This window comes from Ambystoma mexicanum, chromosome 2q (assembly GCF_040938575.1).
Source record: "Ambystoma mexicanum isolate Mex_15411 chromosome 2q, UKY_AmexF1_1, whole genome shotgun sequence".
In the NCBI taxonomy this organism is placed as follows: domain Eukaryota; kingdom Metazoa; phylum Chordata; class Amphibia; order Caudata; family Ambystomatidae; genus Ambystoma; species Ambystoma mexicanum.
Genome location: NC_090924.1, coordinates 249,071,495 through 249,215,673, shown reverse-complemented (window position 1 = coordinate 249,215,673; position 144,179 = coordinate 249,071,495).

Genomic DNA, 144,179 nt, shown 5'->3' with positions numbered 1-144,179 from the left:
TATACCCAAAATAGAATTCCGCAAACTAGATGAGATACTCAGGAAACTGCTGTGGGGAGGAGGACACACCCGAATTGCGCTGAAAACGCTACAGCGCTCCGTATGGGAGGGAGGCATTGGACATCCCCACCTGCAAACATATTATTGGGCAGCCCAGATGCCAATAGTAAATGACATCCTACACAATAACCCTGAATTACCACACATCAGAGCGGATAACCAGGTGGGACAAGGGCTCACTCCATTAAAGAGACTCTACCAAAACATAACACGCCTGAACCCCAACACAACAACAGCCCATAAAACACAGATATGGAAAGACGTACACAAGCATCTAGGCTGGGAGGGGAAGGTTACACTGACTCAGCCCCTATGGCGGAATAGGCATCTACCGGAGCTCAGCAAACTTCCGAAACGGGCGAACTGCGCAGCAGCTGGGATAACCAGGCTAGAAGATATGTTCCAAGACGGCGAAATAGTATAATTTCAGACCCTGAGAGACAAATTCAAGATACCCTCCACAGAACACTTCCATTACAGACAGATCCGACAGGCACTCACCACATGTGCGATAGACTTTCCCAACGTACCAGAGTGCACACCAATCGAGAGGAACATAGTGATAGAGCGTATTGACAATAAAATAACTTCCATAATGTACAATGCGATCACCTCATTTGCTACAACAGAATTTACGGACCTTAAGGCAAAGTGGGAAAGAGATGTGGGACCAATACAACCGGAAGACTGGACCACAGCACTCATGTATCCAAGAGAAACAGCCATATCGGCCAGAATCGGACTGATTCAACTCCAAATTCTACACATGATATATTATCCAAGAGAGGCCTTACACCAATGGGGGAGAGCAACGGACCCCAACTGTCTAAGATGCCATCAGGCGAGGGGGACATTTTCCACATTCTATGGGAATGCCCACAAATCCAGATATTTTGGCAGAAATGCTGTGACAGTCTCATCGGTCATCGGCTGAGTGATACCAATGGACCCCAAACTATTATTACTAGGGATAGATGAAGACATAGAGATATCCCGTTTTGAAAAGCTTATGCTAGCAACAACCACAGGCCTCGCAAAAAGCAATCTGGCCCAGTTGTGGGGCTCTGCCTCACCCCCACAATATGAACAATGGCTAACATACGTTGATATATGTGTGTGTCAATGGAAACAAGAGTATATACCACCAGAGGATGTCCAGGGAAAGCATGCAAGATCTGGCAGAAGTGGGAGGACACCTAGAGACGCCGAGAACCTGCATATCAGACTTGAGGGATTGCTGAGATCCACCTGAACTATGTGTATAGTGGAAGCCCACAAACCTAATATATAAAGGACTATTTAACATGTGTGTGAAAGAGCCGTGCACCGAGAATGTTTGTATGCCTGTATGTCGTGACTGTATTGATTAAGTATAGTTTGTATGTTTATTGAAAATCAATAAAATATGTTATCAAAAAAAAAATCCTGTCTGATCCCATCTCGGCAAGCTCTTTACTTGGGGGCCTGCCTCGACACATTCTCTTGCAAAGAAACCCCTTCAGAGGTGAGGTAATAGTTGGAGGTGCAGGCATTGTCAATCTTCATACAGCAAATCAAAATAAGATCTTGTTTGTGCAAAGCTGTCGTCAAAGGATGTCCAATACTCTTAATTAAATTGGTTATAGGTCAAAGGATCACTCAAAAGGATCGAAATGCAATAGGGTTGAGTCGATGGGACCGAAAACAAAAGGGTTGAATGTTTTTTTCGGTGGAAACCCCCCGTTTTTGGTGGGAATAAACACTTTTTTTTCCTATACGGAAACCAAAAAAAAAATATTTTTTTAAAAAAGGCATTCGACCATTTTGTGTTCGGTCCTATTGACTCGACCCTATTGTATTCAATTCTTTTGTTTTAGAGGACACCAATTAAATTAGTTGCTCATATGGGTCATTCAAATCGCGCTCTCTCTCATGCTTAAATAATCACTATGCCATAAGGGTGATTTAAGCTTTTTAATTTGTTGAAAGTTTACTTTGTTTTTATATCATTCTATTGTGGATACAATCCAATTAGTGTATCTTTGGTTTACATTAAATGAGTCCAGTGTGATAGCTGTTTGGTTATTTTCAATAAACTCCAGTCTGACACCTTATGTGTATCTAGAATTCATGAGCTGATATTATTTTTGTAGATAATTAGCTTGTATTGATCTGCAGTTCAATATAGATTTTAACCTCCACAAGTGTTTTACCATTGTGGCTCCAGTGGGTCATCGGGAGGTTTTTATTCTATTCACTACTTCAAAGTTTCCTTATTGTATTTGGTGCAGTAAATCTTGTATCTGAAATTACTGCCTCTTTTCAATAACTCCTGCTATTTTGCAAGTTATCTTGTTTGGATGTTTCCCCAGGATTCAGTTATCCTCGAGATATGAAATGCTGATCCGCGGAAAGGGAGACGAGGGTTCAAGCCCTCCTCACCAAGGGGCAGAGGCTCTCCAGACTACTGATCGCCTCTGTCCGCCTCTACAAGTCCTTGCTGGGCATGATGTCCTCTTGCATCCCCCTGCTGCAACACTGCAGGCTCTGCATCCAACCCCTTCAGGAGTTCCTCAATGCATGTTGGAAGCAGGTCTCGGGTTCTTGGGAAGACAAGTTCACCTTGATGCAACAATTCAGAAAGGCACTGCACTGGTGGTCAGTTCGGGATCATCTTGTTCACACCGCTCCTTTTCGACTACATCCGTAATTGGCTGATGCTTCCCTGGACGGCTGGGGTGCGCACTCAAGGGATCTACATGCCAGGTGTCTTTGAATAGAGGAAGAGAAAGCTCGAAATATCTATCTTCTGGAGCTATGTGCTGTCTTTTGGGCACTCAAGTCATTCCTCCTGCAGGTCAGTGTGCAAGTGGTGCAGATCTTTACAGACCACATCACAATGTTTTATGTATGCCAGCAGGGAGGCACCCTGTCTCTGTTGGTGGAAGCACAGACACTGTGGCACTGGATGCTGAAAAACGACATGTTCCTCATTACTTTTCACCGTCCAGGAGTTCAAAATACCATGGCCACTTTCCTCAGCTGGCAACTCTGCTCCTGTCATGAGTTGGAGCTCCAGAAATCTCAGCTTCACCAGATTTTCCGTTGTTGGGGGAACTCCATAGATCAACCACCTACGAGAACAGGAAGTGCATCGCCTTCACCAGCGGATTTCCACATCCAGATTGCTTGAGGGGGGGGGGGGTGCTTTTATGTTCCCATGGGAGGGGAAGTTCCTATACACTCTTCCCCCTCACCCCCCCAGACCCCCACAAGAAAACCCTGGTGGCGCAGGTGTTAAGTGTCTTCTGACAACATCAGTGCAGACTGATCTTAGTGGCCCCATGCCTGGCCGAGACACTTCTGGTACTCCGACCTCCTCACCCTCTACTCTACTCCGCTACCCAGATTAGACCTCCTCCTTGGCATGATCTGCTTTACAGGAGAGAGGGTGCAGTCCTCCATGACCCAGCCTCTCTGAACCTCACGGTCTGGCTCCTATGCTCCTAGAGTTCGGTTCCCACTGCCTCAAGCATGCAGGGACATATTGGTGCGGGCCCCCGCCCCATCCATGCTTGCCTGCTACAAGAGCAAATGGAAGCATTTTACTACTTGGTGTGCACCACGGGACCGTGATTTCGCCATTCTGCCAAAGGAATTCCTACAACCGCTCTGAATCTGTATCTTCCCCTTTGGCCTAATCGTTTCGTCAAGGAGTTGCTCAAGGGCCTATTTAATTCTTTCCCACCTACCGCCTTGCACCAGCCTGGGAGCTCAATATGATTTTATCCAGACTCCCAAGACCCCCTTTGAGCCAATGCACAAGACCTCACTTAAAGTTCTCTCTTACAAGACTGCCTTCTTAGTGGCCTTCACATCAGCGCAAAGGGTAGTCTAGATCCAAGCTTTTTCCTGTAAGGCACCCTACACAACTTTCCATAAATCCAATGAGATTCAACGCACTAGCCCGTCCTTTGTTCCCAAATCTCCTTGAACATTCAATGAACCAGTGGTGTTGCCAGTCTTCTTTGGGGCCCCAGTTTCTCCGGCAGAATATTTACACTCCTTGGAGGTCGTACGTGATTCAAAGTACTACGTCACTCGCACAAAATCGATACGAAAGACCTCTCAACTCTTTGTGGGGTTTGGTCACTCTAGTACTGGCAAGGCTCTCTCCAAGTCTTTGACAGGTGAATTTCCTCCTGCATTTCTTTGTCATCAGCAGACTGGGAGACATCTCCGTGGCACACCCAGGGCTCATTTGACCAGAGTGGTGGCCGCCACTATGGCATTCCTCTCTGGGGGTCCCCTGCTAGCCATCTGCAGGGCATTGACGGGGATTCTGCTGCAGTGTCCAGAATCTGCCATGCAGTTCTACATGACCTGTTTGCATACGGTCGGTATCTACTGTGGTAGGTTTTCTACAAGGAGTTTACCTCCTCCCTTTTATGATGATGTGGTACTGCTTTGTAATCTGCTCACAATATGTGAATCTATGAAAGATCCAATGCTGGCGAAGGCTCTTGTTCTCCAGCATTGGATCTTTCATAGATTCACATGCGAGCCTCTGACCCCCCCTCCACCCCCCATAACTCACCTCCCCTTCCCCTCCTCCCCGTTGGCTCTCATACTGCCACTTTTTGTTCAGTGCCAACATCTGAAGATGACCTGCAGGGGTGGAGCTAAGGGAGCCCTGGTTATTGCCTGTGAGCAAAATAAAACAAAATGCCTGTACTAGAGCACTATAAACTACTGTTACCGAGGATTCCCAGCCTGACGGGGAATGTTCACAGCATGTGAATCTATGAAAGATATCCGTGCTGGAGAACAGGAGTTATTGGTAACTAACTTATTCCTTTAATCGCTATTAATCTAATATACTCCCCGACCTTGCGTGTCTTTCCCCTCTTCTCGTCTCCACATGCACTTCTACCTGCAACTCGGGCTCTGTTTCTCCCGGCCTTGCACGTCCTTTCCCTCTCTGCCAGTCTCCGTGTGTGCATTCCGCACATCTCTTGGGTCCTTCTCCCCTCTCTTCCTTCCCCTTCAAGTCCCCCCTAGATATGACTATTTAATGTTTCCTGTTGTATTGTGTGTATTCTCTTCTTCTCCTCTAGGTCCACCACGGTTATTAGTGTCTTGCTTTCATTATACTGTATTTGCATTCCCCTCTCATTCTCTGTTGTTGTGTGACTATTCTATTTTATAGTACTGTATATTTGTGGTGTTGTTGCATTTCTCTTCTTACTCCTCTAGGTCCCCCAGGATTACTAATGTTCTGTTTTTTATTGCATTTCCTCTCTCATTCCTGTTCTCTTCCCCTGCCCCGTGGTCTCCATTGTATTTCGCACATATTGCACGGTCTCCTTTTTAGGTCCTCCCTGCCTAACTACGAGCCTTGCCGTTTCGGTTCTCTGTGCTCACTGTACCCGTCCTCCTTGTGTGCCTTCCCCTGTGTTTGACTTCCCCCTACCTGCTTGGGCTGCCTTCTCTTGCTCGCCACCGCGCACCCCTACGTGGTGCTCTCAATCTCCCCTATCTTCTTGAAACTATCTCTTATCCTATCCCTCTCACAAAGTCTGGTAGGAAGAAGCTTAAAAGCGACATAGTGGTCTCCAACCCAGGTTTCCTTATCTCCAGTGCTTCCACCAGACAAACCCTCATCAATATCCTCTTTATCGTTCCCTCTCCAGGCCTATGGACCCCACATATGGTCTCTGTTCGCTCTCCTTTTTATTCCTCTCTTATTAATGGTGGCACTCAGTGGGAGGTCCTCCTGGCCCTCTTCCACTCCTCCAAGACCATCATTAATGTCTATCTGAATGGCACCGTCTTGGTCCAGGGCCCTCAGCCCAATATCCTCCTTTTCGATGGACGCTTCCTGCATCTTATCAACTTCCTTCAGTCTCATGCTTTTCCTACCTACACCTCTCTGGCTCCTCTGCCACCTTCCTCTTCTGCCACCTCTCTGGCACCCTCCCCTGCTTCTCTGCCTCCTCCTTCCTCTGCCACCCTCTTCCTCTCTGATTGTCATCTACCTCCTCCTCCTCTGCCCAATCTCGGGCACCACTAACACCTCTGCAGGGCGTACCTCATGCCTGTACCGCTCTTTCAAATGTGGCCATCTGCTCCACGTCCCTACCCTTAACTCTAGCTCTGCTGTCAAATACTTCTGAAATATGCCGACTGCTCAAAGAACTTGATCTGGATGTCCTCGGTCCCACCGAGACATGGTTCACGGGCAGATCTGTCACAAGTTTCGACATGCTCCTCCCTGATGGCTACAAGATCCTCTCTGAACCCAGAACCAACCGTCCAGGAGGTGGAGTATCCCTGATTGTCTCAGAGTGAAGCCCTGCTTCTGTCACGCCTACGCAGGCCTACTCCCCCTTTCAATGCCTTGTCTGCAGGCACTCTAGCACTCCTGGACCCTTACAGTGGCCACCATTTACATGCCACCTGGCCAGGTCGCCCTCTTCCTCTCCGAGTGAGCCGACCTCTCCTCCTCCTTCCTAGCCTCTCCCTCTCAACTTCTCCTCCTTGGAGACCTCAACATCCACTTGGATGCCTCTAGCCTCTCCTCTGGGCTCTTTTGCAATCTCTGCATCTCTCTAGCTCTCTATTCTTCCCTGACTCACTCCACTAGGCACACTCTGGAGGTTCTTATCTCGTCGGACATCACCCGCTCCAACCACTCCTTGCTCCTGACCTGACCTCTTTCTTCTCTCCTCTCACCTGTCGCTCTCTGGCCCCCAGAAAAAGCCGACCTCAGCACTGCCACCCACCTTCTCAGTCATCCGGCCCGTGAAGCGTGTGTCAGTGGAGACTTTCGCTGCTACTTTCTCTCCTCCTTCACCTGCAGCTGACTCACTCTGACACAGCCCTCTCCAACCTGTGTCTCACAAACTATTACACTCTTGATGTCCTTGCCCCGGTCATGAGGATCCGTCTGAAGCCCACATCCAAGTGCAATTATTAGTATGATTCCGACCTCGCCACCCTTAAACGCAAGTGTCGGGTGGCTGAGAGGAAGTGGAGGTCATCGGGCTCATCCTCCGACAAACTGGCCTTTCGCCTGCTCCAAACGCAATACAGACTCTGTCCTGTCCAAGAAGAGAGCCTACATCCAAGCTCACGTCTTTGCTGCCTCTAACAACTTGGCCCGACTTTTCAAAATCTGCAAGGGGCTGGCCAATCCTGTTGCATTCTCCACCTCTCCTGTTCCTTCCCAGGCCCTTTGCACGGCACTGGCTTCTCACTTCACCACTAAAACTCGGGACATCCTGTTCACTCTCTCCTCTTCCTCTCCTGGCCCCTCTCCGGCCGTCTCTCCTCCTCCTTCCCCGTGCTCACTCCCGACTGTTTCTGAACAAGTCTGATCTATGAAAGTCTCATCAAAGCAGGTGCTCCCCTGCTCCTCCAGAACCATCAAGGACCACATTCACACCTTCGCTCCAGCATTCGCCGATTTCTGCAATCACTCTTTTGCCACTGGAACCTTTTCTCCCCCCAACCTCCCTCCTCAAGAAGCCCTCTGCCGATCCTTCCTCTCTGGCAAACTAACGCCCGATCTCTATCAGTTCTTTCCTGGGCAAACCTCTGGAAAAGCGGGCCATCTTCCAGCTTACTCTCCATACTGAATCTTTTGGTCGTCTCCATGACCACCAGTCTGGCTTTAGAGCAGCCAGAAGCACGGAAACCGCTCTCCTGAACACCTGTGAAGACGGGCTCTCTAATCTTGACTGTAACCTTCCTTCTGTCCTCATTCTCCTTGATCTACCCTCTGTTTTTGATACGGTCAACCACGCCATACTGATCAATTGTCTCCTTGACAATCTGGGCATCTCCGATCAACCCCCCCAGGTCCAACTTGGGTACTTTCTCTCTCCCACATTTCTCTCTACATGTGGTGTTTGATGAAATTGTAAATAGTCTTACCTGTACATAGTTCAAGTTACCAGTGCTTCTCTGATCTCATACCTGGTAACAATTATAATGTAGAGACATTAGAATGGTATTGTAGGAACTGAATGAGTTGAAGTGCTGGCCAAAGGGAGAGAGGTGCAGCCTTACCAGAGTTCCTGAAAAAAGCTTCATCAACCCATCCAGTTGTGTGGACTTTTACTTGGAATATAACCGTGGTGACGAGGATTGACAATTGCCTGGACTGCGGCTGATGAAGGCATGGTCTGATGAACCCCTGGCAACCCGAGGTACGTGCCAGCCACATGCAAATGAGACCCAAGAGTGGCCAGTGACCCCAACACATACGTGAATACTCCGTGTGTCAGTCTCAATGCCCTGCATGAAGGTGAGCGCCTCAAATTCACTGAGTTTACAGAAACCGGGTGTGAATGCAAGTGATTAAGGCCTCGACGATGCACGCGGCGTTCATACAGCGCAAGTGATCAGAAATACATGGTTATACAATGGAGTCCATTTAAACAAATGGGAGACATTTAGTTATTGATGCACCATTGTTTGTTTTGCTGAATAACCACAATTATACCACAAGCCTCATCTCTGAGGAAAGCAAGGACACAAGGAGACTGAACAAAGTAGTATCCCATCAAAAGAACTGCAAATACAGTAAAGCATTGACATCATGGCAAATTTACCAGGCCCGGCGATTAGAGACATTAGAATGTTAATTTATGGGAACTGAATGAGTTGAAGTGCTGGCCAAAGGGAGAGAGCTGCAGCCTTGCCGGAGTTCCTGAATAATGCTTCATCAACCCATCCAGTTGTGTGGACATTTACTTGGAATATAAGTGTCGCCCCACGGGTCTAACCTCTGACTCTGGCTCTTCAAACATTAATTGGCTCCTCTGACCCACCTCATCTGTGCCTTCTGTTCTAACTTTGTGTTATGCGGATGACACTCCGCTCTCCTTCAGCCTACTCTGATCTCATTCCTGAGTTTCTATCCGCGATTCAGGAATGGTGTGCCTCCAACTATCTCTGCCTTAATGCCAGTAAAATTGAGATCCTTCTCATTGGAACCCCTGCTCCTGCTTTCCCTCTTGCACGCTGGCCACCCTCCCTGGGCCCTCCACCCGCACCTTCCTGTGTGACAAAAAAACTTGGTGTCATCTTCAACTCCACCCTCCCCTTCTCTCCTGACATCTCAGACATCTCTAAGAGGTCACAGTACCAGCTACACCTCGTCAGAGGTATTTTTCCTATTCTCACTTTCCCCCAGAAGCTCACTATCTCAAGTGCTGCTTCTCTCTAGGCTGGACTACTGCAACAACCTCTTTCTAAATCTGCCTGCCTCTACTCTTCGCCCTTTGCAACTAATCCAGAACAGACTGCGAGACTTGTCCTTGGCCTCAAGCCCAGCGATCGTACCTCTCCATCCCTGGAATCTCTCCACTGGCTCCCGGTGGCTGCATGGATCAAGTTCATATTGTCCACAAGGCCTTCTGGGGCCAGGGACCACACTTCATCCAACTCTCTCTTCCTAATCATCTTCCTTCTCGAGCCCTCCCCTCATCCACCTCCAGCTCTCTGAGGGTCAGACGCTTCTCCAGGCAGAGAGTGCGTGGGTAGATCTGTCCTCTGCTGGGGCCTCCCTCTGGAACAGCCTCCCTCCCTCCCTCAAACTTGAGCAGGACCACCTAAGGTACCAGAAGCAACTCAAGACCTTACTTTTCGCTTCTACTTTCTCCCCTGCTGATGCTTCTGTCTGCTGCACTAACTGGTTACCTGACCACTCTACTGAACCTCTCGTGTACCAGGCTCCTGCATGACCAGTAGCTCTTGCACTGCCTCCGGGCCTCCCACCCGCTTAGGGACTGTATCTGCAACCCTACAGTCCCCTGCCTCTCTGCACTTACTTGAGCTACCACCGTGGCAGCACTTACTGCTTCTACCAGCACTGATCATGTTTTGCCAATCAACTGCCCCCCCTACCCTCCCCTTTGGCACTTGTCCTCTTCCCTCACTCTCGCACTTGCACGATCTGAATGACACAAGGCCTAGTAAGATAGTTTTTTTTTTTGTTTTGTTTGGTTGATCAACCTTTCAAATTATAACAATGTTCCACTTTCATATTAATGAGATACATATATATCACAAACACAAGAAAAGATTAAAATAAACTACAAATAATGTCTTATATAAAATCACGCTCATAAATACATGTACAGTGGATAGAAATGAATATCGCTCAGTAGTATTTCACAAATTTCTTTTCAATGTATTCTTCACAATGCATTCGTCAACGTCCTTTTGCATGGTTACTCAAGATCGTTTGGAAAGATTGCATCTAAAAACTGAACTATGGCCACTCTTAACAGCCAATTTTGTGTTAGAGAATATACATTGCCATATTTCATTTGGTTCCATTGTACAATGTTGTTCATTAGATTCTTAAAAAACAACTTTCGTTGACACTTTAACTGAGGACAAAATACTGAGTTTCTCTTTGTAATTCATTTTGACAAAAAATGCAAAAATGTTGTTCTTTTGGAATCAACCTTCTTGCCATCACATCCAACGTAGGCCACAAATTTAATCTAAAACGTAGATATTTATTACATATACAGGGAGATTGACACTTAATTAATCTACCATTATGACCAAATCGTTTTGCATCAAAATCCTTATAAAGTAGACATTTGCATCGGTTAACACACCAATCATGCTGAAAGATTTTAACTTTAGAGCAAGCTTGGTTTTGTAAAAGAAGTTCCAAGTCAACTGAGGCATCAGCCATTTCATTTAAGGTATAATGACACCAAGTTTTAGAAAAGATCTGATTCTGAGCAAGTAAATGATGGGCCAATGCTCCCAATATATCAGGTGAATTTAGGCCCAATAGACACTTTCTTAACATGGCACAAAGTTTCCACACAACTTGAGAATGCAAGGAAAGTAATCCAAGTTCAAAATCGAATTATTGGTAATGGCGTAGAACTTGGAAGACAAAGTACTTGTTTCCAAAATCGGGATTCCAAAGTATCCCACCATTAGCAGTCTTTAGGCTTTTAGGCTTCTATGGCATAGGTTATGATCGGGGTCACCTTTTGCTGATAGAATAACATAACATGTTGCACTGAGAAATTTCCATATCTACCCATAAGTATTTTTGCTTGCGATACTTGGGTACTTAATTTACCTTTTTAGCTCTTGTTCATATACCGAAGTTGACATAGTGGCAGTTATTGTGACTCCTAAATACTTATATTCTGATACTCTCAGGAGTTCTACATTCTGTAACTTCCATTTGTACAACCGTATTTTTCTACCAACATTTGGTTTGCAAACCATCATTTTTTTAGTCTTGTCTGTATTGATCACAAGATGATTTACAGCCACATATTCATCTAGATCATTCAGCAACTTTTGCAACCCAATATGTGTCTTAGACATGAGTACAAGGTCATCTGCATATAGCAGATTTTCTGATCACCCAAACCAGGAGAGTCACTTAGGACCTTTCTAAGCGAAATGCCCAAGTCAAGCAAAAACATATTGAAAATTGTGGATGCAAGAATACACCCCTGTTTGAGGCCACAGTGGTTATAAAAAATAGTGGATAGATGACCTAAAGTTAACCTGACTTGCATGGTCGTATTTGTGTGCAGCAACATGATCAACGCAAAAGAGATTGTGGACAATCATAATCAAACAGTTTATTATATAGGAGCAGGTGGTCAATGGAGTCGAATGCGACTCGGAAATCAACAAATGCTAAATATTGTAGTTCATTCCGAGTAGCATAATCTGTGCAAATCATATTCAGCGTGGCAATGTTCGGGATTGTGCCGAGGCCAGCCACAAAGCCTGACTGAAAAGGGTCTCTAAGTTTGACTTGGAGAGTCCAGTCATTTAATTCTTTCAATAATATTTGTGAAAATATTTTCCCCGGCGCATCCAGCAGTGCTATCGTTCTGTAGCTATTGGGCAATTGTCACCCTTTTCGTAAATAGGAATTACAATAGTGTTTTTCCATGTTGGAGGTATGGATTGGGTTTTGTTAATAGTTGTAAAGATGCTAAACAATGTTTGCCCATAGTGCTGGGTGCCATTTCAAAGTTTGGTTAGATAGTCCATCCGTACCACACGCTCTTGATTGACTAGCTTTTTTGATACATAAGCAAATATCCTCTAAATCAAATTTAAGAAAGAAACTCTTAGATGCTATAAGAAAATCTGGACTTTGGGCCCATTCAGAGACGAAGTCAAGTTCAGAGAAGTGATCCAGTTTTGTTACGTAACTCCATTGGCTTGTACGATGACTTGCGAGCCATGAGTTACCTGATTCAGTATGGACCAACTCTTCGCTATGTTCTTAGTTTGCAATCCGCTAAGCATTAGGGCATCATCATTTTGATATAATTTAGCCTTTGTCTTTAGCCAATTCTTATATTTTGTCCTTATATTAACTAAAAGACTATGCCTGATGTCTAGAGGTTGTATCATTGCTTTACGCTTTTGCATTCTATATAGAGCCTTCCTTACTTTCTCATCATGGTTGTACACATGGGTCTTGGGGTATTGATTTTTTGGATCTGAGGATCTTGCCCTCGAGCCGCTCTGAAATGCTTGCATCGTGTCAGAGTAAACTCCATTGTGAGCAGGGCCCTCTGTTCCAACTTTTTTAGATTGTGCGACAAAATATTTATAAAATTGCCCAAAGACTCCTCAGACCATCATAGCCTGTTACAGCCAGTATTTACAGTTACAAAGCCTTGTTGATGCATCATTCTATCATTTGAGTTGCTATTTGTAATTGACCATTTTGCTATCAATTGGTGGTGATCACTAGCCTTTGTCTCCAAAATACCAAATTCTGCAATAGCATGAAAGAGCACCTCGTTAGTGTGTATATATAATCTATTACTGAGGTGCTCTCGCCTCTGCACCATGTTGGATGGGGGGGGGATATCCGATTTAAAGGCCCCATTGAGCCTATGCAAAATGTAGTACTTTGCCTCCTGCAAGATGTGCCTGAGCCAGTGATGAAAGGGAGCAGGAACCAGGCTGACTCAGGTAAGTACTAAAAGGAAGATGCTTTATTTAACTCCTTAGTTACATAGTTCAGAAGATGAGAGAGAAGGCTACATGCATCTGTCCTGGTCCCTTGCCCAGCTCCCAGTCCCTAACCGTCAACCTTGGAATCCCCAAGCCCCAAACACTCGACACTCCAAGCATTCCACAGGGCCTAGCTACTCACACAGACACATAATAGCATACAAGATATAACACAAATTATGAAATTTTACAAAGTGGTGCCACTTTGCCAGTCTAAATTTATTGCTTGTTGTTTTATCATTAATACAATCAAGATTCAAATCTCCTGCAATAAGGACTTGTGAAAAAGTTGAACAGATCAAATTCAATAACTTACTCCGATCTTTCAAAAAGCAACTGTCGGATATTCCCACCGGATTCCAATGCACATTTATCAGAGCATAAGTGATTGAATGAATTTGCATTTTGACCAATTGCATGTATTTATTAGGTGATGCCCATAGTTTTGCACTAGTGCCTATGTTCGCTTTGATAGCTATTAAAAAGCCTGAGGTGGGTCTCCCACGATTTCCCTTTTGAGCAGGATTAAAAAATATATCAAAATTGTCCCATATTGGAGTAGTCATCAGCAAAGTTTCCTGCAACATGATAATGTTATATTTGCGTAGTGAACTTTCATTGTTATTTAACTAATGAATAAAGCCCCTTGTGTTCCAACAAAGCAAACAAATATCTCTGCCACTAACCACTGAATCTAGTTAATTCTGGGCAACTATACACTTACATTGACTACCCATATGGGTATGTGAAACTGGATGTGGTTGTGACTAAATGGTAGCAGCATTTTTTTGACTTGGCTGAACTTGTTTGTTACCAATGGGTGATTCCATCAGTGAGGACTCTACTAAGATGTCAAGACCCATTTCATGTAGTTGATTTTTTTTGTCAACCATATTGTGTTTTGGATTACCCTGGAGTTCATCCATATTCTGACTGAATTCACATTTTGATCATTCAGAAACTCCACTAAAACAATGTCAGTAGAAATGTTATCCTCCAATTGTGGAATGTCCAAGACGAGGGCCAAAATTGACCGACGGTTTAAGTCATACTGTATAAACGGCCTCGGTCTACAGCCCAAGTTCAGGGAGTAGGTAGCCGGTCGCTTCTCAACTCACTTTCCCATGATTTGCAGCTAAGGGCCTTTTTTTACTGTTTATATGGGTAGTTACATTTCTAGTGTCTTTGTGCAGCACTGTTTGCATCAGTTGGAATAGCTCTGGAGCAACTTCCGCAAGCACAGTGCGATTATTCTCTAATGTGGTCAGAGGACTTTTGTTAACTATCGGGGCCACATGTGATTGCTGCTCATCTCTATCTTTACACTGAGGCATGCTGACCATTTGACCTCGAGGTTTCAACGCTGTTTTTATTGCAATAGGCATAGTGCTGACATGACTTAGTAAAGAGCTTGGATGAGAAGACATCATTACCGAGCGTTCCATTATTGGTTGATTCGCAAGCAAATTCACCTGCCCGTTGGATTGACGCTCACCATTACTGGGGTACTTCCCCAATTTTGTAAGTAAGGGTGGGCCTGCCATTTATGCATCACCCGCCCGTCTAATTTCCCTTCTATGAAGCTCAATTACAGTCAGTTCCATTGTATCCCCATTGTTATTAGATAAGGGGCTGATCTGTTTGCCTATTGGAGTGGCGCTTGCATGGTTTTGGTCTGATTCTTGCGCGGTTACCACACTTACCAAAGCATCCAACGGGGCATAGGGCAAAATATTCTTGTTTGTTTTAGGTGAGTTGAGAAAGGCACAGACTTGCACCTGGTGAAGGTATTTTTTAGTAACCGCATTCGAAGCAATTATCGTGCTTTTGCCAGGGACATTTATACTTTTAAAGAATTGTTTTGTTTTTGTGAAATTCTTTTTCTTTGGATCTTTTAGATTTTTTCGCAATTTAACATGCTAATTTACACGCGATTTCTTTTTTTCGCCATTAGTAAAGATGGTATATGCTGCAGATCAGCCGGACCATCTTTATCAGATGTAGTGACAGTATTTGCATTGGGGTTGTGAATAATTCCCTCAACCAAAGGCACAATGTTGACTTGTTTAATTACTTGTGACTTTGTTGGATAAGTTAAGGGTGACTCTTGCAAAGTAACACAATAGGAGGTTTGGGTACACACATCAACAGGAGTATCAGGTAGTTTCAAGGCAGCAACCTGTTCTCCCGTTCTTCGGTTCAATAACAAACTTGTTTCACTTTACCACAATAACAGTTTGTCATATTTTCTTGCTTGATCTGTTAGTTTACCATCAAGCGTTTCAAACAGTTTAAACAGAGACTGTAGCGCCAAATTCATCGCGTTTAGCGTAATTTCTACCAAATTCGACTCCATTTCTACTTGTTTAGGAATAATGGTCGCCACTAATGGGCTTTTGGGGTGCCGCAGAGTCGGTAATAAAAATGAAATTTCAACTTCTGAACAAACATTTTTAATATCAGAAAACATGATGGGAGATCTTGATAAGTTATTCGAGAGGTGATTTGATAGCAGCTATGCTGAAAAATGAGTTACTTGGATTTAGATCAATTACGGCAACATCACCAGATATAGAGCTAACATGGCTGATATCCTTCTATTTGCTGTGGCAGGGACATTATTCAATAGAACACTATCAGACAAGGAAACATGATTTTCAGTATCAGCACATTTCGCATCGACTGCTCCTTTAACCACATCTTTAGCAGGCAACGTGTTCATCTGTTCACCCGGACGAACATTGGCAGATTCGCCCCTTGCCTGCGAAGCAGTTATACATTTCACCACAACCCTTGAGCATAGTTCATTTGGCATTATGTTAGGATCTAAGAGCCCATCTTGTTTTGAATTCATTGGATTAGCCAAACAGAACTTGCGTATATCAGATGTGGAGGTGTCTTTGAACACAAACCTAGATGTTTTTCCAACTCTCAGTTCAATGGGCGTAGAGCAGGTTAAGTTCAAGGGCCGCTTCTGTGATTTCAGAGTTTGTGATCTTTTGATCTCCGACCGTTTCATGGGTAGGGTGCAGAGCGGCATGCCTGTTTTGAGAGTGGGGATTGGTAGGTGCGACATGGTGGTGCCAATTAACTAAACAGACCGAAGTGATCCTTGGGAGTGCCGACTCGCCACTGCGCCGAGGCGAGGAGGCAAAGAGGCACTTCCAAGGTACTTTGCTAGGTGCACGCGCACTGGTGCGCGTGCATGCTCAGTTTTATCTCACACTGTTGGGGGCATGGCTTAGGGCGCACAAGTTGTTAACGCCCCAAATAAGAACGCAATTAAGTCCAGTATTGTCCACAATTATGAGTCCACAGCCAGAGCGAGTACCAGGCAAAGAGGCACTTCCAAGGTACTTCGCTAAGTGCGCGTAAGTTTGTTTTGTGCTCCATCTATCTACCCTTCCTTGTCTTGTCACGCCTAGAAACACTTGTGTACAAGCGTGTTATAAATGACTTATCATATCGTAATATCATTATTACATTTTATGGACTAGATATTTAATATTTGTCCCATATTGACAATGGCTTTTATTCTACTGCGATGATGTGAGGAGACAATAATTTGTTTCTGTTTAAATGCGTTTAATTGTCAGTTGTTAATTTGTAGTCACATGTTTGGTTTTATGTAGGTTTTGGGTGTTCTTAAAATAAATGTTTGAGTGTTCACATAGGGAACCCTTCGCCTCATATGCCCACCAGGGCAGAGTACAGACACCCGTTGGCAAACAGCAGCCATGCAGTGCAGCTAAGTGAAGAGGCCGGAGTACTCCCACACGGGAGTGTCTCCACCTCAACAATGCCTTCCATCAACCCAGGTGCCAAACCATATGAAGGCAATTTCCACCTCCAATCCCCTGTAAGGGAAGAATCTCCCTGTTCAGAATGGAATGGTGTTCCTCCACTTCTGATGCTTAGGCCTTACAGGATGTGCATCATGGCTATTGTCTCCCCTTTTGCTCAACACCCTCAAGACCAGCCCCTTGACCCCTCGACCCCCTCCTGTTGGAGGAGATCTGTCTGCTTCTGGTGGAAGGCACTATAGTTCAGGTGCAACGCTCTGAACGAGGCAGGGGCTGGTATTCAATATATTTTCTGGATCTTGCATCCAATAATGGATAAGTGACACTTGTATCTGTGCAAGGACTATCTCCAGGACTGGCTGATATCACTAGATCTTCATGATTCCTACTTCCAGATGCAGTCATCTCAAGGGCAGGAAATTACATGAGCTTCATTGTGGGCCATTGCCACTACCTGTTGAATATCCTACCTTTTAGTCTATCTTTGGCACTGGGGGTTGTCTTTAAGCTGCTGGCAGTGGTCACTGCTCCCCTCAGGAGGAAGGGCATTCATGTCTTTCCCTACCCGAACGACTGGCTTTTCTGAGCTCACTCCCCAGACCATGTTTCGACATATCTGTTTTGTCTGTACTGCCTGTGCACGGCTTGGGCTTCCCCCTGAACTTCAAAAAGTCTTGGGTGTTGCAGTCCTAGTCCCTCCAATTTATTGGTGCGGTCTTAGACACTCGTCTAGTTTGGGAGTTAAGACCCCAGAATTGAATGGCGAACATCCTCAAGGTGGTTCATGTACTCCAATCCCAGGAGAGAGTTATAGCCTTTCTGCGCTTACTGGGTCTCATTGCCTCCTACATTCTCTTCGTGCTGGAAGCCTTGACTGCAGTCATTTTCAGGGGCCCACATGTAATTGTGATTTATACTGCACTGTTGCCATTTTCATGGTTTCCCGGTGCTCTGGCAGATCCGAAAAGGAAGGAGGGCTTAGAGGGTTTGATTAGTAGGATTGAGAAGGAAAAGTGCAAGCGAACTTTGATATGCTGTTGGTAGCTTCAGTTCTGAAAAAATTGTCCCTGTGTTAGCTGATAGATGTTGTGGAGTTTGGTGTATTTGGGTGTATGCTGTAATTTGTGTCTAGTTTAATTTTCTTTTGGGTGTTGCGTAGTGTGTGCAGTTTTTAGTAGTGGGGGGGGAGTCTGTGTTCTTTTGGGCCATGGTTATGTTGATAATTTAGTATATATTCTGTGGTGATTTGTGGCTGAGTACTTTTATTTAGTTGGGTAGCTATGTTTTGGTTCATCAGGTTTCGGTTGTTTTGGTATTTCTATAGTGATGTGTCGACATTGGCCTTTGTCTATTTTTCTTGTTTAGCTCGGGGAGTTAGAGAGCCTTGTTTTCAGCAGTTTTCTGAACTTAAGTGATCTTCTGTTCAAATTTCCTTTGGGAACGAGTTCCAAAGTTTTGCTGCGATGCAGAATAATGCCCTCCTCCACCAAAACCACCCTGCCCTCAAATTTCTGCTTTGAGTATTGTTTGGGTTAGAGGCAAACGTTCCTGGACCTTAGTATTCAGTTTGGTTTGCAGATTGAGGTTTTTCCCTGTAACAATTCTGCTCCTTTGCTATGGTTTGCTGGGTGTCTTATGATATGATAGTTTATTTATATAGCACCTATACACAATGTGTTTCAAAGCGCTTCCAGGCAAGGGAGGGAACAAGGGAAAATACAATGACATTCTTACAGGCCATGAACAGTAAGGATGTGAAATTAACTATCGTACTCTGCCTGACATTTCAAATAGTGCAAGATCGAAGACCTAGATGAGGAAGGGAGGGGGGTGTGGGAAGGAAATGGAAACAGACTAGCAACTACTGTACTAGGCCTGATGACATTTCCAGAGAAAAACAAAAGGTGAGGGAGAGGGGTGCAGAAAGGGAGGGGAGGAACAAAACAAGCGACTATCGTACTAGGCCTGACAACATTTCAGATAGTGCTGGAGGGTGGGGGTGGGACGAGTAAGGGGAGGCGGGAGGAGACCGACGAGGTTGCTATTATACTAGGTCCAGGGAAAATTCTGGTAGAGGAAGTGCATAGAAGAATGTAAGTGGAGGAGATGGGAAAAGGGAGAGGAGGAGAGAACAGAGTAAGCAATCAAAAAAAAAGTGGAGAAGCAAAAGGGGAGAGCAAATACAATTGCAGAAGTCAGTAGTAACACATAATGTTGCAAGCCAGGATACAAGATGAAGATGTTTTGAAGAGGATTTGCTTTTTGACTGGTAGCCTATGTAGGGGTTCTCTGTGCTGGTGTAATGTGTTCTCTCTTGTAGAGACTGAGCAGGAGTCTTGCTGCTGTGTTCTGTATTTGTTGTAGTTTTTTGATAAGGTAGTCTGGCATTCCGAGATAGATGCTGTTGGTGTAGTCTATTCTTGACATGAAGAGAGATGGAGAGTGTTCTATGTGGGACAGTAAAAAAGTGAAGTATCCTCTTGTGTGTAGTTGGTAGAAGCATTTCTTTACTGCTACGTTAACTTGCGAGTCCAGTCATTTTTCATTCATATTCTGAGATTTTTTCACTACTTTGAATAGTTCCAGTCGGTTTCCCATTTCAGCAGTCCACGGAATGTGGTGTTGGTTTGATGGGTCATTGGGCGCGACTCCGATTTCAGTTTTGTCCTGATTAAGTTCAAAGCTGTTCGTACTAATCCAATGGTTTATTTTTGTGAGGCAGTTGGTAAGAGTTAGGTTTTGTTCTTCACTAGCGTTGATTTTGTAGATGATTTGTGTAGCGCCTGCATAGCTGTAGCAGGTGAGGCTGTCTATTTTGGTGAGAAGAGTCATGTAGATGTTGAATAGCCGTGGTGAGAAAGGGTGAGTCTTGTAGGCCTCCGCAAGTTGTTGTGCGGGGTGTTGAGTTGAAGGGTGTTAGCCAATTTGTTGGCGTTCTTTCTGCCATGAAGGATTTCAGCCAACGTAACTGATGTATCTTGCTTTCTGCAAGATGTACCCTGGGCCAGTGATGTACAAGTAGCAGGACCCAGGTAAGTGGAAAAGGAAACGTGCTTAATTGTCTTAGTTGCATAGTTTAGATCAGAAAGTAGGAGAGGAGATCTGTAAGCCTCCACCCTGGTTCCCTGCCCAGCTCCAAGTCCAAACCGTCAGTTCCTGGAACACTCAGGTTCCCCAACACTCCAAGCTTGACTTGAGCATTCCACTAGGCTCTGCACACACACACACACACACACGCAATCAATCACAACATCCAGGATACTACAGTAACGCTGTGTTGAATATTCCATTATTTTTGAGTCCTTTGAGTATTTTGTGGTGGACTGTGTTGAAGGCTGCTGATAGATCAAATAGTATTGGTGCCGATTTGTCATTGGAGTCTGCTTTTGTTTTAAGATCACCCTGTATCAATAGTGCTGTATGTTCCTTTCATGGGTCTGAAGCTGACTTGTGACTGGTCCAGCATCCGATTGTTTTCTACATGTTCCAGGACTTGTTCGTAAAGATAGCTTTCTAGGGGTTTCGCGGGGTATAGGTTTTTAAAAAATTGGTTGGTAGTTGGTTCGATCTTCAGTGTTTCCTGATGGGTCTTAAAACAGTAGCTTGATTTATGCCGATGTCAAGGCTTGTGGCACAGTTCCTGTTGCTAGTGAGTGGTTGAAGAGGTTTGAGGACACATTCTGCAGGTGTTTTCTGGGTGAGGATAGTCTTGTATAGGTCTGGTTGGCTGGGGTCTGCTGGAGGGCCAGCTCTGTTGCTTTTGCTCACTAGGCTGTTGAATTTTTCTGTGGAAATAGGTGGGTAGTTGTTAGTCTTGTAGATGGTTCCGGCATTGTTTGGTTAGGGTGGGGTTATTGGTGTTTTTAGCCATTCTTTTAATGACTTGCTGGATGTTTGTGATTTAGCTTTTGAAGTGGTCTGCGAGGTAATCGCACAATTTTTGTGATGGAATGGATGTTGTGCATGCTGTTGGGTGCCTTAGCTCGTTGATGTTGAACATTTCTTTCTGGGTGTTGCTTGAGTTTTCGATCCGTTCGTTGTATGTCTTTTTCTGCTTTGACTATTTCGGCTTTCTGTAGTCCGTCTTCAGTATCTGATTTTCTTTTTCTGATGATCATAGTTTTTCCTCCAGTTTCCTGTTCATTTTCTTCAGTGCTCTGAACCATCTCACTATTTTCTTTAGTGAGGGGGTGAATGGTTTTTCCGGTGCAATGTCATCTACTGTTCTTGTGATCCATTTTTGGATTCTCTGTTCTTTCATCTATGCTGGATGAGTCCAAGACAGTTATTGATGGTTTTGTGGTTTCCTGTCTGGCGTTTAGGGCAGCAGTGTTTATGGATTTCCAGTTTCTTTTTTGAATTGGAGGATTTTTTGTAAGGTTAGTTAGTAATCACGTTAAGACGGTCATATTTCCAGATATACTCCAAAAGCAGATACTCCATAGTACAGGAAAAAAAGATGATTTATTAAGAACCCAAACAGCTGGGAGGTACAGATTGGGAAACAGCCCTGCCCTTGGACTGATGGAAAAAGTTCTCAACTCAGCCTTCACTTAAGCTTTATAGATACTAACCACAAAGTTGGAATAAGCACATCTCAGCTACACCAGGGGCAGGTAACACGGGCTGATTGGTTGCGCCCTCGTATATAAAATACATTGCCGTTTTCTGACTGGGCAAACACACTGCAAGAAGCACCCACACCACCCATTTGTGACATCGCCATGTGCTGATCAGCAGAATTAGCTAAAAAAAAATGCAGGTTTTAACTAGATTTAATTTGACTGGAAACAGAGCGAGACGGTGCCAGGCATTGAAGGTCAACTTACACTAAGCCATTGTCCTACTTAATTCTAATTGGCTATCTGTCCTTCCCAAATCTTCCCTGCTTCATGGAAAGTTTAGTTTATAAAAAAAAAATCTTTGCAAGACACTGCTAAGATCTGTTTTCTCCTGCTATTTAATTCTATTTTATATTTTCACTGCACCTGTTGTGTTCTGGACAAGTCTCCCCCAAACCTGCCTCATGGCAACATTCCCCTCCCATATTTCAAACTTGGGTTTGGCTCTGAGTTACTGTTTGAGCTCTGCACAGATCTGTATTTAATTAATTCAGCATTTTATATTCTCCTGGAACTGGAAGTTCTTGTGTATTAATATAGCTTACTACGGCATCCATTTGAACAAAGATGGCTATCAGCTACTCTTAGTGACCTGATTTTGCCTTGGGTAGCACAACTATGAGCAGATGCATTTAGCGAGTTGAAGAGTGACAACTAAGACATCACTGAGAACACCTACTTGATGTTTACAGGGGCTTCCCCTGAGGTCCACACTGGATAAATGGAACTAGTTGTTACGCTCCCCTGGCTCCCACAGAGGCGTCGATCTGAACTGGACAGCTGCGGTCTCCACCAATGTGACGCATGGGGCCGAGATGACGGACTGGACTCGCCAACCTAGCTTCGTTTGCTTGGCCCGTAGGAATATTCTTCTGCAAATGGAGAAAGGGAATTAACCACCCGTGGAGTTGAGCGTAAATCCCCCCACACCCGCTGTTCTCCCCACAGATCACCTTTGATGTCCCCTCTTATAGTCTCACCTGATGGTTTGAAAAGATGAGCTCTCCATCCTGCGTTGAGCGCAGGGGCGCGTTGATAACCAGTTGTTCACTGGCACGAAGGAATTGGTGAGTTCCAGAACAATATTGACCCCGTAAAGTTTGTAGTTCGTAAGAGTTCACATGTCTGACTTTCACTCTTGTCCGATTCCTTGCAGTTTGCAGCTTGACCCCAGCGAAGAGTTCCTCGTGGTAGCTGACAAAGTTCAGGTAAGGATTTGGCTTATCCTACACAGTTCAATAAAATAAGGCCAGAATGTAACCTTTTGCTTACTCCCTTATTCAGGTGTGGAGAGAAAATATGACGTTCGGGGAATAATGCCTCCGGCGGTAAAATTAGGTAAGTCTATTGTGGTGAGAAGAGTTCCCCTTGTTTGTCCCTTTGTCTCACCTTGTTGTCCTTTTGTTCCCCTTAGGGGCCGGGGTACGGCGAGGATGCAATGGAGACTGCGCCGACCGGTGAAGAGGAATAGTACCCCCGGCGGAAATCAGGTAAGTCTATGGGGTAGTTACTATTGCCTCTGTTTATTCCCTTGGCTCACCTTTGCTGTTCTTGTGTTCCCCTTAGGTGCCAGAGTGCGGCGGGAACATGCAGAAGGATGCGGTGGATCGTGAGGATGCTGCGAAGGCTGGTGAGTTCAGCGCGGCGCTGCAGCAGGCGAGGCGGCGCGCGTAAAATGCTTCTTGCTTCCAGCTCGAAGGCGCGGTGGATCCGGAATTTAGGTTTTGCTCTTATTCTAACCTTCTCCTTCTGTTTCTCCCTTTTTCTAGGAGCTGCAGACTCGAGGCAGGCGTGGCAGAAGACTGGATGCAGGCTTGCAGACACGGTGAGCGTTATGCTGCTGGATGCAGAATAATGCGAAGCGTGTGCTGCTCTTCGGGCGTGGTTTAAATAGCCTCCAAAGTAGTCCCAGATAAGTATTCCTCCCCAGCCCCACCCAAGTAAAAAATAGTCCCTAGGTAAAATAGTCCCTTCCAAGCCTCATTTGGCTTGGAGCTCTGCAGCATGGTCTGCATCAGGTAAGCTTGCAGCATGGTCTGCATCAGGTAAGTTCTACTCTGAGCCTGGCGCCTATGGCGCCAGGACTGACTCTCCATATGAGCCTGGCGCCATAGGCGCCAGGACCGCACCCAAACAGCCCCTAGCAGGGGTTTTTGGGCTTGCTCAAAATAACTTGATGCCTGCTTCCAGGGTTGCTGGACCTGGTCTGGTTCCCCGGGGGTAGGCATCATGACACTAGTCAGCTTAACTCTGAAGAGAACACTAGTACATCAGCTCTAGAGCTCCCGGGCCCTTGTCAGTCAAGACACCTCTACAAGGAGGGATAGGGGGTTTTAGAAGCTAGATAAACAAGCAAAAGCACTGAAATATGGATTACTTACCACTGGATCTGTTAAAACACTGGACGGAAGTCGCTGACTTCCTGATCGAGCGTGATATTGACATCTGTGCAATAACAGAATTGTGGCTCCACGATGCAGTGGGACCCGCCTTGACACTGGCTCTTCCACAGGACTATATGATTTTAAGAGCAGACAGGTCCTCTGGGAAGGGGGGATGAGTGTGGCGCTGATCGTTTGCAAGAACCTGGACTTCGAAGGGATTGTGTCCGCCGATGTATTCCTTATCTTTGATATACGTTTCCAGCTTGCTGGCCTCGGAAATTTTTTCTCTGTAGAGGGGGCTGCGCGTCGACGTCCGCCGAGTCGATGTTCCTCGACAGCCACCGTATCGGCGCCGACGTCACCATGCCCATAAATAGACACGCGCTGCGTCCGTTGCTGAGTTCCTTTTTTCTGCGCTTCGTGGGGCCTCGGAACGTCGTTGCTCAGTTCAGTCAGGTTTATCTAAATCTATTTCGACAAATATTCCTATCGTTCTCGATGGCTTCTTCATCAAAACCGACGACGCTGCGATCCGGCTTCAAGAAGTGTCGAGACTGCGCTAAAAAAATGTCAATAACGGATCCACACATGGTCTGTTTTTATGATGCTTGGGGTCCGAGCACCATTGTTCGGAGTGTGAGGACTGCATGTCCATGAGGGTGAAAGCCCTGAAGGAGCGAAACGGGAAGCTCGAGAGAGGTAAGTCAGCCAAATCCTCCTCGAAGGTTTCGTCGGCCCAGTCGAGGCATTCGTCTCCTCTCGATCTCGAAGCAGCTCCCACCATTCGTCGAGATCTAGACACTCAAAAAAGAGACGTTGAAGGTCCCATTCCTCGTCTTCGGTGTCCCCAGAAAGAGTTTCCTGTCCCACCAAACACAGTTCTCAAGCTGAGTGGGAGGAATTCAGAAAGAAAATAAGCGTCTTCGAGAACGCGGCCACGACCCCCACGAAGACAGCTGAGGGTGATACCCCGGGTGAAAAACCCAAAAAATCAAAACGCCGCGAGTCGCAGCACCCGGCGAAACATTCCACCCGAGAGCGCCATGAGCCATCGGGTAAGAAAGCACCGTCTTCGACGCCGTCGTCGAGGGTTCCTTCGCCGTCGTCGAAGATTCTTTCGACGCACGGGTCGGCGCCATCGACGCCGTTGTCGAAGGGTTCCTCGACGCATCGGTCGATCGACTCGACGCCATCGTTGACGCCAATGAAAGAGGACCAAGGCTCCACAGCCAACGGTGTTTTCAAGGGCCTCCGGCATGACGCAGAGACCGTTGTCGATGCCCTCGAGTAGGATCCCGATCCTCTCGAATTCTTCGAGGCCCCTTCCAGTTTTTTCGGCGCCATTTTCGGCGCCTTCGAGGCCAGTTACATCGGCGTTGACGACTTCGACATTTTCTCGTCCAATAACGACGAGTTTGGCTCCTTCAGCCCTAGAAATGGGCTTTACTCCATTTCAGAGATCAGAATACCCTGGTCTTTCTTCAATTTATGAAGAAAGAGAAGACTCTGACCAAGAAACTTTTGGTTTACAGAGATCCTCACTGCCTGCTGCAGAGGATTTCACCTCTGAAGAAAGGAGGCTGAAGGAACTATAAGACTCTCTTCATGAGGCCAGTGGACTTGACACTTCCCCAGAAGTGGAATTTGTGAAGCCAGACCCAGGGGAACATGCCGAAACACCATATAGAACCCTGATGGCAAGAATAATTGAGTTTATGGGCTGGTCTGCGCCTTCACCTGTTTTCCAACAGGATGATCTAACAGATATATTGGACAAAGGTTCACAGGAGGACCCAGTGGTCCCCTTCCATGCAGCCCTGCAAAGAAAAATTGCATCCAATTGGGAGACTCCCGAAGTCATCCCAGCAGTCAATAAAAGACTGTCGACAAAGTATAGGGTAGCGGCTGCTGACCCGGAATACCTGTCAAAACACCCGACCCCAGAGAGCCTGGTGGTTCAAGCGGCAACTTCATCCAGCAGTAGGACTGCTTACCCTACTGTCCCACAGGACAGGGATGACAAGAGATACGACTCTATGGCAAAGAAAGTCTTCTCTGCCTGTAGTATGGCGTTGAAGTCCATCAACGCCACCTGTACGCTCGCCAGGTTCAGTCACACATTATGGGAGTGCGCTTCATCAGCGGCTGACTGCATACCCGATGGAGAGGAGAAGGAAGCCTTCCTTAACATCATTCAAGATGGCAAAGATGCCATGTGCGACTCTCTTCAAACTGGCATCGATTCTGCTGACAGTATCACCAGGGCCATGGCGGCTAGTACAACAATCCGCAGGCATGCATGGTTGCGAAAGTCTGGCTTTGCTCCAGATGTACAGGCCAGACTTTTGAATATGCCCTTTGACGGCTCTTCGTTATTCGGAAAAAAGGCTGATGACAGTCTGGAAAAGCTACAGACTTCCAAGGCAGCAGCAAAATCTTTAGGAGCTGCTATCCGCCAGACTCCTTTTTGCCCCTCAGGAACCTCTGGCAGAGGAAAGTCCTTTTGCTATTATTCCGCATTCGGAAAAGGCAGAGGACAGCCGGCTCAAAGAGGCCAAAGAAGATCCACCCGAGGTGGACGGGTCAAAGGTACTAAGACCGCAGCAGGTGCCTCTTTACCCTCGGCATCTGCATCAGCCGCCCCCAAACCACTCTGAGGCCTTCGCACACAAGACACCTGTGGGGGGCAGGTTAACTCACCATCTGTCGGAATGGCAGGCTATAACGTCAGATGCTTTGGCATTGAAGACAGTTGCCCAAGGTTACTGCCTACCTTTTCTACACATCCCTCAGAGTCATCCACCGGGGAACAGCTCCCGAAAAGTTCCAGATCCGCTCCTCTTGCAGGAAATTATGGACTTGCTAGAGAAAGGTGCCATAGAACCAGTACCTGTAGCGGACAAGAACAAGGGCTGGTACTCCCCCTACTTTCTCATACCAAAGAAGGACGGAGGACTGAGACCCATCCTGGACTTAAGAGAATTGAACAAGTTCCTCAGGAAGAACAAGTTCAAGATGGTAACTCTCTCTCAGATCCTTCAGGCCCTCCAGCTCCAGGACTGGCTGGTATCTCTGGACCTTCAGGATGCTTATTTCCATGTGCCAATCCATCTCAAGCACAGGAAATACCTGAGGTTCGCAATTGGCAACTCTCATTATCAATTTCGAGTTCTGCCATTTGGGCTGACCTCCGCCCCGAGGGTCTTCACCAAGCTGATGTTGGTAGTGGCGGCGAGTCTAAGGAGGTAAGGGATCCACGTCTATCCCTACCTGGACGATTGGCTGATCAGGAGCAGGAACAGGCCCGGACCCAGCTAGATTATGTCAGCCTCTTCCTTCACAGACTGGGCTTCTCCCTCAATTTAAAGAAGTCACAGATGATACCATTTCAGAGACTCCAGTTCATTGGAGCGGTCCTGGACACTTCCCTGGGGGGGAAAGCCTCGCCACCAGAGGTGAGGGCTCAAGATATTCTACAGATGGTCACCAAGTTTCAAAATGCCCAACGTCTCCCAGCCTTTGACTTTTTGAGGTTGCTAGGCCTCATGGCATCCTGCATCTTCCTTGTGCCAGAGGCTCGCCTGATAATGAGATCTCTTCAGTGGGCACTGAGGTCAGTGGTCACAATTCTCAGGGAGAATGTCGGACGTCCTCCGGATTCCGGACAAGGTAGCCCACGACCTTCAGTGGTGGGCCTATTCAGAGAACATCTTGAAAGGAGAACTGTTTTGGCAACCATGGCCGGAGATAACAGTAGTCAGACGCCTCGCTCACAGGGTGGGGAGCCCATGCCAACGACTTGACCATCAGCGGTCGTTGGTCTCCATCGGAGTCCAGACTACATATCAACCTATTAGAGCTGAGAGCAATCAGACTAGCGCTGAAAGCTTTCCTGCCATCAGTACAGGGGAGAAATGTCCTGATAATGACGGACAACACGGTGGCCATGCACTACCTCAACAAAAGAGGAGGCGTAGGTTCACTACCACTGTGCAGAGAGGCAATGCAGCTCTGGTTTTGGGCAATTCGGGAAGGAATCTCTCTATCGGCAGTCCATCTAGCCGGAGAGAAGAATTTGACAGCGGACGCTCTGAGCAGGCAGAGCACAGTCTCCCACGAATGGAAGCTAGCTCAGGAAGTCCTTCAAGAGATCTTCGCCCTTTGGGGAACCCCTCAGGTGGATCTGTTCGCCACAAGCACCAACAGGAAGTGCGATCTGTTCTGTTCAAGGGAATTTCCCCTGAGAGGAGCTCTGGGAGACGCGTTTGCAGTGGACTGGGAGTTTCCACTCCTCTATGCGTTTCCACCAGTCCCTGTTATTCCTCAAATGATCAGGAGGTTGAGAAGATTCCGGAAAACCATGATTCTAATTGCCCCGGACTGGGCCAGGAGAACGTGGTACCCGGACCTTCTAGATATGTCCATCTGTCCTCCAATCCGTCTTCCACCCAAAGAGAATCTTCTCTCGCAGAAGGGAGGTCAGGTTCTCCATCCAGACATCAGAACCCTCAACCTTCACACTTGGCTTTTAAAAGGTTGAGGTACAAGGATTGGGATCTCCCTGATGACGTCATGGGGGTGTTGCTTTTGGCCAGAAGACTGGCAACAAAGTCTTTATACCGCTGCCGCTGGAACAAGTTTTGCAGCTGGTGTAGGGAAGAGAATATCAACCCTTTTTCATGCGGTACACCAACGGTGCTATCGTTTCTACTCTACTTGGCAAACTCAGGCCTTCAAGTTGGCACTGTAAAAGGCTATCTCGCAGCGCTTTCTATCTTCAAGCGCACTGCGGAGGAACTATCGTATTTCAAAATTCCTCTAGTGGTAACATTTCTCAATGGTCTGACTAATGTTTACCCTCCAAAACCATTCCAGGTTCCATTATGGGACTCAAATTTAGTCTTAAACTTCTTAATGGGCACTCCATTCGAGCCACTTCACTCTTGCGCATTAAGATTTCTCACACTTAAAACTGTCCTACTTGTAGCACTAACATTGGCTAGGAGGGTGAGTGAGCTACAAGCTCTCTCCTGTAAACCCCCTCATACAATCTTCCACAAGGACAAGTTTGTCCTCCAGGTGAAGCCTAATTTTCTCCCAAAGGTGCTTTCTGAATTCCATATTACTCAGAAAATTACCTTGCCTTCATTCTACCCTCCTCCCCATCCGGGGAAAGAGGAGGAAAGGCTACACAGGCTGGACCCTAGGCAAGCTCTCAGCTTTTACATCAGCAGAATGGCTAGAATCAGGCAAGCAGACCAGCTGTTTGTAGGATACTCGGGTCATAAGTTGGGACTACCCATAACAAAACAAACCATCTCCAGGTGGATTATTTTAGCCATCCTGGAATGTTATAGACTAGCAGGGAAACAGCCACCACAAAACCTCAGGGCTCATTCAACCAGGGGTATCGCAGCTTCTTCGGCTCTCCAGAGAGGGGTACCGGTCCGGGACATATGTGCGGCTGCCACATGGTCGTCCGCTCATACATTCACAAAATTTTACAATCTGGATTCCTCCACTGCTCAAAAGACCAGATTTGGCAAAGCCGTATTACACTCGTCCATCCCTAAGGGATACATAACACTATCACTCCCTCCTCCAATTACGTACCACTGCTATGGGAGTCTATCAAAGATGAGGAATACGTCGGAGGACACAATCCCTTCGAAGAACAAGTTACTTTTTTACCTGGTAACGTTCTTTCGACGGGATGTTCCTCCGACGTATTCCTTATCGCCCCTCCCATCCATCCCCGCAGTGATAACTTCCCTTGTGGTTGCAGCTTTCGCTCCTTCAAGGTTACTAAGGCATGTCTTTCTTATGCTACAAAACAGAACTGAGCAACGGACGCAGCGCATGTCTATTTATGGGCATGGTGACGTCGGCGCCGATACGGTGGCCGTCGAGGGACATCGACTCGGCGGACGTCGACGCGCAGCCCTCTACAGAGCAAGCTGGAAACGTATATCAAAGATAAGGAATACGTCGGAGGAACATCCCGTCGAAAGAACATTACCAGGTAAGAAAGTAACTTGTTCATTTGGCCTATTAACACCTTGGATATTGTCGATTGCAAAGCTTTGCACAGAAAGATTTAGATTGATCCTAATACTACAGTTAATATCTTCTTGATACATCACCACCCTCATAGCATGCCTGATTTTTTTTTTTTTAATGCAATTCAGTGATTGGATCTCAGCATCACTGAAACCTCAATCAAAGATACTTGTACTCAGAGATCTGGATATAGGGTTTAATGTCCCTGATGACTTCATCTTGGAGGGGCTGAATTTCCAGCAACACATCTTGAAGCCATCTCATAATGGGGGTAGAATGTAAGACTGGGTGGCATCACATGGCCTACTGGTGGACAATATTACAGTGAACTCCCATCCATTTTCAGACCACTCTTTCATTTTTTTTAAATTTAGATATCCAAGATAATATTCCCCCCCCGAAAAAGTGCACCAGTGAAGAGACTGTGCTGTAATCTGCGCAAATTGTCCCGATCGTCGTTTACCTCTTTCTTCATGTCAGTTGTAGACAATCTCACAGGCTCAGACACAGCATCTAAACTGGCAGCAAACTATGAAAACATGACGACTCTGGCAGTTAACAGCCAAGCGCCACTAAAACAAAGGCTGGAGAAGATGCAGTCACCTAAACCTTGTTATTCAGCTGACATCCATAAATTAAAATCTGTAAAAGATGAAAAAATGTAAAAGATGGCAAAAATCTTTTACCCCAGAAGATAAGGATAAGTATATGGCAGCAGTTAAAATGCATAAACTGGCTATTTGTGAGGCAAAGAAAGTATTCTATGAAAAAAGGATTAATGGGGTGTCCTCAAACTCTCAGGAACTCTTCAAGATCCTGAGAGAACTAAATGATCCATGCCCACCTTCCTCGTGTTCAAGAAAGACTCGCAGTGGTGCCTGAGCATACAAAACTATATGCGTTTTAAGGTTGAGAACATCAAAAGGGATATTTTTGCCAATCTGACCTCCCTACCGCATATTACTCCGGAATGTAGCCCAGGATTAACAAACTATGCATCCTCATCAATTTGTCTTTTATGAAGTGACTGAGACACAGTAGTCCTTGAAACATTGGAAAAATACCACCCACGACCATTTACATAGATATATGCTATTAAATGGACTAATCAAATCATGTTTGTGGCACAACACACCGGCTTTACAAACTAGGTCCTTTATATCAATCATTCAAAGTGGGTGAATGCTTACTCAAATCGTTCTAAAGTCAAGACCATAGGTGTCATCTTAGATCAAGAGCTGAGCATGAAAGCTCACGGTGTCCAGTCAACTGGTCGACAACAAACTGGTCGACTGCAATTTGGTCGACACCATTTGGTCGAATGCCAAATGGTCGAATTTTTTTTTTTTTTTTTATGTGTTTTGTGGGTTTTCGTGTGGGGAAAAAAAATAAAAAAGAAAAAAAGGGGGCTGGGGGGGGACCCCCCCCAAAAAAACCAAAAAATGGGTAAAAAAAAAAAAAAAAAAAATTCGACCATTTGGCATTCGACCAAATGGTGTCGACCAAATTGTCTGTCGACCAAATGTTTTCGACCATTTGACTGGTAACCAAAGCTCACGTCAGCCATTTAGTCTAAAGCGCTTCATACTATCTTAAGCTCTTAGCTTTTCCTCATCCTTTTCTTAACCCAAGCAATTGCCACAGTGGCGTGGGAAGAAGGGCATTACAATAGTCCAATTTTAAATTAGTAAGTATGCCCACTACCGTTGGGCGGTGCTTTTCAGCAATAAAGGGTAAAACAGGCTTTATAAGCCTGAGTTGATAATATATGGATTTAACTATCTGGCTGACCTGAGGATTGCAGTCCATACTTGTCTGCCAGATACTGCCCACATTTTTTATTGTATCTGAGAATTCTGTGGGAACACCAAACGGATATGCACACACACACAAAGCTTGTGACAGTATTCGTTGTCTTTCTTGGATGGATTGTGCTGAAGTTTGTTTTCCAGCATCCAATTTTAAATTTTATTAGCACAGGAGAGGTCTATTTCCTCCAATGGTTTAAGTCGTACGTTTAAGTCGTACATACATTTCGGTGCTGTCTGCGTATGAATGATAGGACAATCCAATTTCAGATAAAATATTCAGCAATGTACGGATAAAAATGTTAAACAATAGCGGGGACAGCCAAGATCCCTGGGGCACCCCGCATTTCACCGGTAGAGCTTCAGACAGTTAGGCCCCCATTTTCACCTGCAGGAATGATTAGTTAAGAAGGACACAAACCATTTCAGAGTTTCATTTGATACCTGAGTCACTGACGACCGCCTGGAAATAAGAGTCTCGAAGGCAACTGTGCCAAAGGGCGCCCTAACAAATCCTCCAAAACTGTCACAAGGGCCTTCTCAGTGCTGTGGTCTGGTCTGAATCCTGGCTGAAAATGGTCAAGAATCTTATGTTCTTCCACGTAACTCTATAATTGATTAGTCACAATCTTCTCTAAAATGTTGGCAGACCACAAGAGACCGGCTATTGGACGATCGAAAGAATTTTATGATCCAGTGTGGCTTTCTTTAACAAAGGTGTAAGGTAAGATTTCTTTAAGTCCCGGGAGGAGTGGAGGGGGGTGAGACAGAGCCCTGTAGCAGTAACGCATTTCTAATTGGGGAAAACGTACATTTGGGACATATTTCCATATTGCGATGAGCATTTTTTTCTGGGATAGATCCAGCATCAGTAGATTGAGCATCAATACCATCTCTAATGGTTTTAATTTTATCCTGAAAAAGAAAATTAAACAATTGTGAGTGGAGTTGGCAAACTTGCATTAATACATTCAGGGTTGGAAGAAAAAAATTATGGCAAGGAACAGTGCTTTGGGTCTATTTTCAGGCAGATTCATTTGTTTTCGCAGCGATCAAGATTTTGCGAGTATGATCTCTCTTTTAAAGGCATCCAAGGCTGTATGCGACTGCAGCCTGAACTGCTGGACAGGATTCAAGCAAATTTGCGCAAGGAGCATCAGAAAGGACCTGAAAGCATGCTTTTGTAAATCTGTCCTGTGTTTTATTTCTTCTAAAGTGTCAAAATGTAAGTACAAAACAAAGTGATATAACTTTTCTGCCTGGACAGGTGGTCTGGCCCTCCGCAAGGAGGACCAGTGTCTACTCTGGTTTGCCTATGGATTGTGGAGACTGGCCATGGCTGCAAGCAATGAGCACTGGCCGTTAGTCACCATATGAGGGTATCGTGAACACTGAACTAGTATGCAGGTTAGGTGGAGTGGATAACAGTGTGGTGGGGTTCGGGCCAGGGTCGAGCCTTATGCCCTAGACAATTCAACCATGACTTGCATTCCCATCATGCGCTGCTGATAACGACACACATCAGTATGATTTGCAAAAAATATGTTTCTTAAAGAAGGTTTACAGTTCTTTGATGTATTTTGAGAGGAATTATTAATAACTCATATAAAGGCATGTAACATCATGAAACCTATGAAATTCAGAGAAAACTTTGTTAATGAGACATTCTGGTTAAGATGCACTGATAAAAAAAAAACACATGGCATTCAGTGAAAAAACTTTTAAGGGAACGCTATGGTTACAAGTAAAACCGAAAACCCCCATAAATTCACCAATTATGAGCAACCACAACTTGTGCCACCACCGTGCACTGCTAAAACAAACACCGAGGACATCAAAGATGACATCACATATCTGGGTTTTACTTGTAGCCATAACATCCCTTTTAACAACGTTTTTTCACTGAATTACATGTGTTTTTATTAGTGCAATTTAACAACCTCGGCCATATACAGGTGGGCTTGCGCTCACGCCTTGGCGCAGAGAATTTGGGAGTCGGAGGACTTCAGTGTGCCAGCACAGCCATTTTGTCTGCGTGGCGCCGCTGCTCCTTTCCGCAGCGCCGAACTCATTCAGCGGAGCGTGTTTTGGGCCAAGGTTTCATCCACTGTCACTCAGGATAATTCTCTTCTGAAGGATATGCGTATCTTTTGCTTTTGCCACTCGAGTCAGGCTGTTTTTTGCAGGAGCTCCCGGGACTCACGTCCTCATCGCTCTGCTGCTGGCCACGCCCCTTCTACATCAGATTATTTAACACCAAAGGTAAAATGTAACATTGCGAAGTGCATTTGGGCATTCCGAGTTCTCGCATCTTATCATTTTAGTTACATTTATTCTAGGCATTTGTTAAAATTCAATGTGGCAAACAATACATTTCACAGTGCCTGGCTCGTGCTTGTTAACAATAGTGCATTTGAGATAGTCAGTCCTCTGTAGCCATTTCTTAAAGCCACAATGGCAACATTACATTCGAGAGTCTACCATTCACGCTAAGTGCCGCTGAAATGTTGCCAATGTCACATGCAGTTATAAGGCTGTTGGACAATCATAAATAATCCCAGATTATGCTGCATGTCAGATGTAAATCTAATACAGCCAACACGAATAGTGACATGTAATCATGCCGATGGCCTGTTCTCAAGTGCTCAGTGCATATGGCATATCAGGACCATCCCAAACTAGCCAGCATGTTGCATCACTATGTGGACATCCTTACTGAAGGACTCCATGCTCTCATAGCTGACATGGTGCTGCCACTAATAACAGCATCAATTACAAACACGTTCTACGTGAACTTTGCAGCCACCATATTGAACATTTTGTACTGAGAAAAATTCCCAAATGCCTCCAAAAGTAACAGCATTACGTATGACATATTGCATGTTATTATACATTGATGTCCCGAAGGGGGTACCTAAAGTGCAAAGTACATACCTGATAATACCCTCACCCTGAGGGGGGACAGGGCTAAAAAGTGCATTGTGCATATATAATGGTAACCCAACCCTGAACACATATGGCCAAGATTCACAACCCGCAGAACAGTGCTGTCCGGTCATAAAAAAGCCATAGTAAAACAATGCCATAATTGTGGCTGCAAAGGTATTACAATTGGGGCAAAGTTCCGCGGAGTGTACTCCCCCTACCCAATGACCCTAATGGAAATGCACCAAAATCCAATGACTGAGGTATAAATTGCCATACCATGCAATGATACAGGTGGAAACCTCCTGTTCTAAAGTGCTAAATGCTCACTTAGACAATCACTTTGAGGTCAACACCCTCATGCACGAAATTGCACAGTATTTAATGTTCTGACATACTGAACACATGTTCATCATAGGCAGACATAGGACTAACAATTAAAAACAAGTACTAATATACATTTAAAATTTGAAAATGAGAGAACATGATTCATAAAAGAAAAAAAGGAAAGAAAAATGCAGTGAATTCACAATAATCATTAGACTGGTCACATTGAGGGCTACCAATCACTGCCCCCTTATTAAACGCATGCAAAGTTTTTATACGCCTAAAAAAGTATATAACTCTTCGTCTACATTGTGCCCTATTGGATTCTTAGTTTCAAAGTCCATAATGCATCTTGTCTCCTGCTGATGTAACATGCGTTCCCTATCACCTCCTCTGGGTCCCAGAATCACTGTGTGTATCCCAAAGAAGGAAAAAGCATCTAGTTTTCCCTCATGCATGTCCCAAAATGTTTCACCATAGGATATGTGGCGTCATGATTTTTTATCGCACGAACATATCGCAAAATATGGACCTTCAGCTTACATTTGGTGCTCATGTGCATTTGAGTATATAACCCAAAATTGGATTCACACGTTATCTTATTATTGATCTTAATGGTGGTATTCAAAATAGGATGTTGATAAGCGGTGCAATTGTTGGCATATTTGCAAATTTTACTTCCAGTACATTTATGGAACCCCAAAGTAGAGCCATGTGCGCCCTGCATTCAAATGTTCATCCTCCATAAAACTACTGACTAAAATGTCCTTAAAGGATTTGTTCTTGTGATAGCACACCTTGGGATAAGTCCCTAGACCATGTTTCAGATCAGGATCCACCATTAGTATTTTCCAATGCCATCTAAGAATTGCCTTAATCAGAGTCACTGAAGTTCCAAAGGTGATTATAAGACATGTAACATCTTTATCTTCTACCGTGTCATTATTTGGTCGATGGAAGTAGTGTTCTATCGCACTTCCGGGCTTTGATATAAGCTCTTTCAATTACCCTTTTGGGGTATGATTGTAAAAATCCCCATGCTGTGATTTTACTTTCTCTGTCAAAAGCTTCTTAGAAAAATGTCTCCGTAGTCTTATGAACTCCCCATACGGAATACTCCAGATCAAATTTTTGGAATGACAGCTGGTAGCGTGCGATGTAGCTCACTTATTAGATGATCGCCTTCAATAACAGTCACATCCAAAAAGGACGATCGACTTGGAGCTATGTGTTTCTGTGAATTTCAAATTAAATTCATTTCTATTGAGTAACTTAACAAAATCCAACCATACCTCCTGACTACCTTGCCAAATAATGAAGAGGTCGATGTAGCGTAGCCACATGATGATCTTATGCGTATGGTTTTCATTCTCTTCACTCCATACCTTGAATTTCTCCCAGTACCCTATTAAGTTACCGTATGATGGGGCAAATGTGGAGCCCCTAGCTTGACCTTGGACTTGTCGGTATCGGGTAATAATGTCCCCATACATAATGTCTACAGGAAAAGCCATTGGTGACATTATATATGGTGACATTATGTATGGGGACGGGTTGCAGGGATGTCCCCTGGTCCCCTTGTAAACAAATGTAAACAATCAGGGGTTGCAAAGGTGTCCCCCCGCATGTTCAATGTAGTAATGTCTCCGCAAAAAACAGTGACTTTTTTGTCAGGAGACATTTATGCAGGGACAATATTACATGGAACCAACTTGTCTAAAGTACTGATTATTAAACAAGAATACATTATTAGTAAGGCACAACATGATCATTTTGAGCACTCTATCTGTGTCTCTGAGGTCATTCAAGGATCTCGTACTCAACAATATTCCTTCACTCTGCACTTATGCTGTATGGATGTACACAAAGATTCTACATCCATAGTAGCCAAGATGTATTCTGGTTTCCAGGGCAGGTCATCTATTTTGGCGAGGAAGTCCTTAGTGTCTCTAAAGTAAGATGGCAAGGAAGACACAAATGGAATTAATGTTTCATCAATATACTTTGACATGTTTTGGAGCAGTGAGCCGACCAAAGTTACAATTGGTCTACCCGGTGGTCTATGAATGTTCTTATGGACTTTCGGAAGAAAGTATATGGTCGGGACTGTACACTGGTGTTTAAACAGAAACCTACAGTCTTCCTCTTCCAGGATGCCTTTGGTTTGCCAGTCTTTGAGAAATGTATGCACTTTCGTTTCTAGTTCTTTGATGGGGTTAAGATGGAGTTTCTCATAACTGGTCTCATCATTCAGCTGTCTGTTAATAGGAGGGATTACATTTGTGTAGCAGACAATGACAATATCAGGCCCTTTATCAGACGGCTTAATGATACACTGTGTGAGCCGGCCTAGTTCCTGAAGGGCATTCCTATTTTTGTGTGAAAGATTGGCTCTCCAACTTGGATTGGCCTTCATTCTGATTGCCTTGAGATCTTTCGAGGACCAGACTCTGAAAAGCTTCAGTAGTGCTACCCGGTACAGAAGGGGGATTGAATTTAGATTTGTTTTTCAACCTACTTTTGTTGTACCACTCAACATTGATGTCCTCTTGGCCAAGGTCAAGAACTCACCGCCCTGTAGTTAATGTGAGTCGGAATCCCATACGAAGCACTCAAAATTGTATCCTTCACCTTTGATTCGAGTAACGATTTCACTGCAATTTCAAAAGCGATTATGGACTCGCACCCACCGTCCCACCCCTGACTGCAAAGTTTCATTAAGATCGGTTAAATAAAAATTAGGAAGACCAACATGTTATTTTCCAAAGTTGCGGCCTACTTCCCATCATTTTCCCATACACAAACAAGGTCAATTTTTGGCAATAAGCACAGCCCACACCGCTGAATGGATTTGCACCAGGTCCGAAACAACTTGGGCAGGAAGCGTTGAATCGCGATCCATGCTTGTTTGGGGTTATTCTGTGCAGTAGTTATAGCTACTTATTTTTGAGAAGGGTGGCACCCCTTCTCCAAAACATGGGTTTCATGAAATGACCGCCATCTTGTTTTTTTTCTCTTGATGCGAGAAATAAACGCAGTTATAGCCGAAGATAACTGGAAAAGAAAACCAGTTAAGAGGCTGTTTTCAGGATAAAATAATTCCTAATGACATTAGTCTAGAGGTGAGGAGGTTGCTGGAGTACACTAAGTAAAATTTGGACGTTATAGGCGGTCCAGGGACTAAGTTTGCAACACAAAGCTTTCTTTAGCCGCTGCTATAGCCTTGAATAGCTGACATCTCAAAGCAAACTGTCACAGAAACAGCGTGTGTTGGGGTGGGAAACTGAGATGGCACGGGAGGGGAGAGGCCATATAGGGTGTGCGGGGAGCTGGCACAGATGAAGGGGGCACGTGTGAGGGCCTGTGGGGGCAGGAAAGCATTTTTCTCCCTTGCGTTTTTTCTGATAATCCCAGACATATACGAGGCTATACAGGACTACAGATAGCCACGGGTATGAGTAAGCTACGGATTTTGGGGTGCATGTTTTTTTGATAGCTATAGTGAAGTCAGGGTGAAAATCACAGGCCAAAGGTCATGGTCAGTGACACGGTAGGTATTTGGGAGTCTTTTTTATTTTGGCTGTGTTTCCAGACTCTTACATGTGAGACTGGAGAAAATTGGAAGAAAACTGTAAAAAAAAAAAAAACTTAATACAAAAAGGAGTGTGGTTCATAAAATCTTAAAATGAACATTCGTAGAAGAAAAATATAATGAAGTAGAAAGAGTGATGTTTATGTAAATATTATTATAGGTTGAAAAATTGATATTGAAAGATATTGAAATGAGTTAAATTCAAGGAAAGAATGTGCCCCTTACTATTGATGAGTGGACATAGCTATGAAGTCCAAAGCGGTGTGATTTCTAAAAAATAACAAATCCTAAGGTCTGATAATACAGAAAGCAAATGTTTTCGGTCAGTCTATAATTAGACCTAAAAAGTAACATGCGGTATGGACATGCAGTTTTTTGTGCAATATTGATATGTTTTCTTGTTAAGTCTTGGAGATTTTTGCACGTTTTGCACAAAAATGATGTTTAAAGGCAGATCAAGATGCTACAGAGAATAGATGACTGTGAAGTTCATGAGAAAACAGAACTTCTGGGTCACTCTGTAACTTGTCTTGATAAAAGTACATGTAAGAGTCAGTTTCATCATATACGGATGTTGGCTGCACATTATACTAAAATGAGATGCCTTTTAGTTCAAATGTGAGTGCAAAACACCAAGCATGTCTCATGCACTTTTAAATCAAACACTTCTGACTGGAACTGTAAAATGTTTAGTTTCTACAGTGCAACTGATAAATATCATGCATTTAAAAGATTGTGTAAATAGATGAAACACTTACACGAAGTGGAAATGATCCTATGCTTTCATCAGATCAACAGTATAAAAAAGTATTTCAATGTTTGAGTTGTCTTTTACTGAAAGACCTGACATTGTTTGCGTATCTTGTCAATGCACTTTTTAGAAGCCTCAAGTGCAACTAGTGTACATTAAGGAGCAAATTAAACACTGTCTAGAAGATGTTTGGAAATAACTTTATCTGTATTTATTTGTACAAGAACAATTTGACACCAGTGAGGCGGTTTTATAATCAAACAAGTATTCCTCCAAAAAGTGTCTAAAACAGCATGGTAGGGCCTGATATCCCTGTTCTGCTTCAAAAAATGTACATGTTTAAAGTGATTGCATTGCAAACTGTTCATCCCTACTAAGTTATTGTTAGATTGCAAACTAAGATGTCAAACCTTCCTAAACAATCATTAGTGCAAGGTGTGAGAGGCAAAGTAGTGTAACTCTCAATTTGTAAGAAAAAGTCTACACTCTAGGAGTGAAGCGTGACATTGTACATCCTTTGTTTTAGTAAATGATGATGCCACTGAAGAACATTTGGCAACAGCTTATAGATGTTGGAAAGGTGAAAAACGCATTTGTGTTTCTATTTGAGCCCAATGATTTATACAAAGACAGCCTGACTGTACCAGACTTGTCTATGCTTTATGTTGAGTGAACAAACAAAAGTAGTGAAGGTCAGTTCCAAAGTCTATCTGTTGCAGAAGGAAATTGTTTGTATAAACATTACACTATTCAACCTTTACACTCACGTTAAGTCATGGGCGGCAGTTTAGAATTGTATCAAATTAAAGCAACGAAAGTTGCACCAATCAGTGTCTGGGAAAAGATGTTAGAAGCTTGTTTCCCTATGCTTTTTCCTACTAGAACTGGAGGCAGATTGGATGATTGGAAGGTTCCAATTTCTTCTTCAGAATATCATTGTACAAGTATGTATTCTTAAGATGCCAGATTCTGCACCAATGTTGAATATATTTGTCACTTATTGTATGAAAGTGAATTTTCAACATTGATATGCTGTTGCTCGGACACTTCAAACTGGGACTAGATTTCAAAATCTTTCTGCATGTCAGATGGTGCAACAGGTGAAAGAAGAAAATTATGTTTTAGAAGGTAAACTTACTAATATTCTTGCCATAATGAGGAACTAAGGAATATTGGAATGAGAGACGCTCAGAGGTTCGATGCATGATCCGAAACTTGGGCCCTCCAACTTGGTTTGTGATTTTTAGTTGCACCAAGTATGTTTGGGATGATATTGCAGAGTGGATTCATAAGTAATCCACAGAAAGAAGACCTAGAACACATGGTACCAGGATAATTGTGTTCCATGGGCCCTGTAAGTGTATCATGGTTCTTTCATCACAGATTTTTAGACATGTTATTCTTTATATGTAATAAAGAATATGGTCCGCTAGGAACATTTCATTTGGAGGAAAAAGAGTACCAGGCACATGGGGCTCTACATATACACATGCTGTTGCGGATTAAAGATGTTCCTCGGTTTGGTAAAGAAAGTGATGGCTGTGTGATAGTTTATAGAAAAATGTTACTTGTTCCATTACTGCTCAACATATGTATGCTGATCTATGAAACAAGGTGGGAAGATTTCAAAGGCACTCAGGTGGAAAGTACTGTCTGAGAAAATACAAAAATAAGGACCAGTGCAGATTTGGTTTTCCAAGGCCTGCAGCACCAGTTGGTCGAGTGAATAATTTGATGTCATCTGCTCGAGACCATGTTACTGGTAAATCACAAAGAAATACCTATAATTTTAAGAGATAAGGAATGCCAATTTATTATTGATTACAATCCTCTCATTGCTCAGCTTTGGAATGCAAATACTGATGGACCGTACATTGCTGATGACACAACAGCTGTTGCTCTTTATATTACAGCATAAATGACAAATGCTGAAAAGAGCAATGCAGCTGAAGTATTGGAAGACTTGGCAGATAAGTCTAAGTTGGAAACATCTACACTTTAGTCTGAAAATGCTCTCACAAAGAGTGTGGTAGCTATGAAGCTGCAGATCGGCTAACAAGTTTGCCTCTGTATGGACTTAGTATTAATGTACTTTGGTTAAGTGTTGACCCAGCTAGTACTAGAAATTGGCTACTGAAGCCTTTGAGTGAAATTCAGCAGTTAGCTGAAACAGTACCTGACAGTACAGAGAGGAGATTCTGAAAACCAACTTGATTGACACACATTATCCAAATCGATATGCAAAGTTGGAGGATCTTTGTTTATTTGAAGTAGCAGAATGCTACTCGTATCATAAATATTGAAGCAAACTGTGACAGCAGACGGTTTAAAGTACATGGATGTACTGGTTGTCTAGTGGGATATGAGAAGGCAAGCCTCATCAACCATATGAAACTACCTTGCCAAACTGCAGATAAAAAAGAGTTGTTTCATTTTTGTCTTTTGCAGTTGTTCTTCCCCTGGCGTGCAGAGAGTGATTTGCTTGGAAGTTTTGAAACTTTTGAAGAATCGTTTTTGAAAAAGAAAAGCCTAATTGCATATCTAAAATTTGAGCAGTACTTGGGGTTACTGGAGAAAGAACTACGTCAAGAAGAACACTTGGCAGCTGAATTGGCAAAATAGACTCCTGAGGGCAGTCAAGATTCTGTAGCAGGAAGTCAAAATGTGCTTGGTGAGCCAGTTATTAAAGGTGATGTTGAGCTTGCCGTGGAAGAAGTAGAAAGTGCCATGCAACAAACTAAAGTTGCAGATGTAAGTTACGATGAAAGAGTTAACTTAATAGAGAGCAAAAGGAAGTTTATTATAAAATCAAAGATAGATTCCTACATGGTTTACTGCATGAATTAATGTTATTGTGTCCAATACAAACCTCTATTGATGTATGTTAGTCGACAAGCAGGAACCGGTAACTTTTTAAAATTCATGCAATAAGAGCTATGATCCCAAACATAACTGATTGTTATTTGTAATGTATTGTTCTTTGTCATATTTTGTAACTGCGCCAACAGGTTTAGCAGCATTTAGTGTAGGAGTTGTTACTTTACATCCACTGTTGATGCTACCAGTGGATCATGATACGAGTATCGAAAACGTGTATCAAGTGCAGCACAAGAAGTAGGAAAAGTTCTACAAAAATGCAATACCGTGATTGTAGATGAAGAAAGCATGGTGTCTAACTTGAAGAGGTTTTGAAGAGTGACTGCCTTTTTTCTTTGGAGGTAAACATGTATTTGTTTTTTGAGACTTGTTACGATTAACTCCTGTAAAAGGTCAACCATTTTTCAAGATTCAGCAATCTAAGGATAGTCAAACAAATTATAGGTAGTATTGGTAATTTTAACCTTTGGAATTGTTTTGAATTCCAGGAACTTAACATTAATATGAGGCAATCTGCTGACTTGGAGTATGCAGAAATGCTTAATAAGATTCGTATAGGTGTTCTTGTGGAGAATGTGAAAGCTGTCTTTAAGGCAAGACTGATTCCAAACAATTTCATGCAGATTGCACTGTGTCTGTCGTATTAACTATTCAGGAAAGAAAGATTTCCTGTGTTTATTTTAGTTTTATTTATTTATTGAGCATTTGTGAGGAGCTTTATACAACTGAATAGTGTTTCAAATTGCCACAAGGTAAAATTGGGAAAGGGTGCAAGGGAAAAACAATACAGTCCTGGTCCTACTAGGCCTTGTGGCATTCGGCCGTGCAAATGCAGTGAGGAGATGTGCAGGCGATTGGGGCAAGGGGGATGACCAGAGGAATCGGCAAGTGCTGGTGGAGCGCCTGAGAGGGAAGTGCTAAGGGGAGCCAGGGAGGAGGACCCCAGGTTAAGTGCAAGTACAGGCGGCTCCAACGGGGGGGGATGCAAAGCCACCAAGCAGGGCTGTGGAGTGGGGGAGTGCTGGTATAGACTGGGAAGAAGGGCCTGTAATCCTGAGATTCGTGATGATCAGGCCACCAGTCACAACGGCAGTGGGGTGGTTAGCAGGGGAGCGAAAGTGGTAGAGGAGAGCAGAGTTTTAAGCAGTTTCTGGAACTTGAGGAGGTCCGGCTCAAGTCTGAGAGTGGCAGGGAGGCCATTCCAGAGGGGTGCGCCAGCCCAGGAGAGACCTCTGCCCCCACTCTCTGCTTAGAGAAACGTGTGACAGTCAATGAGTTGGATTGAGAAGTGAGAGGAGCAAAGGGCTCTAGCAGGGGAATATTTAGGTAGGGAAAGTTGGAAATAGTGTGGTCTCAGAGGATCTTGGGGATGATGCAGAGGGTCTTGCATTTGATCCTTGCAGCCATTGATAAGTCTTGCTGCCCTATTCTGGATTAGCTGGAGGGGGCATAGGGAGGAAAGAGGGCTATTGAGAAAGAGGCTGTTGCAGTATTCCAGTCTGGAGAGAACTAGAGCGCTCTGGAGACATTGAGCTTCTGGGGGAAGATGAGGAAAGGAAGAATGCCTCTGTGCAGGTGGAGTTGGAGGTGAGACATCTTAGTAAGGTCCATGATGTGCGGGATGAAAGGGAGAGGAATCGAATATGACCCCAAGGTTTTTGGCCTCGCCAGATGGTGGGGGTAGAGGGCCCAAAGAAGGTGGCCAGAGGGTAGGAGGATAAGAGGGTGCAGGTGTCCCAATCAGAAGCATCTCCATCTTAATGGCATTAAGGCAGAGATCATTAGTTGCACACCATGCCTGAATGGCAACAGGCAGTCAGGGTTCAGAGAGGAGGAGGAGCAGGAGGAGGTAGAAGACGGAAGTTTGAAGGAAAGCTGTGCATCATCGACATAACACTGGAAACTGGGAGAGAAGGAGGAAATCGGGTGAGCGAGAGGGGCAGGATACATTTTGAAGAGCAACGGGGATAGGATATAAACCTGTAGGATGCATCAGGTAGAGCGTGAGGTGGTGGTGAAGTGGCCCAATTGCAATTGGGAGGGGCAATTAGTGAAACAAGAGGTCAGCCAATCCAGTGCCCTGTCAGTGATGCAGTGTGTCTCACGGAGTGGTTTTATGAGGATGGAATGGATGACCATATGAAAAGCAGAGGAGAGCTCAAGGAGAATGAGAACAGCGGGAGAGTTGGAATTTGGATTTGCGAGCATTGTTTCACAGGTGTTCAGGAGAGCAGATGAGTGTGGAGGGTTAGTTGGGGGAGGGCTAACTTCTCCAGGAGTTTAACCAGAAAGTGGCTAGTGGAAATAGGACGATAGTTAGCCAGGCAGGAGGGGTCAGCAGATGGCTTTTTTAAGAGAGGGTGCACAAGGGAGTGCTTGAGGGATAGAGGGAAAGAGCCAGTGGCAAAGGAGCAGTTACAGAAGTCGGAAAGAGTTGGGGCGAGAGAGTAGATGTTATCCTTCATGGTTGTGGAGAAGCAGGGGAGCACCTGTTTGGAGAGGAGGTCTTCATATAGGAGACCAATTTAAAGACCTCATCCGGTGCTGTGGGCAGAAGGGAGGAGAGGAGCCAAGGGAGGCAGGGGATAGGTGTGGAAGTGGAGGAGAGGGGAGGACAGGATGTCCTGAGTTTTTGAAGTTAAGTGGGAGTCCTGTAACGCTCACCTGACTCCCACGGAGGCGCTGGCCTGGTTCGCGCTGCTGTGACCTCTTCTAAGGTGATGCGCAGGGTTCGCAAGACGGACTGGACCAGGCCCCCAAATCTGGCTAGTCTGGCCCGCAGAAGTATCCTCCTGTAGGCGAAAATAGGGGATTAACTGTCTGCGGGGTAATGCAATCAGCCTCCCACTTTCCCCTCTCACCCTCCTCGAAACCCTTCTGTGATTCCTCGTAGCGTCTCACCTTAGGGTCTGGAAGGACGAGCTCTCCATCCTGCTTCTGATGCAGGGGCGCGTTGGTATCCAGTTACTTCACTGGATTTTCGGATTGGTGAGAACCAAACTTGCTTGGCTTCCAGGTAAGTTTTTTGATAAGAGGTTCCCCTTGTGTCCATACATTAATGTACTAATGCTAGTGTCTTTTTCCCCATAGGGGCCGGGGTACGGAATGCCGGGGAACAGGCACCGACCCGAGATGAGAGGTGAAATCCTTGTAGAAATCAGGTAAGTCTTTAATGAGCGTTTTTTGGTAATGTCTTTTCATTCGCTCACTAACGCTGATGTCTTTTTTCCCCTTAGGGGCCGTGGTCCGGAAATGCCAGGATGCGGCGCGGACCCGAAATGAAGAGGGAATGAATCAACAGGTAAGTCTTAACATGGAGATTTAGCTTTCCTTATTCCCTTCACTCTCTCACCTTTTGTTCTGGTCTTTTTCTCCCTAGGCACTGGGGCGTGACTGCGAATCCGGATGATCGCTGCTGAACATGGAGGCGCCCAGTAAAGGTGAGTGGAATGCGGCGCTGCAGCGATCGATGCGATGAGCTTTTAAATAAGTCTTCCTTTCAGGATTGTCGGCGAGATGTCTCCGGGATGCAGATTTAGCAGGTAAGGACTTTTCCTTCTTCGGTTCTCTTCTTCTCTTCCTTTGCAGGTGATCCAGGATGCTGGCAGGCGTGGCAGAAGTCAGGATGCAGGAGCAGACACGGTGAGCGTCCAGCTGCTAGATGCAGAACAACGCGAAGCACGTGTGGCTGTTCGGGTGGGGTTTAAATAACCTTGAAGGAAGGATACATACCTGGAACGTCTTCCAATCAGGTATGTATCCTTCCCCGACCACGCCCGGATGGTAAATTAGTCCCACAGGTAAAGTAGTTCCTTTCAGGCCTCAAGGAGGCCAGGATCCTGCAGCATGGTCTGCATCAGGTAAGGGCACCCAAGCACATCCATAATGAGCCTGGCGCCTATGGCGCCAGGATTGATGTCTTTTATGAGCCTGGCGCCATAGGCGCCAGGACACTGTCCAAAGGGCCCCTATATGGGGTTGCTGATTCCTTCCTTGGGGACTGGATGTCCGCTTTCGGGGACGCAGGGCTTGAACCGGCTCCCCGGGATGGGCATCATGACAGCACTCCCCCCTCCTCCCCTCCCCAAGGCCCCTCCCAAGGTTGTTCCCTCCGGGGGTTTTGGTTTGTCTGGGAAGAGTCGGTGGAATTTCCTGACTAATCGAGGTGCATGCACATGGTCGCTGGGTTCCCACGACCTCTCCTGAGGTCCGTACCCCTTCCAATCAATTAGGTAGAACAGTTTTGACCTAAACATTTTTGAGTCTAAAATGTTCTTCACTTCGAATTCAGGCTCCCCATCTATTAGAATAGGTTCTGGAGGTTTGAGTAGTCGGGTTCCGGGTACCACTGGTTTCAGAAGTGACACAAGAAAAACAGGGTGAATTCGCATACTAGCTGGTAAATCAAGTTTAACAGCCACTGGGTTAATTATTGCCGTAATAGAATAAGGTCCCAGATATTTTAGGTTAAAAGTTCGAGGCCCTTTGAGTGGTAAATGTCTGGTAGCTAACCACACTTGATCCCCAATCTGATACGGAGGTGCTTCACTCCGATGTAGATCAGCATTCTCCTTGTATTTTCTCTTGGCTTGTTGTAAATGCGTAGTTGCCTCTTTGAAGGCTTGGGTAATTGTAGAATGCAGATGTTCTACTGCAGGCATTCCGAGGTTCTGAGGTGAGTCAAGGTTTGAGGTTCGAGGGTGATGCCCAAACAAAGTATAAAAAGGACTGTGGCCAGTTCCAGAGTGTACCGAATTATTATATGCGTATTCGGCTATCCAAAGAATGTCTTTCCAGTTGCTTTCAGATTGCTGTAACATACACCGTAAGTATTGCTCAAGGGTCTGATTTGTCCTCTCGGTCTGACCATCGGTCTGAGGGTGGTGACTGGTCGATAATCTTACGTCGATCTGCGCCATTTGACAACATTTGCGCCAGAAGTGGGAAATGAATTGGCTTTCCCGGTCAGAGATTAGTATAGATGGGAATCCATGTAGCCGAACAATATTTTCGAGGAATTCTTTGGCTAGGACAGAAGCTGAAGGTAAACCTTTCAAAGGAATAAAGTGGGCCATTTTGGAAAACAAATCCACAATTACCAGAATAGTATTGTACCCCGAACAAGGAGGCAGGTCCGTAATAAAATCCATTGATAGGGTGTGCCAGGGTGCTGGCGGTATGTCTAGAGGTTGAAGTAGACCGGCTGGTCTTTTCCTTTGACTTTTATTTTGGGCGCAAACACCACAGGACATCACAAAGGATTTAACATCTTTTCGCCAAGAGGGCCACCAAAATTGTCGTTTCACCTTTTCCTCTGTCTTGGCAATTCCTGGGTGTCCCTCTATTAATGCATCATGATAACCGGAAATAACTAGTTCGTGTAATTCCTTATGTGGCAGGAATAAGCGTCCTCGGAAATAAGGTAAACCATTATCTATGGTAAAGTCTGATCCCTTTTGTATCCAATCCTGTAAGGTGGTAGGGTCCAGGAGTTGTTTCACTCTGGCTTGAATGTCTTCAAGCGTCTGTAACGAAGTCATGCCTAGAATCCTCTGTTTGGGAATTATTGGTACTGGTTCTGAGTTTGTATCAGATTCTCCCATTCCAATTCGGGGTAAGGCGTCTGCTTTGCCATTCTTGCAGCCAGGTCGATAGGTAATCACGAAATCAAATTCAGCGAAAAACAAAGCCCATCGGAGCTGCCGTGATGACTGAGCCTTGGCGGTTTTCAAATACTGTAAATTCCGGTGATCAGTGATCACTGTGATGGTATGTCGAGCGCCAAGCAGATAATGCCGCCAGGCTTTAAAAGCGGACTTAATGGCTAACAGTTCTTTGTCCGTGATTGCATAATTAACCTCGGGTGCCGAGAATTTTCTGGACCAAAATGCTACGGGATGCAGTTGGTTGGTTTTGGGATCTCTTTGGGACAGGACAGCACCCATGGCTAGGCTGGATGCGTCAGTCTCGACGACATAAGGGAGATCTGGACGCGGGTGTTTCAATATAGGTGCAGAGGTAAACTTAGCTTTTAAATCCTGAAAGGCCTGCTCGGCTTCTTCAGACCATTCAAAACGTTTATTTTTCCTCATGAGTGCAGTAATGGGTTGTACCACGCATGAAAATTCCGGGATAAACCTGCGATAGAAATTGGCAAAGCCGAGCATGCTTTGAACCCCTTTTACAGAGCTAGGTGATGGCCATTTGAGGATGGCATCCACTTTTCTTGAGTCCATTCGGACTCCTTTGGGTGTCAGGATGAAACCTAGAAACTCGACTTCTGTGGTATGGAAAACACATTTCTCCAATTTAGCAAATAGTTTGTGTTGGCGCAGTTTTTCAAGTACTGCCCTGATGTGTTTTCTGTGATTAGATTCCGAAGAGGAGTACACCAGAATGTCATCGATATATACGACAACACAAACATTGATGAGTTCCCGAAGGACATAATTCATGAAGTATTGGAAGGCAGCCGGCGCGTTACACAATCCGAAAGGCATCACCTGGTACTCGAATAATCCGTATTTAGTACGGAAGGCAGTTTTCCATTCGTCACCTTCTTTAACTCGTACCAGATGATCAGCCCCCCGGAGATCTAACCTGGTGTATATGCAAGCGTCCTTCACCTGGTCAAGGAGTTCAGGGATCAGAGGCAGAGGATAACGGTTTTTAACCGTTATCTGGTTCAATGCGCGGTAATCGATACAAGTTCTAAGGTCGCCTTCTTTCTTGGGCACGAAGAACAAAGCCGAGGATGCTGGGGACTTTGACGGGCGAATAAAACCATTAGCTAGGTATTGATCCAAATATTGTCTCAAATGCAGATTCTCAGGTTCGGTAAGGGCATAAATCCTGCTACAAGGGGGTTGTGCACCGGGCACCAGATCGATTTGGCAATCGTACGATCTGTGAGGAGGTAACGTGTTGGCCTGTTCCTTTTGGAAGACGTCCTGAAAGTCTTGGTATTCTGGAGGTAGTTGCATGGAGGCAGAGGTTACAGATGCTAGATTAATCTTCAGGTTTTCTGGGTAGCAGGTTTGTGTACAATCCGGGAAGGTTATTCTCTTAGCTCGCCAATCAATTTGAGAATTATGTGTCTCTAACCAAGGGATTCCAAGAATAACCTGAAACTGTGGAGCCTTGATTACATCAAACACAACACCCTCCCGATGACCGTTGGGACCAATAAGAGTCACCTCAGTAGTGGAGTGTGTTACCGGTCCAGAGGCAATTTCAGTTCCATTGACTGTGGTGATGACATCTTTGCTGGTTTTAGGACGGAGAGGGAGGTTAATCCTAGAGACCAATTCACGATCCACATAAGTTTCCAATAGCCCCACTATCGATGTATGCCTTTATTGCATGCAACCGCTTAGGCTGTTCTGGATCTACGAGAACCATTGGCACAATGAAATGCAAGGTCTGAGAGTTCGTTTTCAAGCTCGGCAAGCGGACCCCTACACTTGTCGGGCAGAGTCGTTTCCCGAAACAGTCTTCATGGTTTTTATCAGCGGCTCCTACCGCCTTTCGGGGCGGTTTTGCCGGGCAATCTCGTAGAAAGTGTCCAGAATTCCCACAATAAAGACATAATTTTAACTGCCGCCTCCTTTCACGTTCCGTTTGAGTTAAGGGTCCTTTAACCCCTCCAATTTGCATAGGCTCAGAGACATCAACTCCCTTGGGATTAGCATGGGTCTTGACCAACACCCGGGTCTCAAACCTGGACCGATCTGCTTTTCTGTTTTGAAGTCTGTGATCCAATTGGACCATTAAGTCTATATACTCTGTGTATGCTTGGGGCGGATTTACAACTTGGGCCAAGACATCTTTAAGTTCTCTGCGTAGGCCTCGATAAAATAACGTGACTCTTTTATCCTCTGGCCATCCCGTTTCCACAATTAGTCTATTAAAGGTTGCAATATAGGATAGGAGGTCCCGATTGCCCTGTCGCAGGGATAGAAGTTCGTCATCCAGAGCCTGCCCCTGAGAGTGTCGAGCAAATAACCTTTCCATGCTTGCTTGAAACCTTTGAAAATCACGGAGAATCGGGTCATCTTGAGTAACCAGTGGAACTGACCAATCGGCAACGCAGCTGCTGAGATATGACAATACAAAGGCTACCTTGGTCTGATCATTAGGGAAGGCCCCAGGTCTGCATAGGAAGTGCAAACGACACTGATTCATGAATACGGCGAATCGTTTGGCGTCCCCAGCAAAGTGTTCGGGTGGGGCCAGCGGCATGTTTCCAGGTAGATTAATCTGCACAGGGTTACTGGAAACCACAGGAGCGGGGTTCCCTCCGGAACCGGGTAGAGGAGTTTGCCCAGCTTGACCTTGCTAAAGCTGTCTGGCCAGGTCATCGGTTCTTTCCTTTGATATTAATTCCCTCCTGAGGGCATTAGTCTCTTGAAGAGTGGCATGTATTTCGGCCCGTAATTCCCCCAGTAATTGGGCCAACTGATCAGTCTCAGAACTTTCCATAGCGCCTGGGTGGGAATTTGTTGGAAGTCTTCGCGTTCTGTAAGACTCACCTGACTCCCACGAGGCGCTGGCCTGGTTCGAGCTGCTGTGACCTCTTCTAAGGTGATGCGCAGGGTTCGGAAGACGGACTGGACCGGGCCCCCAAATCTGGCTTGTCTGGCTCGCAGAAGTACCCTTCTGTAGGCGAAAATAGGGGATTAACTGTCTGCGGGGTAATGCAATCAGCCTCTCACTTTCCCCTCTCACCCTCCTCGAAACCCTTCTGTGATTCCTCGTAGCGTCTCACCTTAGGGTCTGGAAGGACGAGCTCTCCATCCTGCTTCTGATGCAGGGGCGCGTTGGTATCCAGTTACTTCACTGGATTTTCGGATTGGTGAGAACCAAACTTGCTTGGCTTCCAGGTAAGTTTTTTGATAAGAGGTTCCCCTTGTGTCCATGCATTAATGTACTAATGCTAGTGTCTTTTTCCCCATAGGGGCCGGGGTACGGAATGCCGGGGAACAGGCACCGACCCGAGATGAGAGGTGAAATCCTTGTAGAAATCAGGTAAGTCTTTAATGAGCGTTTTTTGGTAATGTCTTTTCATTCGCTCATTAACGCTGATGTCTTTTTTTCCCCTTAGGGGCCGGGGTCCGGAAATGCCAGGATGCGGCGCGGACCCGAAATGAAGAGGGAATGAATCAACAGGTAAGTCTTAACATGGAGATTTAGCTTTCCTTATTCCCTTCTCTCTCTCACCTTTTGTTCTGGTCTTTTTCTCCCTAGGCGCTGGGGCGTGACTGCGAATCCGGATGATCGCTGCTGAACATGGAGGCGCCCAGTAAAGGTGAGTGGAATGCGGCGCTGCAGCGATCGACGCAATGAGCTTTTAAATAAAACTCTTCCTTTTCAGAATTGTCGGCGAGATGTCTCCGGGATGCGGATTTAGCAGGTAAGGACTTTTCGTACTTCGGTTCTCTTCTTCTCTTCCTTTGCAGGTGATCCAGGATGCTGGCAGGCGTGGCAGAAGTCAGGATGCAGGAGCAGACACGGCGAGCGTCCAGCTGCTAGATGCAGAACAACGCGAAGCACGTGTGGCTGTTCGGGTGGGGTTTAAATAGCCATGGAAGAAGTTCCAGGTATGTATCCTTCCTCCAATCAGGTATGTATCCTTCCCCGACCACGCCCGGATGGTAAATTAGTCCCACAGGTAAAGTAGTTCCTTTCAGGCCTCAAGGAAGCCGGGATCCTGCACCATGGTCTGCATCAGGTAAGTGCACCCAAGCACATCCATAATGAGCCTGGCGCCATAGGCGCCAGGACACTGTCCAAAGGGCCCCTATATGGGGTTGCTGGGTCCTTCCTTGGGGACTGGATGTCCGCTTTCGGGGATGCAGGGCTTGAACCGGCTCCCCGGGAGCGGGCATCATGACAGCCCAAAGCAGTGCAGAGAGCCTGAGAGGGGAGGAGAGAAGTTGAGACTGCAGCTGGAATGGAATGTTTCTTGCAGATTTTGAAAGGTCTAGCTGTGTTATTAGTGGCTCCGGGGATGCAGGCTTAGATGTGGGCCCACTTCTTGGAATGGATATAGAAGTGGTATTGCCTTTGGAGCAGGCAGCAGGCCAGTTTGACAGAGGGTAGGCCCAAGGTCTGACACTCCGTTCAGCAACTCTACACCTGTGTTTCAGAGAGGCTAGATCAGGGTCATACCAGCTGTTCTTAGAGGCAGGGTTTAGGTTGATACTCATGGCAGGCGCAAGGATGTTGAGGGTGTTTGATATGGAAAGTTGCAGGTTAGCAAGGACAGAGTTGGAGGGAGAGTCGGAGGTAGGTGTGGGGGATGAAGGTGGAGGTGAAAGCAGCAACTTGCGCTCGCTTCATAGGTTGGATGACAGCAAAGGAGGCTGGCAATGCTGGGGGTGGCTCAGATAGAGAGCCAAGAGGACCCAGGTGGTAAGAGCATAGAGAGTGGCCAGACCAAGAGAGGTGGGTGGTGACCGCATTAGAGATAGGGATGTTGCCGGAAATAGGGGCGTCTAGGGTGTGACCGGCAGAGTGGGTCCGGCCAGAAGGGAGGTAGAAAGAGGGCGTCACAGACACAAAACTGAGAAGTGGATGATTCATGGGAGTCGAGGTGGAATTTGAAGTCACCAAGGAGGAGAAGTTTGGAAGAAGAGGTTGAAAAACAGGAGGCAAGTTCAGTCCATTTAGAGGCCGGGGGCTTGTAGATGGTGGCATGGATGAGAGACCCCAAGCTTGCAGGTGAGGCATTCAAGAGGAGTAGGGTGGAGTAGGTATGATGGAGGCAGGGACCCACTCGGAGAAGATCAGGGCCATACCACCTCCAGGCCTATTAGGTCTGGTTTGGAGAGGATTTCATACTCCTTAGGAAGGCAGTGTCAAGAGCAGTGACAGCTGACACTGAACCACGTCCTGGAGAGAGAGATAACATCTAGGTCAAAGTCTTCGAGAAAGAGACTGATCTCAGAGATCCCACACGCTCCTATTTACTATTTTTACTATTTTTACTTTTGTCACCATGCCCTTTCTTAACTCCCTTAGGAGTGGGATCCTGACCTTTCATCAATTGAGACTAGGTTGTCTCCACTGTACTGATTATACCTGGGAGATTACCAGCTCCCAGCCCTGGCACCTACTTTCTCTTTCTCAGACTTTGGAAGAAGGGTGAGTTCTTCTCTTTTACTCCTTTTCTAAGACCCTTTAGGCTCACACATCCCAAGTAGGATCGTCCATTTTTTAATCTGCTATCCTTTCGCTTTTCAAGATGGGCTTTGGTTAAATATATCTTCTTCCCAAAAAAGACGTGTTGGATTATCAGACGGTTTAGAACAAGGTATCTATATACAACCCACAATAGAAAGGACATGTTATCCATCCGAGAGTATCCTATGATTTAGAAAAATGAAACATTGTGTTGTTTAAATTAAGCTCTACCTGGACAAGTGAGGTAGCTTGAGGCAATATGAGTTCTTTTACTGTTAAGGTATGAAATCTTTTGAATAAGACAACTATTTTTCAATATATGTTTTTTGTAGATGCTTGTGATGTTGAAAGTTAAGCCCCTGATGAAGAGAGAATGTTATCTCGAAACGCGTTGGGCAAATAGAAAAAATGAATAAATCAGAGAAGACCATTTTTCTCTAAAGAAAACGACTCCTGGAATTTTTCTTTTTTAAAAAAATGTCTACATATTTGAAATCTGAATCGTATTAGTGACATTTAATTGTATCTTTGACCGACTCTTGAAAAAAGTCTTTTAATCCATTTAGGCCATTGGCCTGATTGAAAGTGTGCAGGGTACGCAGTTATCCATAATTTGGATTTCTTTTGTTCGAGATTCAGCAGGTAACCAGGTTGGTCATGGTTGAGTCCAGGACAGGGCGATCTAGGGTGCTTACCGGTGCAATGTAGCAGCACATTTTTCATGGTCCTGAAATGCAGAAGTAACGGCTTGTTTGTGAGTTGCAGAGGCGGCGACATGGAGAGGGGCTCCCTCCAGCTCCATACAGCGGCCTTAGTGGTGGGCCTTTGTCAGGGGCCGGCTCAGCCTGCCGGCTCCCTGATTGGGTTTAAGGCTGATTCGGATGGCCAATCGGAGGCAAGGCGGGCCCGGGAGGCAATCTGTAGTAAGAAATGGCGACTGCCATATTGGAGTAGACTTGTGGCCCTCACAAAGTCAACAGCCCCACTGGGGAGCTCGGAAGACAAACTATGAAATGTAGAAAAAGCAGCAAAAAGCCAAGCCACAATTACAACAGGCACCCACACAGCAATTCTGGGTGAAACTGATGCCAAAATGTGTTGTCGCACAAGGAGCGATGTAGTATTCTAATAAAACCCTGCTGAGCTTACCTGAGGGACCGTTACTGTGAGGAAGATGTCCGTGGCCTCATGGTCACAGGGAATGTGCAACTTGCATCAGCTGTATGGATTGCTTTGATGTGTACACTTGCAGAGTGTAAATTTCAACTCTACAATGAGAAGCAAAATATTGTGGAGAAACAATAGTGTGATGTTTTAGATGGTCATGTTATGCCATTAGAGTTGGATAAAAGAGCAAGCAAAGATTAGTTCAACTAGAGAATTCAAGTTCTAAAACAGCAGTTCTAGAAGACTGCATCAATGCATGGCAATGTTAAAAAGGAACTTGAATGTAGAAATTGATCTACTCAATGGAGCGATGGGAAGAGTAATTGCATTTCACACTTTTCCTCACAGTACAAATATTGAATATGTTGAACTATTCTAATGCAGCTTTGTGTATGTTGTTTCAAACAACACCATAAAATGCAAGAAATGGCATCCACAGCAGACAAGCAGCGATGCGTGGAACTTTATTTTTAAATTATTTGTAGATAAAAAACCACAAAGTACACATTAACAATTTCCATCTGAAATGTAATAGCTGTTGCAAGCGAAAATGGACAATTTTCTCAAAATACACAGGAAGATAGTCAAGAATGTTTAATGACTGTCTTCAATTTATTATTCCTGAAAACTGTTAGTGTAGATAGATATGTAAAAATGAGTTATGATTAGATTGGAATCGTGTGTCTCCAATGTAATGTAGAGGAGGTGCCTACCCCCCTTTTATGGCAGACCGGTAAATATGATAGTTGGGGCCAATATCCAATTCTCTTGTCCAACATTGTAAAAATCAGGAGTATTGTCTATTTTAGGTAGTTAAGCTGCCCTTATTTAAGGCAACTACATTGGAAATGGTTAACACTGGACACACTTATTTAGGGTTGCATAGGACATAGGAAATATGCTCACATTATGCAGAAACATTAAACGCAGAATACAGATTTCTGATCTAAAATACAGCTTAGAAAAAGCCATTGTATTATAAGTGACTAAAGGCCTCAATCTCATGAGTGTTAAAAAGCAGACACAGAAATGTAGTGCGTGTGCAGAAAAGGGAGTGGATTGGACAAAACGACAGTATGATGTGATTCAGCAGTTTAAATGGTAGGAATATACAGTTTCTAACAGTGGTGTTGAAAGCTATTCTATATATAAAATGTGGTGGTAGGTTGAAGCAGTTAAGCAGAGCAAGATGGCCTTGGACAGAATGTACTAAAACACTGAAGAAATGCATCACACTCAAAACTGCTTTTTCTGGTTTAAAGTTGCAACATATATTGCATGGTCGGCAAAATTTGAGAAACTACCTAGTCTTGCTAATTTGCATAAGGAGTTATGTCCAATGAGAGACAAGTGACGTTTTGACAATTAAATAAAATGACCAATTAGAATCTGTTAAAATCTAAGGTTCAGATTAGCATAAAAATATTGTGCAAGCCTGTATTTGTTATAAAGGTGTGTTTAAAATGGGCAGGCTTTTGAATTCTTGTCTAGCTAACTGACCAACTTTGGCTTGTGTGAGCACTCCGTCGGCTGTGAATAAACCTTTGCTGTTGGCACAATCTTGTTTGAGAAGGCCTTTATTGAATCATGACTGAAGCAGGGCCACCGTGGTCAGTAAGAAAGATTACACTACTCAGGATATTTCTGAAACATTTTTATATATTCTTATCCCTGATCAGAGAAATGTGAATTTTCTGATCTTCTGACTAAAGTTTTCCATGATGTGCAATGCAGTGATTGCGGTTGTAATTTACAATCTACACTGCAAAATGTAGTTTTTAAGTATGTATTAATTTTGTTTCAAAGATACATTATAGATATTAGGAAAATGAACAGGTAAATAATAGTCAAGTTTCTATTAGTAAGAACATTTTTAAGACGTATGCAATTATTTTTCATGAGGGGACATCCATTCACTGTGGACATTTCACAACATGGGTGTGTACAGAAGTAGATTGGCAGGTCTGTAATGACTCTTTAGTCGCACACAAAGCTAAATTGCCAAAGGGTTTAAATAATGCGTACTTAATGTTAGGACCAAAGTTTTAAAATATGTTTTATATTCTTTGTGAATATAAACATGCAAAATAAAAGCTTGAAATGGAAGAATAGGCTAATACGTGTTTTATGTATAGTATAAGATAGATTGTTGCTAGGATGTATTTTAAAATTTGTATGAAATGTAGAGCTACTATTCTGAAGATTGCATAAATTAGAAAATGGCATTCTGCAATCTTCTACTTCTGTTTTATTATGCAGAACTGTGTATATTTTTAATATGTACAAATGTTCTCTGTAAGTACTAGGTAACATAAGTGGTTCCATGTACATTATTTGGAGTGCTAAGGAGTGTAGAAGGTCATGGCTGTTTACATATGAAACAAGTAGACTGTAGGATGTAGATACAAAAAAATAAAGTACAATGTTTCTAAAATAAATAACTACTAATAGTTTTAGGGAAGGATTTAGATATAGTTGTGTGTAGGTGGCCAGAATAAGGGGACACACATGTTTTTAGAAAGTATTCCAATTCAATAAAAAAAAATAGCCAAATTTAAGTGCTAGTTTGTTCAATGTTTAAAGATCTATTTGCAGTGTGGACATTTTCAGAAAAGTCGTGCAATGTGTTGTCACTGCACCTCAGATGTTTTATTTATAATAGTTTAAACAACATTGTCATTTGCTTAATAAATATGTAGGTGGCCAAAAAAAGACGCACACCAATTTGAAAAGAAGTATTTTAATGACAATGTAGAGATAATTATATTTTAAAATGAATTTTGAGTTCGTAAAAAAAAAAGTATTGCACACTTCACCCAACTATCTGCAAATAAACAATTCCCATTTTTTTGTGAATTTAAATTACAAATATGTGTAGATTTTGAGATGTCATTAACTTCTTGTGTGTATGTGGCCAAACAAATGACAACACAGATTTCACAAGAAGTATGGAAATTAAATCGGTTAGGTTCTTAGTGTAGCTTGTGGTAAGTGTTAATACATTTACACACACACACACATTTTTATTGTCTGCCTATTATTTGAAATATTGGTATGACTAGACTTTAAAAAGATATATACTCAAAATAATGTTACAATGTTGGCATGTCTTCATACATTTATTCGTAAAACTGAAGACGTACTTGGTTAGTATGTCTTTGCTTCCTGCTTAAGATTGCATACATTAATCTGCAAATGTTTAATCATTTAATATTCAATCATTTTTGTACATAATTGAAATACAGCTTAATTGTAGTAAAATGACCTTGTAGGTGCACAGACTATTGACATTGTGGGAAATTCTATTTAGAATTTTCTGATGCAAAACCAAGTTTGTAGTTACCTAAATGGTTAGTGTAGTTGAGATAATCATACAGCATTTATTTAATTTGTAGTACTCTAGATACCGCTTCTCTTTGAAACTGTTATTCTTTGAAGCTTTTTTTTTTGCCATGTTTATTTATACAATTGTTAAGTTTGATTAAATCTGTCATATAGAGGTAGTTGTATAAAGTGATATAGTGTATCATTTGTGTATATATCTGTTTAACTATTTTACATCTGAGGTTTTTTTCTCTCCAACAAGAAGTTGTAGAACCATGTAGCATGGTTAATGAATACAACCTTTATAGGTTGTGTACTAGGAATATGTAAAAGATGACAATATACTAAAGGTCTGCGGTAAGACATTTTTAAATATAATATATATGTACAATCCACAAATGTATATACAAAGATTTTTATATTTTTTTTTAGATAAATATATATACCCGTGGCTGTAGCACCGCCAATGAGATTCAGTTACCGAATACCAACTCACCCACAACATTGCAACCACAGGTACAAGTACCATTTTTGAGGGGGTTTTAGACACAAAAACTGCATAAAATAAATTACAATAGTGTAATATATTTTTGCAGTTTGTTAAATTGAATCTATTTTTGTGTCTTGGCGCCCTTAAAACGCTGTTTTGGGGGAAGGAAAGAGTGGGGTGAACAGGGAAGGAAAATGCATAAGGATGAAACTTATAGCAAAGGGAATTAAAATAAAAAGCAACATATTTTTTTGAGTGGGTATATTCCTTTTGATTTTTTTTTTTTTACATTTCTTTCTGAAAAAAGGGGGGGATAGCTACTGGCTTTCAAAGATGAACTTGTCCCAATTCTTACTGCGGCACCTCCCATGGCTACCCATGCGTGGCACAGATCACATAGGACTCTCATAACTGAGACGTTGGGAGCTGGTAAAATTGGAACATGTGGAGAGGACACTCCTGCTGAAGTTGAGAGATCATTCAGTGTCTGTGGTGTTGCACAGGCCGAATTGGGTGCTGGACATGGTGCTGATTTCCATGCATGTAATGCACAAGTCCCATGCATTTTAGTTTTGTGGTGTTCATGTGATATACGATGTGTCGTCCACATCATACCAAAGCACTCTCACCAGGTGATTGATCATCACAGAATTTCCAAGACTTTACGATGACACATTTGATGGACAATGTCTTAGAGTCTTCATGCACAATGTGCACTGGACATCCTGCACCTCCTTTTTAGAGCAATGTTGTATTACCTTGAAATACCTCCAACTGTCTGCAGGTTTTTTTTTCCTATGGCTTTCTACCTGGGTGGTGATGGATTGTGACCTAGATGATAGTTATTGCTACTGTTATGGTTAGACTTGTTGAAATGTCCAACTGGGAAGGAAAATGTAAAATAACAAAAATTAAAACATTAAAAATATAATGCCACAATTTTTGTTCGACTTTTTTTTTGTGTGAAACTGAACAAATGACAAGACATGGGAAAAGAGGATTCGGTGAAAAGTGGGTAAAAAGGACAAGCAATTAAAGGGTTAAAGCACCAAACGTTCTTGCAGTTACTTGGTAAACCTTTCACTAAGAAGCACTAGTAGCAATGATGAATATAAACTTATTTGTTTGTGGGTTGGGTTATTATTTACAGCTGCGCACAGCCACGCACTCAAATTGGTCACTTCCGCACATGCAGATTTCATCACACAGCGTGGCCGTGTCAATACACTGCAACGTGTAATTGGTCCGTTTGTTGAAGCGGATAGGAATCGCCTGTAGACGCACAGCGTGCATACTGATTGGCTGTCACACGAGGCACGAAAATGCATCAACAAGGACTGATGTCCAATTGGGCTATTTCACACACGCGGATTTCATCATACGGCGTGGGCATAGCCATGTTGAGACACTGCAACATGCGATTGTGCCACTCATTGACGAGTCATGTGCAAGCACGTAATCACAGCGTGCATTCTGATTGGCTGCTGCATGAGGCAGGAAAACTTGTAGACCAGGCAAAATGTCTGATTGGGGCATTTTGCACATGCAGATTTTTCATCATATGGTGCGGGTGTAGCCACGTCAATATCATGCAGCTTGTGATTGGGTTCTTTCTTGATGCGGCTAAGCGGGTAAGCGCAGCCCCGTGATTCAGTTGGCTGTGTCCGCGCAGCTTTCAAAGTGATTGGGCCGTCCCTCGACATGGCTACAGCCATGTGCAGGCCCGTCTCCTCGTTCACTCAAGCGATTGGTCAATAATTTAGGCGCAAACATATTGTTGCGCTTGGGCATCCCCGCGTGTACAGAAAACACATCCCGGCTGGCTATATTGTGTAAGCACAGTTATAACCTCTCCCAAGCACCGATTTTCTGTTTTTCTGTCATTGTTTTTTGTCTCTTGATGGGTAAACTTCTTTGTGAGCCTTCAGGAACTTTTCAAAAGCAGTGTCTCCTTTTATCCATTCCTTTTTACTTTTCTTCTTCCTATACCTTTGTCTTAAGCTTTGTAGTGTCCATTTTTGTTATTTTAGCTTTATTTTAATTTGTTTTTAAAGTGTTTTGATTATAAGTGGCAGAGTTCTTGTTTTGTGTATTTTTACAGTTTTTATTTTTCTTCCACGGTCCTGCATTTGAAAATGACTACGACCAGCAGTGATGATGATGTGGGTACTTTCAGCTTTACCATCACGAAAGAAGCAATGTGCACAAAAAACCATAGCTGGCAGTTGGCAATATTTCCATGTAAATGACCAACACAGTAAAAAGGAGATTGAGGAGGTCATGTGTAATTTCTTTGCAGAGGGGATCTTCTCACAAGCAGTCGCAAAGCTTGGGGACATCCACCCTAATTAAACATCTTGTCTCTGTTCATTGGGATGAAGTGGATGAATCATATAGGAAGGCTCATGTGCAACATAAGGTGAAAGCGCATGGAACACGATCAGCAAACCAGTATTTATCACCTGCACCACAGGCTTCCAATATGATTCCCAACTATTTTCCACCAACTAATACCCAACCTCCATCTTGCCTGTACACGATCTTTCCAACTTTGTGATGTGCAAAACCTGTCACAGCTTTGAGGTGGCCCCCTAAACGCTTGGGGAAAGGCTCTTTCATAACATATGGGCCATTTCCAATGCTAGGAATATTTTTAAGTGTCCATTTTGTTTACCCCATTCTTGAGGGAAAAAAACATGAATGTACAAAATATAAAATGCAAAAAATGTTTTTTTCAAAATGGTGCTATATGTATGAATCTGTGTTTTTCCCTCCCCCAGTTCTACTTCCTTTTTTTTCCTTATCTTGCAAAACAGTCCTTTTCAGGGCCAACCTTTCAGTTATAAAAATAGACAATAAAAACACATCCATATATGGATCAAAGACCTTTAATTGACCCTTTCAATACAGTATGGTAAAAAGAAATTACATATCCTTACATATTTCATTTTAGCTGCGGTTAACCCCTGTGGAAGTCATTGGAGCATTCAGGCGAGCATGCATCCTTGGTAGCCATCGCTATAAAACAGTAAAAAAATAAATGTACATATATATGTGGGCTGTAGTCTTGTAAACATTTATTTTAGGATGTATTGAGTGTAGTGTTTGTACACAGTTACTATAACACTTTAATACATTTCTACTAATCAACAGTCCATACAAATGTAAACACTTTAAAAAGTTTAGCAAATATGCAAGCAAAGTTTCTTTTAAGAGCAGGTTTATTTGGGAGGAATGTGGTTGCACAATTTCTTTTCATTTACTTTCTACACATGGTATATAGTTTTCATTAGCCCAATTGTTTGCATTATTAATATCAATTATTTATGGAATAACAAAAAACTTCAAATTCAATGAAAACACTTTAGTTGCAATGACGTTAAGTTGAGAACTTAAAGCAACAAAACCCTGGAAATTCAGCTAATGCCACCTTAACTTGGTACACCCTGTTTCGCAGCCTATGAACACAATGATGACATCACTAATTACATATTGTAGGAGAACGCTGATGACATTACAAATTCCATCACTGATGCCATCCCTAGTGGCAACTCTAATTACATTGTATATAACTTGGTTTATAGTTAATATTTAGAATTTCATTATTTCGAATGCAAAAATGTCGAAAAAATATTACCGAAAAAAAATGTTGAATGTCTTTTTTTGTTATTTTTTTGTTTGAAATGGGGGTTTAAACCTTTTTTATTTTACTCGCAAAACAAAAAAAATGTGAATTAGAAAAAGAATACATTCAAATTGTTTTGGGGGGTATTTTTCTTTTTTTTTGACATTCTACATTTTATTTTTGACATATTAACTGGATACCATATAACTTATTAAATCAATAATGGCATTTGATATAACATCATTTACAAGTAAAAACGAAAAAAAACGAAATGTGCCAGTTAGGGTAAGCTAAGCAACCATAACTTGTACCACCACAGTGCACTGCTAAGACTAACATCCAGGGGATCATAGATGACATCACTGCATCACTGATGACATAACATATCTAGGCCACTTTTTTTTGCTCTCTGGCATATGTAGGCCAGTTGTTTGTGTTTACTGACAGAGAATTTAAAAATTCAAAAGGTGCTGTATATCTAGACGTTAACCTTGTCCTATGTTGTTAAGGTACCTTCCCTGAGGTTTGGCCTCAGCTCATGGTGCACACACATGGGGAAATAAGCACACCTCAAACACAATTGATTTGTATACATGATGAACTGTTGTCGTCATTTTCTGGTGATGTTGATTCTTTCCTCCTTACTGGAGTGCCCCTGTATGTGCCTCAGATTTCTATGTATTGTGGCTCTTCATATGCAGTGTTTGTACTAACACAAGTGAGTACTATGTCGTGAATTGTTAGCTATTTATTCAATAATTAACATTAACTCTGATAGGGTTGCAGTTATTAATTTACTGGCCAATATTACCAGATTAAAAATGCTGTACTTCTATGGTGCATTCTGCAGCCATTGCCTGTGTGTATGTGTGAATAGGTTCCTGTATTAACAAAACTCCAATATAATGTTTTGTTTAGAGGAGTAAATGTTTTAACACATTAAGTAGTTCATGATAGGTCTCACAATCACCTCTGACATCTTGCTAGCAACATTGCAAACACAAACCCTTTTAGGGACTTCATAAAAATGAATTTCAAATGTGATGTCATCAGTGATATTATCAATGACATTTGTTATGTCTTCTTTGATGTCCTGGGTGTTAGTCTTAGCAGTGCACAGTGGTGGCGCGAGTTATGGTTGCTTAGCTTACCATAACTGGCACATTTCTGGGGGTTTTCAGTTTTAACGTCCCTTTAACAATGTTTTTTCATTGAATTTCATAGGTTTTTACTAGACCCCCTCCTTAATTTGGTACAAGTTCTTTATATCATACTCACCCCAATGTAGACGCTATAGAGTACACAGACAGTACGAAAGGCCACGAACATCAGGCAGCATCAACAAAGCCCAGGGACTACAGAAAATGTTGTATCCATCAACCAACAAACACATGCACATAAAACAATACTTATCTACTACAGCCAAATATACCTTTTTGTACAATTCATCATTTCAACATGTAAAAACTATTTTTGATTTACCACACAATATAATGGAATGCACTAGATGCAAAGCATACCTGTAAACCTCGTATCACTTCAGTACAACTTTTCATACAGACTCACACACAGCCATACCTCATTCCAAAACACCCTCTTACCAAATAGTAAGTACACTGTATGTAGTTCTCTATTACATAAACATTTTTTATAAGCAAATATTACAATTTATTTATTCTAACAGAAATGGCAAACACACTTTAGTGGTTGGAAGAACACTTTCCCAAAAAAAAAAATTAGTGATGTTATCTGTTTTGTTAAACAATAAATCTTTCAATATTAACAAGTAATGTATTCAAAGCTCATTGAAATAATTTCTTCTTTTCCTATAGTACATACTTTACATGAGGAAACCCAAGAATCATAAAGACAAGCCCTATCCCCTATTTTACATAATGAAATCATGATCTTGTCTGCAAAATTGGATAAACTTAGTAATGACTTTAAGGAAGTTTTACATTATGTCAAAAATCATGTTATCAGAAATGTTGCTAATCACTGTGCTCCTTGTACCTGTCTCCTTACCCCCACCAATAACCCCCCATCAAATTCCCAAAATACAAATGAGACGCTTAGATGAACCTTCTCTCCCTCCCTCGATGATCATTGTATACAAATTCCAAATCCTCCCAATTATTTCCCATTCCGATAACCAATCACTTTCATAAATACATTTATTTTATACTATAAATACCTTGTGTATATTAATCTTTCATACATGTCTTTTTTTTTTTTTAAACACCAATTAATAGTCCGCAGACTATAAGACTATCTGGGGTGTCTGTTTATGCAACTTGGTGTGCACAGACATTGTGCCATGTCCGGTGGCATGATGCACTTTTAATTAATCCACGCACAGTGCGCCAGTTTGCGGAAAACCCTGCCCATGTGCCTGGCGGTCTCCCACCCAATGATGTCCACGGACAGATGTCTGCATCTCGGACGTCCTTGGATGGCGTCGTATGACCGCACCCATGCGTCATGATGACACGTCCTCGAACAGTGTTCGTCATGGCAGTTTAAAAACACATTCTATGAACTTTCAAAGTGAATGATTACCCTTCCAGAACTACTAGACCCATTCATAGTTAATCTGTCAACTTTTTACAACTTTTCAAAGCCTATTTTGAGCTCGATAGTCACGCTGTCTTCAGACGGTTCCTCTGAAGGCACCCTCCCATTACCTTTACTCATTCTCAATCTGGCTATCCAGGAGAGAGCAGCTGACAGCACCTGATTTGCAGAACCGTTTCATTTGCAGTAATGGCATCTGTTATGGCTACCCCTCAGACCCCCCTTCGCAGGGGCCACCATCATCACCAGCTGGAGAGGGGAACAGGCACAGTGATTGTTAGGGAGCGTTTTTATTTTAGTGCTCGATTCCTCCCACCTTAGAGAACCCAGCTTTTTTGTTGGACTTTAGGACTTTTTAATTTTAACCCTAGAGTGAGTGAGACCTTTTTTTTCACTCCCTCGTGTGTTTTGATCTAATTTGGATTGTGTTTTCTTTGTTTTTGGAATCTGACAAACTCCATAGGAATCTGCTTTGTGCATGGTAACACACAGCACCTTCAGTGCAGTGTCAAAGAGAAATCCTTTAGATTTCTCATAAGGTTTAAATACCTTTTCTTGTGCAAACTACTGTTGCCAAGAATAGTAAAGTGAAATTGACTTTACTTGCCTTTTCTTTTTAGGTCCAGCACACACCATTTTATGTGGAGTGCTTGGGGGTTATCTAGTAGCCACTCATCCTACATGTTCATGTAAGATGTTTTAGGGTACCAGCACTACTTTAAATGGCTGGTGGAAGTGGTTTAATTATCCTACCATTGTGCTTTTGACCACAGGCTGAATCCTTAGCTGCAGTACAGCACCCATGGGTGCCAATTTTGGCAAAATGGCCCCGGGATTCTTTTTTTGCCATGTTCTGTTTCTGAGGTCTTTCACAGGTTTTACTCTGCGCGCCAAGCCAGGTTTGAGCCCTTTGTTCATGTTTGCCTTTGGCGGGCTTCAGTCTTGAAAGCCGCCTCTGGCTCCAATGCGTCTGCAAAGGCAGGATGTGTGGGAGGATCCCGAAACTCCCCTGTCCTTTGTCTCTAGGAATGCATGAATGCAACCAGTCTTGATTGGCTGGCTGGCTGTCCTTTCAGGACAACCACCCTGCTGTTTGAGTGACAGCCTAGGCTGTGCAGGATTGGGAGAAACCTGCTTAAAAGGCGAGGGTTTTGGGACTAGAGGCAGTTGACCACTGGGAAGAACTACAACAAAGAAACTGTGAACCAAAATTGCTGCATCCTCCTGAACCTTTGAATTGCCTGGCGAAAGCCCTGCTGCTGTGCTGTAACTTTTTCTTCTGATCAACAAGAGAAGCTCTCGAAGGGATGACGACTTCCCTTGGGTTAGTGGTACCAACTAACCCTGAGACGAACTCCACTGCACCATCTTATCGACTGGCTGTACTTCTTTGCTGCTACAGGAACCGAGTGCTAGGGGTCGAAAAATCTGTAGTCGAGTGCAACATCTGCAATCCGGCCAGAAGCTCCAGGAGTCTCCTATGGACCCTCCGGAAGCAGGACGACCAGAGCTCGAGTCCCCTCACCAGAGTGCAGGACTCAAGGAGTGAAGGAAGCCCAACCAGTATCCGAGATCTGCGGTGGTGCTGTTTACCATGTGCTGAAACCGCAAAGTGCTGCTGATCCGAAAAGGGCCCGTAGCAGCTGCCAACCTCCAAATCGCTGCTGCAAGAGTCCTCCAGACGTCCTTCCTCTTGTCCCCACGACTGAGGCTCAGGGACCCAGGATCTGCATCGCTGCAACAGGACAGAAGCCAGCTGGACCACTCTTCTTCAAACCAGAGGTACTTACCTCAGTGTCCTTAGCTTTGCTATTCTCAGTTGAGACTTGCAGTAGCTACTTTTGCTAGAGTTGATTTCAGCTCTAACCCCCCACAAGTGTAACGGCCTGTGACCCTACAGTGAGTTTCTAACTTTGTGCAAGACTTTCATGATCTACAAAGGGCCTCGGCTCCATAAACTGTGCTCCAATTGACTTTGGCTGTCCTGGCTCCCTGCAGACACTTCTAGTCCATTGACTTTGATATTTTCTGTCCCTCAGATGTGATAATGTGGTTTTAGACTGTTATTTATGGGAAAGGTTTTATCTAGACTTCAATGGAAGATTTAAGTATACGCACATGCCCTGAGAACCCGTTTAACCCTTTTCCTACCTTTAACCTTTCCTTTCTGCAACCTCAGAATCTGCAAAGTGTACTAGTGATATATACATGCCATTAATGTCCTTGTGAATGAAGTCACCCCTGGGTGTAAGAAGTGTGTAAAAAAGTATCTCTAAAGAATATCTACTAAGCTTATGCTGATTCTGGAAAAGTATTTTACAGTATATTTGATTGCTACATATATTGCCCTTTAAAAAAAAATGCTTATTTAAAAACTGATGTTAAATGAATAACTATTTATAACTGAAACCTTGAGTGTAAATTTTATTTGGCTACTTATATTTCCAAATTTCATTGCTACAGCTCACATTTACCCCTCTTCAGATACGCCTAGCTGCTCAGTCACACTACCAACCTGTGTAGTACAGGCCTATACAAAAAGGTGGGTTACCTAATACCAAGAGGACACATGTTGTGTAGTCTCACAAAGTGTTAATACATCAATTCTTGCCTAACCGTGATGCATAACAGGAGGAATAGGAGGTTGGGGAAGTGCCTACCTCAAGCACCCGCCGTGAATCGTGGGTCTGGCAGTTTTTAACCACCGTTGGGGGTGTACCAAAGGCTCGGGCAGACAAGGTTAGATGTACAGTGTGCTTCATTGTACTAAGTCATGGAAAACCTGGTCTGTACTCCTATGGGACCACTTCCATGCAGCGCCACACCAGATTCAACCACCAGAGTACTGTTCCTTTCTCAGGGAGAAGCAGGTCATCTTCCTCGACCGTGCCTGAAACCACACAGGCAACTCCTGTGGGGCAGAGGATCCTGGCAGACGCCTTGCAGGCCATACAGAACGCTGTTGACTGTTATCTTTTGAGGGTAACAGTTCTAGGTTTGTACATAAAAGACAATACAATTTGTCAGCATAATGGTACAAATATACTAAAACACAAACCTAATCGTGACAATGTGGCATCTTGAATGTAGACAAGTGTTGAATTAATATACACAGGGATTTTATACACAACATTTACCACATCTGCTAGTTTGCGGATGATGGACTCCAAAAAAAAAGGAGTCTAGGTGTTTTATCTAGTAGATCAATATTCTAGATCAATATTCTAGATCTTTGGACTCAACATGTTTCTGTTCTCATAGGCTGGTATTGGAACATTCGTCAGGAGAATGGTCACTTTGGTTGTGAAAAGTTTAAAACATATATGGTGCCATGTTTACACACTTGCCAACTGGCGAAAGATAGATGAATATCTTTACATGGTGTAACTGTTGAAAAACAGACAAGAAAGAAAGAAGCTTTAGTTCTTTATTATTACTGTAATTTTGCTCAATTAGGTAGATAAATTACCTTTATGAGCGTAAGGTACGTCTCTAGTAGATGATGCCCAATTATTAATAAGAACTATTCATGAGCGGTCGATTGGGGCCAGATGTGCCGGAATATCGACCTGGGGAGAAGTAACAGAAAGATGTGTCTACACTTAACTCGATATTCCCTGTTGCTACTCTTGTGCATCCTTTAGTATTATTCATAAATAGTTTGTTAGTGATATCTGGAAAGGCTTCCCATACCTTATGATCTTGTATTATTGTACAGTCCCTTGGGTATGCTTGATAGAGATGGTGATTATTAAATGGTTCAAATAAGCGTCTATGTATTTCACGATTTCTAAAAGTGTCAAAAGGGTCGTCTTTCGTAAATATTTACCTTGCCTCTCCGACAATAAAAAGGCAAAACAAATTGCTCTTTTTAGAGCCAACTTTCAGAGTTAAAAAATAGAATTGAAAAAAAAAAAATCACAGGACCCTTTTGCGCAGCTTGCATAGTACGCAGACAGTGCAAATGTCTGACATCAGGAACATTTTCGGCATGGGGTCGGGAATTAAAATAAATGTATTTTATATTTCGTTCCAAAATGGTAGCTCTTAAAAGAACCTTTGTGTATTTTAGTTTTTTGAAGCTTTTGTTTTTTTGTCGGAGAGGCAGGGTAAGGCGGGGGACTAAAGGGAGGAAAGGGAGAGAAATGGCAAATACTTAATTACATATTTTATGTGTTCACAGAAACTGCTTTAATGCATTATGAAGATTTTCAAGATAAATCTGATTGCCAACATCAGTCAGATGTACTCCATCTCTTCATAAAATGTTGACACTAGCAACTTTGATATTTGCATTATCAAAGGATGTCATGCCAACATCCCGCAAAACAGCACATGCAGCTTTAACATTGCGCCATGCTTTTTCAATTTGTGGACAAAATAAGTCTGAACACTTCCACATTTGTCTCTGAGCGATCTTCGAAAAAACTATTTTTGAATGTGGAAACCGTTCCATCAACTTCCCAAATGTATCCTTTATTTCAAACTGTAATGAAATTCCAGTCACATACCCCAAACTATTCCCTCCGCAGTGAACAACAATGAAGTCTGGATGCTTCGAACTATTCCGCCCACTACATTCCATGAACTCCATACCATGAAACTTCAAACTGTTGTGATCCAAGATTCTCAGACAATCCACAGTGCTCAGAATACACCTTCAGTCAACGAATCCAAGAGTCTCCCACAATCCATACAGTCTGCTTCGTCAAAGACACAGCCATAGCCATCTTCAGTGCACTCAACACACAAAACTCCTGCTACCCTATCTTCCTGTACACCATAGCCAAGAAACCTGACTGGCTCATCCCCCGGTGTCTGCGGACATCATAACTGTCCGCAGTCTCTGCCATCGCCTTTCCATGCCATGAATCCTGTAAAGGACTTGGATGTCACGTGTGATGCCCGCGGACCACATGTCCAATTACAGAGGGTTGTGAGGTTATTCTACAATGGTGGCTCTTAAGAGCTTTTATTTGTTATTTTGTCTTGCAATTTTTTATTTATCCTACGCCCAGGAACAAATGCTTGCCTATGCACTTCACATTTTCCCATTTAAGTTGTTCATATGAACTTTTTCAAAGCATTTTTAAAAATGAAAATCCAAACATCATTTAAATGCACTCCCTCACTCTGAAAACTATTTACACCATCCAACATATTTTCATTCTCAAAAGATGCCATCCCTAAAACATATTTAAAAAAATGCAACTTAATACAAGCTTCCTAGCTTTTTCCATTTTTGGACTTCAATGGATTATCTTTCTCCCGCAGATTCCTCATCTTGATAGATATACATCATCCAGCTGCTTGGAAACATTTCGACAGGGAAGAGAAAAAGACAGGTATTGCTACCTATCTGCCCACATTGCACTCCAATGGGAGGAGAACTCACCAAACTATTCGATGAGTAAGTAATTAATGTAGGTTGTCTAGTTCAAAACATTTTGCATTGCAGCACTCAGTATATACTTTCAATGTAATAAATAAAATAATTCAGCAAACCATTTGTTTGAAAAAGGAAAAACAACCTTTATTTTTAGATTTCAAAAAGAAGGCATACAACAATAATCTTTATCAATGTATTGGAACAGTCAAAATAACTTAGGATAAACGTAACCAAATAATTGCACCATTAGTGTTACCAAAAAACAGAACACTGTCAAACTTCAAAAGACACTTCTTCATTAGAGTCTCACATGTTTCACAGTGCAATTTGCTCTTTTTTTAAACTGATCATTGGTGTGTGGTCCTGTCATTTCCAGGGCGCTGTGTATCTATCCATCAATGTACGTATAACAATTCAACAAGTTGAGGTTTGTCAATCCCAAAAAGTACCAAGTCTGTTTTAATTCTTTGCCAACGCGTTTCGGACTGACAATCAGTCCATCTTCAGGGCAGATGATACCATTGGTCCCGCGACATGTGTTCATTCACACTTTCAAAACCTAAGGCGGAATGTAAAAAGGGGACCCACCATTAGGGTTAAAGTCAATAATAGTGTTTTCAATTAAATGATTCTTAAAGTCCCGAAAACCAACCTTGTGAACTCTGTAGTGGGATCTATAATCCTAGGCTTAATAGCCAACCCTGCTGTAGATGCTGTCACTGCATCTGTTTCCAGGAGGGTGCCGTAACCTCACTCCCAAAACAGGTCCAATCAGGGGCAATTAGTTCTAAAGTGAAAACGGCATTAATTGATTTTAGTTTCAATAGATTTGATTCTATTGACTATTTCCAGTTTAATATAATAGGCCTAAAGGTTTTCTTGCATGTGCTTACAACGTTTCCCACTGTTACCTTAAAGTCGGTGTGGTGGTTAGTCATTCAACAAAGAAGAAAAATGGGCATACATAATCCTACATCCCCCTCGATTAGCTAGGTTAATACAATCCTCCCACTCTTAGAATTTAAGAAATTCGACCCATGATTATCTAACAGGCGAGATTCTCAGCCTGAGGATTAATCCTTACCCCTTCATCAATTTTGGGTCTGTCTAGCGTAGTTCCTCGCGTCCGGCGTTGAGTGAATGTCACTTCCCCGGACTTGAGGCTTTTAATGCTAACGTAGAGCCTCATTGGTCATGCGCAAGGAGAGTAGTGCCGGCGTGTGGAGCTGGCTACTGCTCTCCTGCGCAAGCGCGCTGCGGGTCGCGTGTGTGCTGCAACTCTGCCTTTAACTAATCTCGCATAGAAAAGAAAACCACAATATGCACTCTACGTGCATGTGCAAAAGATGGTTGGCCTTTTTTTTAGAAGTTACCATGCCGGAGTTAGAAACCCACAATTCTGCATGTGCAGGGTGGGCATTGCCGATGTACCGTATTGGCTACTGCTCTTCTGCGCATGGGTATTTCAACAGGCGTGGGTAATACACCCGCGTTTCCGTCTAATCAGAGAGTCTTGTGTCTTTAATTCGATCGCGCTTGCGCGACGGGGAACAACACAGTGTCCACCCCTCGCGCATGCGTAATGACAATTCGCCCAGTCTGAAACAGCACCACATCCAAAACAAGAACGCACGCTGTCTATGCAAAGCCTGTGTCCCGGAATACAAAGGAGCCTTTAAGTACTGTAATCCTACAGTGAGACATGGTAACAAGATGTCTAGTGTCCAAGATGTGATAAATTTACAAATGCTGGTAAGCAAATAGAGGGTGATCCGCACTTATGTTGGTGATTGGAGTATTTACATATGTCGCTGTCCAGCTGAGTGGGGTTGACGCAGAGCTAGTCTGCTCGGGTCCCCATGTCTGCCGGGCTGCGATGTATATGTGGTGAAACCAATGGTAAGTGCCTAAAGTCTTAGAAGTTCTTTAGGATCTACATGTCATATACCATCCTGCCGTCATATAGACATAGACGTTCACATTCTAAGGCATAGTTTCTAGAAGCCAAGTGATTATAAGACCTCTTGATAGGGCCTATAGCTCGTGCCTCAGGTTAAGGCACCATCTCCATATCATCAGGAATTATATTCAAATACCCTTGTAAAGCATTTTAGACATAACACATAAGGTCAAAATCCACATTCATCCCCTTAGGACTGAGACAGTCTAGTAGATAAATCCACCACATTTCCCTTTGTTGAAGTATTCTTACTGTGTCACCTCCTCTAGGGTTGGGCTTGATTTGTTCCAATATTACACATTTAATTTGTGCTATTGAATGTCTAGCTTCTAGAAAATGCATAGCTACTGGTGATTTTTGATTGTTGGTTCTAATGTTTGACTTGTGCGCTGACCATCTTATTTTCACTTTCCTGGTGGTCATGCCTACATCGAACATACCACATGGGCATTTCAAGACATAAATCACATTTGAGGAATCGCATGTGCACAAGTGTTTCAAGGCGATGGTTTTTCCTGTATGTGGATGTCTGATGGTATTGCTTTTTATAACATTACTGCAGTGTTGACAATTTAAGCATGGGACTGTTCCTTTGTAACTTGATGTTGTGGTTCTTGTAGTGCAGATGTCTGCTCTCACCAGACTGCTCCGTAGTGATTTGTTGTTCCTATAGGCAAATGTAGGGGTATCTGGAAAAATCTGTTGAAGTTTAAAGTCCATTCGTAACATGTGCCGATATATTTATGAACATTCCTTTTGATCCTTTTGCTCTGTTTTGAGTGTGTTGTTACGTACACTAGTTTCTCTTGATCCTTAAGGGGGTTGGGTGTCAGCAAGGTATCCCTCTCATTTAGACTCACTGTATCCTTTAATTCAGAGATCAAAGCTCTATTGTATCCCCTTTCAATGAACTTGGTTTCCAAGGTGGATGATTGTCTTGAGTATTCGCTGGTCTCTATGATGTTCCTTTTGTACCTTAAGAACTGGCACAATGGTGCACTGTCCAGTGTTCTCTGTGGATGAAAACTTGTTGCCAAAAGCAAGCTGTTTCTATCAGTTTTTTTGGAGAAAATACGTGTTTCTAATTGCCCATTTTTCACATAGATTTCGACATCTAAGAAATGGATTTTAGATTTGCTTGTGGATGTTGTAAATTTAATTTGCGGGTTCATGTTATTCATCATGGAGAAAAATCGCTGGAGTTCATCCTTGGTGCCTGTCCATATGCCGAAGATGTCATCGATGTACCTTGTGTACATAGCCACGTGCTGTGACCATATTGGAGATGTTAACACATGTTCATGCTCTAAAAAGAACATGAAGATATTGGCGTAGCAGGGGGCCATAGCTGCACCCATGCTGGTTCCTGAAATCTGTAGGAAGTAGCGTTCACCAAACTTAAAGAAGTTATTCATAAGTACGAGTTTCAAGAGTCAGGACGAACACCCGGTCTGCTTTACAATCCCTTGTTCTCAGTAACATCCATTCGACCGCCTCTAGACCAACTTCGTGGGTGATATTCGTATAAAGGGAAGTAACATCCATAGTAAAAAGGATGTCACGATTTTCAACAAATCTCACCCCTTGTAATTTCCGCAGGAAGTCAGTTGTGTCTTTCAGATAAGTCTCCATGTTCTGAATCAGTGGTTGTAGTATTCGGTCCAAATATTGTGCAAGAGGTTCCAAGATGCTGTTTGTTGCTGCAATAATCGGTCATCAAGGGGGTTTCCATAGTCTCTTGTGGATCTTAGGTAGTATATACAGAACTATTAGTTCTAAAGTGAAAACGGACATTTTTTCGACAGGGGGCATAGTGGACCTAGACTCGGCCGTCGATCCGTCTTGCTTGGTGCTAGATTGTGGCTCCAGACATGTCAGGCATCGTATAAATACCACATCACTATGTCCCATGCTTCAGTTCCTTTTTTCTGCGTGCTTGCACCAGGAACACGACTCAAGTTTTATCAACCTTTTATTTGTACCAAATTGTACATTTTCCTCAGAAAACCTTGACGCAATGTCATCTCAATGGGTTTCCGGCTTCAAGCAATGCTGCGATTGTGAGGCCAAAATGTCCGTAATTGACCCCCACAATGTTTGCCTGTGGTTCCTTGCAGTTGGTCACGACTTGGACACCTGCTTGTCATGCGCAAAGTTGCAGCTGAAGTCCCTACCTAAGAGAGCCGGGAAACTGGCTTTGGGCCAACCGTCCGCCAAATCTCCGGCACGGTCTCTCATCCAGTCTTCGGAGACCGAGAGTGAGGAGCCCACACCCAAAAAGGGGAAGGAATGACATCGGCACACCCGCTCCCTCCTTTCTTGTCACTCTGGTCAGCCTCTCTTGGCCCTCTTCCTGTTCCCACCTGCGAGGCTAAAAACCTTGGGATCATCTTCGAATCCACACTCTCCTTCTCGCCTCACATCTCTGACGTCTCTAAGAAGTCACGTTACCAGCTGCACCTCCTCTGAGGTATTCTTCCTTTCCTCTCCTTCCCCCAGAAGCTGACTGTCTCCAGAGCTCTGGTGCTCTCTAGGTTGGATTATAGCAACAGCCTCTTTCTAAATCTGCCTGCTTCTACTCTCTGCAACTCATCCAGAACAGGACTCTGAGACTTGTCCTTGGCCTCAAGCCCAGGGATGGTATCTCTCCAGGATTGAAATCTCTGCACCTGCTCTCAGTGGCTGCGAGGATTAAGTTCAAAACCCTCTGCATTGTCCACAAGGCCTTCTGGGGAATGGGGCCTCAATACCTTCAGCACTCTCTTCCTAAAGATCTTCCTTCTCAAGCTCTTTGCTCATCTGCCTCCAACTCCCTCAGGGTCAGTCCATTCTCCAAGCAACAAGTTGGTGGTAGATCTCTTTCTACAGCTGGGGCCTCCCTCTGGAACAGCCTCCCTGCCTCCCTGAAACTTGAGAAGAACCTTCTCCAGTTCCAGAAGTGCCTCAAAAACGTCCCCTTTGCTTCTTTCTCTCCTCCTCTCTCCTGCTGAATTCCTGGCTGAAACTGTACTGGTATCCTGGCCATCCTCTGATCACGGGCCCAGGTCCCCTCCCCCACCAGTTACACACCTGCACTGCCTCCCAGGCAACCCCTGCACTTGGGGACTGTATCTGTATCCCTACAGTCCCCCACCAACACTTGACACCTGATGTCTGCACTTACCCTTGCACTTGCCACCATCTGGCCCTACTTCTCTTATTGTTTATTGTATTACCCCTTGTACTGCACTGTGTCCCTCCCGCCTCCCCCCACTCCGCACTTCTCCTCCTCCACCTTTCCTTGCAATTGCACGATCTGAATGACACTTGGCCTAGTAGGATCGTTGTCTGTCGTCCCTCTGTTCCCTCTCCCTTGCCGCGTTGCGCATTGAAACACTAGTGTATAGGCGCGTTATAAATGCCATATAGTTATCGCAAGAAGACTAAGAAACTGTCCCATTCCAGAAGCCATTCCTCATATTCCTTGCGCAGGAAGAATCAGCACCACCGCCATCGATGCAAGTCCAGCTTGCCGTCAAAACGAGTTAAGCCCTCTGCGGGGCCGACCACTCGGGAAGTGTGGGAACATTTTAAAACTTCTATGGTAGAAATGGTCAAATGGCAAGCTGCTGTAGGTGTGGTTCTGACCCCGACCAGCAAGCTTTGGCAGCAGAAGCAGTGCTCACGGCACCCACAGGCCATCCGAGTGCCCCTCGGCACCGAAAGAACCATTGGCATTGCAGGCCTCTTTTGCTTCGAAGCCTGTTCCATCGGCAGTCAAGCCCTCAGCACCGACAATCGGCGATGGTTTGTTTGTACCACTGTCTAGGCCAGGGTTCTTTGACTCCATGCATTCCATCTTCAGCGTCAATGACCCCGATGATCAGGGGGATGTTGACCCCGTTAATACAGGAGCTGGCAGTGTTTACCATTTTGATCAAGCCGATTTTCTGGCCCTAGTTCAAGGTCTACAGGACGCTAGTGGCCTGGATACTTCCCCAGACCTTACATTACAGCAGAGCCAGCCCTACACTCTTGCTAATGCAAAGTTCAGGGCTCTGGTTGACAGGATTGTTGACACCCTTGGTCTGACGTAATCTGCCACACTTCTTCAGGAGTATGAGCTCACAGATATCTTGGACGAAGGTCCCACAGTTGAGCATAATAGGCCATTCAACCCAGCCATTACGGACATGTTACTTTACTTATGGCAGCACCCTTGCACTGTTCCCCCCCAGCCCCATGAACGCCAATTTTACGGTATAGCATAGGCCGGCAATAGGAGACCCATCTTTCCTTGTTACACACCCTTCCCCAGAGGGCTGGTTGTTCAAGCTGCCACTATTTCCACCAGACCTGCGGCATCCACTTCCAATCTGCCTCCGGATAGGGTGGGAAAGAAGTCTGATGCATTGGCCAGAAAACTGTTCACTTCCAGCAGCATTGCGCTCAAAGCCACCAATATAGCCTGTGGATTCGTGAAATATTCCTTCAGCTTGTGGAAAGCTGTGGAGCACGCTGCTGAATACGTGATTGAGGGTTTTATGCGGGACAGATATTTACAGCTGGTGGAGGATGGGAAGGAAGTGGCCAAGCAGTCATTGCAAAGAGGCCTGGATGTAGCGGACTGCGTTGGTAATGAGGCGACCGGCCAACCTGAAAACTTCTGGCTTCTCTCTGAATGTTCAGAGCAGGCTGCTGGACATGCCCTTTGTGGGAGACATGCTTTTCGGTCAGAAAGCTGACGAATCCTTGGAAAAGTTTGAAGAATCAAAGATTGCTGTGAAGTCATTGGGCCTAGCTGCTTAGACGGCCAAGCCTGCTTTCAGCTTTGCCTCCAGAGGCAGCAGCTACAGACGTTACGTACCCTATGGCAAGAAGGCGCAGCTCCCACAAGCCAGGCAGGGACAGAGGTGATTCTCTCATCCCGGAAGGGGCAGCAGGGCTTCTAGAGGCCAACAAGCAGCTGATTTCCCCTACAACGATGTTGCGGTTGGTGGACAGATAGCAGGGCATTCGCCCCAGTGCCAGGAGATGACCTCCAATGCCTGGGACCTACAGTTAATTTGGTGTGGTTGTTTGCCCTTTCTAAAAAGACCCACGGACAGACACCTACCATCCCTAAACCAACCGGGCAGGAGCTCCAGGAAGAGCCGAGAGCCCTGTTATCAAGGGTGCCGTTGATGAGGTATCTCTCGAACAGGGGATCGGGCTGGTGTTCCCAGTATTTCCTAGTGCCCACAAAGGGAGGTGGTCTCGGGCTCTAAACAAGTTCCTGATGAAAGACCAATTCAGAAGGGTGACATTGAGAGAAATCTCCACACTCTTAAACTTCAGGACTGGCTGGTGTTAATACACCTCCAGGACACTTATTTCCATGTGCCAATACATCTCAAGCACAGGAAGTTCCTAAGGTTCCTCATAGGGGACACGCTATATCAGTTCAAGGTGCTCCCCTTTGGGTTGACTTCTGCTCCAAGGGTCTTCACCAAGATCATGGCGATAGTTGCGGCTCACCTCAGGAGATCCGGGGTCCATGTATTTCCTTATCTGCACGACTGGTTGATCCGGGGGATGTCAGCAGGGCAAGTCTTGTCTGAAGTAGAGGACACCTGCCTACTACTGCACAGGCCGGGCTTCTCCCTCAACTTGAAGACACATTTCATACCAGTTCAAAGGCTCCTGTTCATCAGAGCAGTTCTAGATACTTGGGTAGGGAAGGCTTTTCCTCTCAAGGAGAGAGTCAGCAGCATAGCACAGATGATGCATTTATTTCAGAACCATGCCACCTTAGCAGCGGCTTCCTTCCTCCGCTTCTTAGGTCTCATGGCCGCCTGTATTTTCATAGTGACATAGGCCAGACTGTGTGTGAGATCCCTCCAGTGGTTCCCAAGGGACCAGTAGTCTCAGTATTTGGGAGCATTTCCAGATCTTCTGTGTCCAACCAGGTGGTCTGCAACCTCGGCTGGTGGGACAGGCGCAGCAACCTTCGGGCGGGGGAAGCCTTCTGGATCCTTGGCCTCAGGCCCGAGTGGTCACGGAATGCATCTCTGAAGGGATGGAGTACTCGCTGCGAGGAATTGCAGGTGAGCGGATTCTGGTCAGCAATAGAAGCTAGGTGGCACATCAACAGGCTGTATTTGCGAGCCATCAGGTTAGCCCTGAGGGCCTTTGCTCCGTGTCTCAGAGGGAAGCATGCCTTAGACCTAATAGACAGCACTGTGGCCATGCACTACCACAACAAACAGGGTGGTGTGCACTCCCACCTGCTCTGCACAGAGGCAATGCAACTTTCTTTCTTTGGTATTTTTTTTGCAACACTTCTACAAATATATATATACACACACACACAGGTTTGCTCCCACTTACCCTGTAATAACCTTCACAATAAGCATATACTCTATCAAATGTCATATATGACCACACTCTGCACCTGGTAACAGCAAGCAGCAGTTAGTTACATGCACTGCCAATATATTAAAGTTCCACACACCAAGTGCCACTTAAAAGTTCTACAAATCTATCACATCAGCTTTTCCTCTCTTTTACAAAATACTAAAATGCAGCTGTAAATGCACATATGCATTTTTTTTTACTTTCAGAAAAATCCACCTCTAAATAAACACTTAAGTGCACATCAAAGTTTCCAACGTTTATCATTACATCACCATTCTCCACCTGCTCTCACATACCTATACACTGCCAAACAGACCAATTCATCACATTTTTTGCACAGGGCAAAGTGATTTTGCACTGCTAAAAAGTAACACACCCTTAATCATGGTACTGTGCAGACATTTATGTAGTACAAAGTCAATCCAACCTCCCATTATACTGCAAACATTTATTGATTTATTTTGATGTATTTATGGATTTATACAGCGCGCCTAGCACATAGGCATCTGGGTGCTACCATGGTAATTTTGTTCATTGAGCTTAAGAATATGGTTACAAGTCTTTAATACAGATAATACATTAAATATAATAGTTACAAGATATGCAGGCAGATCATTACACATTTTTACAGATTTACCTTTTTCAGAGTTGTTGGTCTGTCTGATGATGGGTGCATGGTTCCAATAGGCTATTGCTGAGGGTCACATCTGAAGAGGAGAGTTTTAAACTTTTTTCTAAATGACCAGAATGAGGTGTCATTTCTCAGGTGGTGCGGGAGGGCGTTTGTAACGCTCACCTGATTCCCGTAGAGGCGCCGGTCTTGACTGGGCGTATACCGTATCTTCAAAGGTGATGTGTAACACACGGCTGGCTCTTTGAGCTGGACCTCTGTGCACTGTATGTCTGACTCGAAGGGTAAGATGTCTTAGGTAAGTGAACGCCGTGCTCTCCATCTGCCTCGGGGCAGGGTGCTGTAACCAGTTTCTTCACTGGATAAGGGGAGCAGGCCTCTTGACTTCAGAGGACTGCTGTCCGTCGTTTACTGCACGAACGGTAAGTTTCGAGTAATTCTAATGTCTTTAAAAGTCTTTAGTAATGATGTCTCTTGTTTTGCAGGGTTCCGGCGATGGCGGATGACGGGCTGAAGTGAGTTGAAGATGGAGCCTGTGTGATGAATAGAAGCGCCTGGAAGCACGTAAGTAAGCGCTAGTTGCCTGCTTCACGATGCGCTCTGTCTTTTTATTTTGCAGGTACAAGTTCGGAGCGGCTGCAGGGTGCCGGAATACCCACTGGGTTAGATGTGGAAAGGAGTAATGGCACGTGAGTATTAAAGTTCCCCAATGTCTTTAAACGCACCTTGTTTTGTCTTTCAGATGCGGGATGCAGCGCCGAAGGCCTCCGGAGCGTGCAAAGAGTTGGTAAGCTTTTGTCTTTCAGATGCCGGAATGCAGTGCGAAGACCTCCGGAGCGCACGAAGAGTAGGTAAGCCTTTGTCTTTCAGATGCCGGAATGCAGCGCGAGGCGTTGGTGACAGCCGATGGACCAGGTAAGTGAAGCGCTGTCACTGAAGACCGTAATGCTAACCTGTTCTTTCTTGTCTTTATAGGTGTTGCTGAAGACTGGATTCAGGATGGTAAGCCTTTTTCCTTAGGCCCAGGATCAGATGCAGAAGACACGATGAGCGTTCTGCTGCAGAGGATGCAGAATAACGCAAAGCAAGATTCATCCATCGGGTGTGGTTTAAATAGCCTCCTGTAGTGCTTAGGTGTCTCCTTCCACAGCCACGCCTAGGTAAGAAAAGAGTTCCTGCTTTCCAGAAGAGTTCCAGTGTTCTGAACCTAGGGAGTGGCTCCTGCCCCACCCAACAGGAAAAGTAGTTCCAAACAGAAGAGGATCAGAGGCTCAACTGGCAGGCAAGTAAGCAGCATGGTCTGCTGCAGGTAAATCCACCCAAGCATTATGAGCCCGGCGCTTCCAGCGCTGGGACTGGGCATATTTATGAGCCTGGTGCCACTGGCCCCAGGACTGGGTCCAAAAGGTCCCAATTGGGACTGGTTGGCACTCGGAACCTGGGTTATGGATCTGCTTCCAAGGGAGTTGGGAAAACCCTGACCTTTTGGAAGCAGAGATCATGACAGCGTTCCAAAGTTTGGGCGCAATTACTGGAAAGCTAGAGCCGCCTGCTTTTTGTCGCCTGAATCTGGGTATACTGAGCATGTTGGTTTATGCAGTCCGGGTTGGTCTATTGGAGCTCACTTTACAAATTAGGTCATTGAGATATTTAGTTGCCTTCTTCGCGATACATTTATGAGTCATTGTATGGATTTTGAAGTTAATTCTGTCCTGGACAGGAAGCCAGTGAATGTTTCTTCTAGTGGATGAGATGTGGTCATGTCTAGGGATGTTTAAGGCAGCTCTTATGGCATTATTTTGTAATATTTGTAACTTTTTAATGTTTCTGCTGCTGGTTCCGGCGAAGTAAGAGTTACAATAATCAATCCTAGATAATGAGTGCTCTTGCCAATGTGATGGTATTTTCCAGGGAAAGAAAAGGGCGCCTTGTTCTTATTAGTTTGGCTGTGTATGTGGTTGAGGAGACCACAGCATTAATGTATCTGTTTAGCGTAAGCTCAGAGTCAATGAGACTCCAAGGGTTTTTATTTCGCTAGCTACTGGGATAGTATTGCCATTGATGATAAACTATTTTTACTGTTGAGGAAGGTTATTGAGTTTCATTTTATTGCTGATTATGATAAGCTCTATTTTATCGTTGTTGAGGCATAGTTCATTGCTTGGCATCCAGGCTTGGATTGCAAGGTATATTTTGTTTAAGTTTTTAGAATCGTTGTCGTATCATCTGGTAATTGGTATGAGAATCTGGGTATCGTTCGCATAGTTAGTATACAAGATACCCATATTGTCAAGTTTGTCGAATAGAAGTTTAGTAAATGCATTATAGAGAGTGGGTGAAACACAAGAACCTTGTGGTACGACAGGTTGAGCTGGTGCAGAGTCTGAAAAGACTCTCATGGTCCGGTTAGATAAGAATGATCTGATCCAGTTGATGGAGTCTGATGAAAATTGGGCTGCGGAATCCAAGTGTTTACATAGGATATCGTGATTTACTAAATCAAACGCAGCGGAGAGATCTAGTAATAGGAGGATGCACAGTTTTCCATTATCCTTGTAGTGATCCATTTGCGTCTTTAGATCAAGCAAGGCAGTTTCCGTGCAATGACCTGGTCTGGAGCCAGATTGTCTTAAGCCTAGGAGGTGATTGACTTCAAGGTACTTTTGGATTTGCAAGTAAGCTGCACAATCTAATATTTTTAGCAGAAAGGGGACAGTTGTGATAGGTCAATAATTAATTGGAATAGTAGGGTCTAAGATGGGTTTTTTGAGCAAGGGTAGAACACAGGCTGTTTTTAAGTCGTTAGTGACTATGTTGGATGCGAATGAGTTATTAATGATGTTGGTGATGAATGGTGCAAGTTCCGACGCACAATCTTTTATCAAGTTAGCAGGACACCTATCTCCTTTACATCTGGATGGTTTTAAACTTTTGATGATATTAATTGTGTCTAGCGTAGTGAGTGGAGTAAAAGATAATTTAGTTACTTCAGGGGAATTTATTAGGGGGTCTGTGGATGATATGGTTGGGTTGAGATTGAGTTTTGATTTTTTTAGTTCTACTTTAGATTGTAAGAGTGCGATTTTGTCAGCAAGGGTATCCTGGATATTAGAGCACCATTGTGCATCATTGATTGTATGGTCAGTCCTGGAAGCTGGGGATTCCAATTCCCTGAGAATAGTGAATAGCTCTCTGGTATTAGATTGGGCATGTAGGATTCTATAATTATAGATTTCACTTTTGGTTTTGATGGTTTCGAGCTTGTAATGCTTGGCTATGGCTTTGAACACTGTTTAATTTTCTTAAGATGGCGTTTTAATCCATTTATTTTCGGCCAATATTTTTTGCGCCCGCAGGGCTTTCAGTTCAGGGGTAAACCATGGATTGATGTGTGCCGGAGGTTTGGACTTTTTGCTTTTTAGTGGGGCAATTTTCTCTATAGCTGCTGTCATAGTTTTGTTATAGTGACTGACCATTGTAGACGGGTTACAATCCGGATACGGTATGTTTAGGATGGGGGTGAGTAGAGGTAACATATTGTCTCGTTTGTTGTTTTTTCAGATTTCTAGATGGGGCCATCATGGTTGGGTGGTGCTTCTTTAGGTCTTTAGTAATAATAGTGGTAATGAATGAGATAATGTTATGATCAGACCAAGGTGACTGGGAAAATAAATGTGCACTGACTTTCCACTGCAAAAATAGGTTCCATCCAAAAAGACCGAATTGAAAAGACCTACCCAACCAAAATTCTGGAATTAGGTACTACCAAATGGTCTACTTTTGAAAACTTTGACTTTCAAAAGTAGAACATTTGGTAGTACAGAATTTCTGAATTTTTGGTAGGTAGATTTTTTTTTTTTTAAAAGAGCTGCTGGGGTGTCCCCTGCAGATGTCCTGCAATCCCCCCCAAAAAAGACTGTGAAGCGCCAGTTCCGATCACTGAAGTGAAAGGGAACAGGCGTTGCAGGGACCAGCAAGTCTGATGTAAGGTAAGTAGGGGGGTGTGAGTGGGGGTGTGGGCATGGGTTTGTTCAAGTCAGAAATGTTGAGGGGAGAAAAGACCAAAGGTTATTTCAAAAAAATAATCTTCGGTCTTTTCTCCCTCAAACATTTTTGTAACTCAGTCTTTCAACCCCAAACTCAAAAATATCCTTGCACAGTTCCATGAATCTGGGTTTCTATCGGCAGTGCAAACTCACTTTTCAGCAGTGCAATGAATTGCATTAATGGGGCCTAAAGTATTTATATACAATGTTTCTCTTTACATATAAACTATTGTTCTTTTCCAACCACTACTATAACACACCAAACAATGCTCCAACTGCAATCTGCCATTGCATTACGACTAGGCCCTAGTTCTTTAAAAACACTGCAACACATTATAAATACATTGCACCACAAACACAGCCCTTCCCGTATTAAAATCACCAGCACAAAAATAACCTAGATATGCATCTTTTATACACCCATTTTTGCCCTACACCTTATTATGTCCCAAACAACACTACTCATAGGGCCTCATTATAAGTATTACAGGTAAAACCCACTGGTAGCTGGCGTATTGCCATTAACCGTATATAACCATTACCACCACCGCACATCCCGATGTTACCAAATATGACAATCTGCGTCAGTACACTAAGTTCTCTATAGGACTCCATGGCAATTGGAACCCTGAGACACTGGCACCATTAGTCACAATGCCTGTGCTTCAGTGTAAAGCCTGCCCGTAGTGGCCTCAACTCCCAGCAGGTAAGACCTACCACTAAACACTGAGTGAGCCGGTCCACAAAAGCTGCTTGTAACCTTTTACTGGTATCTTTTGAATTACACGCTAGCTCATTCATGATAATAGCCATAGTCTAATTTTTCTAACATACTTAACATTCTTCAATTACTGTGAAGCAACCACACTGCGCGGGATTTGCTCAGAAAAGTTGAATTTAATCGTCTAGGCTGATCCGTTTTGAAAGTGTTCCATGATTAAATCCTGCAGTGTGGTTGCTTCACAGTAATTGAAGTTGTAACTACTGTGGGACTACAGGCGGAGGTTCCACACCATGATGCAGCCACCGCAGCTCACTCCCACAGATCTATGATGCTCTGCTAATTTTACATCGCAAGTGCTGGGCACCAGTTCGTATATGCTTCTAGTTGTATATTAGTTGTATATTATACTTAACATTCTTTACTACATCACCCACCTTCATTAACCTTTTCCCAACAACGTGTACTACTTTAATAAACAACACTCTTACTAAAAGTACTTTGCCATTACCACATATATACCAACTAACTTTCTATTACAATTACAGCAAAAAAGATTGAAGAAAACCGCTACCGATGTTCACTGCTCTTTTTGTAACAATGTACTTTAACCACATATTAGCCAGAATATTCTGTTCTACTCACCAACATTGTATTTCACTCTTACTCATATTGCAACATTCTCTTTTCAATTCCCATTTAAACATTGTTCTTTATGGAAAACACCGCCCATTCCTTACTACCTAACACAGCTATCGCTCAACAACTTCTATACCACAATGCACTTCCTCAATATTCCATACCCCTATGCACATAAGATCCTAATTCCAACGCAACAACTTTCAAACTCATTGCATTCGAAATTACTAACACACATTAGTGCACACTTTTCTTTTTTTTAACCCCTTTTCCATTATATCCGTACAACCCTCATACCTATGCAGTAAACCACACCATAATAACAACCACTGTTTTCTTCAAAACATAATGTCCCTACATATTCCATCACACCACCACCCCCTAACTAACCCAAGCCTAGCACACCTGTAAAGCCTTACTCCTACAACCATCCCAACCACACCTATCCTCTCACTGCACAATCACACACCCACCCATGCATAATACATACATAAATATCCACAATTTTCAAACAAGCTTTTTTTTCCACCCAACAGGTAAAACACAATGCCTACTTAAAAGCAACTCCATAGAAAACAAAGACAAAATAAAGCAGATAGCAATAAAAACAAGCCATATAATCGTCCTCCTCTAAAACATTTTATAGAAAACATTCAAACAAAACAATAACCGCAGTCAACGAAAGTAAGCCAGCCAGCCCGCAGTAAAAAAACTAACGGATCTCGTGCAAAATCTAAAAGTTAAAGAAATGTACAAACAACGGCACACCAATTAATGAACCTAAAACTATATCTACCAATATTAGCGTAGCTGCAGTAAAGCAATACCAAAAATGTATTTTACAGAAGATGTTCGACCGTAGAGTTCTTAATCTAATAGACAGCTACAGAGTCATGATCTACCGTTAGAAACTTCTGTAGTAAACTAATCCTTGAAGCTCTATTGACAGTGCATTTCTACTAAAGACAACGTTAATATTAACAGAATGAAACCACTAACTAAATTAATAAATTACAAAAAGCACTTTTAAATGTGCGCAATGTCAACAGAGATACCTTTTCAATTTTCTGTGACAGTGAATTGACTCACACAAGCATCACATAACCATATTTCAATGAAGATGCTTATAAACAAGAACAAAGAAACCCAATTGCCATAGACAATAATGGCCAAGGCTATGAAATGGTAGGAGACACCATTATGGCAAAAGAAACATTCATAGGAAAAACATCCCCAACAAACTTTCAACCCAATATTCCTTTTGCCCAAACAAACCATCCAGTATACAAATGGACGTGCAGCTCAAAATGTAATGTACTATAACAATCCTTCAACTCTTTACTACAATGCCTAAATCACTATGTGAAACTAAGGCAAAAGTAGAATAAAAAACTTTACAAACCATGGACTCCTGTCCAGTGTGCATCCACACAGGACTGCATCAACATTAATTAGCCTGAATTTCAGGAACTGCTTGGAAACGCATGTTCCAATGCATCAAAATGTTAGCAACACACTATACAAAATCTTGAGCATAGACTATAGTATGCGAAAAGTCCTGCACTAGAACTGCAACATTTAAATAGCATTCTCCTGAAAGGCACTGGCAAAGTACTCCTTAAAAAGGTAGAACAGATCCTAAGTAAATATTTTGGAACTGAAGTTGACTTACAAAATTCAGTAACTTTTGAAAACATTAGCAAAAACCTAAAAAAACAGCACCCACCTCACAAATGCATACAAAAAACAAATAGCTGCTCAAATACCAGACAGAGTATGTGTCTGTTGTCGCAGAACTTTGTATAAAAAGAGCACCAAAATAGTAGGCATGGCCTACAAAATAGAAGACAATGAGGAATTCCAATAGTTCCAATTAGCTTTATATCGAACAGCAGAAAATAAATACAAAATAACTGACCCCTCAATAATTTGCACATACTGCAATGCACAGCTGGACAATAACCAAATGCCATCACATGGTATTACTAATAACTTAGAAATGTTCCCACTTCCAAAAGCTCTCCAACATCTTAACTTGAATGAGAGCATTATAATCCAAACAGTACACCCAGTTCAAGCTATAATACGCCTTCAACCAAAAATGGACAAATTGCTTCCATCTGAGTTACTAAAAGGCATTTGTGGCAAAGTAGTATATTTGCCATTAGATCTTAAAGAAAATTTAGAAACTCTAGGAGTACAACGGCCAATAGATTAATCATTGATTGTACTAGTTAATGGTGTATCAACAAAAGACAAAACAATTTGGCAACATGTAGTTGACTTAAGCAAAGTTAGAAAAGCCCTCGAATACCTTAAAGAAAACAATGAATACTACAAAGATATAAACATAAAGGATAACTTAAAGGAAACCACCCAAATAATTTAAGATTCACCACAAACTGGCCAATTTGAATGTGTAGATCGTGTTATTGCAGCCAACATTTTAGACCAGTATACAATTCACCCACTACACTCCAAAAAAACATGGAAGATGCATTAGAAACATAGCAAATGTATCAAGCCAAAGGCTCTCCAATTAGCATAGGGGAGAAAAGTGTAGAGGCATGTTCTTTTCCTCTACTCTTTCTTACAGGAAAAGAAGGAAGATATGATAAAAGATCCACACAAATTAGTGCATCACAATATTGCTCTTGACAAATGTATTCTGAAGATCCCAGATTTAGACCAATTATTCCACCTCCTGTTTGAAAGTGAACTAGCAACTCTGTTATGGAGTTGCACACACATTAAAACCAGACTCTAATTTTTCAACCACATCTGCTACCCAACTGCTTCAAAAGATAAGACAAAGATGATGTTTTGCAGTCAAGTATCACAGATCTCTTGGCAAATGTATGGTACAAAGGATTACTGGTTCAACTGTCACGTTGATGTACGCTGTATGCTAAGGAACCTAGACCCACACACATGGTTTGTTACTTTAGGTTGTGCAGAATATGCATGGAATGACTTGTGCGAAGACTTATGCACTGCAAACCAAAATAAAGAGGGAGTAGATATAAACACTCTGTATCATTGCCCTCTTGTGGAATGCAAATAGACATCCAATACATTGCAGTCAATTCTACTGCAGTTACAAGATATATGTCAGCTTATCTCACCAAAGCTGAGAAAACTGAGCTAAAAGACCTCTGGTATGACATATAATATAAATGATGAAACACCATCATAAAAATGATACAGCTTTGGTATAAAAATGATCTCCAATAGAAAATGTGGGTGTTACGAAGCTGCAGACCATTTAACAGGAACTGCCTTATATGGCAAATGTGAACACATTGTCTGGCTAAACCTTGGTCCAGCTTCATCCCGGAGAAGAGTACTAAAATCCTACCAAGAGACAGAAATAATAGCCACAAATGATCCCAACAGCCAGGACATTTTAAAAACAATTGAATTATACTACCCAAACTGAAGTACTAGTTTGAAAAACATTTCTATATGACATAGCCCAAAACTAATCCTACAAAAGCAATGTCACACCAGATGAAACAACTGGCAAATATTCAGTTTCCACTTGTGAAGCAAACATAGTGAAACTTAAGAAACCCAGCCTAATTAATCACATGATGTTATCATTTAATTCGCCACAACATGGAGGACTTTATTACACGCCCCTACTTTAACTTTTTAAACCTTGGAGAAAAGAATTATTAGCTGACTCATCTGAAGCTGCATTCAAAGCAAATGAAAGCAGCATAACAAATGTCAATTTCAAACGATACAAACAAATGTTGGACAATGAATGCCAACAAGAGGGAGAAATTGAAGCTATACTAGATAAAGACACTCCTGAGGGCAGTCAACCTTCCCTTACAGGAAGCCAAGAACCACTCATTCTAAACGAAGCAGAAATAGCCATGACTGAGGTAGAAAATACCATGCAGCAATCTAAACAATTATTACAAAAAAAGGCTGCAGGTGCTCCTCTCTAGAATGAACATGACCTGATAACATGTTCTGAGATGAGAGTTTGCAGCATACGCTTTTTGCTCACTGTACTTTTCACAGATGGAAAATATCCATTTGCATATCAGTCTTTGTCCCGCCCACATGGGCAGTCCAGCACCGAAATGCTATGGCAATTCCTCTCTGAACAAGAGTACCACCAGCAACCCCATACACGTGTTTCAGCCTTGTTGGGCCTCGTCAGTGAGGTGAAGCTGCGCCTCTCTGAGCACAGTGAGCAGGGAGTCCACGTCTGGTTGCCCCCAGGTAACTGAGGGTGACCAACCCCAAGTTCCTTACAAATATTTCAAAAAAAGGGAGCAGGCGCTCCTCTCTAGAAAGAACATGACATGATAACCTGTTCTGAGATGAGAGTTTGCAGCACACGCTTTTTGCTCACTGTACCTTTCACAGATGGGAAATATCCATTTGCATATCAGTCTTTGTCCCGCCCACATGGGCTGTCCAGCACCAAAATGCTATGGCGATTCCTCTCTGAACAAGAGTACCACCAGCAACCCCATACACGTGTTTCAGCCTTGTTGGGCCTCGTCAGTGAGCTGAAGCTGCGCCTCTCTGAGCACAGTGAGCAGGGAGTCCACGTCTAGTTGCCCCCAGGTAACTAAACAATATGAACAAAACTTGTCAGTGCTCAAATTGCAGCTAAATGGTGAACAACTCACCATGTATCTAGAAGTTACTGAAGGAATTGAACATGGTCTAAAACATGAAACAAAAATTTGCAGATGGAAAAATTATAAACCTCTGCTCCTGTATGTAAGTGGTGAAATTGGTTCTGGTAAACCCTTCTTAATTAAAATAATCAGCACATTTCTACAGGACTTAACAACAGCCTTTCAGCTGTTGTAACAACTTCCACAGGTTTAGCTGACTACAACATAGGAGGTGTAACTTTTCACCAACTAGCACTCCTCTCAAAACACCAAAACAAATTAGAATACTACAAATTATCAGCAGAAGCTGCTACTGAAGTATGCAGAATTCTGAAACAAACGAAAGTGCTCTTGATAGATGAAGTAAGCATGGATCCCAACCTCATCTTGGCTTTAATTCATCTCAGAATGCAAGAAGTGCTAAAAACGGACTATGGAGAACTGTGTGGAGGAAAACATGTAATTGTTTTCAGAGACCGCCTACAGTAAACACCAGTAAAAGGTGAACCTATTTTTAAAACATTAGGACACAAACAATGCCGTAACACACACTGCAGCATTGGAAATGTAAGTCTCTGGCAACATTTTTGCTACAGAGAACTAACTCAAAATATGCATCAGTCTGCAGATCTCACCTATGCTAACATTTTAAAAAGCATTTGTCACGACCCTCACCCAAAACCCCCTCTGGCAAACCCATTGGCCAGGTGGAGCCAGGACTCGGGCCTCTAGAGCCTGGCATCCTCTTCAAAAGTGCTCATGGGGCCAGTCCTGGCGCCTACGGCTCATACACCATGAAAAACAATGTGCTTGGGAACTACTTTATTGTATTGTCAGCCAACATGGAGGCATCCACATAGCTTGGTTCCTAAGAACCAAGCTATGCGGTCTAGTGTTTTGGGTGTTGTAGCCTAGGGACTACTTTACCTGGACTATTTTGTTGGGGCTATTTAAACCACACCCGAGCAAGACAACACGCTTAGACACATTTGCAAATTACGAACTTCTCAAAAGGCTTACCTGGCTGGTCGCCTCTCGGCTGGCACCACTCCGGACATTCCACTCGCGCTGAAGAATGCTGCGACCTACAAGCAAGCAAAACGCAGGTTAGCAAAGGCAAAACTTTGCAGCGCTGTGCATAGCACTTACCGCATCATAGCGCTCTTAATGCACCATCATTTACCAGCGGGGCTCAACCAGGCCAGTTCGCTGCGCTGAAGCTCTGCATACCCAAGGGAGAAAAAAGACATTTTAAACAAAGAAAGGCATGCAGGATAGCAACAAAACTAAAGAACAGCAATAAGACCTACCTGAACAATATCAAACGGGCCGGCGTCAGTGAAGTAACTGGACTGCACTCGCCCATGAAAGACAATGCGCCCCTGCAAAGAAGGCAGGACGGAGAGCACGCCAAATTCTATCACAAGGCAGAACCTTCCCCGCAGACCACATCAGGGCAAAGCTGAGAAGCATACCAGCAAGTAACCCGGCTGGGTGGCGTGCCTGTGGATACCAGGTGAGCGTAACCGCATTGGAACTGGTCTTGCTAAAGATGCAAAATCCATCTTAAAAACTAGACAAATCCATGAACTATATGGGTACACATCAGACCCTGATGTCTAGAACAATTAACTCAACAAAAATAAAATCATGTATTAATGTCAACCCTTGCAAGCTGTAGTCATTTCAACAATACATTGTTAAAGAAAGAATTTCAAACGATCACTCACTGTGTCAACAAGCAACAGCACGACTAGCTCAGAAAAATTGATCTCCAACACAGCTGGATTAGAAAAACTATTAACTCTATTTCTAAACTGCAGAGTAATCCTAAAATATATCCTTGATGTAGTACAGTTGTTGGCTTCCAAACATATCCACATGAGAACAGCATTCAGTTTGTCAGCATCCACTTTGACAAACTTGCAGGGAAAATAGACTGCACAATAGCATGATTCCTTCTTTTCAAACACATGTACGTATGCAGAGAACATTTCTCTCAATCCCTTACATATGCTGCCACTATTCACAAATCGCAAGGTCTAACCCTAGATCATGCATTGATTGACATTGGCTGCACAGTCTTCAAAGAAGGTATGAGTTGCATAGAGCTTTCACGTCTCCGTACACTTGATGGTTTATTCCTAGTGAACTTTGATGCAAAGTCAATGCTAACATTCCTTGCTTCATAGAATACAACAGGCTACAAGCCCTGCACACACCCCACCTAGCTATGTACCCTGTATCTGAAAAAAGAAAACCTTTAAAAAGAATAATACAAACAGAACCTATACAAGATCTCTCAGCAATACCTCTGAAAAAACAAAAAACTGTGAGTCTATCAAATAATACAAACACAAAACTCTCTAGTCCAAAAACAAATGTCTCTTCTCAAACAACAACAGGCGCTGACCCAGCCCCTATCCAATGTGGGGTCCCACAAGGCTCTTGCATGTCACCTACTCTATACAATGTGTTCACCAAACCTCTCTTTGATGTTCTTGATTATCTGGGTGTCTCTTACACTAATTATGCGGATGACACCCAGTTACTCATCCCCATCACCGATGATCACATTGCAGACACCAAGGCATTGAACTAAGTATACTTGGTAATCCAGGCTTGGATGGCCCAACACGAACTTTGTCTCAATGATGAAAAGACTGAGCTCCTCATCTTGGATTCCTCTCAACGGCTTAATAAATTAGATCACCTGTATCAGACCTTCACCATTGCAGGCCCATCAAAAGATACAAATGATACAAAGGCAGAACTTTCTGGACCATTTCAATTCAGAAACATAAGTGGTGTAACTTGCTATGCAAATGTAGCAATCCGTCTTGTTTTCCAATTGCCATCATTTGTACACATTTACTTAAACGACTCCGACCAGTTGTGTTTGCAAATGCTCCTCATTCATAGACATGCCACAATATAATCCTGACATCACTTAGTGTCTCAGGTATAAGGCAAGAATTAGACTACTGTGCAGGAATGGTAAAATAAACACACAGGAAGATCCACAATAATTCCCAATGTACTAACCACAAGTACTAGAAACCAGTAACATCCCTATAAATGAAATCTTCCATATTTCATAATGCACTATCTGTAACCATGTTTCATCTCTAATGAACAATGTGTTCATTTATCCATACCAAATTGTGAATCCATTCCATTAGCATCTCCAAAATACAAATGATAGCATATTATGCCCTTTTTGCAATTCAGACAATCGTTCCTGCATACAAATGAACTTACATGGCCAATATGTCATGCTAATGCTTCTAAGGTACAATGCAGATGCTACCAAAAATAACTGTAAGCTCACTAGCTTCACACACGGGCAAGTGTATCTTGGCAAGAAAACCTTCACAACAGTATGCATAATCTACCACACTTGTGCCACAACCATTTCACGCCACTATACTGCATATGTTAAAAAAACAGGTGGTTGGTTTGAATGTAGCGACACTTCCATTACTCCAAAACATAAATTACCAGCAAATCTAACAAATGCCTACTTAATATTCCTTCAACCCAAATTTGCTCACTAAAGTATAGTACAATAAAAAGTTAGAATATGCCAACAGGAATCTAACTTCATCCATAATACCACAATACTAACTTTTAAATCCAAAAGAGTTAGAATACACAGATGGTATCTAACTACTTTAAAAATCTGTTTCATTTTAATACACTATCATGCCATAACACTTATTGTCACTCCAATACTTCATCTAAAATCCAATATAGTTAGAATACATCAACGGGTATCTAACTACTTTAAACATATCCTTACTTAGAACACACTTCAAACAAATGTCCTATCACACCTACACTCACAACATATATCAATACTACCACACACATGTACTCTGTAACATGTATATTCTTTAAAATGCAGTCGTTTTTTAAAAAATCCACTATGGATTTTATTTTGCCCCAATGGTTATTTGAGGTCAATACAACAGCAGTTTAATAAACACTAATTTTGTATCAAACATAGTACTTGCAATGAACTGTTTATGAGGTTCTAAAAAGTAAATTTATATGTATAATTGAATGCAAATAAATGTTTTAAACCATTGTGTTTAACAAATTATACTGTTTTATTTCTCCACAGATTCCAGCTTTATTTCCATATGCAATTAAGTATCCATACCCAGTGTTAACTTTAATTTTTTCCTTCAGCTACAGATTCCATCACCACTATCCTCAATTCTACTGCAATCATAAATACCCTATACACTTCAATTATATCATCCCACCATATTACTTGTATACTCCGCCTATAGTACCTATAACTACTATACATATATTACTATAGTGTTTGTAACCTGCGGCCATGTCCCCAAGAATCTGGCCACTGGTCACAACCACCAAAATAAAATAAAACCCTGTAACAAGTACATACAGTACACCTTCAATTTGCAAGACTCACCCAGAACCTCCCCAATCTCAGTGACGCCTGTGGGCAACTGTTTGTGTCCGCGGACACAACAACCGCTGCAGTGCTTTTTTTAACCTATGAAAAACGACTTTCTACCAACTTTTTTTTTTCCCACTCCCGACCCTTTCGAGCCCACAAAAAAACCCAAATGCAATTTCCAGACTCTTTCGTCACTGCGCTGTACGCAGACAACCACGACTATCCGTTAATCCAATATGGTGACCGTTTCAAAAATGCGGACGCACCTCACGTTTTTCACCATCCAATCAGCGTGTACATATTTTTTCCATTGTGTCTGAGGATTTCAAAATGTTTGGGACCCCCCCTATAACTTTTAACCCCCCTAGACGCAAATGCACCAAACTTTGTGAAATCATTCTGGGATAGACATATACTTTTTTTGCAAAGTCTGGTAAGGATATATATATATATTACATGGCCTACGGTGGTGGGCGCGTATATTTGGTTGAGTTGCCCAACTCATAGGAACAGCACTTTTTGGGGGGCTTATAACTTCGCACCCCCTGAATGAATCCTTACCAAACTTTGCAAATAAAGCATATAGACCGCTCTGATGACGTTTAGAAAAGGGGGGGGGCAAAGTTATAGGGGATCCCAAAATCATTTTTTTCCCATAGACTCGATGGAAAGAATTTTGCTCACGCCTACAGCCCAAACCGCTGGATGTATTTTCACCAAATTTGTAGCAGCAGCAGCAGCGGCGGCTTGGTCCCAAAAACGTGCTTTTGTGAATTTGGTGCAAATCCGGCCAGTAGTTTTTTTTAATTTTTTTAAATGCCCAATAAGTAGGTCAAATAAATTTGTGATATCTGGGTCCAGTCTGAGGACCCACTTCCCTGTTCGGTCCGCGGATGGCCATTCGATTGGCCTAGAGGGTGACTTGATGTCTGCAGACATTGGAAACGCCCCCTGATTGGATGGTGAAAAGCGTGAAGTGTGTCAGATTTTTGTAAAAGCCTGCCATGTTGGATTTGCGGACATCTGCCGGTGTCCGGTGACATTGCGGTAAAAAAATATTAAACAACACAACATTGCACTTGTAAAACTTATCAAACAATCTCTGGGGATATGAGGGGTGATGAGGATGGGATAGGCACAGTCCTTTGATGTTCGCGGACATCTATGCCTATTTCTGCATTACAGGGTTGGTGAAAAGCAGTTCTTGGATGGCTTAGAACTTTGGCGCCACTCAATGAAACTGCATGAAATTTTGGAATTTTATTCTGGACTTGATTCTGAATTGTTTTGGAAAGTGTGGAGCTTTTTGTCAAGAGGGACCAAATTTAGAGGGGGGTCCCAAAATATTGTAAAGGCTTATAAATGTGGTGCCATTTGAAGAATCTGCACAAAAGTTTGCAAGACAATTTTAAATCTAGATATACATGTTTTTGCAAAGTTTGGTGGGATTTTCTCAAGAGGGTTCTAAATTACAGGGGGTCTCAACATTTTTAGATGGCTTATAACTTTGTTGCCATTTGACGAATGTGGACAAACATGTTTCAGAAATATTATAGACCCAACCATCAATGTTTGTGTAAAGACAGAATTGATTTTGTCAAGTGGGGGCTAAATTATGACTATTGTAAGTACATACATTTTGACAATTTTGAAAAAATAAAACCTGGGTGGATTTCATGCAAACTCGTGTAAGGAGCATAGGCAAGGACCTTAAAGCATGGTTTTGCAGTGGCTGCAATGGAAGATAATGGTCCAGAGCCCTCTGTATTTATTTATTTATAACACACCAAAGCCCGCAGGCATCAGGGCGCACACAGACACACTTCGCTTGGGCTGATAACTGGGGCTGCTGGGCTCTTATCCCCCATTCCGGTTCCTAGAACGGGGGCTAAATGCCCCATTATTCCCATTAGCATAACACAAAATGCTAATGGAAGTGTTGGAAAAACATATTGAGTCTATCTATGTTACTGAGAAATGTCAAGTAGATGGAATCTATAAGATTTTTTTTTTTTGTTCTATTTTTTAACTGTGAAAGGTGGTTCCTAAAGGGACATTATGTTTAAATTGCACTAATAAAAACCTATGAAATTCAATGAGAAAACGTTGTTAAAGGGGCGTTATGGTTACTGGTAAAACCGAAAAACCATAACGTCCCTTCAACAACGTTTTTTCATTGAATATATATATATATATATCTTCTGACAATGTAATTAATCTCTTCATATTTAAAATATAAGTTACCATTTAGGTTTTGCCCTCAGTGTGGCTTTGCTATCACCTCAAATGTGTTGAGATCTGTCAAATTGTTTTCTAAAATTAAATGTCAAACGTTTTTGAGCAATACCGTTGCAAATCTTATCTGTCCAAATTAACCATAGCTACAATTTACAACGGTTTCACATTTAATTTTAGGAAACAAAAAATGTGACAGACCTATGTTGATACAGTGGTATAAGAATGCAATCTTATTTTCTATAAATATGCACTTGCCACATCTTTCGAAGTCATGAGATTTACAAGTTAATTTACACATCTACTTATAACAAAGAATGATACACATGGATTGAAACTAAGCATAAATTCACTGTTCAAGAAAGGGAAAACCCTAAAAAAAAACATGCTTTCACTGAGCTGATTACAAAAGCTCACTAAAGAAAGTGATTCAAAGATGGACAGAGAACCTCTTAAAGTTTTTTAAAAAGACGTGTCAAGTGCATTTTTTGGGAATTTGTAGAAAATAATTTAAAGCTATATATACTTGATTAAGTCAATTTATGAATTGCACAAATAACTGTTATATACAATCATGTGCATACTTGAGGTGTATATTGGAAGTACTATAACAACACTCAAACATAGAATATGCGAACACTTAACAGGAATAATGATCAAGGATACAAAACAACCACTGACATCTCATTGGATAGATGATCATGAAGGTGAACAAATTGAAAGAATGAAATTCTGTGGAATCGAAAAAGGTGGAAATAATTGAGAGATGGTGATTGTGAAACTCTGTTAAGACAAAAAGAAGCCACATACATATTTATTCTACATATCACAAGTGTGGGACTCAATAAAGATCATGAGTTACACTGTTTCTTATGCTGGATTGGAACACAGCAATGATGTACTGAGATGACATAAAAACATGACCTATATGTTTAAAGATAAGGTGATCAATTCTGATGAATGTTTGATGGTAATCTTTTTTTCTATTGCTAAGAATTAATCATGAATTGTAAAGATGAATTTGCACATACAGATGAAAAAAAGGTATATGCATATAAAAACAAATATGAATGTTTGAAAGGATATTGATCACAGAACACATGATTGGAAACAAAGAAATAATTAACACAGAATAGGCAATGTGAGGTAAGATGTACTTATGAGTCTGGAAAGTTGATACAAATGTACAGAATATGTACTAGAACACAAAATAGTTATTGAGAATATTGCAACATTTTGCTGTCTCGAAAGCATAATAATTAGCTATAAAAGATCTATTTTGAGTTTTGTCGATGGTGGTCTTTTTGTTCTGTCTCTATGAATTAGTCAATCGACGAGGTGAATCGACAAAATATGGACATAGTGAACATATGTAAAAGAATTCAACGTGATTAGTTAAATATTTTCTACATAGAACATATGATCATAATTAAATAAATAATATGAAATAATTTTGAATCGGTAGACAGTTAATAATTGAGTAGTGTTAATTGAAATATAGAAGAGCGAGTGAAAATACTGCAATACTTCCTTTGCTGAAAAAATACAACCAAATAAGAAATAGTATTACAAAAGCCATTCTGAGATGGATGCACAATATTAATTTACATACTCAGAATGGATAGCCCTTCTTTAGTTGCCCTAATCACACAGGGCTTTAAATAGTTCCAAAACAGCAGGCGCGATCATCCAACATGATTGCAGTAATAGAAATGTGAGAATCTTTGCAGCACATGTTGCAACTTTGTGAAAAAGGGTTAAGTAACAATATAAAATATTGAATGTTACTGCAAGGCATGGTTAATTTAGACAGACAAGATTTACAATGGTAAAACTCAAAAACGTTTGACATTTAATTTTAGGAAACAAACAATTGAGGAATAGAAGATCCGTATATCCAACCAGATTTGAGGTGCTAACCACGCAACACTACGGACAAACCAGCTAAAGGGTAGTCACTTTTTAAATATGAAGAGATTGACATGTTGGAAGATTGATATATATACTTGTGATGACACTGTTAGCACATCTTTATGCTAGACTCCATTGCAGCATTTCTTGAGAAGTGTATCCCAGCTATAGTATTCAGTCTCTGCATTACATACTAATCATGGGATCCTCTGGATAGTGTCCTAGGTCAAGTAATGAAACTGTTCAAAACCGCAGCTGCACTGTATGAGAAAAGGCTGGGAGGGAAAGCAAGCATAAATTAGTCATAAAAAACCCCTTCAAGGATGGAAACTGTCCTTGGACATCTTGCATAATGACATGGGCATTTCGAGCCCCTTACCTGGTGGCCTGAAGTACAGGAAGTATGCGATTGCTCCAGACATGTGACACACAGGGAGCGGCAACAGCTTACCAAAGCCTTCTCTCAACTGGTTTTAATTTCCTTGGGTTCACTTAATACACCTGGCTCACAAGCACGATAGGATGTTGAAGAACCACGGGAGCTAAGGGAGGAGAAGGTATGGGGAGAGGCTTGATGTGCAGAGAAAGTGGAGATCTTGTCAATACGCCCTACATCTGGCAGACAAGTGGGGGTGGAGGAGGTACAAGCATACCATGGAGCTTTCGCAGTCAGGAGTTAAATTCAGGAAAGGAGATAGTGATGAGAAAACCCGGCCTGGGAGACTGGCAGGGGACCTGAAGGAGGGTAGCCAGAATGGAAAGTTAGGGAGTGGCTAATGAGCACCAGATCTAGATGTGGAAGTCCCTCCCTCAGACACCCAAGCCAACTGACTCAAAGCCAGAGACCAAGAAGACTGCCAGTGACCTTGTTAGTACTCATATCAGATGTCACCCCTATCTGGAGAGTAGCTGGGAGAGGCACGTGGACTCTGCTCATTGAGTCAGTAAGGAAAAGATTACACCAACAAGATGGGGGAAGGAGAGTGTGAACACGCTCGGACTGTGTAACTATGCTAATTCCCCATGGATTGCCATCGCTCGGCACCTAGATGTTGATTCTGTTTGGTTCTTTAGAGAGTGACTTATATACTTGTTTCAACCTAAGCAGAAGCAAGTTGAGCATTTGTTTGCCTGTTTTCCACCTGCCTGAATTGAGCCTTGTCTGTTAGTTACTAATAAAGCCACCTTAAATCCTTATCAGTGTCAATTCGTCTCATTGATCCCCAATCGGGTGCATGACAGGGCTCATCAGCCTTAGGCCCCACAGCCTTTCTCTGGACTTTGCTGAGTTGGAGGGAGGGACTTCCGACTTACTGCCAGACAGGTCCCCCCTCTGTCCACGTTCCTCACACCTCTGGAACTGGCTTCCCTCTTTTATTCCCTTAGCTCTTTCACTAGTATATGTTTCCTGACTTCTCTTACATCCTCGTCGTTTTGCTACATGCTCATCCCTTTCATCCACCACACTTGTCCATGTGTATTGCTTACCTGAGGCACCTTGCCTCTTTCCTAGCCGTCCCCGGTTCTCTCCTCCACCAATGTCTTTGCCACTTCCTCCTGTTGACTCTACACCCTCCACCTGATATCTCACCACCTCCACCTAGGACATCACCTCCTTTTTCTGATCACTCTCACTATTACACTGCCTCCTCCTGATGTCTATCTTTTTAACATCTTTCCTGCTGTGTAATCATCTCCTACTTTCTCCCCACCTCCTCCTAATGTTTCTACTACTGTTTCACTGCCTCCACCTGGTTTCTCTTCACCTCCCCCTGATATCGCTCCCTCTCTCTTACTACCTTCTCCTGATGTTAATCCAACTCCTACTGATATCTCATTCTGTCCGAGGACCTCAATCTCATTTTTTTCACCTCTTGCTGCTTTTTATCTCGCCCTTTTGTCTACCTTTCAGCTGTTGCTGATTTTAACCTAATCCTCTTACTTTAGATTTCATCTTTATACCTTTACTCCTAGGGATGTCACCTTCCCACCTTTACTCTAAAATACCACCCCTCTCTCTCCTTCTTGCCTCGAGTTTCCTTCACACCAGCCTCCTAATATCTGCTTCTTTTGCCATCTCAACACCCTTTTTCAACATGTCTTCTCCCAACAGACTACCACACCCTTCTGCTGCCCTCTTTACAGGCCTGGTACATCTTTCTGGGACCTCTCTGCTTCATTGTCTCTCAAATGTGTGGGAAAACTGGTCAGGACATGTAATTGGTCTGTTTGAACGAACTCTTAGGAGGCCATTTGTCAGTGTTATTCAGCAACCCATTCCTCTACACAGTTGCAGGCCAAACAAAGCCATGTGCTTCACACTTTATCCTTGGTCCGAGTGCTCGCAAGTGGGTTCACCTGCACATGACACTCAGCAATTCTAGCTTTGTAAAACTTTGCATTGCTTTTCCGTGAGAGGAACCATGTCCTACGGCAGTGAGGTAAAGATATTCTGGCTATCTGATGTAAAGTCCCTTAACAGGCCAGAACTTGGTGGTGTGAATTGATAAGTCCCCCACACCACCCAGAGGTCATGCACCACTTAACGTGGCAGTATACAGCCCATATGGTCACCCGATCCCTTACCTTTAGAGGTAGGCAGGGACTTCATCACAACCTCAAAATGACTTAAGTCAAATCATTTGGTGCACAATAAGTTCTAGACATTTATTGTATAGACTCTTTTACCTTCTTGAAGCAAACACACTACCAATCAAGTCGTTAGCATCAACGAACTGATGCCACATGCGACACGTAAACTCTCACTGTCTGTGTACTGTGCCCTTTTAAGAGCAGAATTCACTATTGTTGTAGTGTACTCTGTCTTGAAGATGAAACATGTTCACTGTAATCTGCAATATTGGTAAAAAGTTGCTGAATTCCCAATAATTGCCCCCATGGCAGGTTTTCCTGTGAACATTTTGGACGAAAACTGTTGAAATATAGTTCCTGTTCGTGTGTGTGTTATATAACTCCACCTCAAGGCGGCAGCCAGCTACTCTGATCAATAAACCCATAAATGTAATGCTCTATTCATAGTCTTGTAGAATAGTATTGCATCATTAAATCCAAAAATTGAATTCATCCAGACCTTCCCATGATCCGATCCAGGTGACAATCATTTAAAACATTGATACCATGCCGATATGTGTTTACGAAAATTAATAAAATCATTCTCAAATATGGCCACGTGTACGTTAGCTAAACTTGGGCCATATATGATTCGCATGCATGTTCTCCTGATCTGAGCATGAACGTTTTTCACCATGGCCATCTCTGCTAGTTTGAGAAATTTGTTTGGGACATCATGTTGGTGCATATCTCTTCTAAATCATACAAAAGGGGACATTGAAAGATTCTCTTTGCATTCTACTCTGTGTAGACGCTCTCAAGTTCTAAGGTGAACGGGCACTTGACAGTATTGTAGGTCAAGCCTTCTTTCAAAGCAATCATGTGCATTGAATCGCAGCCATATATTGTTTTATGAAGAAATCTACAAACTTGGTTAGTGACTGTAGCATTGACTTAAATTCTGACATGATGGGGAACTATGGAGAGTTAGTATTATTGGTATGGACTTTATGTAGGGGTATGAAAACTGGAATCCCGGATTACAAATGTGTGCTCATTGCAATTGATCTATCCCTTTTCCCTGCCATGATTCACTGTAAACACATTTTCTGTCAACAGGACTTGTGTGGGATCATGCAGTAGGGGAAGATACGCTGCCCCAGATATCCCACAAATTAAGGGCCTGAAATGGAGAGCACTATTGTATTGCCAAAGCCTGAGCTTGGAGGAGGCTCTGTAGTTATGACTGATTGAATTGCACTGAACAAGAGAGCAGCGAGAGGGTGCAGTTTGCGCTTATGTTGATACTCTGACATGGTACTGTGCTTTTTGTGCATTGGCCAGGCTGCATTTTTCTTTGTGTATCTAAGTTGGCGTCTCTGGTGGACCATGATTAGCAGACAGGTCCAGGAGGCATGAGAAACCATGTTGTATGGGAGTGCATTACAACATCATGAGCTGTGCCAAAGAAAAATCAAGCCGACCTCACCCGAGATGGAGGTAGTGAGTTTCTGTTTTGCAGAGCACTGTCCCATTAAGCAGTTGTGATAGTAAGCTATTATTGCCCCCTCATTTTTCCTTTCAAGAGTTGCACTAGTGCCATTTTAATCACTGCTTATTTCAGTGGTGGTTAATTCTTGCGCCGCAGAGCGGTGATACTCTAAGCTATACATTCAGTATTTGATGCTCCCTCTGTAGCGGGCTCATTCATTATACTAAATTGGCCTGTTCACCACCAACACCACCTCAAGTCCAAGAAGTGGGCTTGGAAAAGGATAAGTCCATGATAGATGCCCTTTATTGTGCGAGTAACATAGCCACGGAGTAGTTTTGCTTACTGCAAACGTACTGATAAGAGGTTGGACAGATGAAGAGGAAAGCTTCAATGTGGCTACATTTGGCACCTGTGGTAGAAAGAAGGCCCTAATGACCCCAATGAGGTGAAGACCTATAAATTGGGTACTCCCTATTTTTTGTTTTCGGGGCTGGGGGGTCAGACCTGTACAGCAGGGGGAATCTTTAAGCACAATAAGGAAGGATCTCAAGTCGACTACACCTCTCTAATGTCCCTCAATGAATGCCAGACAGTGAAAGCATATATCTACTTTTTCATTTTGCACATAAACCAGCTCTTTTCAAAGAAACAACTCTTCTATATATCAAACTAAACAATTTTATAAAATCAATCTTATTTTTTTTAAAAGACATAAAAAACATGTGACCACTTGTATCATGTATATAAACAATGAAACACAACCCATTCTATTCTGTAATACATACAGGCAGGTTTTCACGTTTAACAAGCATTTTCAACACATTCACAATAATTTCATAAAAAACGTCTTTAGAAGAAACCTTTTAAGGGGCACTTAAATTGACCAAGTAGCATAACACTATCATTTCTGTTGGATAAGTGTAGAAGGGATTAGGATAGTTTACAATCTTTCCTATCTTCCCTATGCTTACTATTGTTTTGTATGATGTTGGTCAGATGTAATACAATTTTGAAAGCCAATATTTTATGTTGCCAATGAGAAAGAAAACAACTTGATAAATGCTTCCTTTCACGTCGACATATGTTTATGTTTATATTTAGGCCATCTTCAGGACAAAGCAATTTTTCAAGGAATTCAATTCATCCCCCATTAGGTGAATCTTCAATTTCGATCTATAACAGAAATAATATTTTATTTACTTCCATTGACACACTTTAAAAACACTAAGAGCGTTACTTTGAGATGATGTCTGAGGTATCAACAAAGGTACCAACACTTTCACTGACCTGGTGTCCAAACCGTTAAATTAGGGGCATTGAGAAATTCAAACTTTGACCGTTATGCACTCATGGTCTAATAGTCAGGTGCCCATGGCTACCTATAGAGACACAAATAGTTGTTTTAGAATCTCTATGTAGTTGATAAAGAGAATAATATTTGTTAGTGAAACGTGTAATATCACCTTGCATTCATTAGTCCATTTGGTATTACTTCAATTGGATGCCTCAAAATTCTTTGTAGCCAAAGTCAGATGTCTAATATTCTCCAGTAATCCAAGATTAATGTTGAATCAGGCCATTATCTGTATGAAAAGAAAACATACATGGATGTTTTCCCAAAAGGCTTACATCGTAATCTTATACTTACGGGTTTACCCTAAGGTTTATATATATGTAGCCACGCATTGTCCATTTCGGGCTCCAGAAATAGAAATTGCTGCATATTTCCAACTACTTTTGTGTTATGCATTTAATTGCTGTATATAGAGCCGAAACAAATATCAAGGGCCCCTATGTATGGAAACCAGGAATTGGAATAATCCACCCCAAACCCCCGGGCGTTAGACATGAAACACACACATTCCTTCACGAAGTTACACAGATACTTGGGTTGCATTACTCTTAGACATGAAGAACATGCTTATGACTCAGTTAGCTAGTTGCACAAGAATACACATGAACTGCTTACTGACTCTTAAACGCAACTAACATGAACAGCCATGTAAATAAAGATGGAAGCCACAGCTAAATTTAAATGAATGGAAGACTGGGGTCGCTCAAGAACACAGGGATGGGCCTGACATACTGATTTCCCTGAGAAACGCAGACCAGGATGTCAGTGCAGCTATCGTGCACAGCCTTGGCAAGGACATAACTTGAAACGTTTCCTCTAACAGAAGAGATAGGACACTCGCGAGAGTAAAAGCTGAAAATCCCCTTAAATGCAAAAAAGGAAAATTAAGTTGGTGGTCCCTGCACACGTGATCTGAACCTGGGAAACAAAGCCCATTTATTTGAGCCAGGCAGAGCCCGTTGTTCCTACCAAACTGAAGACAGAATATACAAAAGTAATACAGCATGACGTTGGAAGCTAGAATGTCCTTGCTCACAGCCAGAAGAGTGAAAGAGTGGTAACCATATTGGGAAAAGGCGGCACTCAGGAGTCCTTCTCCCCAGCCCCAATTTTGTGCATGTGCTAGGTGCTTTCCCAGGCTGAGAACGCCTGCAATAGCCAATCCTTACTCACCGTCAACGCTAGTTAACACCTTGTTGCAAAAGCCAATAGAAATGTGCCAGCCTGGCATGCTTGTAGTTGCAGAATCTTGTAGGTGGTCCCAGGTGGAGTTACCGGATATGGCTGGACCAATTAGATCTATCCCCTTTAGAATGTATGTCTTTTTATACTGTTCACCCAATCTTGTCTCTTCTAAAGGTTTAGAATGTATCTTTTGTTTGTGAGGTCACTGGGGCTTAAAACCCCTATGACATTCCCGTCACAGAGAAAGAGAGATTTGGAAATTATGTGATGTCTGCTTCTCAATCCCTGTTGCAATAGCTTTTAATAAATTAAAAGATTTGTCACATTTCTGGACTCTTACGTTTGAGTGCAGGGATTTTCTCTGGCCCAGTTTCTCTTCCTTGACTTCAAATGGTAGCAGAGAGGATGGTGGGTAACGCCACCGACCATAATGCAGTCTTCTGCGCATTCCTGCGCGCTCCCCGTGACACGTCCAGAACATCAGAAGGTGGAGTGGCAGGTTGTGGGAGTGACGGTGCCACGAGGCTTCAGCGGATCCACAGAGTTCTAAGTATAGGTCCAGAAATCTGAAAAATACAGGTCTGAGGGAATTAGGGGAACGCTTACCTTTTGTTGTCGGTTTTGTTATTGTGAAGGATCTCAGGGGCTTTAGCAAGTTTATGGATGAAGAATCCCAAGTGCTTTCAAAAAGGTTATAGATTACATTATTTGAGTTCCTGTTTTTCTAGGTGGTGTGTTGTATGTGGTGTGTTTGGGGTGCATGTGAAGCAGAAGACCAAGTGAAATACAGGGTCACCCAGCCGCTCTCACAAGAACCCAATCCGGGTATGTAAGTAGTCAGAATTACTCAAAGGTTCTGTTCAAAGGTAGAAAAAGATGTTTTTGATTGAAAAACAACAACATTGAGGTTCAGTTGTGTTTCAAAATTATTTTGTCAACGAAAAATGTTCATCAAAAAATTGAGTCTTGTGAATGAGAGGTCACTAATATACTCTTAGTGAGGAAGAAATCGCCACTTATAGCTTTACAATCAGACCAAAAAATTGCCAATGCATTTCGGAATTACATTTCCTTCATCAGGGCAGGTCTACAGGTAATGCATACAGGTTCATAAAGGAATTAGTACATCATAATGCAAAAAAACACACAAAACATATATCAGTGTCATATATTATATGATAATGTAGAGAACCTACCATTCAGTTGTAATTGCAGGAGTGGGTGGTAAAAGATGAGGTAATGGGAAGAAATGAGAAAAAAAGAGAAGAGAATAATAAGACCCTATTTTGTATGGGTTAATAGATTGTGAAGTTAAATAAACACAGCATTTTACCTGAGATTGGTGAGTAGAATGCACAGTGTGTGGCGTAGTAATCAAGAACTGCCTGATGGAACCAGCGCAGAAGAACAGCCTTCAGTAGATTGGCTGTAATAAGAAAGCATGCGTAATTGCTAACGGGTGGAATCCGTGTTTACAGACAAAATGTGAATGTTGAACAAGCTTACCGTGCGAGACACGGGGAACAGGAGTTCTCCCGTTGCAGGCTTGTGTGCAACTGTGGCTGTCGCATCGAAGTGTCGCTGGGGAAACGCTTCCTTTTAAAGACACGTGACTGTCAAGTAAGTGTTTGGGGTGCACCCAGATATGCAAATTGTGGCTGTGCTGAGGTATGCAGAATGTGTCTTTTGTTTGCACTGTGGTTGCCTGTCCAATCTGTGTTTTCTGTGCTTCAACAGAGTTTTCAGTTGCACCGCGGAAAGGAAACACCCACCCCACATGACAAATTACGGCAATGCAAGTATTTATACATTGCGGAAAAATCATGAAACCCAGACACTGCATTGACTAATATTGGAATGCAAGTTAAAGGAGATGCGTTTTGCTGGCAATGATTGCTTATGAATTTATATGTGAAGGTGAGATGGCAAGCTTGGAAAGGTAATTTGGAGGAAAAGGCCAAATATAAATGGCAGAGGTGCACAGAAGGGGGTCTTTGTAAAAGGTGGGATTTTTGGACCTTTGTGTCATGCGTCCCTTTTACTTACGGCATTGGGACTGATGGAAACATGGCCGCCATGGGGTTGTCCCGTCACGCTGTTAGAGCAACGCAGGGCTGCGGTCTAGTCATTTTTCATCATGGCTGCCGCCGGGGATATCAGTGTTTCCTCCCCGACGGCGGCCGCGTTGCAACTGCACTCGTCCTTCTGCTGTGTTGTGGCGCTCCTGTTGTTTTCCCTTGGCTCTGCTGAGCCCCGCTATTCTGTCTTGGCCTCCTGGCCTTCCCTCCAGGTAATCTCTTTCTTTTTCCTCTTGTTGATTCTCTCTTGCTTATCGAGCTGCTCCGCTCTGTACCTTTCCTCCTCTCCCCTTGTTTACACAAGGCATCCCTTCTGGTTTCTCTCTTGGCTCTCTTTCCTTCATCCTTGAACTCCTCCCGGAGCACATCACTGCCCTACTACATTCTGCCCTGCCTGGATACTCTGGAACTCCTTAAACCAGTTTCCTGCCGGCATCATTACTTACATTTGTCCTGATCGGATACTTTGTAGGACTTCATCTTCTCCCTGCCAGCATCAGTATTACCACGCTCCGCCCGTCAAAGACATTATTGTTTTTTTTTTCCCTACCTGTTTTTTTTCCCCGTTGGCTGCTGCGGATCCGGGGCCACTGGCTTCCGGAACTATCCGACAACCATTGTGGCATCGTTCCACGGCAGACCATTCCTTCTGAAAAAGAAACCCTCCATCAAGGATAGAAAGAAGAAATTAACTAAGGCTCCATCTTCAGGTGAGGAGGAGGGGGAGGAGACTGAATTCGAAAGTGATATCGATATTACAGACAGGATCGATATTCCTGACACTTTGACAAGATAGGGAATGGCTGGCATGAACAACAGTCTGCTTATAAGATGTAATTTGGGAGGCAGAAGAGAAGAGGGCTAGGATCTAAGTTAATTAAAGAGGATGATTCCCTTTTAGTGATGTAATGTGAGGCACATAAGGTGAGCGCAGGCAAAAATATACTCGGAAAGCATGAGATTTGGACTAGAATATATAGGCATTAGTAAGATTATAGATGATATGTATAGGTGTGTATGTTTATGACTAGTGCAGATTGTTAGATAAGACAGACAGAGTTCAGGATTTGCAATTCTTAACTATATCCGGATGAAGCAAAATATTTTATATAGTGTGCAAGGTGATTTTTCGCCTGACATTGCTATAGGAGCGAGTATTAGGATGGTTATGATGACATGTTTTGAAACATGTATTGTTAATGTAGGGCTTTGTGTGCCGGTGCCCAGCCCCAACAGGATCTGAATACTGCCCCAGAGCTTGGACTCATTGTACTGACTTTTTAATGAGGTTTCCAAGGAATTTATGGATAATAATGTTGATTTTTGACAGTGGAGGTCATTTCTTGGGGGGGCTGGATTGACACTCTCAGTAAAATAAATTCCACATTGGGTGGTTCCCAACAAAGAGAGAGCAGTGAAAAGAGAGTATGTAAGTTGATTTTTGTCAAGTAATGTAGTAAGATGGTACTATTAAGGTATCTTTAATTGGTATGTAAGAATAATTGATTAGTGTTTAAGATTCTATGAGGTAAAGACACCTTTTGGTTTGGTTATTGGTTAACGTGGATGGGTTTATATGGATTCAAATTGGAAGTGCGCATTTATGACAGTGTAAACACACTTCTTTAAATTGGAATTCATTCCCTTTCATTACACACACACACACACACACACACACACACACACACACACACACACTAGGATTGATCCCCCCCCCCTGCAGACAATCCATTTAATCACACAGGTCACTTTTTGGTTATCAAAGCACACAATAGATCTGCTGTTTGGGATCTGGGATTGTGGCAGACATTTTTTCAAGCATTACCTCAGGACACATTTGAGCCCCCACAACCCCTACATTTTTTAAATATTGGTTTACCCTTGCGAGTGCCTTCATTATCAGTGAGTGGGAAACATTGAAGGTCACACTACAGTATAAAGCATTGGACACAGGGGGATTGGAGAGACGCTTTTGATTTATGAAGGGGAACCACTTTTGGAGTTTAGATGCATTGTGGGGTGATAATTTGGAAAATGGAAATGTTTGCCCAATGTTTCCCCACACAACTGTAGTGAGACAGGAATGACTTTAAGGGTCAAGATGGGGCCACAATAACGCATATAGACATAATTATGAGAAGCCCTGGATATAGTTGCACATGGTTGAGCTGTTCAAAACATAACAGATAGGCGAAGAGCATGTGGGAGAAAGAAAGTGAGTGTGTAAGATTAGGACACTTTTCAAGTATGCAAGGAGCAGGGGAAAGACATAACAAAATTGGCAAGATTCAAGAGGGAGGGATGGCACACCCTTCACAGCACAGTGCATAACTACATGAACAGTATGCCCAAGATTACACAGTGTCAGATGCATGCACCGCGAGTTGAACCTACATCACAGACCAATGCAGCCACTACTGGCACAGTGCAAATGCCGACGCACACACACACACACGACAGGGGGTGTAGCGGCATTGAGGGGAGACCCCTTTCTAGGAGAGCATTGCCTTTTTTTTTTACACCATTTATGTCCGCATTCTATGGCTAGAAGACACAGAGTGGGAAGTAGTTCTCCATGAAACACACACAGTCAGCATGAGTGGTAGGGACAAAGGACAGAGTATCATGGGTACTAACAGGTTTTTTTTAAATTCAAATGAAAGGCACAAATAGAGAAGGAAGATTGACGAACTGCTTTGAGCGAGCTCAAGCACTGCAATGGTGGGGGAGGACAGAGTGACTTCACATGGGGATAATGAAGGAGTGATGTGGCAAATGGAGACTGCTCTTGATAACGGGCAGGCAGACTCATTTAATAGCTGGAGGCATGTTTTATTAAATTAATGGGTATTTAATATACGTTTTGTGTATCAGTTACAAATAAAAAACAGGGAGGATTTGGCATCAGTATTAAGCACATTGCGGGCTGGTAGCACGCACAAAGGTCCTACATTGAGAGGAGAAAAGTTGGAGGGTGTAGAAAGAGAGGCCATGACGCACAAAATATGGGGAAACAAAGGGGTATTTTGTGGAGGGTTTTGTCCGTTTTCCTTTTTTGGCTGTGGGGGGGGCAACACCCACGGTACATATGGATTTCCCCCCCACGATACCAGACAATATTCTAGCAACATGAGTATAATAACAGATTGAGTAGCAGAAATTAAATGTTTAACTGAACACAGAACAAGGGCCAGGAACAGGGGGAAGCACACTGTGCAAAATGGGAATGCATCTGCGAACAAGGAAGCAACGTACGAGAGTAACACAATATTTTGTATATGATTAATGGACCCTGGATGTGTCATAAGCTCTAGGAATGTACTTTTTTCATTTTTACATCATTGGTGTAGCATACCAATGTAACTGGAAGGAGCAACACTTGAGCAGGTAGATACTTGTGGTAGCGAAAAAGGTGAATAGGGATGGCAGGTAGGTACTGGGGGAGGTGAAAGAGGAGTAGATTGGTTGTGAATGTTGAGCATCTTTTGTATAAGGCAAGAGCCACAGGCAAAGTATGGTACTTAGAAGGTGACCATTAACACAAAGAAAAGGAATATTTTTTATCAGATGTAGAAAATGTAAATATATATTGAAATGTCATGCAATGGTTTTATGTTTGAAAAGTAATGTATGATTAAGTGCCTTTGGAGATGGGACACAAATGTATGTGCTAGAGATGGTAGACAAACTTGAGTACACATCTCGCACCTGCATGTACACGCACTTGTTTCATCATCAAGAACGGTTAGGGAGGTAGCAGTTATGTTTTGCAGGAACACCACAGCATAACAAAGGTGAACAAGAGGAAAATGCCAAGACACAGTTCATGCAGGCCTGCCGACGCATTAACAGGAAAAGCTCAGGATTGTTGAAAGGAAAAGACAGACGCTGTTGGACTTCATATGAAGGCAATCACCATCGCATTGGTCCAGAGCACAGACATTGCCAGCTCATCACATGGAGGAATCCCACAGCAGCAAGGCAGAAGCACCACAAGCAGGAGGAGAAGAGAGAGATCATTAAAAGGGAAGTAACATTCTGCCCATTACTTTAGTATGACTTTTTGTCCCCATTTGTTCTCTACAAGATATAAATTGATTCAGCAGTTGGATGTATCCAGACAAGGAGCACAAGGACTGAAAAGGGTTATGTTACTGTAATTTCCGTTTTGTTCCTTGTCTCTCTCATGCGGTTAATGGAAAATGGGACAGCTAATCCTCCAGAGAAATGGAGAGCAATAACATAATGAATGACATTGAAGCCAGAGGTGGATTGGGTAGTGAGCATGTGAGATGTGAATTTGATGTAAGAAGTAGATAAATAAAAGAAAGTATTAGTAGCAAGTATCAAGGCAATGGTAGGACATAATAAAGAAAATGTATATACACTCTGAGAAGCTCACACGATTTTCTCTCTGTTTCAGGTGCAAAGGGTCTTTTAAACAAATGCCAGAGTGAGGAATACGCATCGAATTACCCCCCCCGCCCCCGCACCCAAGCCCACGAGCAGAGACAGAAGGCCCTATCACCAAGAGGTCCTCTCAGACCCAGCCTAATGCTCAATTGTCACGACGCCGGGACAAGAGAAAAGCCCCCTTATTGTGTGCTCGCCAATCCCTGTGTCCCCCATAATAATGTTAATGTCCCCATGCACTGACTGTCCTACTATCCAGCACTTGGACTCATTGAAGGAGCGTTGGACTGATGAAAGGTTTCTGGACGTGAATCAACTTGCGAGGTGACATTAGCAGTGTCTTACAAAAGTATACATGGTGTCCAGGCAGATGACTAAGGGGACAGGGACAAGGGAAGGGACTTTGGGGTTGCGAAGAAGATGACTTCGTGGTGACAACTTTTCAAAACAAAACAAAAACTACCAATGGGCTGTTGGGTCTCACTAGAGGCATTGGTGGAAAGGGTCACCCGTTGTGCATTAAAGTGGGGAATAAATAATGAAAAAATAGGAAATGACATTGTGCACACTTGCAACACGTGGAATTGCACTGCTGAAAACGTGTATCTGTTTGTTCTGTATTCTGCTGTCTCTACATCTTTACCCTTGAAGTAGTACGTAAAGTAACAATGTATTATGCACCTGAACGAGTATGTGTTTCTAGAGTTACTGGACTAATGACCGGACCCCTTGCTATTATCGCAAAGAGATGAAACCGCTCCAATGGAGCGTCATTACCAATTTTAAAAACATGAGTGCTTCTATGCCCAATTTGGACCACACTACTAACAATATATAGTACCAGCACATGACCTGTGTGAGGAGGGAGGCTTCAGGGGAGGGCAACCACGTGTGCTCTCCAACTTTCCATGCCATGGGCACCTACAAGGCTTCTGTGACGGTTCCAGAGGAAGCATGCTACACTATGATGAGTGACACAGAAGATATTACCCCCAGGAGGACAGTTAAATGAAAACACGGACAATGATGGAGGTTTGCTGAAACAATATACAATATATACTGAAAGGCCCAGACAGAGGAAGCGCGAGAACAGCAAAACAAAGGGAATTGCAATTCCGTAGGTACGGAAGAAGAGCGGTAGAGAGAATGCCTGAATGTTGCAAAAGACACCAGCTACTGGTATATGGACAGGCGTTTGCAGGCGAAGAATGGGTTGAAGTGGATGCAAAACACAAGCGCTCCTTACCATTCCAGAGGAGATGGTGCAGAGAGGAAACAATGAGTACCTCAATGAAGTTCAAGTTGCTCACCTAAGTAGAAGATAAGGGAGGACTCTGGCCAGAATGCCCCTTAATGAATAACACCACTATCGTACCAGGATGGAAGGTCCAGTAAATGTTGGAGAGAGTGGAGGAGGCAGACAACATTTCGAAGGCACATGGCATGGTAGGAGGCAGCAGTATTCACGTACCACCATTGGGCCTGAAGCTCACAAGCAGATGCCACCCAAATAGAGAATGTACCCTGATGCCATTGAAAATACCAGCATTGATGGTGCCCTAGGAGGGCATGGAAATTGATGAATTCCCCAAACTGGACGCATATCAGAGGAAGAAGAGGTCACTGAAGCCAAGCAGGGTGAAGAGAAAGAGATGACCTTCTTGGGAAAAGGCAGCACTCTGTGGTCCTTCTCCCCACCCGCAATTGTGCTTATGTGCTGGTTGCTTTCCCGGGCTGAGAAGGCCTGCAATAGCCAATCCTTACCCACCGTCCACGGTAGTTCACACTTTGTTGCAAAAGCCAATAGAAATGTGCCAACCTGTCATGCTTGTAGTTGCAACATCTTGTAGGTGGTCCCAGGCAGAGTTACCCGATATGGCCGGACCAATTAGATCATCTATCCCCTATAGAATGTATGGCTAGCTATACCGTTCACCCAATCCAATCTCATCTGAAGGTTTAGAATGTATATTTTCTTTGGGATGTCACTGGGGCTTTAAACCCCCATGGCATGCATGTTACAGAGGGGGAGAGCCTCGGAAATCAAGCGATGTCTGTGTCTCAATCCCTTATGAAACAGCTGTTAATAAACTAAAAGATTTGTCACATTTCTGGACTCGTCCGTGACTGAGTAAGGGGATTGTCTCTGGCCATTTCCTCTTCCTTAACTTCAAGTAGTCCCCCCTCACTGTGTACCCAAAGACATTTGTAGAAGTGGTCTCGCCCTCTATGATGAATCAAATAGCCAGCTGCCCTAAAACTGATACCAAACTTGGCAACAATTTCTCTATATGATGGTCGCCTCGGCTGCAATTCATCAGATTCTTCACACAACCTGGATGGGAGTTCTGAGTTTACAACTAATAATGAAGCCCATAACCCGGTTCTTTCTTTCTGGTTCATCTGTCTCTACACATGATCTGGATGGGGCCTTTGAGTTTACATCCAATAACGAGGATCACAACATCATGTACTCCCCTCCCCCGCTTACAGCCGCAGGGTTGACTATAAAAGCCCTAAATTAGGCTGACTTATACGAATTCCGGCACTACCTTAACTCAAATGACTATGGCTTACGATTCACATTAGAGACAAGCAACATGGAAGTGACATTCCTTGACGTGTACATATATGTAGACAATGGAACTCTGGAGACAAGAACATGCACGCAGATAGTTGCCATTTGAAGAGCACCATCCAAAATATCCCCATAGGGGTATTTACCAGAGCAAGAAGAAACTATAGCAAAGACACCACCTATGACCTAGAAAGTAAAATCATTGAAGATAGATTCCTCGCATGAGGTTACCCAAAGAAATGCATTAGTAAAGCGAAAAACAAAATCAATAACAAACGACGCCTAGAATACCTAACCCCCAAAAATAAAGTCCAGGAACGGGACGGAAATATAGTAAGAATGATCACCCAATGCTCTAAAACAACAAATGAGTACGGAGCATTTTGTGAGAAAAACTGGCACCTACTATGACTGGACCCGGACTTGGGGAACTATATCTCGGAGAGACCCAACACAGAGGACCAAACTGAACCCTAGTTTCATGGACATGACAAAACATAAATACCGGACCAACATCCCATCTCGGAGCCCGATGAAGGGTTTTTACAAATGTAGCAATTGTAATATGTGCAAATATGCCTTGAACAACATTCACAAATATAAAGCTGCCGACGGAAAGTCTGTTAAAATACAGGAATGTATTAACTGCAGAACAACTATGTAATGTACCTCGTTATATATGTCTATGCAATAAAATATATGTTGCGAGCACTATATGAAAACTGAGAACAAGAATTAGGGAACACCTTGGAAACCTGATGTCACCTGATTGGAATTCAGCCCTAGCGGAACATTGGCAGAAACAACATACCAAGAACAAGAAAGAGGGAATCAAGTTCTTGCTGGAAAGCACATAAAAGTGGACGCAAGATTAGGTAATCCGGGAAAGAACCTGCGCCAGCAAGAGGCGAAAACAATTTGCAATTTAAGATCTTTCACAGAAGGCCTTAACACAGATAATGATATTCATTATTTCTTGTAAATTATATGACTGAAATACTGGGAAAATAAGCTTATTTCTGACTGCCTAACACACCGTACCAAAACCAAAGGACGGCAGACCGATTACATTCTCATAAGAAGACCATCATGGAAACAGATATGGTTTAGGTTGATCCAACCCCTAAACAATTTGGATATTAGAACAGTATACCGAGATCTGTGGGCTGTTGATTACATTAATATCGAGCCCGAACACCCAGACGATACCCTCCAGACATTGGACGGAATTTAATATAATATCAATACTAATTCCTTTACAGAAGAAAGTATATACTAGATGGAGAAAATAAATGTGAGGCAAACACTAGAATCCAAGGGAAGCAAACTGCCACAAGATGGCCACTTGCACATAACAAGTCAGTACTTAGATCACAACAATTGGACTTATGGATATAATATTGCGTATCAAAGGAATGCCACCAAGAGGCACCACCAAGTGAAAAACCTTACACGTATCATGGATACAGTTATATATGGGTTTACTATATTGCGCTTATAATGGAACATGAGACGGTGCAGGACAACATGTAAAATGATGAGTCCATGTACTTTTTATCATTTCCAACCCTGAGAATGGGTTTGGAATATCAGTCATATTCCTCAAATTAATTTTTAAGACGAATGGACTGGGTGAACTGGTTCAATAAATGAGCCTATTCTTAATCCCAGCCCACTCTCGGATCAATACACGACAATGGAATGATCTGCCAGCATGGATAAAGTCACCTTGTTGACAGCCATCAAAAGCTCACTTTCGGAATGACGGCGCTCGAGCAACACGCGGAACGCTGCCATCCTGAGAGAAATAAGCGCACTGAGGACCTCCTCTTGAAAATAGGGTAACATCAGCAACAATTAATGTTTAATAATTTAAGGGAGATATTCCTTACTTTTATGGGCTCACTTTTTCTTAAATATTTTCAGTCTGATCATGGATAGTCAGACTCAATGTACACAGGATTTTCAGCCTTAAAATTAGCCTAACCACTGAAAGAGCTGCTTAGGTTTTAAAAGAATCGAGTAATAGATATTGTTTGTACAGCAACTGGGTGAATAGAGCAATTGGGCTAACAGAACCATTTTTTGTCTTGTTCACAGACAAACTACTCAAAGAATTAGAGATTTACCTGGAACTATTATCAGGAATTCATTGACTTTTGCCTAAGAAATATTAACGGACAATTATTCGCACCCTCTCTGCAAACGCTTTCAAAATCTACAGTCATTTTATTTTTTTTATTTACTTGTTTTACAGCCAATTAAGGCTTTTACAAGACGTTAAAGAAGATAGAAAAAACGTAACATTTACGTGACTTGTTCTGTATCTATGTATTTATGTGAAACTTGACATCACATATTAAAGATCTGCAATTTTGTCCATTGCCAATTTTAGAATTTTGACCGCTGCGATTGTCCATTTGTTATTTTCACCTGACAGAAGACGAGTCCACCAAAGGTCCTCCTCCCGAAAATCATTGTCCAAGAACAATGGAAGGAGGTAAAGAGGTAGGTCTGTCTGAGAGTTAGCGTCGCTGGACATTCCATCATTAAGTGATCTATAGTTTCCGGCTGTTTGCAATCCGGACAAAGTCTGCATGCGTTCGTTGCCACTTGGGAACGGATTTTCAAAATTTCCCCCGTCGGTAGAAGATTGAGACGTGCTCTAAGGAAAGTAGCTCTCAGGGTCTGGTTCGGGAATTTCTTTTGCATATTCCGCGACTTCCTTTCTTTTGCGGACTATGTGGGGTAGATGAGCCACAAGTTTGTTTGAGGCCGCCTGGTTAAGGGTTTGATCCAATCTAGGTCCTCCATCTTAGTTTTTGTCCTCAGCGGGTTGGCCATCAGCTTCTCTTCTGTACATGCTATTGAATCCAACAGAGCTCTATTTCTTTCATACCAGTCGGTTAGTTGGGGGCAGGTCCCTTTTGTGGCTTCCTCTTTGATCTTGTGATAGAGAGTTGGACTGTCTGGAAGCAGAGGTTTTCTAAACAGTTGAATTCTGCTGTTATTTAAAGACACCAGTAGAGAAAGCAGACCAAGTTCACGTCTAATCACAGAAACAGCTGTTGACTTAGGGATTCTCAAGACTGAACGCCAAAATAAACCCTCCAATTTTGACCAGAGGGTCTCTGGCATTGACAAAGAAGCATCCATGCCATACATCAAAGATGCTGTCCCTTTTATTTTGTAAAATTGGATGGCTGGCAACAGGGAAAACCTTCCATACTTCTTGTCTAGAGTTCTTGCTTGGGCGGCAAGATTACGGAACTTAGACCAGAGCACTCGCTGCATCTGTGACTCAAATTTGGAGCAGTCGAAGGTGACTCCCAAGTATTTAAAATGGTCGACTGACTCCAACTTAGAGCCTTGCAGGAACCATACTGATTTTTTGATTTTTTGCAGTGCATTTCCATAATCAGAATTTTAGTTTTGTTCTTATTGATCTCGAGATGGTTTTGAGATAAGTAGGCCGCCAAGTTGTCAAGCTTACGCTGGAGCCCGATTGGGGTTTGATCGATCAGGATCACATCGTCCATGTACATTAAGTACGGGATCTTTGACAATCAAATTTTTGGTGGAAAAGCCCGAACTTGAAGAGCCGAGTTCTTATAATGTCCCTGAAAGGTTGTGAAAGGTGCAAGAGCCAGAGGGCAGCCCTGTTTAACCCCTCTGAATGATGGAATCTCTGTAGACAACAGGTAGTTTTGGCTTACGCGGACTTGCATACTAGTTCCTGTGTGAAGAGCTCTGATGGGTGACAAGATGGATTGAGGGCAATTCCAGACCGCTAATTTCTCCCATAGCTTGTGGCGATCGACCCGGTCCAATGCTTGAGTTAAATCCACAAAGGCGAGGTAGACTCGCGAAGCACCTGCTCGAACTTTGCTTTTCAGAATGTTGAGAGACATGATGTTGGCCGATGTATTGGCGTTTTTCAAAAAGCCCGTTTGGAGCGGGTCCGTGCAGGCCGACGATTTGGCCCAATGTTGGAATTTCCCAACCAATAGCGAGGCAAAGATCTTGCCCATAATATCCAAAAGTGCTATCAGCCGATAGTTGGATGGATCCTCTCTCAGGCCTTTTTTAAATGTGGGCACCACCACTGCCGTCGTCCAAGATGGAGGGATGGTTTTAAATTCGATACAGCGTGCAAAACTTTGAGTAATCAAAGATGCCCATTCCTCCGGGTACTGCTTCAGGTAGAAATTGGTAAGGCCATCAGGGCCCAGTGCTCTGGAGACTTTTAGCTTCTGAGTCTTCCTAAGGATATCCTCCTTGTCTGTTACATCTTCCCACGGGACCAAGGAGGATTTGTTGGACCATGGAGAGGCGTCTGAGATTTGGGCGAAGAGATTCTTGAAGTGAGGCACCCACTTCTCTTCGCTTACAGCATCGGTGAGGATCTCGTTCATTTGAAGGCCAGAGGGCCTAACCAGCGACCAAAATTATTTTTATTTTTTATTTTTTTTAACAAAAACCTGCAGCATAAATTCTGCATCTTGTTGGTATAGGATGATTCTGTGAGATTGAAGCCAGGAGGAGTAGATCTTTCGTTCGGTCACATATTGGGACCACGCTTCTGGTGTGTTCAATTTCAAAGTAAGTCTTTTAAGCTGTCTTAGCTTGCGACGTCGTTCAACAAGTGTAGTATTATAGGCATGCGGGCCTTTTCTATGACTGGATTTAATTGGCATGAGATGCTTCATAAGTAGAGGTTGGTAGTCTACAGTTAGCTCGTTGCCATTGTCCATGTTGGCTTTGGACTGCTGCTTGTATTTTTTCGCCAAATTGATAATAGTAGCTGATGATAGCTTGAGCCTTGTTTGTTGGTGATTAGGTTCGATGGTAATATTCATAAAGGGTTTTGGTTGCGCCAAGCAGACCAGGTCATAGACACCAGGTTATGATCACTTTCGTCAGTCCTCAGCACTTCAAACAAGTCCAATCTGGCCAATAGAGCTGTGGAGACAAATATATAGTCCAAGATTGCAGAAGAAGCTGCTCGTTCCCATGTAGGCGTTATTTGTTCGACTCGGGAGATGGACGAGGCATTGTGCAGGGATCTGGAGCTCATAAGCGACTGCCATACAACGCCTCTTTCATCTGATGCTGACTTTATTGATGTTAATGTAGGTCTAATACATGAATTGAGACAGGTAGCATTCAAATCGCCGCAAATAAGTATATTTGATAGTTGATAAATCGTCTATCACTTCTCCTACGGTTGCACAAAAAACTTCAGTGGTCGTTCTCTGGGGGTTCCAATAAACAGTGATTACCCCCAATTTTGTTTTCTTAGGCACCATTTTCAGATTATCCCAGGTGTCCCAGGTTAGGAGGGCAGCTAAATGGCCATAATATTCTGATGTTTTCTCAATCAGGGTTATCCCTGAACCGTTACGGACAGCTAAAAGCAAGCCAGAGGACGGTCTGCCCAAAAGGCCTCTGGTTGACGCGGAAGTGATTACTGTGAAGCCGTCGAGCAGAGGAATCCCTTACAACCAAGTTTCTTGGAGGCAGATTACGTCGAAAGCACCTAAGTCCGTTCCTCCTGGTTGCGTGAGGTGTTGGTGTCCTCTCGTATTCCATGATCCAAGCTTTAGTCGTGACCGTTTTATTAGATCTTTGTTGTTGACAGGGTTTTTGACGGAGGTCTGACACAACGGCGGTGACTGCTATCTCTTGTTCGTTGGGTCAAGTGATTTCGGTAGCCATGCCCATATTCCCTTCCTTCAGCTTACTTCTCGATGGTTTTCTGGAGACGTGGCTTCCAAAACTTTCCAGTCCGTAGACCTGTCTGATCTTTTACGTGGGTACAGACTCCTATTTCGACATGCTTGTGGAGATCTTGACAGTCGGACAAAGTCCTCGTGTTTTGTGCACGGAGTAGAAGGGACCTGCAACTCACGATAGTCTACATCGCCGTGGTTGATCTCTGTTGGCTTAAAGGCACCTCGTTCATTTATAGAAGACTCGGAGTCCTTTGTGGCTCTATGAGGGCCTCTTGGGAGTCTCCCCCACCTTGAGTTCCTGTATAACTCTTCAGTCTTTGAAACGAAACGGTTGTTCCACTTTTGGGGACGTCATTTCTTCTGCAGGTCGTACTCAATCTGTTGGTTTGTAGCTCAGTGAGTCTGAAACCTCGGGATTCAAAGTCGTGGTAAACATCCGAATTTATGGTAACAAGAGATGCAGATTTATTTTGTAGATATGCTTTGGCTAGCCCTTTTCTGTGGTAAGGTTCAATAAGAATGAAATCCTCCGTTTTCAGAGTGTTCATCTTGGCTGTTTTGGAAAGGATGCGTAGAATGGTCCGTCTGTTGAGAATCAAGTTTTCCTTTATCTTTGGGGTTTGTTCCAATTTCAAAAGGCGAGTCGTACAATTCATCTTTTCGCCTTGCTTTCAGTCCTTGAGCGTTTTTGAAGTCTCTGAGAATCTTGTGAGGTAGTCATAAGAGTTTAAACTGTGTTCTTTCCTGGAGGTTCCATAAGTTGGTATTGTTTTCCCGTGTCGGTCTCTCACGGGAGATCTTCGTTGTTCAGCCTTTGGTGAACTCTCTGTAGTGGAGGAATAATTGCTTCGGTGGGCAGTTGAGGTGTGGGCAGAAGGTCTCCAAGAAGTTTAATTCTTGTGCTTCACAGGAGAGTTGGACCCGGAAGGAGAGGAGTCCCCTGTTGCTCACAATCTTTGCCCGGGATGGTCGACCGAAGTTCAGGAGTTGGCGTTGTCTGTACTAGTTTCGGCTTTCAGCTGGTTCAAGATGGATGGTTAAATCCATTGAATCTTTGTCCTCCAAAAAATAATTTATTGGAACAGGCGAAGGTGGCTGTGAACCCCTGTTGGGGGCTGAGACTATGAGGTTTGCAGGGTCTTGTCGAGTAGTGGTTGAAGGAACCCGATTGGCTTCTGAGAGTGGCAGAAGTTTTGTGGGAATTTGCAACACCACTTGTCTCGGGTTTTCACTAGGTTTTTTCAAGTTGGCTGTAGCCAGGGCAGATGGTTGGGCCCTCAACGGTCCACCCTCCAAAGTTTCAGTAGCAGGGCAAGATATCAATGGTGCATTGGTTAGGTCAATTGTCATGGCTGACTGTAGTTTGTCTTTTAAGAGCTTTGGAAGGGTAGGGCCAAGACCAGCCTGTTCCTCTACGGACAAATTGCATTGCATGCCCTTTGAGGAGTGGCTATTCTGGGTACGGTCTTTGCAGGATTTCTTTAAGTTGGCTATTTGGAGGTCGAAAGTAGCCAAATATTCTTTCGACTTCAATTCCATTGCAGTAATATAGCCCTCCAAGTGGATCATTTTTTAATGAGTCATTGCAAGAAGAGTGGTCTGATCTTTAAGTGAGTCATTTAGGGCTTTGTACAACTTACTGAATGGTGCTAAAGCTACAGTTACCATTATCGACATGAGGGCCGGTTTCTTGTTTGGTGTAGAGCTTGAAGTAGCAGAATTTAAATCATTTGCACGTCTGGTAGATTTTGGGCTGGCACCACGAGACAGCCGCCTGGGTGGGGAAGTGAAGGGGAAGTCTAAGTGTCCTTTTCTGGTAGATCGCCCCTGGCTCGACTCTCTATTGGATGTGGTTCCAACAGCTGCTGAAAGGCTTGGTCTCGTTGTTGAAGGTCAGAAGACTCTTGTGGCCTCTGCACGTCCTCCCATTCTGTGAGATGTATTGAATCTAAGGGCCTTTGCACTCCTGGGCTATATGAACAGATCGAAGCTCTTAGCCGAGAGAGACCTCCCTCGCTGTTAGCCTCGGCGCTCCTCATCTTAGGAGAGGAGGACTTATGAGTAGATGCGTCTGGGGTATGCGTGGCCCGAGAAACCCCAGATATTTTTGAGGGAGGAGAAAGGGTGCCAGGACTAGGCACAGCCCGCATTTCCAAAATTGAATCGTTGATCCTCTGACCTATTATTAGGTTGCTGTCTTTCAGCGGGCATGAAGCACCTGGTGCCGGAGAAAGTTGTACAGGTGTAGGGAAAGGACTAGTCGTGTTTGTTGGAGGTGGATCGACTCTACGCTCTTTAAGTGGTGGAAGGTCTTGAACGGCGTCCAGTATTTCACTGTCTGAGAGTTCTGAGGAAGAATCGAATTTCCTCTTGCATTGTTTTAGAACAAAAGAAATTCAAAGCCTTTGGCAGTAATGGAGTCGGTAGGGATTTTGCTTTGAGGCCACCTGTTTTTCTTTGCTGAATGGCGGAGCCTTTGGTAGAAATGTTCTTACCGTCTGGAAGTTGGCGGGTTTCCACTAAGTAGTTTGTGGTCTTCAAATTTCTGCCAGGTCTTCACTTGGCTTTACTAAGGACAGGTACCCCTTGTTGTCTTAAAGAAGGCAAATCTTTCTGTGTTACGGGTGGCGTACTTAGAGGTGTCAATGGGTACTGCCAAGTTCACAGCTGGGAAGAGCTGCTGATCATTGGTAGGCTGAGGGTGTGGATCTGTACTGCCGCACGGCGTAGGATCTTTATTGGAAGAATCCGTGCATTGGGCATGCATGGATACAGATTCTGGTGAAGCATGGATCATTGCTGTAATCTTGAGGCACTTAGTCCCGCCCGCTCCAGCGGGAAGGTTGTTGCTGTCAAGTAGATGTGGAGCAGGGGGTGGAGTTTCACCACCCCCTGGTATGGTTTCGCCCCTGTCGTGAAATGGCAAGGGGGCGTCGGAGCATGGAGGTCCATGTTCTCGAGTTGGACGAAAGCAAACTGCTTAGTGTGGCAAGATAAAGTCTGGAGCTTTTCCGATGTTATACATTTTGTTGATTTTGTTGATTTTGCTGATTTGCTGGTTATTGAGTAGTTTGAAAATGCGGGGGGAGAAGGCGCTCTGTGGCTCTCGGCTCCCTCGAGTCCCGAGATCACAGCAGATCACTTCCCTCCCACTTTCCGCTCTGCGGTCCATTGAAAAATGCAGCTTATGAGTCCTTCTGCTGGGCTCGAGCGCATTCTTGACTTGGGGTCTCCGTAGATTGTAAGCAGTGCCTGCTGATCCGTAATGATGGTGAACTCCTTGCCATACACGAACAGGTGGAAGTACTCGCATGCCCATACCACCGCTAGGATCTCCTTTTCGGACTGGGAGTAGGCTTGTTCTGTCGAGGTTAGGCTCCTGCTGGCGTATGCGACTATGTATACTTTTGCGGGTTCCTGTGGGTCAATTTGTGTTAATATGGCACCCAGAGCGACGGGGCTGGCGTCCACGATTACCTCGGTGTGTCTTTTGGCGTCTCTTGTGGTGCTGTGCTGTAGCCCTCAGCATGTGTTGGTGGTGTGCAGCCTCTTCGCGGGCTGTCGTGTGCCCTTTTATTCTGTCTCCTGGGTTACCTGGCCCTTCGTCGAGCCTCCCGCCGCCTGCGGGTTGATGTGAGAGAGGGCGGGGGGCCGGAACAGCGCCCGCACCTGCCAGCGGGTCCGCCGTGTTCGCCTCTTAGAGCGTGAATGCTTTTGAAGGGCCGCTACCTTCCTCGGCACTCCGTGCCTGCGGCTGGTCCTGCGGGTCCCCGTTCCCGTGAGGAGCGCCGACGCGCCACGCCGCTCGACCGCGGACCTCTGTGACACCCCCGGGCCTCCGGAGCGCCAACGCGCTGCACCCGCTCGCCTGCGGGCCTCCTGTGGATACGAGTGGGTATGATGTACCCCTCGTCGCCAGTTGTCGGGTTTTGCGCGGGCCCCGTAAACCGCTGAGGACAATTATTACGCGGGAGCCGGGCTTCGTGCAACTCTCTTTATTAACGGGTCAACAGGAACTGGCCCAACATTTCCCAGCCCCCTCCCTAGCCCAACGTCACTTCCCCTTGTCCAGGGAACTAAGACCGCAACGGCGGTCTGCCCACACAACGATGTGGGCGGGCTGCAGAGCCCTCAGGAACAACCTGACAGCCCCTACTTCAGGATCAGGTGCGAAGGGAAAGTGAGGAAACACTGCAGAGCAAGGCGCAGGCACCGCAGATCACTTTCCTCCCACTTGCCGCTACAGTCATTTAATTTGCATAGCCGTAGATTCTGTAATGGTACGCTTCAATTTATTGGAATCACGTCACAACCCCCTGCAAACCAGTCTAAGACTCATGTGACACATTTGAAATCCCAGAAGAAAGTTTACAAACTGAGCATATCCCAATAGGTAAGAACTACTCTGGGTGGATAATGTAAACTGGAATACATTGACCCGTCACCCAAAAGACGTAACCTATTCTCCAAATAGCACTACTTCACTTTTTCTTCCTTACCTCCCCTGCCAACACAGAGCCATTAAACCTCTTTACTTGGCTATAGGTTTCTCTAAATGTATTGCATTTGTATATGTGAACAATTACATTCTTAGTTAGTGTGAGAGAATGTATCTGTGTATGTAAACCATGCATGTTTGAAAAATGTGAGGTAACATTGAATCCTACATTAACCATATTTTGTGTGCAAACTTTGTGAAGGAGTGTGCTTATAGGACAACACACCCATCATTGTATATAAAATCATACCTGTGCCTCCAGAAAGCCTGGGTAAGGGCAAAACTACTGCAAGTGCCTCCAAACGGAGTATGTTGACACCATTTTCCTTATATCAAAAGAACTAGTACATAACCAATAAAAAATAATTAGTAAATTACTTATCGAAATCTCATTTGAGAACTAACAAATTGATGAGGCTGGGCGCAAACAACCTAACTAAACCTCCCTTTGTAGATATATGAAATAAAGTGGGAATGGCGGCGGGCTGCCACTTATAAGAATGCGTGTGTGCATAGGGGAAAAAGGGAAGAACAAACCCCTTGTGGGAGATGGATGTCCTGTGCCTACAGCTTGTGATTACTTTTAAGGACAGTTATACTACACGAGTTTATTTACAAGCCTTACCATGCTTGTAGCCTGTCTTAAAGGGACAGCGGTTTGTTTTGGCTTAATGTGTCAAACTCCTGCCAAAAGGCTGGGGCATGGTGGAGTAGGACAGGGGATTCTCCCTGCATCACACCCAGGACAGCATCAGGGACTGGGTGGTGGCACGTGGGTCCCAGGGTCATCGCACCCTTTATCCGAAGAGTTGAGCAGGATACTTTGCCAGAATGGCTAATACCCAACTACACATAAGGAATGACAAACTCTCCTTTGCTGCCTCACTCTGGCAGCAGTTAGCTCTATGATTTAGCCAAGCAACCTCAGTTCAGCCTCCACACCGGCCAACATTGTTGTTTTGATCTTTGACCAACAATTCTCCTTCATCCAACAGATTGTCTATTTGGTAAGTACATGTCTCAACACTCTTAACTGACTCTACAAGGTCCTCCATGCTTTAGAAATGAATAATAAAGTTCAAATAACTCATTTGATCATATCTAGTAGGGATTATTGTGCAAACCTCCTGTTGCTTCTTCCGAAAACAATTGTTCACCTTCCATCCCTCTCGAAATAGGGCAGCAGGTGTAATATATAGCCAATGATTCTCTCGAGCCATAAATACCCTACATTGTCTTTGGAACCAATGCCACCTTGATTGTAGAGATGTATTCACTACCCAAATTCCATGCTGCTATTTTGATGATTCATAATAAAACAATTCACCATATATATGCCAACCTGGCCCTTACAATCCAGTAGTACCAACAAACTAACTGCTGCTGCCCAGAGACTGGACTGAAAAAAAAGCAGGCTAGAGAAGTCGGTCTGTCGTAGGCCCAGTCCCGGGGAGAACTTTCTCATTAGAGATTAGGTCTTAAACCAGACTCCCTGAAATTCAGGCAAAAGTCAAGAACTCTTGTTTAGTAATGTATTTGCTGACACTGTCTACCTTGTCTGTGCGCTTCTGTATAATTCCTCCACAAAATAATTCACTTGCTCTAATCCACTAAAACTAAAAATGATGTTCTGGCCAAGATGGGACTATGCTGCTTGTGCAGCACTGTGAAAATCTTGGATTGCTTTTCTCGACTATATTTGTCTTCCCTTATCCTACTACCCCCTCTCCTGGTTCTCCCCGGACCTATTTCTCTGCACTCTGAAGCATCTTGTATAGTAGTTGGCACATTCTAAACCACCAAAAATATAAATGAAATATTGGGTGAGCAATTAGAATCTAGGGTTTCTGGGAATGTCCATTTCCGTCACCAATCGGGTCTACCAAGTCCGTGTTAGCACACTTATTTGAGCATGTCCAAACCCCTATATTTATAAGACTCGCAAGAGAGCGACAAGTGTCTATGCCACTGTATGAAGGGGCAGACTCCTTCTAGAGTTGCCTCAAAAATAGTGGCCCGGCTATTGTGTGTTCTTCATTGGAATCGCATTGCAGCCCTATGGAAAATAGTAGTTCAATGTTTCTGGGTTAGGAGAAGGCCGTGCCTCGAAATGGCTCCATACATTCAGAAAACAGCCAGTCTCCTTTGGGTCGCAACACTCCTGAGATTGTACCATTGTTGCAGTTCCCTGGAAGTACTGGTCTGGTTGTCTTCCTGCATTTTGTTGTCTGGATTCTTCAGTTCCTCCCTTCTCTTGCTTGGGTTACCCTGGATATTCCTTCACTGCTCTTCCGATTGGAATCCCGCTTTCAGTTAGTTCACAACTCGGCCTCCCTGACCTATCCACAGCCAACCAGCAGAATTCCAGGACTTCTTATTTGGTTTCTGAATTTCTCGTCAAGGATCGCTCCACGCAACTCAGGGTGTGTTGGCATCCCATTCTGTGTACACCTGCCAGCTAACTATCCTTGGCAGCCACCAGGCAATAAAGCGTCCAGCTTAGACTTGCCGTTGACAGGAGTTACAAAAGATTTTTAGGAGAATTCACAAGTTGAAGAATCTAGTGAAAGGCAAAAGTACCCTGAAAAACATTGATATTGCCATTGCTGTCTAATTTCACCGCTCTCCCCAATCCACCACCCTGAGTGCCTCAGATTTCATGCTCTCCTCCAGGTCTCTAGGGAGAGCATGTAAACTGCTGGGATACTGCGGCAGGAGAGCAACACCATCCATGTCACTGTGTTGCTTTTCCTGCACTCTAATGCTACTTCTGGAGGGGCTGGGCTGAAACAAGCCTCTCAATGCAGAGGTAGCCCTCAAGTGTACACAGCAAATGGACCATATGAAAGGGAGTCTGGATGAGCAGGGGATATGGAAATTATTTCGCAGAGGATTTGTTGCAGGCGGTGGGACATGCGGAAGGGCAATATCTTATATGAAGGAATTATCGTGGGGGCAATAGAATGGAGCCAGTGGGATGAAAAGGATGCAAGGCTAGCGAGTGTGGGGCAAATGGGAAAGGATTTGACAAATGAGAGCTGCTGGAGAAAGTAGGAGAAATAAGAGGGGTGGGGGGATTGCAGAAATAAGAACGATGAAGGGGTGGGAGAAATACAAGAGCTGGAAATGACTGCAGGAGAGGGTGGAAGACTTGACTGGTGAAACGTAGAGGAGAAGTGGACCGGCTGTTTGAAATAGTAGGGGGATGGGAAAGCTGTACATGGTGGCAGAAGTTGTAGCTGAAAGTGGAAGACCTGGAAAAGGTGAGAAATGGGAGAGGGGAGAATGGTTTGAGAATTAAATGCTGGGAGAATGGGAGAAAGGGGAGAGATGGAGTAGTAAAGAATTCAGAGTTGAGGGGAGCGAAATATGGGAATGTTGGTAGGTGTAAGGAAGGCATGGTATCAAAGTAAGACAGACACAAGTGATCACAATTCAAAGGTGTTTATTAAACTGTAAAATGGGTGTGATAAACGCCTGATGTAAACCTAAATCTAAGATGCGAGCAAGCTACGACCATCAAATAATAATATACTCCTAGTGGAGTCTAGTCACATAAAAAGGGCCTATTCTAAAAAAACCTATTGCCAATGCTTACCGCTATGCTATAAAAGAGTGTGGGACAATGTTCACAAGAAAAGAAAGTGTTCACAAAATAATAAGTCAGGATGTTATGGTCGGGGTCTCCCTTCCCGATGTTTTTAGCATGGGACAAGGTGGGACTCTTAAGCACAGCACACTCCTGGGCTTCTCTGGCACGAGGTTACAGTTCCTTTTCTCAATATCAGGACCTTCTGGGTCCAAATCTCTTTCATGCAAAGTCTTTTGCTTCAGAAGGCCTGATATGGCTTCACGTCGGGTGATTACTCTTTACACTTGGATCCCCCTCAGCCAGGCTCCGATCCTTCTCTAAATGTTAGCCTCCCTCAGTCAGGTTCAGACCAACCACTCGCTGTGGACATCCCTCAGTCGGGTTCACACTTGTCATCATAATGTTCACCAGTGTATTACTACTCACCCTAATTCGCAGGCATCCCTTGCCGGGTTCACATTTGCCAAAATACCCCATTTACTTGGTTCTCTCACAATGCAGGATTCACTTCCCTTGGCTTTCTCCTTGCATCCCTCCGTCGGGTTCACATTGCCTTTTTAATGCAGTTCCCAAAAGAAAGGTATTCTAGACCCCTTAGGTTCTTCCTTGACCCAAGTCCGGGTCTCAGCCCCCAGTCAGGCTTTCTCTTAAGCACCCAGTCAGGCTTCACACAGTTCTGTCATCACAATAAATAAATTCACATGGGTTACTTTTTTACCCTAATGTACAGGCATCCCTCAGTCGGGTTCACATGTGCCCCCTATACATAGTTCTCGTTGCTTTCACTACGTGTCAAATACTTTTGACTCTACAAGGGGGTTTGGCTTGACCCTGGTATGACCACTTTGACACCTCACGCCAGCCTTCCCTAAGGCATCTTGGTACTTGTAGTTCCTACAACAACTGGATACTTTCGACTATGTACAGGATTTAACATAACCTGCTGCAGGACAACTTCGATTCCCTTATTCAACACATTCTCCTTGTTCAGGAGCAGGGCAGGAGTTAGAGTCCTTCTTCGAATGAGCAGCCACGTGACACCGGACCACTCTAACTCTGATGCCACTTTTACTCACAAAACACCTTTATACTTTAGTCTTCTTTCTTTTAACAATGTTGCGCTTCCCAACCTTGAGCGCAACACAGTCTAGTCTATTAGCACTTTCCAACTCACCAACTGTGCTGAACACTGTTGGCGTCTCTTGCCTCTGGAGTCAAGGACGGTACCACGATGGCAACCGCTTCTCCCCGCCCTGGCTATCAGTGCGGGAGGGTCCCATGTAACGCTGACATCCTTCACACAGTTCGCCAGCTGCTATTCCCTGTCTTGCGTTTCCCTTCTTGCAGGCACTGTGGGTCTGGGTTGAAAAGGGCAAGGGCAATTCCCTCCTCCTCATCCTTTCAGGTCTCGCTGATTTTCTCCTCCATTTGAACTGCCGTCCTGGAATAGCTGCTTCCTCATGCGTTTGGCATTGCTCAGAATGTGCTTTCACGCTCTGGCTTTTATCCCTATGGGAAAAGGGAAGGGAAGTTGTGTAATTATCGGCAATTGCCGGACTCTGCCTGACCCTTGTGTTGGGATATGTTGGGTATATGTCTCTGGTGTAAGTCCTTTGTCTTTCATGGTAATCGACCTGTGACAAAGTGTTTGTGTCAAGAAAGGGGGGGGGTTGAGTTTCTATATATCCTACGGAGTAGGACGGGGAAAAGGTGTCATAAGGAAGGGGGTACAGTGTCTCACCCTTCGGTGTCCCACTTCCACTTCCTGATGACCTCTCACCCATTGGATCCTCCTGAACTGGTCCGTCCCCAGGAACTGGATAAAATAGCGATGGCCATGTCCTGGTCACCTAGATGTCAGATCCCGGGGACTAGCAAGTCAGACACGTTCAGGTTTCTCACATAGGGAACAGAGAAAGAGGGGATCTGGAGACAGTGATCAAAATGGTGGTATTGGAATGGGCACAAGAGATGGGAGATGTGTACATGAGAGATTGGAGGGGCTAGAGAAATCGGAGAACAGAAAGATGGGGAATGGTGCTGAATTGAAGAGATGAAAGTGTGGGAGCAGCAGACAGAGGGAGTGATAAGAGAGATTGAAGATGTAGAAGGGCTGAGAAAGCGTGGAAGATGCCAGAGATGAAAGAGCACAAGGGTGTATAAAAGAGTGAGCACACTTGGCAGAGGTGAGATCTGGAAGAGTTGGAGGAAGGTAGAAATATATTGCTCAATCCAAATTCAGCTGAATATATTTTTAACATTTCAAAGCAAACGTAAAAATAATTATATGATTTAACATTAAAGGTACACCACAAACTGAATTGTTTCTTTATTCTTATAATAGGTGGTGTTATTAATAAACTCAATGGTACTCAATTTATTAATCTCAAAACAGTGAACAGCTCAGGCAGGCATGCCCGTATTGGAACCTATGGCTCCAAGCAACACACATGCCGGAGATGAACACTTAGTTTACTGTGCAATCTTACGAGTATATTTATATTGCTATTGGGAATATTCTATGAATCACATGGATGAGGAGAGTCCAGGTCCATCATGATGGAAATACATATTTAGTCCAACCCTGCACTTCTGCTTTATTTCTTCAAGTTGAAAGCTTTTTCTGAGCGCCACAAATGTAAAAGCTGCAGATTAATTTCTGCTCCTGCTGTTTCTATCCCAATGAACATTAACCAGGCTAACTGCACAGGGAGTATTCATTCTATTAAAACCTAGGAGGCGAGCATTATGCTTCAACTTCTTTTTTTTACTACTCCTCAGCAGTTTCAACAAACTAACAAAATTCCACAACAACACAGAAAATGTGTCCCAACATACTTTTCTTTGATTGAAACTACAATCCCCATAGTCTCTGTAGTCCATATCACTCCCAGCTCAGCTATGACCACATCCTGTCCCTGAGCTCCTCCTCTCTTTTACTCACTCTGAAACGAAACTCTTTAACTCCACACAAAGTCCTGCAACAGGCAAAGACTCGAACTCCTTCCAACTGAATGTCAAACTTCCTCAACTCCAGGCAGTTACGCTCGCCAACATTTTCCTTCAATTGTTCTTCTGCTCCTCCCCTAGGGATAACAGAAAGCAGAATATTCAGGGTGGTGTCCATGTATTGCTGATATCATACTATTCTTCATCACAAGCAATAATCAAAACATTCTTTGCAATACATAACATGGGTGGGAATTTAATGCTCGCCTCCTAGTCTTTAATAGAATTAATACTCCCTGCGCAGTTAGCAGGGGCAATCTTCATTCTATGACAAGACTGGAGGCGAGCATTATGCTTGTTCAAAGCTTCCCAACACAGCAACCGCTAAACTCTCGGTTGGCTTGAAATAAAACTCTTTGAAAGTTCGTTCATTCGACCAGTCTGCCGTTAGCATAATATCTTTAAGGGATACCCCTGTCCTAAACTTTTTGGATGCCATGGCTCCAGTTACAGAATGAGCTCCGTACTTCCCCACATCTATCCCAGATGGTTGCATAATCACTTTCATCCATCTGGCAATAGTGGCTGTGGATACTCCCTGAAAAGGCTTTCTACGCGCTATGAGCAATTGCATGGTGTTTGCGGCTCTGTGCTCCGCTGTCCTGCATTCATACTCTCTGACGCAACTTGCAATGCACCATTTAGGCCTATCCGGGAAATATAGGTAGTGTGCTGCAGGGGTACCTGTCTTTGTTCTCTTAACTATTGTAAACGTCACCCCTTCTGGTCCGAAAGACCTTCTATTTATTTCCAGCACCCTCACGTCTGACACGCGTTTACAAGAAACTAGGCACAAAAGCATTGCTAATTTCCCCGACAACTGTTTGAGAGACAAATATCTGTTCCCGGGCGAGCTCTCCAATAGCTTAAGAACGACTAGGACGTCCCAAACTTTCGTATAGCGAGGCTCTGGAGGCACTTTAAATCTAGCCCCTCGAATGAGTCCAACTACAGCTGGGTGCTCACCCGCTGGTACTCCCTCAATAGGCAGGTGACCTGCGGAAATAGCGGATCTGTATACTCCTATAGTGCGGAACGCTCTTCCATCTTGCAATAACTGAGCCAAAACGTTTAAAATCATCACTACAGGTGCAGAAATGAGATGAACACCTCTCCTCTTGCACCAGCTGGTCCATTTGGCCCAAGCCGCGTCATAGCTCCTTCTCATGGACGGAGCCCAGGAGTCTGCGATGAGAAGGGCAGCCTGTGTCAAAATGCCTGGCAGCGCCCAGTGTTTCCTGATATCCTGCACGCGATGAGCGGGAGTGTCCCTCTCACTCTCAGAGGATGAAATGACCCAACTGGGTCTGTGAGCAGGTGCTCTCCTTCTGGGAGCATCCTCGGAAGATCCACTGTCAGTTCCATCAGGGTTGGAAACCACACCTGAGACTTCCAGAGCGGCGCTACTAACAGCAGCTCTGCTTTCTCCCTCCGACACTTCGCTAGAACTCTGCTCAGCATCATGAATGGGGGAAAAGCGTAGTGCAGACCGCCGTTCCATTCTTGTAGGAAAGCATCTGTCCCTTGCACTCCCGGGTCCAGCCTCCAGCTGAAGTACATTGTTGTTTCGGTGTTCTACCAAGATGCGAAGAGATCTATGTGTAGTGGACCCCATCTCTCATTCATCCTCTGGAACACTGTCGGTTCCAGTTTCCAGTCGCTGGAGTCTGTGAGGTAGCGCGAGTTCCAGTCCGCTATCACGTTCAGCGTCCCGGGGAGGTACTCCGCTGTGACTGATGTCTCTGATTGCAGGCAAAAATGCCAAAAATCTTTCGCTAACTCGGCTAGCATTTTGGATTTGGTGCCGCCCAGATGGTTTATATACTATATTATCTTCAGTAGGACGCGCAATCTCATCCTCCCCTTCGTGAATGTTCTGATCGCAAAGGATCCTGCCAGGAGCTCTACACAGTTTATGTGAAGGGGGAGTTCCTCTTCGCTCCATTTCCCTCCTGTATGCAGGTCTCCGCACCTTGCTCCCCGACCTAGCCGACTGGCATCGGATTCTATGATCAAATCCGGCCTGTCTCCGAAAATGGCACGCCCATTCCAGGCGTCCATATTCTTCAACCACCATTCCAGTTCTATCCTGGAATCTTGATCCAGCGGTACTGACTGATGATACCTCAATCCCTGCTGCAGGTGTCTGATCTTCAGTCTCTGCAGCGCTCGATAATGTAAGGGACCGGGAAATATGGCTTGAATGGAAGCTGCTAGAAGCCCTACTATTCTTGCCAGAGTTCTCAGGGAGACTACTTCCCTCTGTAAACACCCTCTCAGCTCTCAATTGATGTGGAGAATTTTTCGCGCTGGTCGCTTGCCTGGTATCTAGAACGAAGCCCAGGAAGTCCAGCCTTTGTGCTGGAACGGTATCTGACTTCTCTGCATTCACTAGGAAACCTAGCGATGTTAGCCGGTCTTGTACCCATCTTGTCTGGTATATGAGGGCCTCTCGGTCCTCGGCCAATAGTAGTAGATCGTCTAGGTAGATGATCAACCTTATTCCTTTCTCTCTTATAGCTGCTGCTATTGGCTTTATCAACTTGGTAAAAGCCCAGAGGGCGGAAGCAAGCCCAAAGGGCATGTTCTTGAATTGCCATAGCTGTCCCTTCCAGCGAAAAGCTAGGAAGGTCCTGAATTCTTTCGCTATTGGTATTGTTAGGTAGGCATCCTTCAAGTCTAGCCTTGTCAGCCAAACTCCTTCTCTGTGGGAGTCTCGTAGCTGATGAATGCCCTCCATCTGGAAGTGACGGTAGACTACCCAACCGTTCAGCTCCTTCAAGTTTATAACTGGCCGCACTTTCTCCTTCCGGTGCACCAGGAACATATTGCTTATGAAGTAGGGGTCTTTCGGGCACCTCTCTATGGCATTCTTCTTTGCTAAGAGGGATAGCTCCTGATATAAGTGTCTCTGCTCTACGTGCACTAAACGCTGTTGGTGGGATCTGCGCTCTTGTGTGGGGTTTCCCACGAACTCTAGATGCATACCCCGAACTGACTACAGTACCTAGACATCGCTGGAAAGCTTGCGCCAGTTACTCCAAAACATATATGTTCTCCCCCCTGCTGGTGGGTAATGTACAACTCTCACCTTGGGTGAACACTTGTCCACGGCCGGAGCCTCTTCCTCTGCGCCCTCTGTGGAAGCGCCCTCTGGTCGGGAAGCAGGAATCCTGCTGTCTGTTCTCCCAGTACTGAGCTCTGGTATTCGGGGGTCTTCTTCCTCCTTGGTTACGACCAGTCGAGTGACCCCTGTGACGACTGGTCCCGCCAAAAACTTGGTTTGGGAAGATCTTGCGGATTGAGGCCTGCGCCTTTTCCAGTGACGTATAGGTGCCGACGAAGCGCCCCATTTCCTTGCCAAGGTCTCTCAGAATAAGAGCCCTTGGGCTGCTTCTCCGGCCTCGTAGGAGGCGAGATCACTGAGTTTTGCGTCGATCTTCAATAACAATCCTCTCTGGCGTTCCAAGGCCATGGCGCAGTTAGCATTCCCTAAGAGGCATACAGCTCTCTGTGCCCAGCCTGCTAGGGCGTCAGGGTCTACTTCCTCCCCTGTATCTCTGGCCCTTTCCGCCAGGTCCATGATTTTTGCTAGCGGGCCGGCTAGGTCAAGCACTTTCTCTTGATAACTTCTCCAGGATCTATCAATATCCTTACGGGGATCCCTGGTCATTTTTGACACGAATGTCAGCATCTTGGGGCCTAGCTCCGGAGTCTCGGCCACCTTGCCTGGCAGATCCGGTCTGGGGCATTCTGCCCGAAGACGTTGTCGCACTTTGTCCAATGCCTTTCTCAACCTCTTGGTCATATACTGCGCCATTCTAGGTGAAGGCTGCCAATCGGTTGACCTCGGATTCCGGATGCTGTCTGGATCAAACATATCCTCCTCACCCTCTTCGAGGTGTTTCTCCTTACAGATTCTTTTCCCTCTACTGGGTTTGCTTTCTTCCTCCTCTCTCAATTCATCCTCATCCTGAGAGGGAGGTTCTCCATCCTCCGGCTCCTCGTCCGAGCCCGGGTTATCTTCTCCATCATAATCTTCCCCTGGAGTGGGGGTTGTGAAGTCTGGCACTGTCTGATGCCGCAAATATGCTTCGCTGAGCTTTTGGGGCCTTCTCCTTTGCCCCTTCCACAGGGCCATGGGGGTCGAGAGGAGCTTTCCTCTTTCGGGCCTTGGTACTCCCCAATGACCCTGCTTCTGAGGGTTCTGCGGGCGTGCGATCAGTCTGTTTGGTGCTGTCTACTGGATGATGTAATATCGTCTCTAAGGACTCCAGCCTGTCTTGCAGAGGTTTAACCCCTTGAGCCACTGCATCTATCAGAGAGTTACCCAGCACCTCTTTGAAGCTGGCAGCTAGATCCGAAGGCTGCTCCTCTTCACTCCACTCAAACTCCGACATCTTGCGAGGATGCTGTGTGCCTCTAATACCTGTAAAGGTGTCGCAGCACGCCCCTTTCACTATAGATGCTACTGACGGAACATAGATAGTATTAGCTCTCTCTTCTTCATTTCAATGAATTAATAATATTTTTTTTTTTATTCTATTCTTTGTGGCTGCACCGGACTATTTCACTTCTCATGGGTGCCTGGGATAGGCGTGTCTCCTTTGGTGGGCCCCTCTGTGATGGGCACAGTGTATTGGGCAAGCAGAGTGCCTGCTTCTGCTTCTGGCTGCTTACTTCGTGTGCTGCAGCCTGCTTCCTTGAGGCGGGCGCGTGGTGTCGAGCGCTCCGCTTTTCTATCTTGAGCTCTTTACTTTCACCGCCGGGCCCGGCTTTCATTAAATGCTCTGCACCGCGTCGCTGGGAAAACCATGCGACGCGGAAGCGAGCGGTGGTGAGGCCCCTCCTTTGCAAAGGAGGGGGCCGGGGAACTCCACTGTCCCCGTGAGCGGCAGGCTCCGCCTCCACAAAGGAGGGGGCTGCGGCTGTCTCAGCAGAGGCGCTGGCCGCCCTACTATGCTGGAGCCTCCGCTTCCCCGAAGGAAGGGCCGGAGGCTCCTTGGGAATGCGACTCCTCGAGTCGCCGCAGGCTCTCACGGCACCGGCCTGCCACCGGACAACACGCACACGGAGGAGCTTCCCCAGTCTCATCTACATCAATATTGATATAGGGCCGCTTTTTTGGACCCGAATCCTCAGGCAATGATTTGAATTCAATATTCAGCCTGCTCAGACTGCGACTCCCACGCACAGCCTATGATTTATCACCCCCACAGAACTCTGGAACCACAGGAAGTTCCACGCAGCTTCTAGGACAGGGAGACCTGCATATATAAGGCCCCAGAAGAAGATTGTGAATTTGAACAATCGAAACGTCAGTGATCCTCGTGGGAAATTGATTGCATACCACTTTTTAGGACCACACTGAATTCTCTCCACTGTTTAATAGACGTCAGGGCATTATATTTATGCCCCAAAGGACTTTGTGCTTTTCTAACCTCACCGGTCTGTCTGAATGTATTGTGAAAAAACAGGAATTGAATACAATATGACACAGCATTGAAACTGTGGAATGGTGACCTCTATGAAGTAATATTGTGTACACCTCTAGTTCAATTATAACAAACACAAAGAATCACTGCATGTTGTTTGTACAGACCAGAGAAAAATTGCACAGGTTTTCTGCTTTGTTCATCTTTGTCTTTACCCCTATATATACGCACAGTTGTTGACCTGTTTTTGACTTAGTTATGTCAAGTTAAAATCATGGTGTTTCTCTGTGTTACTTTGTTTTATCTGAACATTTGATTCGTTCTTGTTTTAAGAATATAACTAAAAAGACTAGCCACCAAAATAATAAAGAGGCTACCATAAAAACCAAACATTGTTAATGGTTGTTTCATCACCACATGATTAGGAATCAGCACTAATGCATGGGTTCCTTTGGAAGGTTTAAAACAAAAACTGCTCTAAAATACTGCAGTATGGAATTAGAGAGGACAGGAACACCCAATGTACACACACCCCTGGAGTGCCGGTCATATGGCACGGGGTGGCCGCGCCGTGAGAAGCGCTCGCCGAGACGGCGAGTTTAAAGGAGCAAAAACGAAACCGTAATAGAACTCGTACGCGGTTTCCTCACGCTGCTTCTGCAACTATAAATATTGCGTTCTGAAATAACGCTAAGGCTGAAACTATAACGCTTACACTGCTCACCTCTGCGGCACGCTTCACAGTCCAAATGCACAATCTATCCCTACGCAATGCTGTGCTAAGGACCTCATTGCATAGGGAGATGAAACAAAATAGTACTTATCTGCTTGAAGAGCAGTAAAAGAAGAGGAGGAGCTCAGGTACAGGATGTGGTCATAGCTGAGCTGGGAGTGATATGGACTACAGAGACTATGGGTATTGTAGTTTCAATCAAAGAAAAGTCTGTTGGGACACATTTTCATTGTTGTTGTGGAATTTTGTTAGTTTGTTGAAACTGCTGAGGAGTAGTAAAATAAAGAAGTTGAAGCATAATGCTCGCCTCCAGTCTTGTCATAGAATCAAATTTGAAGATCAAAGAGGCAATGGCACTAGTAGGAGCCCAAAAATGTCATTCATAAATGTTTCTTTTTTAATTGCTAGCTATTTATTGTTACTGGTCATTGATAGCGTGCAATGCTCTCCAACAGAGCATATGTCAGCATGAAAGGCTAGGGTGCAGAAAAATAAATAGATGCCTGCCTGTTGGAATGTTTTATAGATAAACAGAATAGATGGGAATACATATTGATAGTATTGCCACTGTAAAATACACTCATGATGGATTTTTTCACAGACTGGAAGCATTTGTGCTGAATAGTTTCACTGTTGGCGCCTAACAACAATGTCCTCTGTAATATGCAACAATTTTAGTCAATTTTATTTTGAATTCTAGGGCTTGTAGTTTCGTGTTTCTCATTCTAAGTACATGCGTACATGTCCCCGCATGGAAAGTGAAATTCAAGACTGGCTGAAGGACACTTGGTGGCTATAAGCATGTGGTCGGCAATGAGGAATCTCTTGTCCAAGTAAGCGGCAACATTTGTTGATCCCTTGTCAAGGTGCCTTTAAATGCTATCTTGTGCTGACCAATGACATTATTCCAAAGTGCACCATTAACTTTTTATATTTCATAATCTTTATTGAGGTTATAAGATGTTAAGAACAGTACACATGAATAGCATTGCAGATATTCATTAAGAATAACATTAATCACAAAATAATCAAGGGCAATACGGTAACATATTCAATAAGCTAATAGCCAAATGAGTCAGGCCATGAGAATAGTTAACGAGGAATGTTCATAAACAATGAGAACTGCAATCGAGTTGAGGATCATAAGCCAAAGACTGACAAGGGGGACAGACAAGGGGACACACAAAATACAAACAAGAGAACAGAGGGAAAGAGGGGGTGAGGAGGTACATATAGCAATATAATATTTGGCTTATTTTGATTCATAACATTGGACAAATCAGAAGATCGAAATAAAAAGGATCCAACGATGCCCAAACGAACAAGAGATGAAGATTAGGCCAATTCATGGAACAAATGTGCGCCACGATTTGTGGCGCAAGCGTGAAAAAGCAAGCGCACGCGTGCGATTCATGGAAGGCCCTGCGTGTGTTTTCTCCTGGATGTGCGCCAAATCCGGTGTGGGGCACATATGTCACTGCAACATCCCGAACGCTGTGCGCGACGCGCACAGCGAAAGCACACAACGTGTAGCGCACACACCAAAAAGTGGGCGGAACACGCAGAATGGGGAACAACGTGTGAAAAAGAAGGCGTCACTGGGGAAGTACTGCTGGGAAATACACTGAACGCCCACACGCACGCGAACAACACGTATTCATGGAATCGAATAAGGAAACCTGCGCACGCCAAAAGACACGCATAGGCGGAAACACGTCCGCCACACGAAGGCAGGCGGAAGCATCCCCGCGCAGTATAAAAGTGCGTTCAAACACCAAACACGTATATACATCTACGATGAATGTCCCATTTCTCGCAACACTGACCAGCCTTTTTCGGGATGCCTGATGACGAGGTCTATGGCAGGTATAGGTTTCCACCTCGTATCATCCTAGACCTGGTCAGGGAGTAGGAGGATGACCTTGCATCACCCACCTTGTGCTCCCAAGCACTGAGCCCCTTGGAAAAGGTGCTCAATGCCTGCATTGTTTGGCCACTGGGTCATTTTTGCAGTCAACTGCCATAGTTGGGGGTGTCTCACAGGCCATGCAGTCACGCTGCCTACACCAGGTGTTGGCAATCATGACTGCGCGCCCCTCAGTCCGCAGGCACCTATACATGCCCAGAACACCTGCAGAAAGGCAGGCCGTGGTCCATCCAGGACTTTTACAGGGTGGCACACTTCCCCAAAGTGCTTGGTGCCATAGATTGCACCCATGTGACCGTAGGGTCACTGAGCACATCTATCGAAACCGCAAGCACTGGCATTCCATCAACGTACAGGTTGTATGCGATGCCCATGGAATCATCACCTCTGTCTATGCAAACTATCCTGGGTCTACCCATGACAGTTTCATATACAGAATGTCTGCCCTGAGCCGGGCCCTGGAAGCTGGGAAGCATGGCGACACATGGCTCCTAGGTGAGTACAAATGCCTGTGCACATGCATGCATGTCACACACAGACAAATACACAAACCCAACTAATCACAACCATTATGACCTCCCCAGGGGACAGTGCCTACCCTCTGAGCATCCACATGATGACGCCAATACGGAACCCCACCACACTACCCCAGGTAAGATACAATGCTGCCCATATTGCAACCAGGGGCATAGTGGAGCGCACACGCGGAGTGCTGGAGTCACGCTTTCGCTCCCTTGACTGCTCTGGCGGCCAGCTACTATATGCACCCCCAGTAGTGTGCAGGATCATTGTGGCAGCATGTGTCCTGCACAATGTTGCAACATGATGGGGCGTACCAGTGGACATGGTGGTACCCCCACATCCCGAACCACAGGCACAGGCGCTGCTCATGGGAGGGGAAAGGGCATGTGGCAAGGCAGACCGGACCCAGCTTGTGGCCACATTTTTCACCTAAACTCCCACCCCTGCGAAGTGCACACAGGCCTGGCACATACCAGGTAACAATTGATGATGACAAAGAGACAGTCAACCTTACCACCCTGAGAATGTTGCCACGGAAGTGCCACATTGTGTGCATCCCTAGCTACTTAAACATAACCAATTCTATGTGACCAAAAGGAACACATGCAAGGTGCAAATCGCACCCCCCCCCTGCAAAACAGGCCATGACAATCAGTGGTATGTCACCCAAACCCTCCCAACCCACATCACCCTGGTTGGCAACACCATGACATGGCATGCAACAGCAAAAGAGGAATCCAAAAGCACATCACATGACCAATTACATACAAAGTGACACGTGATAAATGGAAATAGGCCTGAGACAATCACACCTGACATGGAATCAGATGAAATGACTGACCAACAACCTCCCATACATACAAAGTCACACACAAATGCATGCCACCAGCGGTACCATCAACAAAAGACAGAATGCCTGTTGGTATGCACATTGGCCAATCCAAATCTGCAAATCCCTAACCCGTGTGCTGTATGTGCCTCCTGCAACACACCGCTCAGCACACAGCACAGTGAGCAGCCATTGTGTTGGGGATACACCTTGAGCATAATATAAAAAGGACAAGCAGCAAAAATAACCTACTGATGCATGTACACGATCCCCAAATGGTAAGTGATCATGCGCTGCAGGGACACAGCATGCCATAGAAGGCAATCTGTGTGCACGTGTGGTCATGTAAGGGTGGTTGAATGTGTGGTGGAGCATTGTGTAAGTGTGTGTGCACTCAATACATGCATGTGAAATCAAGTCACCCTCAGTGTCCTGTCCACATCACATGTGAACATTGGCCATGTGTACACCCCAGTATGTCAAACTACAACAATCCCCTGACACCTGAAATGTAAACACAACACAGGAATAGGCATTGACCAGCAGAACACATCATGCACATAGTACCCCACAATGACAATGTCCGAGAGTGCCCAAACACTGCAGCCCAAGTGTACTGTCCGACAACAAAAGGCCCTCCCTCATTTACTCATCACCATGACCTTCAGAAGAACTGTGTCTGGGGTCCGCTGGCTTCTTCCTTGTAGTCTACCGGGCTTCACAATCCCCCTACCCCGTGGTTTCCTTGTTCTACCTTTCGTGTAAATAGGGTCCAGCCCCCCTTGACTGGTAAAAAGACCAAATCGCAGCGAACTCCAAGGAGCCAAATCCCCAAACCAGGGAAAAAGCCTGTAGGCACCAAAAAACCCTGGAAGAGTCTCCAGTAGATGACTTGAAGTCGCTGAATATGGCCAAGCACATGTCCAAGCAGAATGATAGAATAACTACCAAGGTAGCACACTTGAACAATGGATGAACAGGATGGGTAGCAATTTCAGTACACAATAATCAATGAGGATGCAACAACTGATGGGTAATGTCACAGCTCCAGTCTCCAGGTGCAGGAGTGGCACGAACCAACCACCCCCTCTGCGGTCTGGGCGCCTGCAAGGTAAAACGTACACAGGCCTCCGAGACCCCAGCGGGGAAAGAGGGTTAGGGATCCGTTGGTTGGATAGGCATTGGTATTTAGGATAACCGGAAAGAGGCTCAGGAGAGGGGAGGTGGATGAGCAAGGAAAAGTAGTGAAAATACAAAATACAACTATTGACAATTACACATACTCAATAATAGAAACCATGTACTTCATGCACATTGTAAAATATGGCTCAAAGGCAAGCAAAAGAGAGACTTATCTCTGGGGTGAGTGCTGGCCTCCTGCCTGCGCACTCTCGGGTCCGGTAACAGGAGCAGTTCAATGCTGCAAAGAGAGCGTGAGTTACTATTCTGTGTGTGTTTTTCCCACACACACATAACACCATTCATGTCTGGAATTTAGTGACTCCTCCCCAAACAAGCACTCTTGTCTGCTGCTTTGTTCGTATAGTTTTGCTTGCCCCCATGAAGGTTAATACACTGTAAATGGGGTAAGGTAGCCGCACGTGGCCCCATGTTAAACAAAAGACCATGTGTTAAGAATCACACATGATAGAATGTGCCTTGGATCTGCTGCTAGATGCATGTGTGGAGGTGCGACTTCAGTACAAGTAGCGGTTTGCCACCCGCGGCTTTCTATAGGCAGCGCATGTGGCTAATTGCATATGCTAATGATATACACTGCACTCAAGTTTGTGCGTCGCTGGTGCTCCCCCTTGTGCTGTATCAGTTTGTGACTAGGAACGCTACTGTGCTAATAACTTAGCTTCTATGGATCAGGGGGGACTCGAGGATATGGCCGACGCCCCCTGCGTGTGCCCTTGACAACTGTGCAAGCTTCCTGGCATTTGCTCCTCAGCACGGCTTAGCTGTACTGTGTGCATCTCCCCCAAGGCCAGGCTAAGTTCACCAGCACTGGCGCTACTTACCATGCATGTGCGAGGGGCATGGAGGAAGGTCGGCTGGGGCGTGGCCCCTTGTGTTGCTCACCTTCCTTGCAGCTCCTGGAAACACTTCTGCTTCTGTCGGACGTCTGAGCACAAGCCCCGTGCTTCTGCTTGCACACACATACACATGTGTGCACCACACAACGTGGCCAGGTTTTTGTAGTTCTTGGCCCGGTGTCTGCTGGGAAAGGTAGTCTGGAGGCTCATTTTCCTGCAGAAAGGGCATAAAAGCTTTTAATAAGGCTGGAAAGTTTCCTGTGTGTGTGTCTTCATGCTGGTTGTCACTGGGCCATGTCTGAGACCTACATCCGACCTCCTCCCACACAACCCCAGGTTCTGTACCCTGACAGGTAGAGCTGGAACTTGAGTTGAAAATAACCAAGGAGGCTGGCACAACAGGATGGTTGAGCTGATAGCGTGAACAAAGAAAGGCAGAGACAGCAGAATTCTTGAAAGGAACAGAGAATGCGAGATAGCTGGAAACAGCTGACAGCAAGTTAAGAGCCACAACAGTTGAATAGCATTGGTAAAAGCCAAAAGCCAACATAAAGGCATGGATGTAACAGATGAAAGACAGGAGGAGCGACAGAAAGATGCTGTTGAACAGAATTGTACAGAGGCAAACCGAGGCAGTGTAAGAGTATGTGGAACTAACAGCCCGAGAGACTAGCGGACAGATCTGAAACAAGGACAGTAGCAGGAAGAAGAACAGGGACTAAAGGCACCAGAGTGTGAAAAACAAGTAAAAGAGCAGTAGTCCAGTAGGAAAACTGTGCCCTCAGGCTGCATCAAAGTCCAAGAGGGAAGACAGACACAACGTGCCGTCCAAACCGAACGGAGCATAGTAGTAGTAGTATAGGCGGACATCTCAGGTGAGGACTGCAGTTGTGCCTCTTGGGTCACATTCCTAATGCATCCTCCTTTGCCACAATCCCCAGGGGCTGTACTCAACACGTACCAACTTTACATTGTCACCACCCGTCAACCATCAGTGTGAGTTTGACAGCTAAAGGGTGCAGACTACCGTCTACAGCATGAAGTGCATCAAGCACGTATACAGGCAAGAAATGAACATACATCCCAATCAACATCAATAAATGGACATTTCAATAATGTACTCAACAAAATTGATTGCAGACATGCCATGGAGAAAACATCTATAATCCCAACTAGGGGTGTTAACACAAGTAGTACAGCAGCAGACAGGCCACAGATCTGACAAAAGTCCAATGCCCTTGTGTAAATGGTTGTTCACACCGAACCATCCTTGCGAGCCCATGGATAGGGGAAGCAGGAGTGGCATATGTGAGTCAGGACCCCAAGCTGCAAACACATACACGAGACAAGCTTGAATGGGCCCAGCTGGAACAGACAGTGGATGCTTTCAAAAGCCACAAAGCACCAGTGAATGCACAATAGACAAACAATTTTAAACTATATTAACTAATTAAACTAACTATAAAAGTCAAAAATGGCCACATATGACCAGGGGGGCACCTCAACAACTAAAAAAAAAACCTCCATGGGCTCAACGCCTGCACGGCCGGAACTTTGTGGGAGATAAGTCGTCGTCCTGCTCACCCTGTGACTCGAAAGGTGGACGTGCCTATGTGCAGCTTGCCCTTCGTCGGCAGCAAGTCTGCGGGACCGGTGAGCCTGGTTCTGTGTGGCGATGACACATAGGTCAGCAAGCAGAACCTCACGTGATACGCGTACTTCCTCTTGCAAGGTAACACGTGTAACACAGAGTTCTTCCTGCATGGCCTGACATGACATCTGGAGCACCTCCCGGCATGCACGTAGCTCAGCAGAGATGGTATTCTCAAGCTGCTCCAACCTCTCCTCTGTCCGCTGCCTCTGAGACATCAAGAGCACACCCAGAGTAGATCTGAGGGATTGATGGTCATCCCTCAGGGCCTCCCTGTGTGCCTCTGCGTGAGCAGGAAGTGCTTGACACAGAGACACCGTTTCAGCCCGGCGTGCCCTGTCTGAGGCCGCCATGCCCAGCCTGAGGGAGCGGGCCGTGGACTGTGCTGCCCGCTGCTGGAGCTCCACCTGCCTGGCAAAGGGAGCACAGATTGGGCCACACGTTCCATGCTCTGAGCGATCTTATCAATTGCTGCCCCCTGTTGTTCGGAATTGGCACACATGGATCGCTCCCACTCAGTATACCCCGGTGGCGCACGGCCACCGCGCTGCCGGGCTTGACACCCACAGGGCCGAAGGAGCCGCGGTCCTCACTGGGATGGCACTGCCCACGGCTGCACGACTACATCCCTCCGTCGACGTGATGCCCCAGGCACATCATCAACTTGTGTGGAGTGTGACCGTGCCTCCCGATCCACCACAGGCGGAGGTTCCAATACCGCCTGGCCCCTCAGTGCAGGTGTTGCGGACAGAAGATCATCCGCATCAGAATCACTCACCGTCGACGAATGGACATGACGCGCATCCAACTCAACATTGACGTCAGAGTGATCATCCGGGCTAGACTCATTGCTAGCCCTAGACACGATGGTCTGGAGCACAAGTGGGTTCTCGTGGCCTACCACCCCATAACCCCCACTTGTGCCGGGTTGCTGGTGTAATAGCAACCCTGTATCTG